Source organism: Sceloporus occidentalis, unplaced genomic scaffold, assembly GCF_023333645.1.
Source record: "Sceloporus occidentalis isolate IW3139 unplaced genomic scaffold, rSceOcc1.0.p SCAF_22, whole genome shotgun sequence".
Taxonomy (NCBI): domain Eukaryota; kingdom Metazoa; phylum Chordata; class Lepidosauria; order Squamata; family Phrynosomatidae; genus Sceloporus; species Sceloporus occidentalis.
The window spans coordinates 9,561,480-9,686,657 of record NW_028317002.1 but is presented as its reverse complement, the minus strand read 5'-3'; the positions used below and the strand labels follow the sequence as shown (position 1 = coordinate 9,686,657).

Sequence of the window (125,178 nt, the reverse complement as noted above, 5' to 3'; positions counted from 1 at the left end):
CAATGGGAATGGGCATAGTTTATATGGTCACTTTACCATATAAATTGACAAACACAAGAAACAAGAAAGTGACAGACAACATCGGCACCAGATTAAGCTCATCACACATTTAACAAATGTAAATACACAAAAGTGGTCGAGGGATTAGGGAAATAACACTTGTAGACTAGACATTGAGGAAATATTAATTAGGGCTGAAACAACTAATCGATAAAATCAATAATGAAAATCATTGTCAATGATTTTCATTATCGATTAATCGAATCGATTTTTATCGATTATAAAAAGAGGTTTTTTTCAGAGCAAATGCTCTGAAAAACTCCTCTCTTTATATAATCCGACCTCAGAGATCGGATTATAATACTAGAATCCAGATCCCCCGCAACGCTGCAGGGGACCTGGATTCCCCTCACTGTCGGCCGGTCTCTCACTTCCATTCAGAGTGGTGTATGGGAGGGGGAGGAGCCAGAGTGGTGTATGGGAGGGGGAGGAGCCAGAGTGGTGTATGGGGGGTATTATGAATTTCAGGTCATATAGGGGGTATAAGGCATATCGATATTAGGCATATCAGGGGGGCATAAAACATATCTGGGGGTAAAAGGTATATCGGGGCTCAGTGGCATATAGGGGGTATAAGGCATATCGATATTAGGCATATCAGGGGGGCATAAAACATCTGGGGGTAAAAGGTATATCAGGGGGCTCGGTTGCATATCACTGGCATATAAGGAGTATAAGGCATATCAGGGGCACAGTGGCATATCAGGGGGCACAGTGGAATCTGGCATATAAGAGGTATAAGGCATATATGGGGGCAGAGTGGCAAGCTGGGGGTCAGATGTGCATAACCGGGGGCAGTTTGGTAAATAAAAAAAAATTTAAACAAGGCTTTCTTCTCATAGTTTTTATTAAATATGAAAAATAGTTAACATATGAATTAATATTTACTAATAACTGCATTAAAACCTAGTTTGAGAAACACCGTGTTTGGGTTCTTGTAGCTTTTATTATTATGTCAGTAAAATAAGAAGGTGAATAGAGAGAGAGAGGCCATTGCAATAAAGAGATTAAAGTGTAAATTGTACGTTTTTTATTACATTATTTTAAAATGAAAAAAAATTGCATTTTTTTATCTGATTAATCGATTAATCGAAAAAATAATCGGCCAACTAATCGATTATTAAAATAATCGTTAGTTGCAGCCGTAATATTAATACATACAGAAATGGAAATGAAGCACTCCTTAAATTGAATAGAACCTTAGCCTCTATGAAACATTCCATCGCCATGATCCCGGTATATTGGAGGGGCTGCAAGGTTCCCACCCTCTGCACTTGAGTGTCCAGGGTGGAGAAAATTAGGGTGATGGAGGAACTGGTCCACATGGCCTCTGACCATTTGAATGCATACACTGGCACTTGGGCATGTTGGCTGGATTTCATATCATCTTGGTAAGCGAGGTCACTTACGAATTAGGCCACCCTCTAAATCTGAGCAGTACTAGCACTGGGCCACCATCTCCACTCCCCCACTTTTCCCTTCCCTTTTTTTTTTCTCCTATCTTGCTTTCCCTCTGTCCTGAGAAACGCATCTGAATTTCACTTGTATTCCTCTATGTTGAAAATATAATTTATGTCTATTAAAAACCCTGTGTGTGACTCTGAATAAATAGTTCTTGTACTTCACCCTGCATTAAGCTTTGGCTAGTGATTCGGGTGCCTGGAGAGGTGGTGCTCTGGAGTGTGCCCGCATACAGTTCTTGTAAGAGCTAGAAGGCAGCTATTTGTCAAATTCTATGTTTCTATCCCCTGGCCTATTGGAAGTGTGGTATTACATTTAGAGGCGTATCTACTGAAAATAGCGACTATGGCAAGCACTGAAATTGCTCCAAATATCTAAAACCCATTTAATAGCCCTTGCTGCCCATATATATATAAATATATATATATATATATATATAGTGGGGCAAAAAAGTATTTAGTCAGCCACCAATTGTGCAAGTTCTCCCACTTAAGATGAGAGAGGCCTGTAATTCTCACCATAGGTACACTTCAACTATGAGAGACAGAATGGGGGGAAAGAATACAGGAAATCACATTGTAGGTTTTCTAATGAATTCATTGGTAACTTCCTCAGTAAAATAAGTATTTGGTCACCTACAAACAAGCAAGATATCTGGCTCTCACAGACCTGTAACATCTTCTTTAACAGTCTCCTCTGTCCTCCACTCGTTGCCTGTATTAATGGCACCTGTTTGAACTTGTTATCAGTATAAAAGACACCTGTCCACAACCTCAAACAGTCACACTCCAAACCCCACTATGGCCAAGACCAAAGAGCTCTCGAAGGACACCAGAAACAAAATTGTAGACCTGCACCAGGCTGGGAAGACTGAATCTGCAATAGGCAAGCAGCTTGGTGTGAATAAATCAACTGTGGGAGCAATTATTCGAAAATGGAAGACATACAGGACCACTGATAATCTCCCTCGATCTGGGGCTCCACGCAAGATCTCACCCCGTGGTGTCAAAATGATCACAAGAACGGTGAGCAAAAATCCCAGAACCACACGGGTGAACCTAGTGAATGACCTGCAGAGAGTTGGGACCAAAGTAACAAAGGCTACCATCAGTAACACACTAAGCCGCCAGGGACTCAAATCATGCAGTGCCAGACGTGTCCCCTTGCTTAAGCCAGTACATGTCCGGGCCCGTCTGAAGTTTGCTAGAGCATTTGGATGATCCAGAAGAAGATTGGGCGAATGTCATATGGTCAGATGAAACCAAGGTAGAACTTTTTGGTAGAAACTCAACTCGTCGTGTTTGGAGGAGAAAGAATGCTGAGTTGCATCCAACGAACACCATACCTACGGTGAAGCATGGGGGTGGAAACATCATGCTTTGAGGCTGTTTTTCTGCAAAGGGACCAGGACAACTGATCCATGTAAAGGAAAGAATGAATGGGGCCATGTATCGTGAGATTTTGAGTGAAAACCTCCTTCCATCAGCAAGGACACTGAAAATGAAACGTGGCTGGGTCTTTCAGCATTACAATGATCCCAAACACACCGCCCGGGCAACGAAGGAGTGGCTTCGTAAGAAGCATTTCAAGGTCCTGGAGTGGCCTAGCCAGTCTCCAGATCTCAACCCCATAGAAAACCTTTGGAGGGAGTTGAAAGTCCGTGTTGCCCAGCGGCAGCCCCAAAACATCACTGCTCTAGAGGAGATCTGCATGGAGGAATGGTCCAAAATACCAGCAACAGTGTGTGAAAACCTTGTGAAGACTTACAGAAAACGTTTGACCTCTGTCATTGCCAACAAAGGGTATATAACAAAGTATTGATATGAACTTTTGTTATCGACCAAATACTTATTTTCCACCATAATTTGCAAATAAATTCTTTAAAAATCAGACAATGTGATTTATGGACTTTGTAGTCTCATTCTGTCTCTCATAGTTGAAATGTACCTATAGTGAAAATTACAGGGCTTTCTCATCTTTGTAAGTGGGAGAACTTGCACAATTCGTGGCTGACTAAATACTTTTTTGCCCCACTGTATATATATATATATTAGATCCTGCTGCCGATAGCAGGTATAGATGAACGCATTAACACACAAACCCAGCTTTGCATTTATAGATCAATTGAAATTCACTTGTGATCTCAGCACTGAAGGTATATATCAAATAAACAGAATCAGACATACAAATCCTGTATTTGCAGGCATACAATAATAATATATGAAACGTAGCATTGCAGGTATAGATCAAATAAATACATGGAAACAGCATTGCAGGTATTAACCCCTTCGTGACAAAGGCTGATTTTACTTTTTGTACCCTTCGTGACAATGGCCGTTTTAACATTTCTGCGCTGCTCGTGTTTAGCTGTAATTTTCTTCTTTCCCGTTTACTGAACCCACACACATTAGATATTGTTTTTTTCAGGACAAGAAGGGCTTTCTTTAGATGACATTTTTTTGATTGTATCATATTATTTACTATTAAAAAAAGTATAAAATATGGTGAAAAATTTAGAAAAAAATGACTGTTTCTAACTTTTAGTTGAAAAATCTTTTACTCATCTATAAAAGGTAATAAAAAAACCTGCTAAATAGATTCTACTATTTGTCCTGAGTTTAGAAATACCCAATGTTTTTATGTTTTTTTGCTTTTTTCTGCACGTTATGGAGCAATAAGTACAGGTAGCGTTTTGCTATTTCAAAGCCATTTTTTCCAAATCTGGTAATTCTTCCCCCCATGTGCCATTTCGGGTATCTTTGAAGCCGGCCAATGCAATTTACCCCATCAAGTCATATATTTTTGAAAACTAGACAGCCCAGGGTATTCCAAATGCTGGTATTTTAACCCTTTCCAAGCACTTATTCTACCATCAGCCTTTGTCAAACTTTATGGTAGTAATTTTTTTGCATTTGTTTTTTCACACACATTTTACTTTAGGTATAAATAAACAGGTTCTGGTATATGTCACTATCACAAAACACCCCAATATGTGTTCAGCAACATCTCCTGAGCGCAGTGATACCCCACATGAATGATTTTGCCTGGCTGTTCGGGGGCAAAAGAGCCACATTTGGGGCATGCACATTTTTCAATGTTGAACTTTGGCATTTGGGGATCCACTGCCTGTGCCCTATTTGGTACATCTTTGAGCCGGGCCATATATTTTTGAAAACTAGACACCCCAGGGTATTTTAAATGCTGGTATTTTAACTCTTTGCATGCACACATTTTACCACCAGCATTTTTTCAGTAGTATTCAGTAGTATTTTTGTGTGTGTATTTTTCCCACACACACCTACTTTATGTATGAATTTACAGCTCCTGGTATATGCGGCTGTCACATGACACCCCAATATGTGTTCAGCAACATCTCCTGAGTACAGTGATACCCCACATGCATGGGTTTGTCATTTTTGGGGGGAACTAAAAGGCCACATTGGGTACGTGTGCATTTTTCTAATTGGAAATTAGATGTGTGGCCATCCTTCCCCCCGTGTTAATTGGGACCTTGTTGAACCCGGCCAATTCAATTTACCCCATCAAATCATACATTTTTTAAAAGTAGACACCCCATGGGCATTTAATATGCCAGTATTTTAACTCTTTCCATGCGAGAATTGTTTTAAGCTAATAGACTTGCTCACAAAAATATATTTTTTATATATATATTTTTTTTTGCCTTTTTTTTTATTTTTTTAACATTTTTTTTCAACTTGAAGGTTCCCCTGATAGTGACATCAGTGGGAAATTATTTTTACATTTTACTGGTTTTTTTATATTTTTTTTCTAATTATTATTAATTTTATTTTATTTTTAATTTATTTTTTCTAATCACACTGTGATTAGAAAGCTGAGCTCCATTGACTTGCATGGTTGAATGCAGTACCTGTATTCAACCTGCAAGTGGAGCCAGAGTTCTCTAGAGGGTCTGGAGACCGTCTAGCGAACTTTTTAGACTTTATTGTTTTTCTTTATTGAATTTTCCCGGACCGCCGCCATCTTGCAGATGGCGAAGATCACCGGCAGCTGCGGCTGTGACCGCTCTCCGGAGCGGTCACAGTCCATCCCAGGTAAGTGTTTGGTGTCGCTGGATGCCTCCTGATCGAGGCATTCCAGCGACACCATTTAAGTTTAGGAGGTGATCGTTGATCGCCTTCTAAACGCTTTTAAAACGGGCGTCCGCCGCCATACAAAGTATGGCGGATGTTGACGCCCCGGGGAGGGGCCAGAGATGGCCCCTTTGTGCCGATAATGGCGTTGCTGAATGCCTCGAGGTCGAGGCATTACAGCAACGCCGTTTCGGTGCAGAAAGCGAAAATAGATCGCTTTCTGCACCCGTTTAATGACGTGCCGGTCCTGGCACGTCATTTGTCGTTATCGACATGAATTTCCGTGACGTGCCCGGACCGGCTTAAGGGGTTAATCAACTGAATATGACATAAAAACCCTGTATTTGCAGGTATACATAAATTATGTATGGAAACATAGCATAGCAAATATGGATCTACAGAATAACACAAAAACCCAGCTTTGCCAGTATAGATCAACTGGAATCCACATAAAAACACAGCATTAAAGGTATATTTAAAAACCCCTAAATTACAGGCATAGATCAAAGGTTGCACACCCCAAAGCCAGCCCTGGCATCCACACTGCCCACATAGAACCTTACCAGCAACCAGATAACACACATAAGATTTGCCATCTTTGTCCCCAAATTACCCAGCACAAGTCAACTTTGTCCCCAAACAGTCCAGCCTGTGCCATTTTTGTCTCATATACACCCTGCCTGTGCCATCTTGGTCCCCAAGGCTCAAACATCCTGCTAGTGCCATCTTTGCCCTTCCACAATTATACATCTATGATACACACAAACACTTTTACAGTCACTCACTAATTCACACTTTCATTCAGACAATTCATCCACACATTAACTCATCCTCTCCCTCATTCAATTCATCCACACATTAACTCATGCTCTCCCTCATTCAGACAATTCATCCACATATTAACTCATGCTCTCCCTCATTCAGACAACTCATGCTTTCCCTCATTCAGACAATGCATCCACATATTAACTCATGCTCTCCCTCATTCAGACAATACATCCACATATTAACTCATGCTCTCCTTCATTCAGACAATTCATCCACATATTAACGTATGCTCTCCCTCATTCACTCAATGCATTAATTCACACTCTTTACTTATTTCAATACTCTTACTACCCTCTTCCTCACTATATAACCCCTCTCCCTCCCTTGTCACTTTCTAACCCCTCTCCCTCCCCTTTTCCTACCACCATCTTCCTCAATATCTACCCCCTCTCCTTCCCTTATCACTTTCTACCCCCTCTCCCTCCCTTATCACTTTCTACCCCCTCTCCCTTCCTTATCACTTTCTACCCCCTCTCCCTTCCTTATCACTTTCTAACCCCTCTCCCTCCCCCTACTCACTATCTACCCTCTCCCTCTTTGTAGTTCTCTCACCTTTAGGTCCAGCAACGGGAGCACGAGGCTTCTGTCTTCCTGCTCTGCTGAGGTGCCCGCTGCTTCACTGCTGAGTGCCGAAATATGACATCATATTCTGGCGCTCAGCATGAAATGCCGGCACCGGGACGGAGGTAGAGGCCTCGTGGAGGACAATGAGGGGCGCCGAGCGATTGCTAGGCACCCCTCTCTCTCCTCCGCATAAAAAAAAAAAGACGGCGTTTAAAAGGCCCTTACTGGCGCCCCCCTTTCAAATGGCGCCAATGGCACGAGCCATAGGTACCATACCTTAGATACGCCTCTGATTACATTGTCATGTCACTGGAACTCATTTTCACAGTACAGTACAGAATAGCTAGAAGAATGTGAATTTCATGGTTCAGTGATTCCCCATACTAGTCAGACTGTTGCATTATTTTTATAATGCAGGCACATTGAGTTTTAATAGATGATGTATCATTTGTTAAATTATACATTCTAAAGTTCAAATTTCATGTAGCTAGTAAGCAAGTAGATGTAGTTTGTCAATTTAGTCCAAATGGAGCATGATGGTAGCAGTCAGAGGGAAAATAGAAATGCATTGGTTCCAGCTATGCAGAATGGTTTTCTCAACCTGTTACGAAGGATATATCAATGTATCATAGATAACCCTACCGCAGAGGTGAAGGAGCTGTGTGGATTGGCAGGTCCCTTGGTGAGTGGTTATTACAGCTAATGTTTCCTGACAGGCACAACACCATTAATCATGTGTTAAGGATTTAATGTAATGTCATCTAGGCATTATTAAAATCTTGAGGTCAACAGAGCTTTGTCAGAAAATACAATATGAATAGAAGCATGTGAAAAATCTTTAGTGTTTCGAGAGTTTTACGCCATTGGCCTCATAGCTCAAGACTGCTCAGTTTTCCATGGCATCCATCTTAACTGGAGTTGCAAGCTTATTCCTTTCCATTCATGTGAGGGATACTAACATAGGTTTTAGTTGGGAAAAGGCAGGGGAGCTCAGGATAGATTTCATAATTATAAACTTTGACCCCAAACATCCCTCTGCAGAAGGAAAATAGCTATTTAACTTTAAATGTTTTAAAACCATTACATTGTTTAAATTATAAAGACAAAATAAATGTTTAGTTCACAAACATTTAATGAGACAGCAATCTTAAACATTTAATTAAAATTGTTTTATTCTTAGTACATTACTGAATTTCTGTTTTTATTTTAATAGATTCTGTCACAACTACTTTGTTTTTCTATAAACATTGTCAGCTCCATATTCTGTGGTCACCTGGGAAAAGAGGAATTGGATGCAGTGACTCTTGCAAATGCAGTAAGTTTCTTACTAGATATGTCTTTCTTGGATGGCACATGTTCTGAGCATATATACAGGAAACTCTATTAATAATTTGAGTAAAACAGTGATCCAATTTTTCATATCTACATAGCCTTCGGGTGAGTTGATAGCTTAAATCAGGACAAACGTATCATGTCTATGGCATGTCTTTATTGTCTGGTCCATAACGCTAGTCTATAATGCCAGGTTTAACCAAGGATACTGCACACCCCAAAGACCAGAGATTTTCGGCATTTATATCATATGTTATTTTGTGTACATACACAAATTCTATATTGTTTTCGTAAGGACAAGTAGGACTTTTGTCTGAAACCATATTCATACAGTGAGTACTGAATATAGTACCTGTAATACTAATACCCTCTCATACAATACAGTTATAAATACTCTATATTGACAAAAGTATTGGGACACCTTACTGTTACACCAACAGGGACTTTTATGACACTGCATTCTAAATACCTAGACATTAATATATAAATGGTCTCCTCTTTGCAGCTTCCACTCTTCTGGCAAGGCTTTCTACAAGATTTTGGAATGTTTTTTAGGGACTTTTTGTCCATTCAACCAGTATAGAATTTGGGAGGTCATGCACTGATGTCCCTCTCTTCATTCCAGTTCACCCCAAAGGTGTTTCATGGGGTGGAGGTCAGGGCTCTGTGCTGGCCAGTCAAGTTCTTTCACAACAAAATCATCCAACAATGTCTTTATGGACCTTGCTTTGTGCACTGGGGCACAGTCATACTGTAATAGAAAAGGGTGGAAGCATAGCATTGCCCAAAATGTCTTGCTATGCCAAAACATTTAGATTTTCATTTACTGGAAATAAGAGGTCTAGCCCAATCCCTTAAAAACAGCCTCATACCATTATGGCCATGGAAACCCATTCCATGAAGCTCTCGCCGCACAGTTTTTGTGCTGATATTAATGCTAGTGGAAGCTTGGAACGCTTTAGCTATGGAATCAGCAGAGCACTGGCAACATTTATGCACCATATGCCTCAGCTTCATGGCTGAGTTGCCACTGTTCCTAAATGCTTCCACTTTCCGATCTTACCACGTACAGTTTATATCTAGCAGGGATAATTAAGAGGTGTGTCCCAAAACTTTTGATGTGTATATATGTATATATATATATATATATATATATATATATATATATATATATATATATATTGATATATGTGTTTTATTTTCATTATACTATATATATATATATATATATACACATTTTCTTTTTTTTCTGCACTGCTGTCTGTCAGACACTGCGTGTGTTTTTTGTACACCTCAGGGGTTGGTCCTGTATCTAAAGGATACCCCTGTTTTTGCCATGGTGACATCAACGGGTTTCCATTACTTATTTTTAACTTTATTACATTTGTATAACTTTTTTGGGGCACTTTATGTTGTCCTGGTGTCACATCTTGTAGCATCTCCTGCCTCAAGCTTGCTGGGATCACAATCTTGTCCTGGAGAAGAATAAGATGGACCTGCAGCTTAGTCAACCCTGAATGAACTGGACAATATCCTGGAGCAGGGGCGTACCTAGAGTATTTGGCACCTGGGGCGGATCCTGTATGTGGCACCCCCCCCCACACACATACACTTTAAAACTGCATAACTTCTACTGTTATATACTGGCGCAGACACTGAAGGTGGTACAGCATTACTGTTATCATTATATACTGAGGCAGACACTGATGGTGGTACAGCATAACACCTATCACTATATACTGAGGCAGACATTGACGGTGGTACAGCATAACACCTATCACTATATACTGAGGCACACATTGACGGTGGTACAGAGTAATCCTTATCACTATACATCGAGCCAGACATTGACAATAGTGCAGCATAACTCCTATCACTATATACTAAGCCAAACATTGATGTGGTGTAGGCCTACCACTTCATTGTCTGGCTTAGGGATGCCCCGAAACGAATTCTGGACTGAAACCGAAAATGCAGCATTTACCTGGCCGAAACCGAATATGACCCCCCGACACCATAAAAAAAATCTAACACTTTTATTTAAAGTAAGTAACACACCAAAATAGGACAAAACTATTAAATAACAATATTAATATATATATATATATATATATATATATATATATTTTGTTAACAGCAATCACATTCCTATCATGCCCAGGCATACCCAGATTCCAGGATATACTCGCAGACTTGGCATGATAGGAGTATGATTGCCCTATCTACCCCTTCTCACTCCCTTCTGCCCTATCTACCCCCTATCCCCGTCTCACCCCCTTCTCCCTATCTACCCCCTCCTAACTATCTACCCTCTCCCTCTTTGAAGTTCACTTACCTTTCAGGAGTCCTGCTGTGGGGGTGCAAGGCCTCTGTCTCCCAGCTCTGCCACTGTATGGAACAGTATAGAGTGATGGGAGTTATGATCTACATAAGACCATAATTATAAAATGAAAAATTCATTGGAAATGGTACAGCATAACACCCATCACTCTCACACATTTACCAATCCACACATACCAATCCACACATATACCAATCCACACATATACTAATCCACACATACCAATCCACACATATACTAATCCACACATATACTAATCCACACATATACTAATCCACACATATACTAATCCACACATATACTAATCCACACATATATACCAATCCACACATATATACCAATCCACACATATATACCAATCCACACATATACTAATCCACACATATACCAATTCACTCTCACTCTCACTTAATGATTTTCTACCTTTCCTCTTTTCTCCTTACAGCTCCTTTTCCTTCTCTTCGCTCCTCTTCTTCAGTTCTTCTGTCTTCTTCCGGTTCAGAGGGCACGGACAGTGGTGGGCGCGGCTTCAGTGTTGTGCGCCAGGAACTGACAACAAAGCACAGCAGCTGTTGGCGCGCGGATCGCAAGAGAGCAAGGGAGATCCTTGAACCGGCTTAAAATCACTCAAGGGAGCCGGAGGTCTGTTAAAGACCTCCGATACCGCTCCCTTGCGAGCCTGCTCCTCCAGCGGCGGACATTACTGTCCGTCTCTGGAGGGGTGCCGGCAAATTGGCACCCCCCTGATGAGCGGCACCTGGTGCGGACCGCCCCCCCCCCGCCCCTGCTAGGTACGCTACTGTCCTGGAGATCAACATCCCGCAAAGTCTCTTGTTTAATTCTCCGGTTCTGAGACCAGATGCAATGTTGAACCTTATAGTCTGCATTTTATTCACCATGCAATCAGGCCTCATTGTCACATTCTGTGCTTTCACCAACTTACATTGTCATGCTATTCGGATAGCCACATCTAGGGTCGATTCAGGCTCTAGCTGTATCTCCTGCGACACATCAGCATCAGCTATACCAATCACAATTGAATTTTGAGAAAAACTAATGCCATGCTGCAGCGTGGGAGAAATCAAAGGCCTCAGGAGGCTGAAAGTTGGACATACCAGCAAATTTGCAGACTGGAAACACAGGGTAAGCACTTCTGAAACCATATCATGAAAGGTACACTCCAGTCTTGAGCCAGTCCTAGTTGTAGCTCCTCCCACTCCCTGTAACTTTTGAAAATAGTAGAATTAGAGCTAAAATGGTGTTGCACGATTTGACTACTGACAAGCAGTGCGGACAGCTGCTGGTGCACAATACCTTTTAGAGTTGCAGATGGCACCACACATACATTAGTGGTGTTGGATGCTATAGGGGCTCTTAGAGGGGGGTGGCATTGGCAGAGGAGCATCAAGGCAGGTGCACCTCAGAGTAGCATAGCAGTGCAGCTCTGTAGCTAGAACACTGCTGCTGACCAAATGAGAACCACATGGAAACATAGTCAACTGAATAACATGCGCAAACCCTTCACTCGGGGTATAGCTCAAATGAGAAACACATGGAAAGATGGATCAACTGAAAATTGCATGGAAACCCTGCATTGCATGTTAAAAACATACAGATTAACAGCAATGCCTATAACATGTTTTTAAAGAAATATTCTAACAAGATCTACAATTGTAATAAAACATGTATGTGCAAGTGTAGAGCTGCCCCGACCATCATCACACCCACATCATAATTCATATTACATGTCCCCAACCACCATATTCATACCTTCTATCATCATTGTCATCATATTCCTCCCCACCATCATTTCTATCCATTATCATTATTATTTCTTAGTGCACCAAAATCACTCCCTTCCATCTACACATTAACGTATTTAGAATGCAATGTCATAAAAGTCCCTGTTGATGTAATGGTCAGGTGTTCCAATACTTTTGTCCATATAGTGTGTATATATATGTATATATACACAACAGCCCTGACCCGTCGAGGCATGGACTCCACTAGGCCTCTGAAGGTGTTCTGTTGTATCTGGCACCGTTAGCAGCAGTTTCAGTTGTGCAAGTTTCGAGGGCCTCCATTTAAGGGCTCTTTAATCATACTAGGTCTTAAGTCGAGAGGACCATGCTTTCACTCTTTCACAAGATATATTCTTTTCCTTTTACAACTTTACCTTTAGGTTATTTCTGTGACTGGGCTCTCTGTGGGACTAGGATTGTCTTCAGCATGTGACACAATCATATCACAGGTAGGCTTATGGAAAGAAGAACGTCAACAACAAAAATATTAAGAAGTGACATAAGTTTTATTGAATTCTATTGTAATTCTGATGAAACAATAACAACAAAAAGAAGTGACATATGTGAATATGGTACAAATTATCCAAAATAGACTCTGTAATAAAACAGATGCCATTGAAATTGGTTGAAATTACATTTCAGGCAATTCAAATCTGTATGTGTAATGAGAGGCCATCTGGGTATCGGCAATGAGACAATTGACTTATTCTACATTCATACATTAACCAGAAGATCTTAAAATATTTAAACTAAAGAAAAAACGTCCTAACCGGTCCATGTTTCCCATCATGTATACCACAAGGTAAGCTAGTGGAGTATTCTAGCCTAGGGGGATTAGGCCTAGAGTGGCAGGACTGCATCAGTAGCCCCTCCGCCTCATAACGAAGGACTGATCAACCTACTGGATACTCAGTTTCCCTGGAACCTTACTCACTCATTGGGCCAGTTATAGAGATAAGAGATCTCCCTTTAATACTATCCTTTTATACTATGAAATTATGTGCCTATTCAGCACCTCCTGGCTTGGCAAATTACCCAAACATTTATTTCCTTCAGTAGGTTTGGAAAACAAATTGAGTAAACTAAAATAAAGACTGTTTTTTTAGAAAATTGGATTGGGATCCTGCTAGAAGGCATTTAGATGAAAATAGTGTACATAAACTGCACATTTTGTCATATCTTTCAGATATTTGGGGGCACAAACTTGAAGCTAATTGGCATTGTGATGCAACGAGCAATCCTTATCCTGCTGCTGGCTTGTTTTCCATGCTGGGCATTATTTCTAAACACAGAAAATATTCTATTATTTTTCAGACAGGACCCCAAGGTAGCCCGGTAAGTCATGTTTCAGCATTCCAAAATGTGATATGAGGAGAAGGTTTACACACATATGAATAGGAGAATGCCCCTTCAAAAAAAACAACTGACCTTGTAGTACACCCTCCATCTGTGTTTGGGACCAATTTTGATCGTTTGAAGTATTTGCTAGATTTCAATGAAAGCATTTTGTGTGCATGTTCACAATAGTCTTTTTTAGATCCCTGGAAATCGCACATGCTGAATTTGATTGGCCGTGTTAGCACTGTAATTGCGCGCTGGTAGGGTGATTAATTGAATGCATCTCCTACAATCCAATGAATTGGAGCGAGGGAAAACATTTGACGTTTCTGAATGCCTCCATGTATTTGCACAAGGAAACATAAATAAATATTTATTCAACACAGCAACAGGGTCTGTCATGCAAAATATCAACTTATATCTATGCATTTGATACCTTATGATTAAATTGCGTTATTAATATTGTCATTATTATTGTTATTTCAATGACATATGGATTTGTATTTTTACAGATTGGCAGAAGACTATGTTCTTGTTTTCATCCCTGCTCTCCCTGTAAGTACTCATATCTAATTTTATTCTGGAATTTACAGATTTATGCTGGCTCATTAGGTTTATTAACTAAGATTCGTGTTTTCAGTTGCTTTAACTAAAGTAACTCATCTGATTTAACAAAACAAGTCACAGGCACTTGACAACTTCCTTGTTGTTTTATTTATTATTTTATATATTTACAGGGTTTTCTTTATGTAAATGATATTATGTCCTATACATTCCCTTTTGTTTCCTTGCCGCATTTCCCTGTTTTTCCTGCTGTTTGGCCTGACCAGGTCCTAGCCGCGATTTCCTGGAACTGTATGGCGTCTGGGCCCCGCGGGAATACCTGCTGAACTTTGAGGATGGTCACTACAGCTGCCTGCTTCCCTACATCTTCTTTTGGGGATGTTGGACTCGCGTTGAGGCACAGGTTGGCGTGGCTCCGGAGAGGGAGCTTATTTGGGAACCCTGGATTTCCCTCGTCATCTGAAGTCTGGTGTTTTGTATTATTATTATTATTATTATTAGTCGGGCCATGGAACTCTGGTCCAGCTACATTTTGGCCCGGGCCCAGGTAACTTTCCGTTACTGGTGCTTGGAGGCCCACCCTCAGATCAGAGCACTTTTGAAACCGAGTTACCCTGGGTTTGCCGTTACTGCCCCAGAAACACCCCAAAATCAGTGACTTTTTGTTGTGCTAGTATTGCTGGCCAATGGTGTGGAGTAAGGCTGCCTGGGCAGGGCATTGTTTACTAATGGGAACATGCTTTTATCAAGATTACTGTATGTATATAAGTTGGTGTGTTTTCAATAAAACTCAGTCCCTGATTTACCTCAACACCAGTACTGTCTGGTGCTTGGGGTAATATGCAAAGAGCTCTATTTGTTAAACCCTTCGTATACCAGTTCTCTGGTTCCTGTCCTGGGCTGGGCTTAAGGAGCAGCTTCTGACGGTGTTTCTGTAGTAAAGCCAATGTGAACAACAACTTACCTATTCACAGGACGTTCAGTTGATGCCAGTTGAGGCTGTCATTTGACCCAGTCAGTAGAGTCATGGCATGAGTTTGTCAGTTGAGTCACGGCTGAGTTCATCATCACGTTTGGCAGTGCAGTTAATTAAGTTTTGCGCTAACTCTTGTGCGGTGTGGAGCTGATTTTGTCATGGTGCAGCCCCTTTTACAAGTCAACTGCCAACTTGACCCAACTAACTTCCCTTACTGTGCTACACCTCCCCCCTATGTAGTTCAGGTATATGACATACAAACCCTATATTTGCAGGCTGCTTCAGGGGCAGGGGTGGCACAGGCATGCTGCTTTAGGGGCAGAGGTGGCACAGGCAGGCTGTTTTAGGGGCAGCGGTGGCATGGGGAGGCTGTTTTAGGGGCAGCGGTGGCACTGCCAGGCTACTTCAGGGGCAGCGGTGGCACAGGCAGGATGTTTTTGGGGCAGCGGTGGCACAGACAGGCTGCTTCAGGGGCAGCGGTGGCACAAGCAGGCTGTTTTAGGGGCAGCGGTGGCACAGACAGGCTGTTTTAGGAGCAGTGGCGGCACAGGTGGCACAGGCAGGCTGTTTTAGGGGCAGTTTTGGCACAAGCAGGCTGCTTCAGGGGCAGCGTTGACACGGGCAGGCTGCTTCAAGGGCAGCGTTGACACAGGCAGGCTGCTTAAGGGGCAGCGTTGACACAGGCAGGCTGTTTTAGGGACAGTGTGGCACAGGCAGGCTGTTTTAGAGGCAATGGTGGCACAGGCAGGTTATTTTAAGGACAGCGGTGGCACAGACAGGCTGTTTCAGGGGCATGGCACAGGCAGCTGTGGCATGGAGAGTCTGTTTTAGAGGCAATGGTGGCATGGGCCGGCTGTTTTAGGGGCAGAGGCCTACCACATCTAAGCCTGGCTTACCAGATAGTAAAGGGAGTTATGCTGTACCATATCTGTTCAGTAAATGTTATTTATTTAACCTTATTTAATTTATTTATAAGTTGATTTATTTTTCCAGATTTCTAGTTTTTTCCAGTTTTTTTTTTTTTTTGGGGGGGTGCCACATACAGGCTCCGCCCCAGGTGCCAAATACTCTAGGTGCGCCCTACGTAAGGTGTCACCCCTGTATTTTTGTTGCTTCATGCAATAAATACATTAATTCTCAATTCCCTCTTTGTGATTTTCTGGACCCTTTTTGTCAACGGTGGTTCTTCTGCCTGGCTTCATCCGTTTCACACCAGATTGCACACAGACACAGGATTTGCCCAGGTTGTATCCACAGGAATTACCCAGCACTCAGATTACACCCACAGTGGCCCCTTCTGAGAGTCTTGGGTCTCCTCTCAGTCAGGGCTCCTCTTAGTCTGGGGCACATGCAACCTTTATTAATTATCAGGTCCAAAACAGTAATGGATAGGCTACAATATCAAAATACACACATATACAAATGCCTTGCAAAAGTACCCTTACAAATGCCTGCTCATAAACGCACACTTGTACCCATACATATATATATACACGCATTCACGCTTGCCCTTACACATAATCATCCTAGCTTACACTTGCTTGCCGTTAAACACACTTGTTCTAATGTACAAACATTTTCAAAACACAAACACACTCTCTCTCTCCACTTTCTCATAATTTCTCCCCATATAATTTTCTCCCCCTTTCTGCCCATTTCGCTTTGATCCTCCTATTTTTATTTATCTCACCCCTTTCTTGTTATCTCTTCTTTCACTGTATCTCTCCCCCTTTGTCCCTTTCTACTTGTTCTCTATTTGATCCCACTTGTTATTACTGTTCCCCTTTCGCTTTATCTCTCCTCTTCTCTTTCCCTTTCTCTGTATTTGTCCCCCTTTCTTTAATTTTACTTCATCTTTTTCCATATGTCCCCCTGCTTGCTCTATTTAATTCTCCTTTCTTTGATTCCCTCTGTCATTAGTGATCCTCTTTTACCTTATCATATCCCTTCCATTTCTCTGTCTGTTCTCCCATGTCTCTTTATCTCTCCTTTTAACATTAACTCTCCCCCCTCTCCCCATCTCTTGTTATGTAATCTCTCCATTTTCTCTTTATCTCTCCCTTTGTCCCCATCTCTCCTTCTCATTATCTCTCCCCTTACTCAATATCTCTCCCCTTTCTTGTTATCTATGCAACTTTTCCCTATTTCTAACTATAACTCCCCTTTCTTATTATCTCCCCTTTTCTATCTCTCCCCCCTTTCTCGCCTTTGTCTCACTCCTCCATTGTGGGGATGTCATATGTCGGCACCCACAGCATCGTGAGGGAGCAGTGAGCCACATGCTCCCTTTATTTAGGGCTGGTTAGTCTATTATCTCCCTGACCGACCTTCCTTCTCCAGTGGATCTACAAGGAGGCACCCCCACATAGGCCGGCACCTACCTTGCCTATAGGTAGCGCTGGTCCTGAATAGGCGTAAGCTATTCTGAATCTCTAATACTAGACAAAGGACTGATTAAGGGCCGAGCCAAATTGTTTTTATCTGCCGACAAATACTATGTTTCTAATGCTGTGACATTGCTCTGTAAAATGAAGTGGAAGTTATGCATAAAATAGAAATGTATTACGTGGCTAAAGTAACAAATATATAGCAAATATAAACTGTCCTTATGTACCATTTTCTTCACAGGCTGCATTTATTTACCAACTGGAAGCACGATACTTACAAAATCAGGTACATATCTTTTGTTTTTCTGAATATGAATGCTTAATGTACAGTGGAATAAATAATGCAATGTACCAAGATTACATAGAAAAACGAGTGTGAGAGACTTAATGAGAGTGTGAAAGGGTGTCAGTGTGAGAGAGCATGATAGAGTGAGTGTGTGATAGAGCATGGGTGAGGTCCGAATAAAAGACGTCCTTGATTTTTGGAATAAACTAATCGAGCAAATATGGCAATATGAAAACAATAGAAGTAACAAATAAATGCATGATGACACGCACACTTATACATACACATGCTTGCTTACACACAAACACTTACATAGACACATCCATGCTCACACATTTACACAAATACATCCATGCTGACACACAAATACACACACAATACAGTTGTACATGCATAATGCATCACTTATCCTCTCTCTACTTCCCTCACTCACCCCCTTACCTCACCTGCAGATTTATTTCACTGCTCACACATGTGCGATCAGCCTTATGTTTAATTGTGGAGTCATGTTACCTCATATAACACGGCCCTGCTGCGTTCCTGCCTCCTTGGGCTGGTCTGAATTTGTTCACAAAAGGCTTGTCCAACCTGGATCGGCCCAGACCCGATCGGCCCTTTTTGAGCATTCCCCTGATAAGTAGTTTATAAATGTCATTATGCCACAAGCTGGCCGTGTGGTCAAATCCAACAGACAAGCTACTCTAGCTCAAATCGCATAAGAACTGGACCACAATGGAAAAAGGTGGTCTGATAAATCACGTTTTCTTTTACATCATGTGGATTGCAGGGTGCATGTGTGTTGCTTACCTGGAGAACACATGGCATCATGATGCATCCATGGAAGCCCCACCTCGCAACTTGCAGGACCTAAAGGATCTGCTGCTAATGTCTTGGTGTCAGATACCACAGAACACCTTCAGAGGTCTAGTGCAGTCCATATCTAGATGGGTAGGGCTGTTTTGGGGGAAAATGGGGACCTACACAATATTAGGCAGGTGGTCATAATGGTATGGCTGATCGGTGTACATCTCCCTTACTGAATTTAAAGAAGCATAATGATCGAAAAACAGGTTTTCTTTTAAAAAATGTAAGCAACTTGTCAAAGTAAAATTTGTGTGCAATCTAAAATAATAAAACCTGCTAAACATTAATGGGATCCTAAATGTTTGTTACAGGGCATAGTCAAAACTCAGATCATTGCCAGCATTTTAGCGAACATCATAAACGTCATGGTGAACTACGTATTCCTGTTTGTACTGGGGTTTGGAGTTATGTGAGTCCGTTTTTAATGTAATCAAAATTGTTAATGTTGTTAAGGACATAACAGGACAAAGATGGGACAAGAGTTCCATATAGTTCATGAATGTCTCATTATTTAGGTAATATTACTGTTTCCATGGAAAGCCATGCAGCTATGCTAAGATTAGGTATTGCACAGCAAAATATATTAGTTAAGTGATAAGATCACATAGTGTTGTGTATATGTGGCATGTTAGACATCAATGCATTTCTTTACTTGGCGATGTTAGTTCTTTGAATTAGTATTTGTGAAAACAAATATTTTGTACTTTGGACCACCATAATTTGCATGTTTAATTTTCCTTGTTGTATTCGGCTCCGAAGGAAAACTCTAGCTCTTACACTTATCTAAAATATCTCCTTAAGGACATAGAGAAATAGCCAAGTATGTGTTTTGTTTTAATATTATAACTACAGTTTTGCATTACAGAGGATCAGCTTGGGCCAACACCATTGCTCAATTCTCACAAGCTCTGCTACTGTTCCTATATATTCGTGTGAAGAAGCTTCATGTAAAAACTTGGGGAGGTACTGTTTGTTTATTAAAGCATCAGGCGATGTACACTTAAAAAACAGCAAAGCAAAAAATCCTTTGGTTTCTAGGCTCTAGTAGCATCACCATTCCTCATCAAAAAGTAGTTGAGGTGGCCTACATATCACTAGCACAATTAACAGATTCTCTTGTGTTCTGCCAGGATGGTCCATGGAATGCTTACAAGACTGGAACTCCTTTGTAGCATTAGCTGTGCCTAGTATGTTAATGGTATGCATTGAATGGTGGACCTATGAAATTGGAAGCTTTCTTGTTGGTGAGTTAAGATATACTGTGCTGACTAAAGCACTTCAAATACCAGCATTTGTAGAGATGCTAACTAGTACCAACATTCTGATGAAAGGAGATTAATACAATGCAGCTAAAGATTTCTCATCTAGCTGTAGTAATTAATTGATTAAATAAACCTTTTATAAAAATATTACTTCTCTTGTATATCTCTCACATTTTATCATATGACTGTTCTTTTTTTTCTCACAGGCCTTGTTAGTGTGGTGGAGCTTGGAGCCCAATCTGTCATCTATCAGGTTGTGAGCATCGCATATATGGTAAAGTAAAAAAACAAAAACAGTAACTCAGTTGGGCTGTGCTATAAGTACAAAATAAAGAGGACCTCCTATAATGATGATCATGATGATATCATGATGAGAAAATCACCATCATGATGAGAAAATCACCATCATGATGAGAAAATCACCATCATGGATCAGTACATTTTAAGCAATATCTATACTAAACATGGTTTATTTTAAGTTGGGTCAAATGTACTTCTACCCCTTTGTGTCACTTTCACTAATTGGTTTGGCTTTTCAGATTCCCTTTGGCATAAGTATGGCCACCAGCGTCAGAGTGGGCAATGCACTGGGTGCTGGAAATATAGAACAAGCCAAAAGGTCTATGAAAATTGGTTTTCTGGTCACAGGTGCAACTTTTTTTGCATTATTTCTCCTCCAGTCACTCTACCTTACAAATTAAAATGAAAGCTCCCAAAGTTATATTAATATATGATGAGTCCATAATGACTAGGAAGGTTGTGTTGACACTAGACATTCGCAGATTTAACCTAGTGAAACTCAACCATTTTAGATTACTCTGAAAGCTCAGTTTACCTAGACAACTTAAATTAGCCAAGCATAAAAAGAAAAACAAAAAATATCCATCATTGTTGTCACACAGAGGTGGTGCCACCATATACCGTAAACAAATTAAGCAGTTGCACAGGCCAACTATGATACATGTAATAGAGTGTTGTATAACAAAAAATGCATTCCTCATAACGTAATCACTGGCAGTACCTACAGGAACTTTACTACATATAGCAGGTAGAGGGCAGCAGCTGTTATAGAATGTGTATATCCAACAGGTGTCAAGTCCACCACTAGTGGTCCTCAGCACTATTTAAGATGATCCCATGGATGACACAGAGTATGAAAGACAAAACATCCCTGAAAATGTTGGTGTAAGACTACACGCAGCTAGAACTGTACGCTTTGTATAGCACAGGGTTGAGACTTGGTTATGGTTTATCCACAAATTGATTCAGAATAGTGCCCACAGGAGTAAGACATTTATACTTGTGGTCCACAATTTATAATTCTTGTTCCTAGGTGTTTTCATCATTGTGGACATAATCCTGCTGGCCTCCTTAAAGAATGTGTTTTCATATGTTTTTACCAGTGATAGGTATGTATCCTGATATTATGTTTTTAATATATTTCCAATATTTTACTTTTCAAAATGGAAAGTGAAATAACTGTGATTAGCTTGTAGTCTCTTCTAAAATGTGTAGTTTCTCTACCTAGATTAATTAAATGTCAAAACCTATAGAGAGTGCATTTAAATTTTTTTGCTTTGTTAATGGAATGGCAACTGTGCATAGAGCCTTATAACAAGTGACAAGCTATTGATGTGGCCCCCTGTATCGGTCACACATTCAAATTGACATTAATGAAAATTATTGATCTTCCTTTATCCAAAGGAATTCAAACAATAATGTTTTTTGTCACCTAGATACGATTTCACTGATAGCTTAAAATGGAACCTGGACCTCTATGTGTAATCAGTTTCTTGGAATTGCCATTATTTAGTAATTTACTTCCATTTTAGCAGTGGTAGATCTACAGATAAAAAATCTGGTATTAAAGTGCAATCCTTGGTGTCAGTAATACACAAGGGGTAGTTTTCAGCAATAACAGTGTCTAAGTTTGCTTATGTGTTTGTGTATAATCTTCAGTGCATTAGAACAGCAGTCCCCAACCTTTTTGGCACCAGGGACAGGTTTAGTGGATGACAATTTTTCCACGGACCGGGGGTAGGGTGTTTTGGGTTTGATTCAAGTGCATTACATTTATTGTGCATTTTACTTCTATTATTATTAAATTTAAAATATAATGAAATACTTATACAACTCACCATAATGCAGAATCAATGGGAGCCCCCAGTTTCCCATAGGCATCTTTGTCACTAAACATGGGACTATGGGAGTGCCAGCCCCGTTCAGTGAGGTGGGTGGAGCCAGTTTGGCAGAGATCCACATCTACGTAGATGTCTCAGTCCGAGACAATGCCTGGATTGAAGCTGCCCGGGACACAGGACATGTAGTCCCATTCCGAGACTGTACCGGGGAATCTGGGACGTGTGTTTACCCTACTGCCGGCCCACGGACCGGTAAGCCTACTGGAAAATTTAACGGTTTCCCAGTTGGCCATGCAGCCCAGTTGCTTATAGGCCACGGTGGTTGGGGACCTATTGATTTATCTTTAATATGTTTTTTATTCTTACAGGGAGATAGCTGGCCTTGTTTCTGAAGTTATCCCTATATACATCATGTTCCATTTATTTGAATCTATTGCTGTAAGTAAAAATACATTATTATTAAGCAAATAAGTTGTAGACATACTCATTGCTGTAATTATTTGCATGCTTACCCACAACTGCCAAATACAAAATGGCTGCTATTTGTAAACAGGAATCATATTTTTCTCCAAGGTGTACTTGACACATAGCCATCACACCAAAGAAGTTGATTCCAAGAAAGTACATATTTAATTTGTTCAGATGTTTATTATCTATTTGAACCTTTAGAGAGAGTAAAACTTACAATGTTCCTTTATGATAAGTGACATTTAATATTTTTGCCATCATCAAGCAATATAATTGAAAGCTCTTCACCTAATCTTTAACAGGAACACTATAACAAAGCATTATTATTATTATTATTATTATTATTATTATTTAGTGATGACTGTGATGTGGTCATACCCAACAAAAGTTTTTTGTGTAGTGTGTTTCAGGTGGAGTACTCAGAGGCACTGGAAGGCAGAAAGTTGGTGCTATTGTATACACAATTGGATACTATATAATTGGACTACCATCTGCTGCTGCCTTAATGTTTGCAGCCAAACTGGGTATAAAAGGTATAAACCATCATATTTATATCACTCTTTGTAGTAGAAGGGTTGAGCAAATACCAGTAAACCAGTGGGCCTCAGTTTATTTACAGTTGCAGAAACTATTTAAGCATCTTAACTGTATTAACTGTATTTTTGGTCCTAGTCTGGCTGCTATGCTATCTACTTGCTGAATTCCGGTAGGTTTTGAAAATGCTTATTGGTTTATGAATTTAATTGTCTATTATATAATCCATTAGAATTATGTGATAATGGAGTTAGTACAGCCAGTAGAAGACCCAGGTATGGGTATCTCTGCAGAAGCCTGAACCTGCACAATGCTGATTGATGAGCCAAATTTGGGTACCCAGTGCATATTGTTTTAGAAAATTACCGTATTTGCTCGATTATAAGATGACCCCCCCAAATCAAAATATTAATTTAGGAAAAAAACAAAAAGCCTGAATATAAGGGTACCCTATAGGAAAAAAGTTTTACTAGTAAATATTAATTCATGTAAACAATTTCTTCATATTTAACAAAAGCTATGATTGAGAAAAATATATATTTTTTTAATTTCCTTTTATTTGCCAACCTGCCCCCCCCCAGTTATGCACATCTGCCCCCAGGCTTGCCACTCTGCCCCCAGAAATGCCTTATACCCCCCTATTTGCCACTCTGCCCCATGATGTGCCTTTTAACCCCCTATATGCCCCTCTGCCCCATGATATGCCTTATATCCCTATTTCCACTCTGGCATATAGGGGGTTAAAAGGCATATCATGGGGCTGAGTGGCATATAGGGGGTTAAAATGCATTTCTGGAGGTATATCAAGCACTCCTATCAAGCCAAGGCAGCCAGTACATGCTGGAACCTGGGGATGATAGTAGTGTGATTACAGCCTCCCTATGCCATGCTACAACCCCCACCCCCCTTACACATCCATGCTATCACACACACACACACTCATTCACAAACATTTAAATACTTATTCATTCCATTAATCACACATACTTACTCAAAAACCCTCCCCCACCCCCTTACCTGAACTGCAGATCTCCCACTCGCAGACGTCTGCAGGGGCCCGGCTGTGCGAGCAACTTCTCTGGCCCCGCCCCCAGAGGAAGGAGGGGGGAGGTAGAGTTATGTGAGGACTTTGCTAGCTTCCTGTTCTCCTGCTGCTAGTAGCAGAGACGCTGCTCGCGACCAAAGCCCGGTAAGCAGCATGGCCGCAGCAGACATTTTTTTAAGGTCTGATTAGAAGACGACCTCGATTATAAGACGAGGGGTATTTTTCAGAGCATTTGCTCTGGAAAAAAACCTCGTCTTATAATAGAGCAAATACGGTAGCTTTGCCAGTAATATAGCTATAGCAACATGTCCCCAGTTAGATTTGTGGAGGAGAAGTGTTTCTTCTCTTTCTCCCTGAATCTATCTACCTGGCATTTTGTGCACGTCTGCAAAAAAGATGGTCCCACAGAGAATCAGAGAGGCAGGTTATGTGAGGTTATGTGACCTCCAACAGATAAATGCCAAGCTGCTCACACCTGGGGCAAAAGCTGGGGTTAAGCTAAGACTGTGGGACTATGCATACATGGGTGTGTGTGAGAGCATGGATGTGTGTGTGTGTGAACATGAATGTGTATAGTTAAATATGTCAGCATGGGTGTTTATGTGTTTGTGTAAGTGTTTGTGTTTCAGCATTAATGTGTATGTGTGGGCATAAGTGTGTATATGTGAGCATGAATGTGTAAATGTTGGTGAGCATTTATGTGTATGTGTGTGGCAGCATGGAGGTGTGTGTTTTGGGCATAGATGTGTAAGCATGGATGTTTATGTGTAAGTGTGTATGAGCATGGTTATGTGTGGGAGCATTGAAGTGTATGAGCATGGATGTGTAAGTGTTTATGGTCTAGCATGGATGTGTAAATGTTAGTGCGCTAGCATGGATGTATAAATATAGATGTGTGAGCAGGGATGTGTATGTGTGAGCATAGAAGTATGTGTGAAAGAAAGTGTACTTTAACATAATTGTGTAGGATGTTCGTGTGCATGTGTGTTGGCATTATTATTATTTATTGTTTTATATAGCGCCATCAAATTCCATAGCGCTGTACAATAGGTAGACAGGACATAACAAGTAGTAAGTAACATAACAAATTGACTTACAGAGGCAACAGGTGAGGAGGGCCCTGCTCAAACGAGTTTACAATCTAGAGGGATTTAGGGTGTATTACACATAAGATAAAACGTAAAAGTGCCATAGTAAGGGATGGACCAGCCACACTAGTGTAAGTATTGCATAAGAGGGACTAGGAGAGGTGAGCTAAGGGAATATGGGGAGTGTTAATGTGCAATATTATAAGCGTGCTTAAAGAAGTGGGTCTTGAGGGATTTTTGGAAGGACTGAAGGCAGGGCGAGAGACAGATAGACCGGGGGAGGGCATTCCAGAGGATAGAGACAGCCCTGGAAAAATCTTGTAAGCGTGCATGAGAGCTAGAAATCAGAGGCGAGGATAGAAGGAGATTATTGGATGAGCGGAGAGACCGGTTAGGTGTGTATTTAGAGATAAGTGAGGAGATGTAGGGAGGAGAACCACTGTGAAGGGCTTTGGAAGTGAGGATTTTGAAAGGGATCCATGTATATAGTGGATATAGAGGCAAAGGTGATAATTGTTAACCTTATTTGCATGCACTTACCCAGAATCACTTGTGGTTGTGGCAGCACCATGAGATTTCTGAGGGAAAAGCAAGCCTCCTGGCTTGTCTGGTGTCTGTAGATGAGTGTTTAATAATGCTTCCACTACCCTTTAAATTTAAGTGGAAGGGTATTCCATCACCTTTACCCACCATAACTTATGTAATGAAATGAATCCTGAAGCGCACAACCAGCCAGAAGAGACTGACAGAGGGGAGAAACGTTAGTAAAGCAATGGGAGAGGAAGATAAGTCTGGCAGCAGCATTCATGGTGGATTATAGAGAGGTGAGAGGTTAAGAGGGAGACCAGCTAAGACAGAGTTACAGTAATCAAGACGGGAGATAATCAGGGCATGGACAAGAGCCTTAGTGGCATGCTGTGTTAGGAAGGGACGGATGCAGGCAATGTTTTTAAGATGGAGACAGCCGTTTTTAGAGACAGACTGAATGTGGGTGGTGAACGAATGGTCAGAGTCAAGGGTGACACCAAGACAGTGTGCATGAGTAGAGGGGGAGATGATGGCACCATTAACAATGAGGGAAATTGATATGGGAATCTTAGCATGGGGGGGAGGGAAGATGAGAAGTTCTGTTTTGGAGAGGTTAAGTTTCAAGAAACGTGCAGACATCCATGAGTGTGTAAGTTTGTTCAAATGTGAGAGTTTGTGTAAAAATGTGTGCCAGTGTGTATGTGAGTTACTAGGGGGCGAAGGGGTACCAAAATATAGGATCTGGGAGGCCATATACACCAATATACATGGGAAGAAGTAGACAAAGAAAGAAGGCGGAAGAATAAGAAGAGGCGAGAGAAGAAGTGTGATGCGGGAAAGGGGCTGAGAATAAATGAAGAGCATGAATGAGTGTGTGTGAGAGACCGTGAGTTTGTTAATCGTGATTTAGAATAATGGAGGTGGATGTGGTTTTAGTGGTTGGGGGGGCAACATTTCATCCTTGGTCCCAGGCAGCACAATGTCTTGGGCCGGCCCTGACTGCATAATATAAATAGTGTCCCTGAGCAATGAGCATAGAAACTATTTTATGTGAAGATGCTTCCTGCAGTATGGAATGATGGAGATTTTTCTTCCAGTTTGTGTTGATAACATCATAAAAATTAATCTTTAGCCTTCATAAGGGATTATCTAATTCTATGATACCTCCTTATAGCCTTGTCTGGAATAAGCTCAGCCCAACAACAAGAAACACTATTTAATATGACTATAAGTAGGCTACAAGAGTTGGAAGAAATGGTTTCCTTCTTGCCAGTATGCAATGGCACCATGTCATGTGTTACACAGAGCAAATGTAGGAACATTACCTTTTAGCTATTATGAACACTAACCATCTGTTTACGGAACTAACCCTTGTGGTCTTTCTATTCTATGTCAAGTGGAATTATTGTCCCATCATTGAAAAAAATGTCTGGGTGTAAATATGCCTGCAGTTAGAATTAAGAGATCCCTTTGAGTGAGGACACTTCACTAGGGCTGAAATGAAAGCTGTGTTTTATATTATTGCTATGTTTTTTGTTTTGCTTGATGTCTGAGCTTCAGGCATTGTATCTCATGCTACCTTGTCTTTGTGTGAAGATGAGTGTCAGTGTCCCAAAGTAATGTGGCTGCAGTAGAAACCCAGTCTTCCTCTTCTAGATCAGTACTCCAGACATAGGCATATGCAGCCCCTTCCTTTCCATGCCAAAGCCTAAAAGAGGCACCCATCTTCTAGGACCCCCACTCTCAAAGGAGGGGCCAAATCATTCTTCATGGATTGAGCTCCATAGCAAAATGTTCAAGGCATAAAATCCAGAGCATACAATTTAAAAAACAAAAAAATGAGCAAATAATTCACAAATAATTAAAAAATCTAATTGTAAAAATTACAAGTGTAAGTGTGTTTACATATGTGTGTCAGAGTGTATGTTGGAGGTGGGGAAAGGAGCAGAGAAGGCAGAGACTGTTTGGGGGAATGATGGCACAGTCAAGATGTTTGAGGGCAATTATGACACGTTTCAGGTGTTTGGAGGCAAAGATGGCAAAGGCAAGATGTTTGAGGATTAGGGTGGCACCGATAGGGTGCTTGAGGGCAACAATTGTACTCACAAGCTGTTTGGGGGCAAAGGTGGTACTGTGGGGCTTGTTTCTTGGTGAAGAAAACTTTCACATCAGGGCTCTGTGGTTTTGGTTACGTCCCTAACTTTTAGTTTTGTTCATAATACAGAGTGTGCAGTTTAGAATACATGCTAATATTTCCTGCCACTGATTGCATATTCACATGTAGCCCATCACAATATCCATAAGATGTAAGGTACCATTTGCGCTTGTGTTAAAAAAAAACTATTAATGCCTTATGATAAGTTATTTCAGAATTTTCTACACTAAAAAAACACAATTGTCAATGCTTTTAAAGTGTTAATTAGGATGTCTTGCACAGGCCTGTGGAGTGGAATGACCCTGTGTGGAATCTCCCTGTCTGGTTTCTTTACAGTCTACCTTCTAAGAATAGATTGGAAGAATATCTCACTTGAGGTACATCTTGTGTTTTGTTTTTAAGGGAAGTGGAATTTAAACACAAATACTTGCATTTTGTTCTCCACTTTCAAATTGAAAGTGGACAGCTAAAAAATGGCACTGACCCCATCTTAAGGTCATAACATCAATCCAGGTCTTTTTTCTGAATTGTTTATAATTATGATAAAGGGATATGCAAAGTGTTTTATGAATTAACATACTCAAAGGTTAACAATTTTTTGAGCCTTATCCTTCCTTGAATTTGTTTATGCAGATGTATTTAGAATAATGTGCATGCATATGTCTTGTGTTATACATTTTGAAACACTTTATTTAATGAACATAGATGATCTTGATTGGCTTTAGTTTATGGTTTTTAGAATGTTCTTCATTAACTTAAATGGGTAATAATGTAGTATAAAGAATTAAAGAGTTAACTTTAATTCTAGACATTAATACATTTTCCGTGCATCTCATAGAAAAACAGAGTTTACAGGATATTTACTACCAGATCTGGGCCATAATCATATCTTTGAAAGAACATCGTTAAATGTTTGACATTCATACACATACTCTAGATGTGTCTCCACATTTACTAGTTTGCTAGCTCATAATCCCAGAAATACAAATTCAATCATCTCCATTTATTAAAGTATGAAGCATCCTAGTTGGACAATGTAATCAAGTCGGGTGATTGGAATAATGTGTGCTATTAGGCGTATTATCCTGGTCTAGTGAGCAGTTCTAATAACTATTGATATTGATAATAATATTTATATATATATAATATACATAATATATATAATTGATATATAATAATATTGATAATAACTATTGATATTTGCAACTACTGATAAGTCTAGTCAAGTAACCCATTGCGCCACCGAATCAGACCACCATTCATAACCATCTTTTCCTGATTTTTTTAACGCATATTGATGTAATGTGATGGGGAGTACAGCAGTACACTAAAAAAAATCATACACAGGATTGCCAGTAATCCTTTTTAATAACAAATGCAGAATTCAATAGAGTAAATAACACAATACCTTTACTATTGCGACCCCTGCAATTACAGTTGCTGCTGGCTTTTGCCCCACATCAAAGATGGCCCTGGCGGTCGTACGCCTGCATCAGCCATTTTGTTTAGATTTAGGGCAGAGAGGCAGTACCTCTGTTCATGAAGAAGTTGACAAGACATACACACATATTACTTAAACAGGCTTTTTTCAGATGTGTAAGCAGCTCTCTGTTTTTAATAACATCAACTACTGATTTCTTTCATAATGTAAATCATACAAATTTATAATTATACCTTTTTAAATTTTTTCCACCTTTCATTAACTTAGGCCCAAGAACGAGCAGGAATGAATGCTAACGAAACAGTTTGCTCAGGTATGTGTTCTCGATGTTTTCTAGTAGACTAAAATATTGTCCTGAGGACAATCTAAGAATTTATGTAGAACACATTTTAGTAGCACAACAAGATGAAGAGATGGAATGGCTTAATAAGAAGTAGACTTGTGCAAGGCAAGCATAATCGATTATGAAATTTTCATTTTGGCCGCATCCATTTTTTTTTCAACGATCACCTCCTAAAAACTTTAATGGTGTTGCTGAAATGCCTCGATCACGAGGTATTCAGTGACACCGAACACTTGCCCCAGGACACCCTGGAGAGTGGTCACAACCGCCACTGTGATTTTGCCACTCGCAAGATAGCAGGCACCCTGGAAAAAAAGAACGAAGTTGGAAATGTTTGCCAGAGGGTCTCCAGACCCTCTATAGAACTCTGGCTCCACTTGCAGGTTGAATACAGGTACTGCATTCAACCATGCAAGTCAATGGAGCCCAGCTTTCTAATCACTATGTGATTAGTAAAATATGGGGAAAAATGGGGGGGGGGAAATCCCAAACTCCCAAAATGTGGCCTTTTAACCCTAAACACCATAGAAACCCATGCATGGGGGGTGTCACTGTACCCCGAAGATGTTGCTGAACACACATTGGGGTGTTTGATAGTGGGAAAAAATGACAGAAAAAATTACTGCCACAAACTGTGGCAAAGGCTGGTGCTAGAATCTCATGCATGGAAAGGGTTAAAATACTACCATTTGAAATACCTTGGGATGTCTAGTTTTCAAAAATATATGGTTTGATTGGGGTAAATTGAATTAGCTGGCTTTAAAGATGGTCCTATTAGGACATGGGGCAGTAGGACCAGATGTAAAGTTCCAAGTTAAAAAATGTGCACTTCCTAAATGTGGCATTTTACCCCCAAAACCCATGCATGGGGGGTATCACTGTACTCGGGAGATGTTAATGAACATATATTTGGGTCTTGTTTGAAAGTAACATATACCAGGAGTCCATACCTGAAGCACAATTTTAGTGATTAAAAAAAAACCACAAAATAAATTACTACCACAAAGTTTGACAAAGGGTAATAGCAGAATTAGTGTCTAGTTTTCAAAAATATATGGGTTCATGGGGTAAATTGCATTGGCCAGCTTCAAAGATACCCAAAATAGCAAATGGGGCAGAATAACCAGCTTTGGGGAAAAAAATGGTTTTAAAGTGTGGGTACACTAAATGAGTGAGGAGAAAATGACATCTAAACACGAGCACTGCAAAAGTGTTAAAACAGCCTCGGTCCCAAAGGGTACAAAAGGTAAAACACAGCCTGGTCCTTAAGGGGTCAAACAACTAAAGCACACAATGACTATGTGCAAGTACAATGCATCTTCTGGGACCCTCCCTGTTATTGGATATTTATACAAAAGCACTAAACAGGCAAATTTTGTTTAATATAAAGTTTGTTCAAATTTGTATGAATCCTTCTAATAAAAAATACACACATTTTGACCAACATTTTATTATTTAAAATATTATTCTGAATATAAAATCATATTCTATTATGATTCCATATTCAGAGAACTAAAAGGAAGTGTGATAAAGGAGGCCTACATCTCAATATATTTATGTTTTATTTTGCTTTTTGCAGTGCAGCCGAGTACACAAGGCAGTATCAAATTATCAGAGATCTGTACTACAAGTCAACCAGGCCACATGCCATTCAATGAAAGTGCAACACCAGCTGGCAAAAGCCTCCCAGTGGTGGAACTAATAATTCGTAGAGGTCTTACTCTAGCTGGAGGAGTTGTTGTGCTACTCACTGGATTGCTGGTCAAACTTTGGATACAAAGCGGATAGAGTAACATAAATGGATGACCAAATTTGCAATGTGTGGCTTACTCAATGGTTCGCATGTTAACAGTATGTGAAAACAGATCTTCAAAAACTTGAAAGAATGTTCTAAAAAAAACATAAACAAATGAGATACATACATATTTCAAAATGAAAAATACATTAAATAAAAATGAGAACAAGATGGCATGTATCAAATGTCTGATGTTTTTCTTTTTCCTTTAAAAAATGTATTACTGTTTTTCAATGTCCTTTTTCATTCACACAGCCAACAGTAGCATGACCACACATTGAAGCACCTGGGAGTTTAGTGTACTCTGTTTGGACCCACTTCCGACTTTATATTGCAGTGGATTAAGAATAGAGTTGTCACCTGAGTCATGGAACTCATGAATTATATACAGTGGCATACTTGGCTGCCAGCCCTGGGTGTGTCGGCAGATAGTGACCATTTGGCCCACCTAGACTGCCCAATTTCTGAATACTTTCATTAGTCCCTGGCATTATCTTATATCTAGGATAGCCATATGCCTATTCCATGCATGCTTAACCTCCTTTACTGTATTAACCTCTACGACTTCTGCTGGAAGGCTATTATTAGGGACCGCCCATTGTCCTTAAGGGGTTAATGTTGTGTAGGCTGTTACATCTAATCTTTATCAGCCATGTGAAGGTGGCTCGCTGTACTGTGTGCTGGCCAGAATGTACATAACAGGCGATCGGTAACGCAGTAGAGATTGTGTAGGTTGGTATTACAGTCACCTGATTTATTAAATAGTAGACTTGGGCACCGGCCAACTCTTCGTGTTCGTCTTTGTGTTCTCTTTCTTGGGGGAAAAAGTCTTCGTTTTCCACGGATATTCGCCCGTTCCTGTGTTCGGGCAAATATTCATGTACATTCTTTGTGTTGGTTGTTTTCTTCGTTTTTTGTAGAAGGGTTTAATATGGGGTTAACGCGTTACGCAGCAGCTTTGGCGCCAGGATTTTAAATGTCTGTACAAGCAATTCTACTGGCCGCTGACAGGGGCCTCCTCTGCCATCAACCAATTGAATTGGTATACGTTTTGCCGCTGCCATGTTTGTATGTTCGGTATTCGGGCTGAACAACGAAAATGCACCCTTCGTGTTCGTTTTCATGTTCACCCGAATACAAATGCACATGTCTAGTATTTACTAGCTCCCTGAGACTATATATAAACATTCATGAAGAGAGCATGTATTTGAGAAGCACATAGGTGCTTCAACAATGAACCTACTCATGTTTCTTATGGAACTGAAACAAAAATAACATTACATTTGAAGTCACACTACATCAGATTACACTATTTAGAGTTTGTTTAGTGGTTTGTGACAATTTTTTGTTCAGTGGCATATTTTAAAAAAATATATACTGTTGCTTTACATATATATAAAAACATTGCATTCCAGAACATTTTGGAATCCTTTGAAAGGTCCAGGATAATGTACTTCAATCATTTCCCCTCTGTTTATATCTGCCCTCATTCATGTTTGGGTGCTGATAAATAGTTTTCGATATAATAATTTTCTAGATTTAACATCAATAATGTCAAGTGTGTCAATACCGTAAATATATTTGCTTTCTCCCTGTGTCTTCTTGTCTCTCAGTGATCATTTTTAAACTTGTTGTTGGATTGAAAGATTATGCTGCATTCATTTTTAGTTTACACTAAAGGTAAACACCAAACTATTTAAACAATGATTTTACTGAGAACACATAAAAAGCATTGACAGTTTACAGCTACAGGCAACAGGATTCAGGGGCTGCATACAGGTTCCTTGGCTATAAAAATGTGTTGCCATCCACACAATATTTTTCTTTCCAAATTCATTGGAACAACACAGCTGCCTCTAACAAGTTAACTCGACCAGACTAAACAAGACTACATTCCCTCTCATGTTAACAACATATATTCACTAATATTTGTTAATACTGTTTGTGATTATCCTAAGAGAATTCTGCAAGGTTCCAGTGGGGAGATGTGAGTTGAATTAAAACACATTTGTCTTTTGCCCTGTCTAAAATTATCAAAATTAAAAAAAAAAAAACATCAAACTCCCCCTACCATATAAATTATATACGGTATGGCAGTCGGCGGGCTATCCCGGCGCAGAGGAGGCACCCCCACCATGCTGAGGGTACGCTATAGGCTGGGAAAGGTACGCGTGTAGACAACCTTCGCTGCTGCCCGCGCTTTCGTCGGCGCTCGATGATAGATACCCGGTGGAAGTGCTGTCAGCAGCTGAGGTTACCAGACCGGAGGATCCTATTTGAGGTCTGATCAGAAGACGACTTCGATTATAAGATGAGGGGTATTTTTCAGAGCATTTGCTCCGAAAGAAACCTTGTCTTATAATCGAGCAAATACGATCTATATGTATAAAATAGAAGTAAAATAATACAATGAAAAACAAGACAGAGATCTCCAACCCTTACCCTATGGGCTGTTGGGCAAGGGTAATATAATAAGCTTCAGGTGGATAGAGCTTGAGTAAACCCTGTGCTTCTACTTCCATCCTCATCCCATGAACAAAAAAAAACATTAGCAGCATGTTTTTTTCCCTGCACATTGACATGAGGGTATTAAAATATTCAAACATTTTTTGGAGAGGCGCAAAATCAATTCTGTGCCTCTCCTCATCATGCCTGTCCTTTGGGATTGAGGAATATAGTGCAGATTTAAATAAATAAATAAAATATAAAATTTCTACCTACACCCTCTATTCTACCTTAACCACCATTATTCACATGCACTTTAGTTTGGTGCATAGACCTCAGTTTATGTGTTTTACCATCACTTGAAAGTGTATCTTTTATAGAACTTTCCCTTTGTGACCTAATCCCCAATTTAGCCTAGATTATAAATAAATAGTATACGTATTATGGTTAAAATAGTCTTCTAAATATAGATTAAATAATATTTTTTATACACAGAAATATTACCCACCTGGTTTCAAGGCTCTTGCTGCACTTTGCCTTATTCATGTACTCAAAGCTATTTCTGTATGCACACAGTTTTTAATATGCCTGGTCCTTCAAATGAGTATCACATGGTATTGTGGTATAAATAAATAAAAAAATAACTTCTCAAAGTTGAGTATCACATGGTATTGTGCTATAAATAAAAAAAAGAGCTTCTCAAATTTGCTTATTCATATAAAAAAAATTTAATGTCAATTGAAAAATTTTCTTAGAAGTTCCAACATCCTTTTTAAATATATCAATGTAGTTGTATATGCAGTACATGTGGATTGCACACGTCTACTATTTCATATAGGTTACAGCAGGCAACATGATGCAGAGTAGACACACATAAGGTGATGTTAAATGCCATCAACAAACTAAATACACTATAGGAGGAATATATATATATATATATATATATATATATATATATATATATATATATATATATATATATATAGCACTCTCAGAGGATGGTCAGCACTCCAGGTCTTTAAGTTAACAACTCCTCTTTATTCAAACAAAGTCGACGTTTCAGTCATTGCTGACTTTCAGGGCTTGACAAATTTGTTGTGAATCTAGGCGCCAGGTAAAAAAGTTAGAAGCCAGGATTTTTTTAAACTAACAGTTGGTCAGGAGTGATCTGATCATCATCAGCCCACTTACTAAACTCACAGCATTTGACCTGGAAGCACCCTGGACTTTCAGGTCAGTGCTGTTTTGTTTTTTTTTATTATTATTTTTTAACCCTTTCAATGCTGATGTTCCATTGGAGCACAGCATTGACTGATATTTAGTCCCCACAAGCTTGTGGGAACAAATGTTAACCCCTGCAATGCCACGAATGTGTCATACACAATTGTGGCATTGAAGGAGTTAACGCTGCACTGTCGCTCTCAGGCAGCAGGGGGTGTTGGGACTGCTCCCCACACTCATGGGGAGACCAAAGAACCCTCTCCCCTGTCCCTGAAGCTGCCTCTGGCAGCTGGGACTCAAATTGCTGGTCTATAGACCAGCCATTGCAGGGGGGAGTCTCTGATGACTGCTGTAGGCTTCCATGCCTACAGGAATCATTAAAGGGCTTGTGCTGGCTCGTTTTTGTTGTTGCTGGTCTGCCAGCAGCAGAGCCCCGCAGATACCTAGCTAACTGGTACAAATTGACCCGGCTCAGTCAGCTGTGCTGCTGCTTAATAGTACAGGCAGTTTTAGGGTGCGCCCTATAATAAATGAAACACACGTGAAGCAACCGACACTGCACATAATTGCATACTGCAAGGTTAAAATTATTGCAAATCTGAGCCTTCCCTAAATAACGAATGGGCCTGCCCAACTTATCCACCTGTGGTGTCGCTGAAGAGGATGGTTGAAGTTGTGCCCCTCCCCTATCCAAGCTGGTAGAAGCTGCCAGAGCAGCTGTAGGACACCAGTTGGTGGTGTGAGCTGAAGACTGGCAATTGGAGCAAAGCGGGGCCTTAATGCCCGCAAAGTGTCTACAAAACAGCTCCATATCAAGCACAGCCCAATTAGTAGTGCACCGGAACTGGGAGAGAGCCGCCGCTGCTTTGGCCGAAAATGAATGGTGATAGTCATAAAAACATGAACCCCCGTACTTGTAACCCAGATCTACCACTTTGTACAAATAGAGGTCCAGCTCTTCTCTCCTATCCGGGTGCACCGAGCAGATTATATCCCTAAATAGACTAAACGCCAGCACAAACTCAGGGATAGAGAGTTTCGTGTTCAACCTGAGATCCTTAGACTTAAGAACCACTGACACATCCCCGCAAGCATACAACTTATTGTCGGCAACATCATGCGTGGTGATCAAAAGAGGAGCAAGGTTAACATCTTTGCCTTCCAATATATCCCTCCTAATACTAGCCGACACAAAATGATCCAGGGTGACAGCAGGGTTAGTGGGGCCCATACCTAAAGGCGGAGGGGCTGTCGGCTGTTGGCTAGGACCAGGCTGCACGACATGGTGGCCAGTATACGACTACCGGTGTTCATTCTCTCCAAAGCTTCCGTACGTTGTTGAAGCTGAAGCATAGAGGTAGAATTCAACACTTTATGAATCTGCAATGGTGAGGTATTAACGGACTGCAGAGACACAGCCTCCGAAGTTGAGGCTTGTGCCGTAGTGCGAAACAAAAGTCTGAATAGTTCAGCCTTCCTGGATGTGGCTGGGTAAGCTATCCCCCGTTTCTGTAACTCTGCTGCAAGCTTGGGAATAGTCAAGGCCCTGAAGGACTGATTGCTACCTCGGTCAGACCCTCTGGTGGGAGTCTCGGGAACGGAGTCCAAATCTTGAAGGTCCGAGAAGTTAGACATGAAGGCTGGGAGAAAACAACTGCGGTCACTATGAGAAAATACAATAGCGGAGAAGGGGCAGGGAGTGAAGACCACCTGGACAGAGCCGTGCAAGATGAGTCTAGAATGAGGTGGGACCCCCACAACCGTACGGTAACAAGCTGGACATGCAGCTACCTAGGGGAAATGTACCTGCGAGGGCCCGGTATGCCAACCGGATCCATGTGGGCTGGATGGATCAATTAAAAACGGAGAGTCTAGGCATACAAGTCTGAAAGACGTGTCAGACTTTGATTACAAAGGCGGAGGATGCCTGTGGCGAGAACAGGCTAATAATACCATCTGCCTAGTTTGGTTGAAGACGAGTAAGAATGTTATGAGTATTGCACGTGTGATGTATGTAGTACGGGCGAGTAGACTGAACGCCAGTCAATTAAAAAATGAAGTCTCAGCCCATATGGACCCATAGGCGTGATAGGTCTGGAACAACTGGAGCTCACCTACCCTGACTATAATGGAAGCCACGGTAGGTTATGTAAGGTACGTACAAGCAGTTCAACTCACCAAGGCTTATAACGGACAACAATGGAAACCGTAAAATATTACCAGCCCCCCCCAGGAACCTAATACAACATAAAATATCTATGCACATATATGTGGCAAAGTACACAACCCCTCAGGACCAGCGGTGACGCATACTTCCCACGTAAAGCAAGTAATTTGGATCGGTAGCAGAAGTTGGAGCACTAAGGGTTAAAAGCCATTCTAACACTTAACCAACAGCCAATCCGACATAAAGAGTGGACAAACCGGCGTTTGTCCATTTACCTGGTAGCTGAAAGAGGTATTGAGCGAAGCAACGTGTAGGATACCGGAAGCACGCTGACACAGCTGACTACTCACTTGGCCGTCCGCCAAAACTTCAGGCTGCTACTCAGGAAAAGTGTGATCCTGACTCAACGCATCGCACCTGAAGGTGAGCTGTAGGGGGTTAAGTAGTTCCCCAAACTCCGCCCCCCAAAAAACGGCCATTGCCATAGCCGCTAACATATATATATACTCAGCTGATCTAACAAGTGGCCTTTTTTTCCAACTGTGTCAGACAACTGTGTTGTACTTCAATCATTTCTCCTCTGTTTATACCTGCTCTCATTCATGTTTGGGTGCTGATAAATAGTTTTCAATATAATAATTTTCTAGATTTAACATCAATAATGTCAAGTGTGTCAATACTGGAATTATATTTGCTTATAATAAATGGCTTTTCTTCCTGTGTCTTCTTGTCTAAGTGTTCATTTTTATACTGATGTTCTTGTTGTTGGAGTGAAAGATTATGCTGCATTCATTTTTAGTTTACACAATAAAGGTAAACACCAAACTATTTAAACAATGATTTTACTGAGAACACATAAAAAGCAATGACAGTTTACAGCTACAGGCAACAGGATTCAGGGGCTGCATACAGGTTCCTTGGCTATAAAAATGTGTTGCCATCCAAACTATTTTTTTATTTCCAAATTAATAGTTTTGTCGCATCAAAAACACATTGCTTTAATTCCCCAATCAACACAGCTGCCTCTAACAATTCAACTCGACCAGACTAAGGAAGGCTACATTCCCTCTCATGTTAACAACACATATATTCACTAATATTTTATAATATTCCTTTTGATTATCCTAAAAGAATCCTGCCAATCCCCAATCTAGCCTAGATTATAAATATAGTATATGTATTATGGTTAAAATAGTCTTCTAAATATAGATTCAATAATATTTTTATACACAGAAATATTACTCAGCTGGTTTCAAGAATCTTGCTGCGTTTTGCCCCATTCATGTACTTGAAGCTATTTATGTACACACATAGTTTTTAATATGCCTAGTCCTTCAAAGGAGTATCACATGGTATTGTGGTATAAATAAAAAAAATAACTTCTCAAATTTGCTTATTCACATAATAAAATTAATGGAAATTGAATATATTTCTTAGAAGCGTCAACATCCTTTTTAAATATTTCAATGTAGTTGTATATGCAGAACATGTGGATTGCACACGTTTACTAGTCCATATAGGTTACAGCAGGCAACATGATGCAGAGTAGACACACAGAAGCACATAAGCATAGCTGGGAACTCTCCGGGTTTGACCCGGAGATTGCCGGGTGAGCACTGCTTCTCCGGGTCAAGACCTGAATCCTCCGGGTCACGGTGTCTTAACACGCACCGCTCCCCGCCCATTTTCCCTTCAAAAGGTTTTTTTTCCTGCTGCCGTCAGCAGGAACGCCCCCAACATCAGCGGGAACTCACACTCGGGTCAGCGGGAACGCCCCAAGGTCAGTGGGAACTCCCACTAACATCAGGGGGACCCACTGATATCAGTGGGAACTCCTACCGACATCACGGGACCGCCTGCTGACATCAGTGGGCAGTCCTGGCCACGTCCTGCAAGGGAAGTCTCTGGGTAGCCGGAGACCAGAAGTTCCCAGGTATGCACATGGTGGTGTTAAATGCCATCAACAAACTAAAAAAGATACTATAGGAGGAATATATTTAACACGCACCCTATAAGCCACTCTGCCTCACCCCAGACCAGCTGGTGAACATCTGCAATAGGGCTGATTAGTTGGCCGATTATTTTTTCGATTAATCGGATAAAAAATTAATGTAAATTTTTCATTTATTTAAAATAATTTAATAAACAAATGACGTTAAATACAAACAGCAGAATAAAAAAAACTTTGATAAAATGCATTTCTTGTCTTTATTTCCCAACCAGCCCCCCCCCCCCGAATTTATGCACATTTGAGCTTGCCGTGCTGCCTCCCAGACATGCCACTCCACTCTACCGAACATATGTCACTCTACCCCCACATATGCCACTGTGGCCCCTCATATGCCACTCCATCCTCCCAGACATGCCATGCTGCCTCCCAGACATGCCACGCTGCCTCCCACATATGCCACGCTGCCTCCCACATATGCCACGCTGCCTCCCACATATGCCACTCCACTCTACCCCCACATATGCCACTCCACTCTACCCCCACATATGCCACTGTGGCCCCAGATATGCCTTATACAGCCTGATACATCACTTCGTCCTCCCTAGACATGCCACACTGCCCTCCCCACATATGCCTTATATACCCTATATGCCTTATACCCCCAGATATGTCACTCCGTCCTCCCCAGACATGCCTTATACCCCCCCAGATATCTCATAGTCCCCTCAGAGTAACAGACCAGTTCGCATCACACTTACATCATACTTTTATAAATAAGTACTGAGTTAATCTTCACTGCCCCCAGGATTTAGATCCCCCTTAGTTTGCCCCCCTTTACCTCTGCACCTTAAGTTAACTTTATATAAATTAATTAAATTAACCCTCAGTCCTCATCATTAAATTAACCCTAAGCACCCCATTAACCATAACTACCCCTAAATTTACCCTAAATACCCCATCTACCACAACTACCCTAAATTAACCCTAAACACCCCATCAACCACAACTACCCTAAATTAACCCTAAACACCCCATTAACCATAACTGCCCCTAAATTAACCCTAAACACCCCATTAACCACAGCATCCCCTAAATTAACCCTAAATACCCCATCAACTACAGCATCCCCTAAATTAACCCTAAAGACCCCATCAACCACAACTGCCCCTAAATTAACCCTAAACACACCATTAACCACAACTGCCCCAAATTAACCCTAAACATCCCATTAACCACAGCTGCCCTTAAATTAACCCTAAACACCCCATTAACCATAACTGCCCCTAAATTAACCCCCACCTCCCCTAACTTTCAGCAGCACAAATAATAATTTTATACTTACAATTAGATGAGTGTCACAGCCATGTGGTTCTGGGAGAAGGAAGGGGCGAGGCCAGTTGTCACAGTGATTACAGGGAGGGACTGGTAAGTAGGAACTGCTGCTGTGAATCACTGAAACGGATTATATAATGAGGGGTATTTTTCAGAGCGTTTGCTCTGAAAAAACCCTCATTTTATAATCGATAAAAATTGATTCAACTAATCGATAATGAAATTCGTTGGCAACGATTTTCATTATCGATTATTATTAGTTGTTGCAGCCCTAATCTGCATGATGTGTGTAGACAACCTCCACTGCTACCTGTCACACCTGCACTCCGTCATAAAAGCCCCGGTGGAAGTGTCAGGCTGCAGCAGAGGTTGTCAGAAAGGAGGATCCAGGTCCCCTGCAGCCCTGCGGGGGAACCTGATCTCTGGCCAGCACTTCCGTTGGGGCTTCTATGATGGAGCACTGGAAGGTCATGTCACGCCGGAGCCAGGGCCGGCCCGACAATGGTGCCCCAAGCCCTTTTTTTTTTTTTAAAGCGAAAGAGAGAGAAAGGGACGCCGCTGTCAGTACCCGCTCGGCGCCCCTCGCTCTCTCCTCTGCGGCGAGTCTCCCTGTTCGGTCTCGGTGCTGGCTTGTAATGCTGAGGAAGGGTAGATGGGGGGGGTGGCAGGGGACGGAGGGAGAGGAAGGGTAGATAAGGGGGGGCGGCATTTTAAAATTCGTCCCAGGCGGCATTTTGCCTTTGGCCGGCCCTGGCCGGAGCCCTAACGGAAGTGCTGTGCAGTAGCAGAGGTTGTCAGTCACCGGCTGCCAGAGAGGAGATCCAGGTCCCCTGCAGTGCTGTGGGGGATCTGGATCTTAGTCTTGTAGTCAGACCTCTACAGTCCCTACAGTATTCAAAAAGAGGCAGAGCCATGACTTCATCCCATTTTACTTTACAACACCGAGAACATAACAAACTATTATTTTTTGTGTTGTGCTGCAGGAACATGCACGTGTACAGGATAAAAACTATACTGGACATATAATTTTGTCATATATTTGATCTGGTGACAAACCTACAGAAACATTAGGATAGGGGGGAAGATTCTGTTACTGATTCTGTTCACTAAAAAGTGAAAACCATGCATGCCACGATGGAGCTGTGAAACAGACGTCTTCAGGAACAGACCTTGCACCCCAATACAAGACTTAAACGATGTGGAGAAAATGAAGAGAAAGGTAATAAAATGGAGAGGTAAAGAGAAAAAATGAGGGGATAGATAAAAAAGGAGGAGGAGTTAAGAGAACAAAGGGGAGCGATAAAGAGAAAGACAAGAGATAGTGATAAAGAGAAAATGTGGGGAGATAAAAGAAAGAGAGATAAGACAGATAAGGGAAAGAAAAGAGAAAGGGTAGAGATAGGGAGGAAAGGGAAATATAATGAAACATAGAAGGAGAGCTAATGGGAAAAGGGAGAGATACAAAAGAAATAGGAGTTTTAATAATAACACTGGTAATGAGAAAGGGGAGAGACAATGACAAAGAGGAGACGTAATAAGCCAGTGGAGAAATTATAAGAAAAGGGTGAGAATGTCTACTTGTGTTTTGAAGGTGTTTGTATGTAAGGGCAAGAAGTGTGTGGATGCAAGGGCAAGTGTAAGCCAAGATATTTATGTGTATGGGCAAGCGTGAATATGTATGTATGTATGGGCAGGCGTGTGTATTTATGGGCAGGCATTTGTAAGGGTAGTGTCTACCCATTACTGTTTTGGGCCTAGAAGGTACTATTTAGTATTGTTTTAAATAAATAAAAAAGTGTCCTTTGCTACGTTCAGCAACTGTGAAAATATCTGCCATGTCCATGCCTATGAGACACTCTGAGGATGCATATTTAGTAGGTGAAACGCGTACGTGCTAATTTTATATTTTTACTGACCTTTTAATGATTTTTAACCAGAAAGCTGAAAATAAATATATATTTTTTTAAAAACCATCCTTTTCTGCTCCTGGTATCCTTTTAATGTTTTAAACACGCAAGTTCCAACATCTGACCTGCGACCACTATATCCTTGGTGGAAATCATTCCACCTACACCAGAAGGTGTGAGCAATCCATTTATTGCTCACCATATTGTGAGTACATAGTGAACTGTTTTTATTTGTTTTTCATTTTACATATACAGAAAGCACTATGTCTATTTCTGTTTAACTTTTCATGTGCACCTTATCCTGAGAACGAAAGAAAGAACGAAACAGGACTGCTGTTAAAGACATCCCCAGGCGAGGATTGTATCGCCCATACAAGTATTGTGGGACTAATTGCTAAAGTCCCCTAAAAATGTGAATACCCATTCTTTAACTCTTTACCACACAGAGCCAGCCACATATTATACTACTGTGACTTTCTTCTCGTCTATGCGCAACCACTATCCCCTGTGATCTCCAAGTTATTTATCATGCCAAGAAGAGGAAACCTTGGCGAGTGGGCTACTGCTATTTATAGGACTTGCATTTTAAGACATTTTATTTTGTCCAAGTGTACTTAAGGACATTTTATTGCTGTTTTTCCTGTTCTTAGCGCTTTTACCTTCTTATTTTTTGTTGCCATGTCCGTGCCTATGCCTGGTCGGGGACTACGTGACCTCTCAGTGCTCAGGCTCCAGACAGCGTGGAGCATGCATGTGCACACGAGCCTGACTGAGAGGAGACCCGAGACCCTGAGTGGAGACCACTGTGGGTGCAATCTGGGTGCTGGGTAAATCCTATTGATGCAACATGGGCAAGTCCTGTGTCTGTGTGTAGTCTGGGCATTGGGGTAAATCCAATTGGTGCAATCTAGATGCTAGAGCAAGTCCTATCTGTACAATCTGGGTGCAGGCATGGGCGTAGGAACCGGGGAGATAGATCCCCCCCAGTAACTCATGCGGGGGGGGTCCATTAATGAAGAAATCCCCCCCAGGTCCGTAGGAACACCCCCAATAGAAACGCCGCAGGAGGAGAGAGAGGTGCCGAGCGGTCGTTTTCAGCAACCGCTCGGCATCCTGTCTCCTCTCCTCCCTGCCGCCGCTGACTGCAGTGGTGGGAGCGTGAGCCGTCTTTCTCGGTGCCGGCGCTTCACGCTGAGCGCCGACATATGACGTCATATGCCGGCGCTCAGCAGTGAAGCCGCGCGTATCGCGCCAGAGCTGCGAGACAGAGGCCTTGCGCTCCCACCACAGAGCTGCACGGTAAGTCACCTACAAAGGGGGTAGGGAGAGGGTAGCTAGCAAGAAGGGGGGGTAGGGAGAGGGTACCTAGCGAGAAAGGGGGTTAGATAGTGTGAGAAGGGGGTAGGGAGGGGGTAGATAGTGTGAGAAGGGGAGAGGGGGTAGATAGTGTGAGAAGGGGGCGAAGTTGGGATAAAAGTAACAAAAGGGGGGTAGTAAGCATATTGAAATAAAGAGTGATAATGAATGAATTAATATGTGGATGAATTGTGTGAATCAGTGAAGTAATGAATTAATGTGTGGGTGAATTGCTTTAATTATTTGTGAGCTGGGCTGTTTAGGGACAAAGTTGGCTCACGCTGGGCTGTTTAGGGACAAAGTTGGCTCACGCTGGGCTGTTTGGGGACAAAGTTGGCTCACGCTGGGCTGTACTGTAATTAGTTTGTGTAATCTGAGTGCTCATCAGGTTCTGTGTGGGCAGTGTGGATGCCAGGGCTGGCTTTGGGGTGTGCAACCTGTGAGCTATGCCTGTAATTTAGGGTGTTTCTATCTTTAATGCTGACTTTTTATGTGAATTCCAGTTGATTTATACCTGCAAAGCTGGGCTTATGTGTTATTCTGTTGATCCATATCTGCTATGCTTTGTTTCCATACATTACACCTGCAAATATAGGGTTTGTATGTCTTATTCAGTTAATCTATACATGCATGTGGGGATCTGATGGGGGAAAATGCTGCCCCCCCAGATTTTTAGGGATTCCTACGCCCATGGTTGCAGGATAAGTTCTATGTCTGCAACTTGGGTGCCCGGACTTGTCTTTGGGGTGTGCGACCTTTGATCTATGCCTGCAGTTTAGGGTTTGCATGCATTATATATTTGATCTATACCTTCAAAGCTACATTTTCATGTGATTTTTCACTTAATCTATAAATGCAATGCTGTGTTCCTACAAGTTGTTTATTTGATATATCATTGAACTACATGGGGAGGAAAAGATAAGTTTGGCACAGTGAAGGAGGGGAGAGAGGGACTCTTGGGGTGATGATGGGGGGCATGAGGGTTAAACACCTAGGACCAGTGTCAGATTCCTACAAGGGTAGGCATGCTGTACTATAGTAAATCTCTGGCTTGCTATATAATGATGGGAATTATAAAATTAAGCCCTGGTCGGGACTGTTTTTTTAATCCCGCTCCCACTGATTTTGTGACCGCTCCCGCCCGCTCCCGCAATGTGTGTGTTCCATATGTGGTCGATCCTGCCTGCTCCCACCACATATGTGGTCAATCCCACCTGCCCCCTTACCTGAACTACATTTTTCCGCACAGTCCCGCAAGACTACCTTCACATTGCTCCCTCACAGCCTCATCCACATATTAACTCATGCTCTCCCTCATTCAGACAACTCATCCACATATTAACTCATGCTCTCCCTCATTCAGACAATTCATCCACACATTAACTCATGCTCTCCCTCATTCAGACAACTCATCCACATATTAACTCATGCTCTCCCTCATTCAGAGGGAAAGGCTCATCTTCTAATCAAGCAAATACAGTAATACTTTTTTATGCCCTGTCTACCCATTGTACAGCAATGCAAGATATCAGTGCTCTATAAAGCAATAAATAATATAAGTAACAGACCACTAAAGAACTTCTTTGCTCCTGCACCGATCTGTGGCAAAAAAATTCAATCAAAAATATTGGAAGTAATAAACACATATGGAAGCAGGAGTGATTTTGGACGATACCCCTCTGATTTTAATGTTCAACAAATGTGCATTTACTTTATTTAATAGTTATAGTATGTTCAGTGGCGTCTCCAGCTTTCATATTTAGGGGGGGCACATGGGGGGCCAGGAACCAAAGTATGGGGGCCAATTATAAAACGGTACATATACACTATATATATATATATATATATATATATATATACACACACATATACACACACACGTTAGGCAGTTATTTCTCATTCTTTAATATTAGCCCCTGCTGATGACAATATATAGAAATATTACACCCTGCTTCTGATATATATTAATATTAACCCCTGCTGCGGATATATATTGATATTAGCCCCTGCTGCGGATATATACTTATATTATACCCTGCTGCCGATATACATAAAAATTATACCCTGCTGCCGATATATATTAATATTTGACCCTGCTACCAGTATATATTAATATTAGCCCCTACTGCCAATATATATTATTAGTCCCTGCAGCCAATATATATATAAACTTAGCCCCTGCAGCCAATATATATTAATATTAGCCCCTGCTGCCGATATATATATAAATACTAGACCCTGCTGCCAATATGAATATAAATACTAGACCCTGCTGCCAATTAATATTAATATTAGCCCCTGCTGCCAATATATGTTAATATCTCCCTCTCCCTCCCAAACTATCCTAACTACCCCCTCTCCCTCCCAATCTATCCTAACTACCCCCTCTCCCTCCCAATCTATCCTAACTACCCCCTCTCCCTCCCAATCTATCCTAACTACCCCCTCTCCCTCCCAATCTATCCTATCTACCCCCTCTCTCCCTCCCAATGTATCCCTATCTAACTCTTCTCACTTCCTATCTACCTCTTTTCACTCTCTAACCCCCTCCTAACTTTCTACCCTCCTCCCCCCCCTTTGAAGTTCACTTACCTTGGGCTTGTAGAAGTCCAGCGGCGGGATCGCGAGGTCTCTGTCTTCCTGGCTCTGCCGCAGTGTGCGCGGCTTCATTGCTGAGCGCCGGATATGACATCATATACCGGCGCTCAGCTTGAAATGCCGGCACTGCGACCAAGGCAGAGGCCTCGCGGTCGCGGAAAAGAGTGAGAGGCGCCGAACGGTCGCTGAGAACTTATTCCTCAGCGACCGCTCGGCGCCTCTCTCTCTCTCCTCCGGATCTATTAAAAAAAAAAAAAAAAAAGACGGCGTTTCAATTGGGGGGGCACACCGGGGGGCACAGCATGATTTAGGGGGGCCATGGCCCCCTCTGGCCCCCCCCTGCCGACGCCACTGAGTATGTTGCGCTGGCAATTGGAATCAACTCAGTTCAAATCCGTCTCATAAGCTTTATTGTTCTTAGCTAGATGTGTTACGCATAAATACTGTGACCCCCTTTGAAGACCCCCGCCCCTTAATGCTTGCGGCACCTTCCATTCCTCTATTTTCAATGCAGTGGGCGGCGCTTCAGAGCAGATGTAACAGACGCTGACAGTACTGTGACTTCTCCCTGGGAGAAAATGAACGCACGAGAGAACAGCGGAGCGGAGCGGCCAGCGGAGGGCTTACCGTTCAACGGTAAGTCCAACTGGCTTCCTCGCGGTCTCCGCCGGCTGCTGCCTGCTGGCTTCATGAGTGAAGTGAAAGAACAGTGTGTGCTGGCCGGACCGCTGGTAAGAGGGACCTATATATGTTAACGGGAATTATCTTATTCTCTGAGTTTTTTGTAAGTCTTCCCCTCCCTGGTGTTCATATAGTGGGTATAGAACAGTATTTATTCAGTGTGTAATTTCTCCGGAAGAATATATATATATATATATATATATATATATATATATATATATATATATATATATATATTATATATATATTTTAATGCATCATAATGATAAACCAGATACGTACACTTATACAAATTCAGTTTGTAACACAAAAGTTCTTCTCTTGGTATGAAAGGGAGTTAACAACTGCACAACAGTTGCTTTTTTTGCAAGTTATAGGGCAATTTGTACAAGTAGTGTTTTGTTGTTTCCAAACCATTTTTTCCAAATCTGGTCATTCTGCCTCCATGTGCTATTTCAGGTATCTGAAGCTGGTCAATGCAATTTTTTCCATCAAACCATATATGTTTGATGACTAGACACCCCAGGGTATTTCAAATGCTAATATTTTAACTCTTTCTATGCACCAGTCTTTGTCCAACTTTTTTTTCTCACAAACATTTTCCTGCAGGTATAAATTAACAGGTCCTGGCATTTATCACTGCCACACAACACCCCAGTATGTGTTCAGTAATATCTCCTGAGTATAGTAATCCCATGCATGAGTTTCACTGGGTGTTTGAGGGCAAAAGGGACACATTTGGGGCATGCACATTTTTCAGTGTTGAACCACAGTCACACTCCTATCATGCTAAGTCAGCCAGTACATGTTGGAATCTGGGTATGCCTGGGCATGATAGGAGTATGACTGCTGTTAACAATAATATATATATATATATATATTACAGTATTTGTTCGATTATAAGATGACCCTGATTATAAGACGACCCCCCAAAATTTGAATATTAATTTAGGAAGAAAAGAAAAAGCCTGAATATAAAACTGCCCTATAAGAAACAAGTTTTACTAGTAAATCTTACTTCACATGTAAACTATTTTTTCTTATATAATAAAAACTATAATTGACATTTTTTTTATTATTTCCTTGTTTTCATTTCCTTTTATTGTTATTTTTCAGAGCATTTGCTCTGAAAAAAGCCTTATCTTATAATTGAGCAAATACGGTAATATTGCTATTGATTTTTTTTTTGTCAAATTTTGGTGTTACGTTTAATAAAACATTTTTTGGGGTTTTTTTTTAAATGTGGGGGGGTCATTTCCAGTTTCGGCCAAGTGAATCCTAAATTTTCAATTTCGGTCCAGAATTTTAATTTTGGTCCATCCCTATTGTAGGTACGTGTCTGTTGACACGTACCTGATTGTCACTTAAAGAGCCCAGAAGTTAAAGGGTTTCTATTCTCACAGATACTACTGTTGATCTTAGCCTGGAGGACCGGTAGCTAATTGTGCAGTTAAGGCATTTAAATGGTCCAACATGCGGCCCGCGGGCCAAATGCGGCCCACGGCACCTCGAGGTGCGACCCGCGTGAGATCGGCAACCAGGGCAACTGGGATCATATTTGAATGAGTGTGCGTGATTGAGGGAATGAATTTGTGAATGAATGAATGAATTTGTGTGTAATGGATGTGTAAGTGCTGGAACCTAGTGTTACCTTGCCGGCGGTTCCAGCGTTGCCACGAGCAGGGGAGCCGAGACGCAGCCCGCGCGTTCAGCCCCCTGCTCGTTCTGTTCGCGGGAAGACGCGTTCTGGTCCGTCCGGCCGTTAGACGCGCGCCCCCGTGTGGTGATCTAAGGTTAGACGGGATGCGCGTCTCATGAATATTTATGCCGCGTCTTAAAGGGGTACTTATCTCTTTTCCTCCCCCTAATTTAGGGGGTAGGAGGATCCTGAGCTAGAGGACTATTTAAACCTTCAGTCTGCATGTACCCCTTGCCTGTGATAGTGCCTTTATTGCCTTCACTAGCGTTCCAGAATCTTATTTGCCTTTTCGTTGCCTGAACTTTGCTTGAACCTGACCATCCGTTGTTTGCTGCCTGCCCTGACCTCTGCTCGTGACCCCGACTATCCGTTGTTTGCTGCCTGTCCTGACCTCTGCTTGTGACCCCGACTACCCGATTGCCAGCTCCTAGTACCATCTGGTTATTCCTGTACTGCTCGTCATCACCGCTTGGGGGCGCCTTTCCTTGTACTGCAGCGTGGATCCACAGCCTGAACCACCGTTAGTGACACCTAGACATGATAGGACTGTGATTGCTGTTAGCAATCACACTCCTATCATCCAAAGTCAGCCAGTAAATGCTGAAACCTGGCTAGCTGCCCCCCTTGTGTATTGATGCTGCCAGCGTTATGGGGTCTGCACATACAGCCACCCTGTACCAGCATGTACTGGCTGATTTGGGATGATAGGAGTATGATTGCTAGTAGCAATCACAGTCCCATCATGCCTAGGTTCCAGCATTTATTGGTTGCCTGGGTCATATTGTTTAATTTTTTGTCCAATTGTGGTGTGTACTTTTAATAAAAGTGTGGTTAACACACCAAAATTGGACAAAAAAATACAACAATATTGATTTATATATGATTGTTGACAGCAATCACACTCCTATCATGCCCAGCCATCCAGTACATGCTGGAATCTGGGAATGCCTGAGATTGCTGTTAACAATCATTATATATATATATATATATATATATATATATAAACATTGTTATTACATTTTTTGTGCATGTACTGCTCAAAATGCATTGTTTTCAATGGGTTTAGGGACCGTCCATTGTCCTTAAGGGGTTAAAAGTGTGGGATTTTTTATTATTTTGAAAGGTGGGGGGTTGTTTTCGGTTTCAGCTAAGTGAGCCCTGAATTTTCGGTTTTGGTCCAGAACTCTCATTCCGGTGTATCCCTAGGATAAATAGAACTATTTCATTTTTACTTATCCAGAATCCTGAATTTTTAGTCACAAAACTTTCTAGGCCCAGAAATCAGTGAGAGGAAAAATAAAGGTTTTTTGTCATTTACTTTATTTTAAGCTGCATATTTTATTAAAGGCCGTATTTTCTCACAGTGAAAAATCAGTGCGGCCCTTGCACGTATGCAATTCTGATGAAGTGGTCCACTGCAGAAAAACTTGGACACCCCTGCTCTATCTGCTAGAGATGACAATATTTATCAGATATTCTCCACAAATGATATTTAACCCATAACCTTCCAGAGGAAGCCAGTGATGCTCAATGCTCATCATCTTATTTGTTTAGGATTGTCAGGTCTTAATGGGGTATATCTGCTAAACTGCAATTTAAAGATTAGGTGAGATGAGAGGGAATACACTATCCTACACCATTTCCTCTGCATTATAGAGGGCTAATGCCAACAACCTTCTCCTATAGGAATGGATTAGTTGATCCTTTATTGTTCAGAAGGAACCTAAACAAATACATAGGGATTAATACTGAATGCGAATTGATCTGCTTTCTTTAGCATAATATGGAAAGCTACCTTCTGTTTAGCCATATATATGCATTGAAAATATACTAAACTTTTTCTCCTGCTTTTGTTTTTCAGTTCCTGTCCCAAATTATGGTGTTCCTTTTGAATATTGTAAGCTCTGTTTTCTGTGGACATTTGGGAAAGATTGAGTTGGACTCTGTGGTACTTGCTATTGTTGTAGGTGTTATTCCATCCTTGTTTTTTTTGCACTGTTTTTGTTTCAGAATCTATAGTTTTCGTTTTGATAATGTGCTGTATGTAACCCAATGTGTAGGTAAAACTTTATATTAACATAACAGGACCCTGTCTGCACTATTTTGAATGTAAGATGCATTGTAGGAAATCTGGTTTATTTAATGATGCATTTTATAAACTGTGTGTCATGCGTTTCATATATTGGCATGTGCCTTGGGAGAAAGTAAATGCCAGATTAACTACCGTAGTTGCTCGATTATAAGATGACCCTGATTAAAAGACGACCCCCCAAAATCTGAATATTAATTTATGAAAAGAAGAAAAAGCCTGAATATAAGACAACTCTATAGGAAAAAAGTTTTACCAGTAAATGTAAATTCATGTAAATTCAATTTTTTTTTAATAAAAGCTATGATTGAGAAAAATATTTAGTTTTTATTTCCATCACTGCGGGGGATCTGGATCTTAGTCTCATAGTCAGACCTAGTTGAGGTCTGATTATAAGATGACCCCGATTATAAGGCGAGGGGTATTTTTCTGGAAAAAACCTCATCTTATAATCGAGCAAATACGGTAATATGAGATGAATTATCAGGCCTCCAACTTTGGTAGATAGGAGTGATGTATGATTTAGTCAAGGATTTCTTATATGGTGTCAGTAATTTATTACTAGATTTCAGTAATAACGTGCAGATAACGCTGTTTTTTATTATTATAGGGATGGTTACTGGAGCTGAGTTACATAAGACATATGGGTTAGAATAGAAATAGTTTTAAATGTTTCATTTGTAATATGCCATTTGTTTTTTAGGTCATCAATGTTTCAGGAATATCTATTGGTTCAGGCTTGTCGAATGCATGCGACACCCTCATTTCTCAGGTAGAGTTACAGCAAAATCAAATCAAGATCGCTTTCTCCTCCCAAATGGAGGCATATCAGAGAAATTCATCCTATTGGCAACAATTGACATGCCTGACACGGGATGAGGTTAAACGGGTTCAAAGACCGCTTTCTTCTCCCAAGGCATTCAGCAACCCCGAAAACTGCAGCAGGGGCTCTGTCTGATTGCACCCCGAAGCATCACCATGCGCCATATTAAATATGGCACAGGCCGCCTGCTTTAAAAGAAGTTTTGGGAGGACATCAACAATAACCCACCCCAGGACGCACTGTGACTGCTCTGGAGATGTGATCACAAGTGCGTGAGATATTTTTCCTAAAAAATAAAAAAGTTCTCTAGGGTGTTTCTCAAGACACTTGTGAGAACCCTAAGGTACTGCATTCAACCATGCGGGTCAGTGGAGCCCAGCTTACTAATCACAATGTGATTATTAAAATATATTAAAAAAATGAATTAAGAATAGTTAACAGGGACAGCCTCTCTTCCTGTTCCTTTGCCCGACCCTCTTGTGAAAGCGCTCCAGGAATAAAAACTGAAAAAGCGGAATACTCTTAGCTTTCTAGTAATGTTTCTGTTAATTATATTTTCTTTAAGTTAACATTAAACTTTAGGGTTGCGGCCTATAATCAGCCACGGCCTATATTTTGGACAATACGGTATTATGATCTTTGCACCGGTGGGCAGTGGCGTCACTAGGGTTGGTGTCACCATCTCGATGTGCGTGGTGCCGTAATTCCTCCTCCGCCGTCCAGTGATGATCTGCCAGTGCCAGGTCTGCCTCCTTCGCTCCTGTTGTACTGCCACGGCCACGCTATGGTAGGGTGATCCCAGGCAGATTACACTCTCATAGAGTTCTCTGCCTGGTGTGGTGTCACCCCCTGTAACGTGTCACCCGGGTGCGGTCCCCCCCCGCACCCAGGTTGTGATGCCACTGCCGGTGGGGACCTCTTTTTGCTGATACACTGGACATCAGGTTTTCTTCCGGCAGCATGGAGTCTCCTCTGTCAGGTATATGATGTGTCAAACACATGTTGCATATATGTAAATAAAAAAACAGATTGAATTGTTACTAATTTGTAATTTTTCCTCTATTATTTACTTTCTTATAGACGTATGGTGGTAAAAATATGAAACGCATTGGAATAATCTTACAGAGGGGAATTCTGATCCTGTTACTGTTCTGCTTTCCTTGCTGGGGCATCTTCATTAATACTGAACACATTCTGCTGCTCTTCAGACAGAATCCGGATGTTGCCAGGTTAATATTACACGTAATTTCTGACAAACACAACTGATAGCAGCTAAACTCTGTATAACAGCTGATCAAAGTACGAATAACGCACAGTTAAAAAGCAAGCTATAAAACACTTTTCAGTTATTATTACATTATTGTCATTATCAATCAGTTTATACCGAAAAGGTACTGGATAATAGATACGTAAAACCAAGTTGGCCTATGTACAGTAGTCTTCTCCTTCCTGATGGTAAGACTCAGACCATAATCAGTCTCCGGTCTTATATTATATTCAGAATAGCAATATCGATTTGGTGATGTCTTGCTTTTTAACTAATGTACCATTTTATCCAGTAGGTAAAAACTGAAAAAATGCATTAAAAGTTTTAATAAAAGCTGCATATTAGCCATTGGATGTTTTCTAATCTCTGTTTATTTAGCCCATTTTACAGTGAAGGAAAACATTATTTGATTCCTGGCTGGTTTTGTATGTTTGCCCACTGACAAAGACATTATCAGTCAATAATTTTAATGGTAGGTTTATTTGAACAGTAAGAGACAGAATAACAATGCATTTCAAATAAATTAAAAATTGATTTGCATTTTATTCAGTGAAGTATTTGATCCCCTATCAATTAGCAAGATGTCTGTCTCCCAGGTGTCTTTTATACAGGTAACAAACTGAGATTAGGAGCACTCTCTTAAAGGGAGTGCTCCTAATCTCAGTTTGTTACCTGTATAAAAGACACCTGTCCACAGAAGCAATCAATCAGATTCCAAACTCTCCACCTTGGCCAAGAACAAAAAGCTGTCCAAAGATGTCAGGGACAAGATTGTAGACCTACACTGGAATGGGCTACAAGACCATCGCCAAGCAGCTTGGTGAGAAGGTGACAAAAGTTGATGTGATTATTTGCAAATGGAAGAAACACAAAATAACTGTCAATCTCCCTCGGTCTGGGTCTCCATGCAAGATGTCACCTCCTGGTGTTTCAATGATCATGAGAACTGTGAGAAATCAGTCCAGAACTACACGGGAGGACCTTGTCAATTATCTCAAGGCAGCTGGGACCATAGTCACCAGCAAAAAAAAGAAAACAATTGGTACACTACACCGTGAAGGACTGAAATCCTGCCGCGCCCGCAAGGACCCCCTGCTCATAAAAGCACATGTACAGGCCCATCTGAAGCCAATGAACATCTGAATGATTCAGAGGAGAACTGAGTGAAAATGTTGTGGTCAGACGAGGCCAAAATTTAGCTATTTGGCATCAGCTCAACTCGGCGTGTTTGGAGGAGGAGGAGGAATGCTGCCTATGACCCCAAGAACATTGCCCCAATTGTCAAACATGGAGGTGGAAACATTATGCTTTGGGGGTGTTTTTCAGCTAAGGTGACACGACAACTTCACTGCATCAAAGGGACGATCTTGGGTGAGAACCTCATTCCTTCAGCTAGGGCATTGAAAATGGGTCGTGGATGGGTATTCCAGCATGACATTGACAAACAGATGGCCAAGGCAACAAAGGAATGGCTCAAAAAGAAGCACATTAACGTCCTGGAGTGGCTTAGCCAGTCTCCAGACCTTAATCCCATAGACAATCTGTGGAGGAATCTAAAGGTTCGAGTGTCAAAACGTCAGCCTCGAAACCTTAATGACTTGGAGAGGATCTGCAAAGAGGAGTGGGACAAAATCCTTCCTGATATGTGTGCAAACTTGGTGGCCAACTACAAGAAACGTCTGACCTCTGTGATTGCCAACAAGGGTTTTGCCACCAAGTACATGTTTTGCAAAGGGGTCAAATACTTACTTTACTGAGTAAAATGCAAATCAATTTATAACTTATTTGATATGTGTTATTCTGTATTTTTTGCTGTTTTCTGTCTCTCATTATTCTAATAAACCTACCATTAAAATTATAGACTGATCATGTCAGTGGGCAAACGTACAAAATCAGCAGGGAATCAAATAATTTTTTCGTTTACTGTGTAGGCAAACATCCTGACCCTTTATATAATTAAACGCTGCATCAATTGTTGGCTCTATATAAATAAAAGATAATAATAATACTAATAATAATTATACTGTCTGTGGTAAACAATACAGTGGACCAACTGGACACTATAACTAATGAAGATCAAGAGAGAAATGGAGTCCATTAGCATTGTCATAAATAATCAGAATCAGCCCAGTGTTGTGGTTGAGCAGAGAAACTCTCCAAAAACATCATATGACTGACAGCAATGGTAGCCTCCAGGTCTGCAGATAATGCCTAAATGAACAAACTTAGATTTTCATCAGTACTAACATACATTAGTCTATACAACACTATATTGTATGCTCAAAGAGGAACATCGGTTTTTTCTATGGGACTTAAGTTTCATCTTGTGACTCAAAAATAAAATCTGCATAATCTCAAACCTTTTTTCCAGTTGTATAGCTGTGACATCAGTTATTTGTATCCACTCCAATAAAATACTAAATGTTTGAATGCATTGAGGATCATTATTATTATATTTAGTTAATTTGGACTGACATATACTGTTTGACCCATACACAGCATTCACTGAAATGGTTTTAGCGCTTGGTTTGTGAATGTATTTAAATGATCAATTTTTTATACAATGCTTCATCAAAAAAGGAGTATTTAAATGAACAATTTGTTATACGATGCTTCAGCAAAAAGGAGTTGAGTAAACTGTGTAAAGTATAACATCCATTACTGACAACATTCATGTAATCTGTAAAAGTAGATTGAACTGTGCATAATGCATGTTTTTGTTATGAAAAGTGACCAATTCTTTTTGTTTAAGGTTAGCACAGACATATGTGATGATTTTTATCCCAGCTGTGCCAGTAAGTTTCTTTTTTACATTTGTGACATTACCCTCTTTGGTCTACATATATGGTTTCTTGGTTAGAGAAAAGTCATGACATGTTCCTAAGAAGCATTGCTCCAGAAACATTGAACAGGTCTGTGTGGGACAAGGTAATAAAGAAACATGGAACGTCTACCAACAGAATTGGGATAATTTAAAGATAACATTTTAATCATCCACTACTTAACTGAGTCAATAGTCATCCATAGTTTGGTAGCACTACCATGTGTAATGCATAGAATACAAAAAGGTACATATAATGATATGAAAGGCACGAGCTAAAATGTATATTGCATTCTGCTCTAGTGCAATGGTAGCAAGTGTATAATGTGGCGTAAGAAGGGCTGTGAGTAAAGCACTTGTAGGATGCCCAGCATGATGAAACAATTTTAAAATAAGACTTAAACGACAAAACTATTAACTATAACTAATAGGGCTAAAAAGAGGTCTGTATCAGCTAGGAATGTTTTGTCTCTTCCCAACATTCCCTGTCATTGCAACCCTCCTATGACTGTATAAGATGCTTCACTTGTAGAGTCTTAGTATGTGGAAATGTACAAATGATCTGAGTACGGACATTAATATCCAATGTATTGATAAAGGTTTGCCATGTATTAATAACATGTTTTATTCTTAACTCCTTTTGGGTCACTGAGTTTGTCCAATCCATTTGAAACAAAATATATATTTTTTTTCTAAATAAAGATAGAAGATGAAAAATCTGGCCTCATCAAAGTATTCATATTACATTACATTTATTAATAAAGTGCCGGCAGATTCCGCAGCTCTGTTACAGTCAGTAGAACAATTTAGAATCACACACAATAACAAACTGGTACAAAGGAGAAGAGGGCCCTGCTCTTGCGAGCTTAAAATCTAGTCGGTGGTTGAGGGGGAAGTGAGACAATAGGAGAGGACTGCTTGGATGGGGATGAGTTGATCTGGTTCCGATGATATGTGAAAGCTGTTAATTATCCAGATGGCTTGATTATGATGATGGTTGAGAGTACTGGGAAGGAATGCTGTACGCTTCCTTGAACAGGTGGGTTTTCAGAGGGGTTTTGAAAGTTGTGTACAAGGTAGAAAGTCTGATGGAACTGTGAAGGGAACTCCACACGAGGGGTACGGCGCGGGTGAAATCCAGAATACGGGAGTGGGAAGAGGTAACAACAGTAGAAGATAGCCGCAGGTCGTGAGAGGAGCGAAGAGGGCGGGTAGGGGTGTATTTGGATAGGAGGATAGAGATGTAAGGGGGTGCCGAGTTGTTGAGGGCTCTATAGGTCAGGGTCAGAAGTTTAAATTTGATTCTGAAAGTTATGAGATGCCAATGAAGTGATTGGCATAGTGGAGCAGCGGCTGAGGAACGGCAGCATAGAAAAATTAATCTAGCTGCAATGTTGAGGATGGATTGAAGCAGGGGAAAGGCGGGACAGGGAGAGACCGGTTAGTAGAGAGCTGCAATAATCCAGGTGGGATATCACAAGGGAGTGGATCAGTAATTTGGCTGTGTCTTGTGTGAAGAATGGGCGGATTCGGGAGATGTTTTTCAGGTGAAGGTGTCAGGATTTGGTGAGGGACTGGATGTGAGGGATGAAAGAGAGAGTAGAGTCAAGGGTGACACCAAGGCAGTGAACCTGGTCCGTTGGTTGGATAGTGGAGTTGTCAACAGTAATAGAGATGTCAGGAAAAGTGGACAGAGCCGATGGCGAGATTACCATGAGTTATGTCTTAGAGATGTTGAGCTTTAGGTAACGGGACGACATCCATGATGCACTTCCTGATAGACAGGTGAGGCGAGTTAGAAGAGAGGGGGAAAGGTCAGGAGCAGAAATATAGATTAGGGTATCATTCTCATATAGGTGGTCCTGGAAGCCAAAGGAAGAAGTGTAGATGGAGAATAGCAGAGGCCCAATAAATGAGCCTTTAGGAACACCAATAGATAGCGGTAGGGGAAAGGAGCAAGCAGTGAAAGACTGCGGAGAGGTCCAAGAGAATAACCAGTGAGAATTGGCCTTTTGTTTACGATGCGAGGAGGTCATTAGTAATTTTAGCAAGTGCAGTCTCTGTTGAATGCTGTGGATGGAAACTGGATTGTAGAGGGTCAAGTAGAGAGTTTGAAGAGAAAAAGTTTGTTAGTTGATTGTAAGTTGATCGTTCCAGCAGTTTGAAAGCTAGTGGGAGAAGTGAAACTGGATGGTAGCTTGATGGGGATGTGGGATCAAGGGAAGGTTTCTTTAGGATGGGGGAGATGATGGCATGTTTGAATGAGGATGGGAATACACCAGAGGAAAAGGAGAGATTAAAGATGTGGGTTAGGTTTGGGGTAAGGACACTAGAGAGGTGGGAGGACATGTGAGGGTGCAAGGTCAAGGGGACAGTTGGTGAGATGGGAGGACAACAGGACCTCAGAAACCTCAATGGGTGTAACTGGGCTGAAGCAGGTGAGGATGGATTGAGGTGAGGAGGGAGGTTGAGGTACCCTATGAGTGACACTATGGTGTCAATTTTGTTTTTCAAGTAGGCTACCTCCTGGGCAGAGAAGTTGGAGGGCAAGAGAGCTGCTGCGGGACAGAGAAGAGTGTTAAAAGTGGAAAATAGATGTTTAGGGTTATGGGAAAGAGAGGTGATTAATTTAAATGAAATATGTTTGTTTAGAGAGATGAAGGGCCAATATATTGGAACGGAGCATGAATTTGTTGTGAGTGAAGTCTTCCGGTGAACGAGACTTCATAGGTGCTCAGCGGTATGTGAACACCTTTGGAGGAGACGTGTCTGTGTGGAATGCCGTGGCTGAGGTGGACGGCGTGGGGGATTGCGTACAGTTACAGGGGCAACCATATCTAGTACTGGGGCTAGTGTATGGTTATACTGAGCTGTAGCTGCGTTAGGACAGGAGGAGGAGGATATACTTGATTTAAAATGATTTTGCTGGCAACTGCCTTCGCAATTTGTTTAATCTTACTACCAGAGGATATATCATGTGGAGCAATACCCAAGAGGGCCATCTCTGGATATGTAAGGTTTTGAGGATGGCGCTAGTAGATGGGTAGGCCAACCTTCAAACACGACTGACCTAAATGAAACCTGAGCAGGAGAGATGGCATGAGGGCCTTGTTAGAGAGTGGTCGGTAACACTCCAGAGGTCAGAAGGCGCATAAAATTAATAAAAGCCGTAGGTTAGAGCGCGGGTAGCAAACTGGGATGTCCAGAAGGGCAAATAAGTGTCAGAAACCAGGAGATCAAACAAAACTGCTTGGGGACCGAAACCAAAAGGCACAGTGGAACAGGAACCAGTTGTCAGGCGCGTACTGTCAGAGGTCGTCGGCGACGGTTCGCGGCAGGTTCCCTGGATAGCGTATTCTTCACTCCCTGCGTCCACGCAGGGAGCTGGGGAAAACGGTGACAACGCCTGTCGGGTTCCATGACGGAGGCAGCGCTTCTTCTTCAAGCCGCTCTGGCACCTCCTCCTCCTGCCGACTGTGTGCAGGAGGAGGAGGGAGGTGTGAATGCAGTGCGTTCTCCTGGAGGGGCGGCGCCTCCAGAGCCGTCTCTCACTACTGATTATGTTAGGGGCGCAACGGAGGGTGGAGATCCCTATAAAACACCCTAGCTCCCTTATAGCGGCGCTCAGATATTCTGAGACGTTCTGTGTCTTACATAGCGTTCCCAGTGCTGTGCTCCTGTCCCTGTTCTAACCTAAACCTGAACCTGACCTTTTGCCTGTGCCCTGACTACGCTATTTGGGCTGCTGCCTGAACCTGGCCTTTTGCCTGTGCCCTGACTATGCTATTTGGATTGCTGCCTGAACCTGACCTTTTGCTTGTGCCCTGACTACGCTATTTTTGTATTGTTTTAGGGCTGAAACAACTAATCGATAAAATCGATAATAATCGATTATGAAAATCGTTGGCAACGAATTTCATCATCAATTAATCGAATCGATGTTTATCGATTATAAAAAGAGGGGGTTTTTTTCAGAGCAAATGCTCTGAAAAACTCCTCTCCTTATAATAATCCGATCTCAAACAGAGATCGGATTATAACACCGGAATCCAGATCCCCGCAACGCTGCAGGAGACCTGGATTCCCCTCACTGTCGGCCGGTCTCTCACTTCCGTCTCTCTCCCCCCTCCCATACACCCCTCTGACTCCTCCCCCTCCCATACGTCACTCTGCCTCTCTCCCGGCTCCATTACTGACAAGGACTTTCACTGCAGCTTCATAGAAGCCACAGTGTAAGTGAAGTGCAGTAACGGAGGCTGTCTGTGCGATGCAGACACTCACAGGCTGACAGAGAATCATCCTCTCTGTCAGCTGGTGGGGGTCTGCATCGCACAGACAGCCTCCGTTACTGTCAGTAACGGAGCCGGGTAGAGAGGCAGAGCGGTGTATGGGAGGGGGGAGGAGTCAGAAGGGTGTATGGGAGCCACCCTCCCATACACCACTGTGGCTCCTCCCCCCCAGAGAGGATGATTTTCTGTCAGCCTGTGAGTGTCCGTTACTGCACTTCACTTACACTGTGGCTTCTATGAAGCTGCAGTGAAAGTCCTTGTCTAGTGAAGATCCGTTGCTGACAGGAGGCAGAGTGGAGTATGGGAGGGGGAGGAGGCAGAGTGGAGTATAGGAGGGGGAGGAGCCAGAGTGGAGTATGGGAGGGGGAGGGGCCAGAGTTGTATGGGAGAGGGGAGGAGCCAGAGTGGTGTATGGGAGGGGGGGGGAAGCAGAGTGGTGTATGGGAGGGGGAGGAGCCAAAGTGATGTATGGGAGGGGAGGAGCCAAAGTGATGTATGGGGGGGAGCCAGAGTGATGTATGGGAGGGGGAGGAGCCAGAGTGGAGTATGGGAGGGGGAGGAGCCAGAGTAGTGTATGGGAGGGGGAGGAGGCAGAGTGGAGTATGGGAGGGGGAGGAGCCAGAGTGGAGTATGGGAGGGGGAGGAGGCAGAGTGGAGTATAGGAGGGGGAGGAGCCAGAGTGGAGTATGGGAGGGGCCAGAGTTGTATGGGAGAGGGGAGGAGCCAGAGTGGTGTATGGGAGGGGGGAGGAGGCAGAGTGAAGTATGGGAGGGGGAGGAGGCAAAGTGATGTATGGGAGGAGGAGGAGCCAAAGTGATGTATGGGAGGGGAGGAGGCAGAGTGGAGTATGGGAGTGGGAGGAGGCAGAGTGGAGTATGGGAGGGGGAGGAGGCAGAGTGGAGTATGGGAGGGGGGAGGCAGAGTGGTGTATGGGAGGAGGAGGAGCCAGAGTAGTGTACGGGAGGGGGAGGAGGCAGAGTGGAGTATGGGAGGGGGAGGAGCCAGAGTGGTGTATGGGAGGGGGAGGCGGCAGAGTGGAGTATGGGGGGAGGAGCCAGAGTGGTGCATGGGAGGGGGAGGAGCCAGAGTGGTGTATGGGAGGGGGAGGAGCCAGAGTTGTGTATGGGTGAGTTATAGTGGTGTATGGGGGGTATTATGAATTTCAGGGAATATAGGGGGTATAAGGCATATCGATATTAGGCATATCAGGGGGTCATAAAACATCTGGGGGTAAAAGGTATATTAGGGGGCTCAGTTGCATATCACTGGCATATAAGGAGTATAAGGCATATCAGGGGCACAGTGGAATCTGGCATATAAGAGGTATAAGGCATATATGGGGGCAGAGTGGCAAGCTGATGTGCATAACCGGGGGCAGTTTGGTAAATAAAAAAAATTTAAATAAGGCTTTTTTTCCTCATAGTTTTTATTAAATATGAAAAATAGTTAACATATGAATTCATATTTACTAATAACTTTGTATTAAAACCTAGTTTGAGAAACACTGTGTTTGGGTTCTTGTAGCTTTTATTATTATGTCAGTAAAATAAGAAGGTGAATAGAGAGAGGCCATTGCAATAAAGAGATGAAAGTGTAAATTGTACGTTTTTTATTACATTATTTTAAATTTAAAAAAATTGCATTTTTTTATCCAATTAATCGAAAAAATAATCGGCCAACTAATCGATTATTAAAATAATCGTTAGTTGCAGCCCTATATTGTTTTACCTTGCCCCCGGTCATCCTGCATACTGGGCTTCTCCTCCTTCTTCCATAACGCAGACATCCTACTGGTGTCTGACACCAGTACAACTAAGCACTGGCAGGTTAGCCCAGGGGGAATTTATAGAGCTTCTGGGATCAAAGGAAGGCAACCCTCCCTATGACCTGAGTTAAATCCCCTGGTAATAGTACAATAATCTCCTCTAGCTTCATGGTTAGAGGTGTTCCAGGGTGTGTGTATGAGTCCAGTATTTTCTCCAACAACTCATTCATCTATACTTGGCTTCTCTCCATTCAATAAGCTGGTAATATGTGGACCGCAAGGTGCGAAGGTTGGGCTACCCCTACTGGAAGTGGAGATCGTGGGGATGTCGTTGGATCGCACTGCGGACTGCACACTCCAGGTAAGTCCTGATAGGAGGTGTCATGATTAACTCATATAATGTAGTGGATACATGGAAGGGTAACCCAGCAGAGGTGGTTCGTTTCTTTGTTTAAGCATTCAATTAGTTAATCTGAGGTTGATTTAAATGTGTTTTTGTGCATGCCCTCTGTATCTGTTCTGGCTAGAGGTGTCATCTTCCCAAAGGACCCCTGTGGTGATTCATGGCCTAACAGATAAGGACCCTGAGTTATAGGAATTCCATTCTTATCTTAAGTGGAGGGGTTTCCATCACCTTTACCCCACCATAACTTATTGGCACATCAAAGATGGGACCCGATTCTTGGGGATGGTGTCATATACTCAGTCATGTGGTCAGAGGGGCGTTTGCTTGCAAAAGTCTGATTTAGGGACAATGCAGCGACCTCAAAGCACAACTCCATGATATACTCTGATCAGAACAACATCGTAAGAAACCATCTGGATTTAAGGCGTTCCCACAGGCCTACTTATTGGAGAAACTCGTGAGTGAGGGTCCTGTGTTTAAGTCCTATTGTTTTTAAGAACTGTTTGCCGTTTTATTTTTCTTTTGTATGTCTTGTTTTTTGTAATTCTGGCACTGTGTAATCTTTGTCTTTTTGTTATTAAAATATTCATAATCTAAGTCTGTCTTTGGGCTCTAGCATATTACATTTTCCACTGCATATAGCACTGAGTTCACACACATAAAGGATATTTTAATCAGGCATTTACCGGTGCTTTATGAAAATGACATCCTCAGTGAGATTCTCAGAAATGGTGTTAAAGTAGTAGCGAAAAGAGGCTGTACACTACGTAATCAATTGTCTCCTAGTGATTTTTCAACCAGTGATAATGTACGTAGTTGGTTACATCTTAAAGGATGTTACAAATGCTCTAAACCCAGGTGCAACTTGTGTAGTTACATCAAGAAAACTAATTTGTTTAGGTCACTAAGTACCGTATTTGCTCGATTATAAGACGAGGTTTTTTTCAGAGCAAATGCTCTGAAAAATACCCCTCGTCTTCTAATCGGGGTCGTCTTCTAATCAGACCTCAAATAGAGGTCTGATTATGAGACTAAGATCCAGATCCCCCGCACCGCTGCAGGGGACCTGGATCCTCCTGTCTCCCCCCCCCACACTTACTTACCGGTGCTTCCTGCTGTATTGCCGGGGCAGCGGGTTGACGTCTACGCGATCCGCGTAGACAACGTCCGCTGCAGCCGGAAGGAGGTGTGGCTAGCAGCGGGGGTTGTCTGCGTCCGTCGCGGATACCTTCCCCGACTGTCAGAAATCAGAGTTCCCCGCACAGGTGCCGGAACTCTGATCTCTGACAGCCGGGAAAGGTATCCGCGACGGACGCAGACAACCCCCCGCTGCCAACTCCACCTCCTTCCGGCTGCAGCGGAAGGAGACGTCAACCCGCTGCCCCGGCAATACAGCAGGAATTTGGAAGCACCGGTAAGTGTGTGTGCGTGTGTGTGTTAAATGGGGGACATAGGGCATTTCTGGAATGCCTTATACCCCTATATGCCACTCTGGCACTTAGGGGGTTAAAAGGCATATTATGGGGCAGAGTGGCATATAGGGAGTTATAAGGCATTTCAGGAGGCAGAGTGGCGTTAAGGGGGCATTTAATAGAGCACTCTGCCTCCTGAAATGCCTTATAGAGTGCTCTATACAATGCCTTTTAACTCCCTTAATGCCACTGCCTCCTGGAATGCCTTATACCTCCCTATATGCCACTCTGCCCCATAATATGCATTTTAACCCCCTAAATGCCAGAATGGGATATAGGGGTATAAGGCATTTCTGGAGGCAGAGTGGCACATAGGGGGTCAAAAGGCATACCATGGGGCACAGTGGCATATAGAGGGTTAAAAGGCATATCATGGGCCACAGTGCCATATTGGTGTGGCAAGCCTGGGGGCAGATGTGCGTAACTGGGGGACAGGTTGGAAAATACAAGGAAATAAAAACAAAAAAAATATTTTTCTCAATCATAGCTTTTATTTAAAAAAATAGTTTACATGAATTAACATTTACTGGTAAAACTTTTTTCCTTTAGGGTCGTCTTATATTCAGGCTTTTTCTTTTTTTCCTAAGTTAATATTCAGATTTTGGGGGGTCGTCTTATAATCAGGGTCGTCTTATAATCGAGCAAATACGGTAATCGCAAAAGCTACTCTATAAAAACTTTCATCAATTGTGATACAACGCATGTCATATATTTAGCAACATGTACTTCATGTAATGTACAATATGTCGGGTGCACTACCCGAAAGTTTAAAAGACGTATATATGAACACATACATGATTTAGGTACAGCTCTTTCTTCGCTACGATCCATGTCTGGTTTATCCAAACATTTCAGTGAAATACATAATGGTAATACAACAAATTTAGAAGTAATAGGCATAGAACGCGTTCACCCCCCTAATAGGGGAGGTGATTGGTCCCGTGCTCTTCGCCTAAGGGAAGCTTTTTGGATTTTATGCCTTGACACGAGATTTCCTGTGGGCATGAATTATAGAAATGACCTAGCATATATTTATTAAACTTTATATATTATATTATTATTATTACGTTGATTTTTGTTCATTTGTTATACGTACTGAAATTATCATTTGATGTAGAATTTCCATGTGTACCATGATTTATATCAATTGCACCCGCTCCCTTGATTTGCTTTTGATTTGATTTGTATCAATTGCACCCGCTCCCTTGGTTTGGTTTGTATTAATTGCACCCACTCCCTATGTTGACTAATTATGGGTTAACGAGGGGGCGTGAGCATAGATCAATCTCTAGACAGAGTCATTTATATATAAGGTGCAGTAGCAGCAACATACTTTTAAGCCATGATTAAGAACCGTAAGGTTTGAAACGCGTTGGCGTATTTTTTCTCAATCACTTGAGCACATCTCTCTTTTTTCTCTTTTTTTGTCTATCATGTTTTAACTGGTCTAATTAAATTTTGAATTTTTAACCCTTATTTGTGGAGCTGGATCTTCTATCTAAACTGTCATTTGGGCTCTAGTATCGATATCCACAAACCCTAAGAGAGGATAACACGTTACCGTATTGTTATTAAGTTCTACAGGATATATATATATATATATATATATATGTTGTTTGCCCGGGGTGGGTTGATATATATATAGAGATAAAGGTTCTAATTCGGATTTCTCACGAATCCGGTATCAAAATCGTGAGTGGTGGCAGACTACCTGGGGGGATACCGGCAGGATTTGGGGGTTAATTTGGTGTAACTTATGCCTTGTTAAGGGGTCAAGTAAGTAAATCCAGAGGCCTGGTGCTATTAACCCCTTCATGCCCACGCCCTCCACACAGTCACGGCTTGGCAAGTAGTCCTGACCGTGACAAACTTGGTGGCAGCGGTGGGATATCTAGAGTTTTTTAGTGCTATTTGTATTGCCCGGTTTGGTGATTTTAGTACTAGAAGAAATTACATGGGTTTTGTGTAATTTCCCAAAGACATTACTCAGTGCCTAATTACAGACATACAGTGCAAAACAGTTCGTTCCTCTCCCTTTTGTTTTTCTCTACCATACTGCATTATGGAAGCATATCGATGACAGCCAAAAGAATCTCTGGAGCTGGTTTGTCAAGAAAGGAATATACAAATCTTTGGCAAAAGCAAAGACCAGCTGATTTTGGATCTCCTGGAACATGATAAACTCTGTGCAGAGCAGGCCATTGGAGCAGATGTGATTTTGGAAGAGCCTGTGGATCAAGGATGTTTTCCTGATAAAGTTAACGCCTTGAGTGCAATGGATTCTGAGTTACAAGTGGTACTAAAACATCTGGGGAGCGTGGATCCTCAGATAAAGCTCAACCTGATTATGCAGTACAAGGAAAGAGAGAGGGAGGCTGCGGAAAGAGAGAGAGAGGGAGGCTGCTGAAAGAGAGAGGGAGGCTGCGGAAAGAGAGAGGGAGGCTGCTGAGAGAGCTGCGGAGCGGGCAGCTGCTGAACAAGAAGCTGAGCGGAGGTATCAGCTGGAACTTCTACGGTTAAAGCAATATAGTCCGTCTCCCCAAAGCATAGTTAACGGGGATGGATATGCTAACCGACCTCGCCTGGAACACTTTCCAATGCTGGAAAACTGACTTGGATGTGTTTTTGATAGGATTTGAGAAAGTGTGCCGGCAGTACCAGCTGCCCAAGAAAGAGTGGGGAAAGTATTTAACCCCATGTCTGAAGGGGAAAGCCCTGGATGTGTTTGCTTCCTTACCAATGGAAGTTGACCAGGACTATGAGGTCATACAATCTGCCTTGTTAAAAAGTTTTAACCTCACCCCTGAATTATACAGGAAAAAATTTCGAGGGATGCAGCAAGCCACATCGGACAGTTGCACCGAATATGCGGGACAGCTTCGGACTGTTTTCCGGCAATGGGCTGGAGGCCTACAAGTTACTACATATGAGGCCCTGGAGGATCTGATGATTTTGGAGCAGTTCCTGAGCACATGAAGTCCGGAGGCCCGAGAGTGGATTCTGGACAGAAAACCTAAGACCACGGCAGAGGCGTCAGATCTGGCTAATGATTATGCCAACAACCGTACTCCAACAACCAAGCGGGTACAAGCATCACAAGGACCATCTACTTGGAAAGGAGCAGCCTACCAGCCACCAACTCCCAAGCCAGCCGGGAGATTATCACCAACACCTTTCCTAGCCAACAGAGCAGGGGCCACATCGGGCCAGGGGGATACCCGCCGGTGTTATCGGTGTAACCAGATTGGGCACTTGAGTGCCACCTGCCCTTCTAAGAGACCATCTCCATGGACAAATGGAAATGGAGGTACAGCTGGGGGAGCTGCACCTGTTTTATTTGTGGTTAGACCAAAGGAGGCACAAGGAGACAATTTGCAGTGTGTAACAGTTGGGGAACACCCAGCTGTCTTGTTTGTTTCCAGGTTTCAGGGGAATGAAGAAGAGAACCTACAAAGAGTAACTGTAGGTGGCCGTGTGACTATGGGACTCAGGGATACGGGGGCTGCTTGCACTCTGGTGCGGCCTGAGATGGTAAAATTGGAGGATCATATCCCTGGGAAGACCATGTCCATCCATGGAATTGGTGGGGTGCGCCCTGCAGTGCCAGTGGCACGTGTGTACCTTGATTGGGGTGTGGGCAAGGGTTTGCGGGAGGTGGGGATATCCGAGGATATTCCTGTTAATGTTTTGCTGGGCAAGGATCTGGGTCGACTTGTTTGCCAGTATGCACCAGTTGAGGAAACCTGCAAACCTGGAGGGCTGGTAGAGAGCCCTGTCCAACCTAAGGTACTGTCTGAAACTTTAGGAGTAGTGGGTAGCTGGGAGGGAGCCCGGAAGGTAGAGGTATGCCTGTCTGAACCAGCACCTAGGATCCTGTCTCCTGAAGAGATGGAGGGGGATGTGCACCAAGGGACCAGACCTAGCGAGCAATCTCTAGGGGAAACGTGCGGTTTGACCTTTGGAGGGGCAGAGGTTCAGGAACAGGGAGTCTGTAGTGGGTCTTCTGGTTCAATGCCCCCTGATACGGAAAAGCATAGTGTTACTATGGGTGATCAGGTAGCCAAGGAATTCGGGCATGCTGGGGATACTTCTGTCAACGTGTCTTCAGAAGTTGTATGTCCTGAAGGTATTATGCCTGGAAAACCAAAGGGGACTGGGGATGTGTGCCCAACTGTGTCTACAGCACCTGAGTACTTAGATCTCGGTGCAGGAGAAAGAATGCATGATAGAGGGGTGTTTGCGGATATTCCTGTTAATCAATTTTCTCAAAGGGAAAACAAGGGATATATAGAATGTGATGTTTCTGTGAGTCAACAGCCAAAACTCGGTTTTAATGCTCCAGAGGAAATGCTTACTTTAACCCTTAAAGTGCTGGAGGTTGAGAAGCAGGAAAGGGGTAGTTTCACCACTGTGCCTAAGACCCCTAAAGCTGAACAGTCTGGAGATAAGGAGGAGGGGGAGGAAAATTCACACCTTGATATCCCTTTTGTGTGTTCACTGAGTGGGCAGTGTGAGGGGCAGAATATTTCCCCTGTAGCTGTAGTGGCATACCAGCAAGATGCTGGGGCAACAGCTACAGAGGATAAAATAGTAAAGGTTGATGAAAAGACAGCTACATTGACAGTAAGCGAGAAACCCTTAGCCCTGTGAGTGTAGGTGAAGCGCAGAGCCTGGGATCCACACAGGAAGCCCAGGACAATGGACACCCGTTTGCTGTCTTGCTTGGGAATGGGCAGCGTTTAGCAATCCTAAACAGGGCAGAGAAACAAATGGATGAGGCCTTAAAACATCTGAGTAACTTATCGCCAAAGGAAGAGGCTTATTCAAGGGTTGGCAAAGATTGCATAGCTATGGTGTGTGCTTTGCAGGAGTTACAGCCATGCTTGTATGGTTGTGACTTCACATTTATAATCTATCACAACCCTCCTCATAGATTAGATGGGAAGTTTAGCAAGTTGCTCAGATGGAGTCCGGTGCTACAACAGTATAGTTTTACTGGCTGGTGTGACAAGTCAGCTTTTATGGGAATGCTGACAGTTTGTCTTGTCAGGGGGAGACTAGAATTTAGGCAGACGTAGCAGATCAGCGTGTGCTGACCTCCTCTGTCCACCATCTTAAAGGGGGAGGTGTCATGATTAACTCATATAATGTAGTGGATGCATGGAAGGGTAACCCAGCAGAGGTGGTTCGTTTCTTTGTTTAAGCATTCAATTAGTTAATCTGAGGTTGATTTAAATGTGTTTTTGTGCATGCCCTCTGTATCTGTTCTGCCTAGAGGTGTCATCTTCCCAAAGGACCCCTGTGGTGATTCATGGCCTAACAGATAAGAACCCTGAGTTATAGGAATTCCATTCCTATCTTAAGTGGAGGGGTTTCCACTACCTTTACCCCACCATAACTTATTGGCACATCAAAGATGGGACCCGCTTCTTGGGGATGGTGTCATATAATCAGTCATGTGGTCAGAGGGGCGTTTGCTTGCAAAAGTCTGATTTAGGGACAATGCAGCGACCTCAAAGCAGAACTCCATGATATACTCTGATCGGAACAACATCGTAAGAAACCATCTGGATTTAAGGAGTTCCCACAGGCCTACTTATTGGAGAAACTCGTGAGTGAGGGTCCTGTGTTTAAGTCCTATTGTTTTTAAGAACTGTTTGCCTTTTTATTTTTCTTTTGTATGTCTTGTTTTTTTGTAATTCTTGCACTGTGTAATCTTTGTCTTTTTGTTATTAAAATATTCATAATCTAAGTCTGTCTTTGGGCTCTAGTATCGATATCCACAAACCCTAAGAGAGGGTAACACGTTACCGTATTGTTATTACGTTCTACAGGATATATATATATATATATATATATGTTGTTGTTGGGTGGGTTGATATATATATATAGAGATAAAGGTTCTAATTCGGATTTCTCACGAATCCGGTATCAAAATCGTGAGTGGTGGCAGACTACCTTGGGGGATACAGGCAGAATTTGGGGGTTAATTTGGTGTAATTTATGCCTTGTTAAGGGGTCAAGTTAGTAAATCCAGAGGCCTGGTGCTATTAACCCCTTCATGCCCACGCCCTCCACACAGTCACGGCTTGGCAAGTAGTCCTGACCGTGACAGGAGGTAATCACCAATCATGGATACGTGAGATTTTCAAAAACACTTTAACTTTGGACCTCCGGTCATTACCAAAGCCCATGCATAACATCAGCCCCTGGTTGTAAACAATTAGGGTAGTTGTCATCCTCTCAGACCCATTTTATACAGTTTGGCTGGAGAAATGTAAACATTGTGGACATGTTTATACACCTCTTCCACACAGAAGGCCATCAGGAGGAGCTGCCTCAACCTAAAAAAATTGCCTTCTGTAGGAAATAAGGGAATTTGAAGGCCCAATAATTAATCTATGATGTAAAAATAAGCTGGGATGACAAGTTTTGATGAATCTGATATAATCAACTAAGTGTATGCACGGCCCCCTGTTTTCTATCTAGGTCTTTAGCCCATTCATTGCATGTGTAATTAACCCTTAAGAACCAGGCAGTTTTTTTCTTTTTGTAGCCAAGTCTGTTTTAATTTTCTCTCTTGTTAAGTGTACCAACACAAGTAAATTTTGTTTTTTTCAGAATAAGAAGGGTTTTGTTTAGATACAATTGTTTAGATACAATACAATACATATCATCTAATTTCCTTCCACCTCCAAGTCATATTTTGGGCATCTTTGAAGCCGGCCAATTCAATTTCCCCCACCAAACCATATATTTTTGAAAAGTATACAATTCTTGTATTTTAACTCTATGAACTAATTCAACCACAGCCTTTGTCAAAGTTTGGGGCAGTAATTATGTGTGTGTTCTTTTTACGCATATTATACTTTAGGTATGTATTTACAGCTCTTGGTATGTCACTGACAAACCACACCAGTTTTGGGGCTAAAAAGCCATCTTTTGCAAGATACACATTTTTTTTCATTTTGACATCTGGTCAGTCTGCACCCATGTGCTATTTGACATAGTTAAAACTGGCCCATTTTACCCCATCAAACCATACATTTTTTTTAAACTAGACACCGTATGGGTATTTCAGATACTAGTATTTTAACTCTTTCCATGCCAGGGTTTTTGGGAAAATAGTTTTCTTGGAACTAGATGGTTCAACTGGTGGTGACATCACCACGTTACCACATTTTTGAAATTATTTTTAGTATTTTTTTTCTTTTCTAATTTTTTAAAATGTTTTAATATATTTTACTAATGACATTGTGATTAGAAAGATGGGCTCCTTTGTATTCAACCTGCAGGGGTAGCTCAGAGCTTGTGAGAGAGTCTCACATTTTTCGTGGTGCTGCTATCTCTCAAGAGGCAAAATCTTTGCATTTCAGCAACACCATTTAAGCTTAGGAGGTGATATACTAAACGATAACCGCTGTATTGGACATAGTAACTTAGAGAAAATAATCAAACATGCTCTTGCGTTTATGGATAAGTATAAGGGTTTTCACACCCACAATTAACTCAAGCACCTCCTTAATAACAGTGGAAACGTTCAATACATATCAATATCGGTATCAATATATTTTGGGATTTTAATACCCAAGAATGTTATAAAGTCACCAGCCCATGTTAAACCAAAGGCATCGCTCTGTGGAGTGAGGGCCTAAACACAATGCTTCTGATTTGGCCAAGTTGACATTAACTCCCATAATTGTGCCAAAGGTGTCCAATATGGGATCAATAGTCAATAAATGTAGGATGCGTGGATGAGGTCGGGAGAGGGACAACAAGAGGTTATCTGCAAAGGCCGTAGCTTTTAAGGAAAATTGTGCCAATGGTAATGCTCTAATGCCAGTGGATTAAATGTAACAATGGATCTGTGGCAAACCTAAACAAAGGAGAGAGCTGGAACCCCTGGTCTTCTCAACTTCTGAGTAATCCACCCCATTAGTTGATATTCCAGCCCTGGCACTTAAATATAAACTTCCTACTAGTCCCAAAAATGTTTCAGCATCCAAACCCTACAGAATGTTTAATGTTTTTCAGCATCCAAACCCTACAGAATATTAGGATGAGATTGTTTGTAGAAGTTATTCACCACTACCACCATCAGTGCGGCCCTGATACCCAGGACTGAATGTTTGCCCTGGAAAAATCCCAATGGTTGAAGATGTTAAAATAGCTGGCAAGGAACTTTGTCTATTCGCCATTATCTTAGTCAATAACGTTGTATTGGTTCATTAATGTTATCAGAAGGTAAGATTGGACCCGGGTTGGGTCCTTACTGTGGTTAGGTATCATCATGGTCCTAGATGTACTTCAGATTTGATGTTCAAGGGTAGTATTAAAAAGATCCGCTAGCATAGGAGGCACATGAAGGGACAAAACATTTTTAGCAGGTAGACCATCTGTGTTTTCCTGGGGTGAGATAGAGTAATTTATGGTCTCTGGTTATTCGTAAGCATAAAGGGATTAGGCTTTTGCTATGATTATCCAGCGTTCCCTTATATAGGGCTGAATAATATTCATGAGAACACCTATTTATGTCTTCTGCCTGTGTCAGTTGCAATCCCTGATCATACAGCCTTGGAAGGTCCCCATAATAAGAGTGGCTGGTCCATGTGTTCTATGTTGTCATTCATGTAGTTTGTTCACACTGTTATCTAGTGTTGTTGAAAATTGTCTTTATCATAGAGATAAGATGGGAATGTCCAATGTCTGTGCAGTAAAGTTTTGTCTGGGAATGTACCTATGAGTGAAATTGGGGCATGGTCAGAGATAAGTATATTTTCAATGTTCTTTTGCAAGATCCTGTCTAGTAGGTGCGCAGAAACTATAGTTTGATATATAAGTGAGAGGGAGGAGTGTGATTTGGAAAGGTGAGTATGATCTCTTACCTAGATTAGATATACGCCAAGAACCAACCAACAGAAACTGGTGGATCATCTGATGAAAACCGTCAGTTAAACTGGATGCGTGAGGTGGCCGCAGCTCCACTCCTATCCACAGAGGGATTATCAATATTATTTAAATCAAGAAGTTAAGTTAAGCAGTTGGACTAAGTAAGGAAACAAAAAAATGTGAGTTAGGGTAGTTTGGAGTGTAGACATTAACGAGAAGCATCCTGAGTTTATAGTTATGTCTAAAATAAATGTATCTACCATTGGGGTCTAGTTTGGTGAAAATGTAGTGACTTATGCAACAGAAAAGCCACCTTCCTATCGCAAGAGGCCAATTATGCTGAAAAGCCAGCAAGAGAGGACATCATGTGTGCACAATTTTCTTTTGGTAATTCTTCCCACACTCCACATGGCCAGGGAATAGAAGACATTGCTCGGTTATAGAAAGACTCCGGCTTTATACTCGTAATATGCACATGGGGTGGAGAAAACTCCACCAGCTTTGCTGATGTAATTAAAAAAAGCTAATTATATACAAAAGGGGAGCACTACAAATCAAAAAGATATAGAATAAGATAATTCCAGCGAAAGACTACGGGCAGCGTTCTTTAACAGCAAATATAGCCTCCAGGCAGTAACAGCCATTCTAAGAGCAATATGGCATTGAGCTGTCCCTTGCACGCCAATACTGTCCCTTGTTTTCCTGCGGTGTGGACAGATGTCAAAGTACAACTAGCCTTATATGCCCCACACAAGATCTTGTACTGTAGTGCCTAGGACCCGAATTGGGATTGTGTAGTTTCCAAATGTAGTTGGGTGGAAACCAACAGGTTGTGCAACATGTGAAGCTCAGGAGGATCAGATCTGGAGAGGTGAGTATGACCTAACATGGAATAAGCCACAACCTGGTTGTCTGTATAGGGCCCTATACTCCTCCGGAGTGAAGGTATTTCGTCATACTGGCATTGTAAATGCCGCACTAGACCTGTTTTGAGTGCTCTACTTGTAGATGGGTATTATCAGGCAGACTAAATTATGGTATGTTCGTAATTCTGGCTTGGATGGATTCAGATTGCCTTTGGGAATATGGAGGTATTTCTCTATATGTTTGCCTCAGTTGGCTGTGCCGCCTGATGACCATAAGGATTTTTAAAGATTTAGGTGGTGAAATATATCAACGGTGTATAATTGCTAGTTAACTACTAAATTTGTTTACTACCACCTGTTCTTGATTTTCTCTAAAATACAATTCTCCAGAGCATTTAAGAGAATTAAATTATCTTCCTACGGAAATGAGGAATAAAGTATGAACTGTATTACCGTATTGGCTCGAATATAGGCCGCACCCGAATATAGGCTGCACCCTAAAAGTTAGGTGCTTTTTTAAAGAAAAACATTTTTTAGTAAAAAAAAAACACTTAGTGGAACAGATATGCTGCCACTCTGCCCTCCCCAGATATGCTGCCACACTGCCCCCCCCGAGATATGTTGCCACTCTATCCCCCCTGAGATATGCACTCTGCCCCCGTGATGTGACCCCCCCCGAGATATGCTGCCACTCTATCCCCCCTGAGATACGCTGCCACTCTGCCCCCAAGAGGACCCCCCCTAGACTTACCGGTGCAGACTCCCCGGGGTCTTGCAGGGCCAGCGGGGGACATCTACGCAGTACGCGTATTCAACTTCCGGTGCTGGCACTTCCGCCGTGGGAAGTGTCGGCAAGGAAGATTGTTAGCGTACATCGTGCAGATGTTCACCTGCTGTGGCGATGCAAGCGTTAACAACCTCTCGCTGCTGGCACGTCTGCACGATGTGCTTTAACAAGCACATCGTGCAGACGTGCCGGCAGCGGAGGTTGTTTACGCACATCGCCGCTGCACGTCTGCGCAATGCGCTTAGACAACCTCCCGTGCCTGCACTCCCCCCATTGAAAGTGCTGGCAGGGGAGGCTGTCTCAGCGTATCGTAGAGTAGGATGCAGGTCCCCTGCACCGCTGCGGGGGATCTGTATCCTAACCCTGCTGCCTGTGCCGGGCGTCGGGCGATAAAAATTGCTCATTCTTGCGCTGGACCCCGAATATAGGCCGCACCCCCACTTTAAAGACTTAAAGTGGGGGGGGGGAGTGCGGCCTATATTCGAGCCAATACGGTATGTTAATATAACTGCATCCTATTTTATGTTGGTGTCTTTTGGTGTTCAATACTCTTTTCATTGTTATTTTAGGCTGTATTTCTTTACCAGTTGCAGACGCGGTACTTACAAAATCAGGTATGCATCAACATTGTCACATGCACATTGTTCTTATTAAGATAGGTATTAGAGCGTATACATTTTGATTGCGTAAACACCATATCTGATCAATGAATGCTCCGAGTCACTGCCAATGTCACTGTCAAAAACAAGCCGTGTCAGTAACAGAAGGACACAGTCGACAAGCCAAATTAGGTATCCAGGAGAATGGTCACAAACAAGCCAGATCAGAACCAGATGATCGATCGGTAGGAAACTGCTAGGAGAAATACAGGACCAGGATACAAAAAAAAACACAGGTGAAAAATATACCATAGCCAATGGCGCTAAGATAGCCAGATTGATATAATAGGTGCTTTATCAACCTATTGGGTTATCAGGCTCTCAGGTGCACTACTTTTCCTTGGGCTGGTTGGGGAGATCAGAAAGCTCCTTTGAAACTGACTCACATTCATTAAGGAGCATTATGCCTAACCAGCACAACTTTCAAAGTGAGTTTTCTCTTTGGCATACATGCATGTGGCACGATGTCATATCCTGAAGCTTGGCATGGAAGATGGCGGCCTGGGGGTATGTGGTAGGGGGTCGGTCAAGACACATAATTGACCATGACCTGCAGGAAAAGTTAAATATGCAATCTTTGCTGAAATTAAACGGGGAGATCTTAAAAACCAAAACTGGTTATGTTTCTTTAAACATATATTAGATGAGTTATAAGAATGATGCTTTAACACCTTAATGGCAATTGCCGGTTCTGGCACGTCATGCACTAACATCCGGTTAGTGACAATTGACATGCCTGGACCGTCATGGCTTTAAACGATCTACGTTCGCTTTCTGCACCCAAACGGTGTTGTTGTTATGCCTCGATGTTGAGGCATTCAGCAACACTGAGATCAGCATCAGGGGCCATGTCTGGCCCCTCCTGGGGCTTTAAAGTCCGCCATACTGTCAGGCTCCATTCAGGCTGCGGAGCTGCTTCTCTCTTGTCCCCCCCCCCGTCTCGCTAGAGTTTCCCCCCCGTCTCGCTAGAGTTTCCCCCCGTCTCGCTAGAGTTTCCCCTCGTCTCGCTAGAGTTTCCCCTTTGCTGTAATCCATTCCTGGGTTTCCATATGCTCTGTTCTGTGCTTCTGATTCCTTGATTCTAGTTCTGCTCTTAGCTTCAGCTCTGTTAACTTTATAAGGTGAGCCCCACCCGTTTGTAATGTTTGTCTCAGTCTGCAGGCTAAAGGTACTTTGGTGTATTGGTGGGCTAAGCATACACCATATGATGTGACGGAATCTCCAATTGTTATCCTGTCCTGTATCCCCGGTAGAGGGGTGTCCTGTCCTGAAGCCCCGGTGGAGGGGTGTCCTGTCCTGAAGCCCTGGTAGAGGGGTGTCCTGTACCATGCATGTATTGTCTGGTTATGTTTCTTGCTCACTCTGTCCCCCTTGCTTGTTATGTCTCTGCTATTACTCTGCTTAGCTTCCCTACTCCCAACCTGCAGCATCCTGCACATGATTCTAGTGTTATGTTTCATGCCTGCTCCACTTTGTTTTCAACTGGACAACATCCGCTGTTACGTCAGGGCGCTGGTATGTGGCTGCACAACCCTAGGTGCTCAACACCCTGGAGAGTGCAGTCACCCTGCACCAGGCCCTGTCCAACTCCACTACTGCGCAATAACTCCTGAACACCATGTTTGGGCGCTCTGGGTCATTACAGTCATCTATATGGACCCAGCTCCTGACAAATACACTGTACGGCAGCAGAAGAGTTTAAAAGAGTTGAGATGGTGTCGCTGAAATGCCTCGATCACGAGCTCCCACCCCAGGACACTCCGTGACCGCTCCGGACCCTCCTCAGAATCTGGCTCCACTTGCAGGTTGAATACAGGTACTGCATTCAACCATGCAAGTCAATGGGGCCCATAAATGAAAAAGAAAAAAATAATAATATAAAAATAGTTTAAAAAAAAATGGTAACATGTAAAAATTATTTTCCACTGATTTCACCATCAGGGGAACCTTCCAGTTCAGAAAAATGTAAAAACAAAAATTAGCGCTTTATCTTAATTCAATTCTCGCATGGAAAGAGCGAAAATACTGGCATGTTAAGTGCCAGTGGAGTGTCTACTTTAAAAAAATGTATGATTGGATGGGGTAAATTGAATTGGCCGGGTTCAACAATGTCCCAATTAACACTAGGGGAAGGATGACCATATGTCTAATTTCCAATTTAAAAAAATACACATGTCCCAAATGTGGCTTTCATCCCCCAAACAACCCGACAAACCCATGCAAGGGTGGAATTACTGTACTCAGGAGACATTGCTGAACACATATTGGGGTGTTGTGTGACAGTGGTATACACCAGGAGCCAGAGATTTATACCTAAAGTACAACTTGTGTGGGAAAAATACACACAAAAAATACTACTGCTAACTTTGACAAAGGCTGGTGGTAGAATTAGTGCATGGAAAGAGTTAAAATACCAGCATTTGAAATACACTGGGGTGTCTAGTTTTCAAAACCATATGGTTTTATTGGGCACATTGAATTAGCCAGGCTCAAAGATGTACCAAATAGGGCATGGGCACAGGATCACCAAAGAAAGTTCTACATTGAAATTTTTGCCTCCATTTTTTCCCCAAAACAGCCAGGCAAACCCATGCATGGGGTATCACTGTAGTCTGGGCATGTTGCTAAACACATATTGGGGTGTTGTGTGACAGTGGCATATACCAGGCCTGTTAATTCATGTATTAGGTAAAATGTGTGTGAAAAAAATGCAAAACAATGACTACTACAAAGTTTGAAACAGACTGTTGGTAGAATTAGTACATGGAAAGAGTTAACCCCTTCCGGACCGGGACGTACCTGGTACTTCCTGGTCATATGTCACCTCCAGACCGGGACGTACCAGGTACGTCGTCCCCAAAAACCGCCCCCACATCGCCACAATCACGATCACTCCCACGGAGTGATTCTGTAGGCAGCTTCAGGAAAGGGGTTTGAGTGTTGATTGGGTCCCCACACAACATCCCCCTGCTGCCTGATCGCTCCGTGAGAGCGACAGCGCAGCGTTAACCCCTTCAATGCCACGATGTGTATGCCCAGGCAGACCAGCAACAGCAAAAATGAGCCCCCGCAAGCCACTTGATGAGACTCCTCATTGCAATGGCTGGTCTATAGACCAGCAATTGCGTCCCAGCTGCCAAAAGCAGCTTCAGGGACAGGGGGAGAGGGTTCCCTCCCCTGCTGCCTGATCGCTCCATGAAAGTGATGGTGCAGCGTTAACTCCTTCAATGCCGGGATGTGTATGACACAATTATCAGTCAATGCTGCGCTCCAATGGAGCATCAGCATTGAAAGAGTTAAAAAAAAAATAACAGCACTGACCTGAAAGTCCAGGGCGCTTCTAGGTTAAACGCTGTGAGTTTAGTAAGTTGCCTGATGATGATCAGGTCACTCCTGACCAATAGGAGTGATCTGATCATTATGGCAGCCCCTGGATGACCCTTAGAAAGAGAAAGGGGTTATCTAGGGTAATTGTGGGAAAAAAATATTAATAAAAAAAATACATAATTATTACCTGATCACTTGTCGGTTACATTTTAAGTCACTGAATATTGATTGGTCTCCCTGGTCAATGTCAGTGGCCTAAACTTGTCACTTAACAAGCCTGAGAACTGTCAAAATTACCCTAGTTGAACACCTTGTCTTGTCTGCTGTTCATAAATATATACTTTTATGGGGTAATTTACAGCGGGGGCTTCCAAAATTTCCTAAATGGGATATGGGCCCAGTAAACCAATTTCTGAAAATTCCAAATTTGAAAACTAAAATGCGCATGTTCCAGTTTTGCCCTCATAGCTTCATCAAAAAATGCATGAACCATGCATGTGAGGCCTTGTTGGAACCAGGGGATGTTGGTAAACACAATTTGGTGTTTTTTTCTGCAGTTGCACATATTCAAAATATAATATGAAATCTAAAGCAACATTGCAACATATGCAGAAAAACAAAAAAAAATCAAAAAATACCTCAAAATTTGGCAGCAATTGGCGATAAAATCCCTGTTTGAAAAACATATAATTTTGAAGGGTTAATCAGTATCTGTGACAACTATTGCATTTATTAGACTACCATGCCAAATTTGAAAAAAATTACATTTTAAAAACGTGATGCATGCCTTGCAATATTTGCCCTATACTGGTCAAAATAGATGAAAATCCTGGCCATATTGGGTGGTTTCCAAATCAGGACAAGTTAATGAATATATTTTGGATACTTTTTTCCCATTGGTTCAATGTGTGTACAATTTGTATCTATGCAAAACTGTAAAAAATTGCGTTTTTTCCATTTTCCCCCCCACTTTTTCCAATTTATTTCAAACAAAACAATGTACTACCCAGCTTCAAATAAAAGCCCTACTTGTGCTGAAAAAAACAATATATGATTTGTGTGGTAGCACTAATTGATAAGAGAAAAATTACAGTTGAAGAAAGACATAGCAGAAACACAAAAACGGCTCCGGTCCTTAGCGACACGTTAGTATCAAAATCCCGGTCCTGAACGGGTTAAAATACCCTGGAGTGTCTAGTCTTCAAAAATATATGGTTTGATAGGGTAAATTGTATTGGCCAGCTTAAAAGATACCCGAAATAGCACATGGGGGAAGAATTATCAGATTTGGAAAAAATGGTTTTGAAATAGCACAATGCTCCATAACGTGCAGAAAAAAGCAAAAAACATAAAAACATTTCTAAACTCAAGACAAGCAGTAGAATCTATTTAGCAGGGTTTTTTTTTATTAGCTTTTATAGATGAGTAAAAGCTGTTTCAAGTAAAAGTCAGAAAAAGTCATTTTTTTCTAAATTTTCCATAATATTTTATACATTTTTAATGGTAAATGATATGATACAATCAAAACAATGGCATCTAAAGAAAGCCGTTCTTGTCCTGAAAAAAACAATATATAACTTGTGTGGGGTAAACGAGAAAAATACAGCTTAACATGAGCACCGCAGAAATGTTAAAACAGCTTTTGACACAAAGGGTACAAAAAATAAAATCAGCCTGTCACAAAGGGGTTAATGACTTTTTACTCAATTGTTTTACTGTGTCATGTTTTGTTTTTCAGGGTATAATATGGCCTCAGGTTTTCACTGGTGCTGTTGTAAATATTTTAAACGGTTCTGCCAATGCTATCTTGCTATACACCTTAAATCTCGGAGTTGTGTAAGTCATTTTACTTTTAAATATCATATTTTTGAGTCCTGTTCATTTGCTGGGTTTTGGTTGCAAATTTGTTAATTGGGTGCCTTCAAATTGATCTCAGCTGTGAGTCTTCATAAAAGCCACTCTTTGTTAAGTGGATGCCATTGATACAAAGATAAACTCCATCTGAATGGATCGCTGTAAAGAAGCTGGCAATGACTCCACCAGGAGTTAATTTACTTGCAGCCACTTATTAGACTTGACCTAATACTTGGCATTGACACCTTCTTTCAATGTCAAGCTCAACAAGCATGGGTTCTAGAACAGGCTAGGTAATAAAATTTAAAGCAGCATGTAAAAATCAAGGTATTATATTGATTAATGCTGCAGTGTTTATTTACCATTCGTTTGCCTGTTTTACACATTTTATATATATACCACACATTCTTTCAAAATATAAATGTACATATACCATACTGGCTCGAATATAGGCCACACCCGATCATGGGCCGAACCCTAAAAGTTTGGTGCTATTTTAAAGAAACATTTTTTTAAAAGAAAAACTACATGAGTGGAATGGTAAAACAGTGTTTTACCTAATACACAGGAATACACGTATTTTAAAATTTTTGGTATCTATTATGCAGTTAGTCAGCATACGTTATATATATACAGAAATTTGGAAAACCAATAGCCATTTTAAGGTCCCTCCTTAATTCATAATGCACCTTACTTATAGATATTCCCCTCTGCTCCCCTGATATGACACTCTGACCCCCAGATATGCCACTCTGCCCTCCCAGATATGCTTTATGCCCCCTAGAAATGCCCCTCTGCTACCTAGAAATGTCCCCCCCGACTTACCAATGCACCCCCAGACTCCCTGGTGTCTATGGCTACCAGCGCACAGACAACCTCTGATGCCGGCACTTCCGCCGAGGCTTCTTTGATGAACCGGCGGAAGTGCCGGCAGCGGAGGTTTGTAAGGTATGTACTCACGTAATATAGCAGAGCCCAGTATGCAGAGATGGTCATACTTGCTAGGACACACTGGAAGAAATCAAGCTTGGAAACAGAGCCTTCTGTGGATAGCCGAAAGCAATCAAGTTAGAAGACAAGTCGAGGGACATGAAGCCAGAATTCGGCTGTATTGGAATCCAAATGTTAGGGTCAGGGAGCCAGCGGTCAGCAGAATCTGTGTCCAAAGCCAGAGGTCAGTGTTATCGGTATCCAAAAGCCAGGAATCATAAAGACAAAGCTAGCAGCAACACAACATACACATACATACACTAAAACACACAAATATTCACACTAACACACACTCATACTACACCCACACCCTCTAACATAAAAGCTCATGCTAACACACACACTAACACATTCTCCCTATCTTACTCGCTTACTCTTTCACTTTCCTACTCTCTTACTTCTTCACTCCCTTACTCCCTTTACCTTGCCTATAGAGCTGCCATTCTAGCTGCCCACACACACCCCATGTGTAAACACTATAAAAACACAATAACACAAAAAATAGTGTAGTATGTTTTGTACGCGAAAATATAAATGTAAAAAAATATGAGTAAATGGATGTTTTTTTTTATAAGAAATTAGATTATATGATCAAAAAATGGTATTTGAAGAAATCCCTTCTTGTCCTACAAAAACAATATACCGTATTTGCTCGATTATAAGACAAGTTTTTTTCCAGAGCAAATGCTCTGAAAAATATCCCTCATCTTATATTCAAGGTCGTCTTATAATCAGACCTCAACTAGAGGTCTGACTACAAGACTAAGATCTAGTTCCCCCCGCAGCTCTACAGAGGACCTGGATCCTCCCCCCTTACAGCCTCTGCTGCTGCCGGCACTTCCTCTTGCGGCTTCTATGACAGAGCGTCGGCATCATATGACCTTCCGGGTCATAGAAGCCCCAGCGGAAGTACCGGCCAGCAGCATCGAACAGGCCTCCCCACTGGCTGCCCCCACTAGACACCAGGGAGTCTGAAGCACTCTGGACAAGTCTAGGGATGCACTATGATGGTTTTCTGGAGGCACAGTGGCATATAGTGGGTTAAAAGGCATGTCAGGGAGGCAGAGTAGCATATAGGGGTGTATAAGACATATCTGGGCCAGAGTGGCATATAGGGGTGTATAAGACATATCTGGGGGCAGAGTGGCAAATAAGGGGTTAAAAGGTATATCTGAGAAGCAGAGTGGCATATCAGGGAGCCAGAGTGGCATATAGGGGGTATAAGGCATTTCTGGGGGGGAGATAAAGACAAAAAATCATTTTTCTTAATCTATTAATTATAAAAAAGACAGTTTACATGTGAATTAATATTTACTAGTAAAACTTTTCTCATAGGGTATTCTCATATTCAGGCTTTTTCTCTTTTTCTTAAATTAAAATTCTAATTTTGGGGGGTCGTCTTATAACCAGGGTCGTCTTATAATTGAGCAAATGCGGTATAACTTGTGTGGGTACATTAAATAGGAAAGGAGAAAATTATAGCTAAACACGAGCACCGTAAAAGTGTTAAAACCGCCTTGGGCACGAAGGGTACAAAAAATAAAACAGCCTGGGGGTTAAATTAGCTAAGGAGGTTGGGCAAAATAGTGTGGTATGTAACCTATGCATGAAGGGTATTCTCCTCAGAGGATGTTGTTCAGCATCCTGTGTGTTTTTTAATCACTGGTCCCTAATTTGTGGTAGAAATCCTAAGTAAAATTGGAAACAATGGGGGGGGGTCATCTTTTATACTTCTAACATTTGTTTCATTCTTCTGTTTCTTTGCATATCTAATAATAAAAACTAGATTTTTTTTATGATCTATAGCTGGGAATGGTATTGAAATATTATTAGCTGCACACCTCAGATAAGTTAGAAATAATGTGTTGGCAGGTTCAGCTTATGATTGTTTGTGGTTTGTTGTCCTTTAGGGGCTCAGCTTGGGCAAATACAATTTCTCAGATCACAATGTCTTCCCTTCTTTTCATCTATATATATGTGAGAAAACTGCATGTGGATACTTGGGGAGGTGAGTGATCATTTGTAACAATAAAAAATCATAAATAATTTACTATACACCTTCATAACTGGTTGTCTAATTTGTGACCATGTCACACGCCACGTGAAGTAAAATAAATAATGTCTTAGAAACGTGCGTAAGGTAAACAACTTACCTATTAACCCCTTTAGGACCAGGGTTTTTTACTATGTTTGCACTAAATTAACAGGGCAGTTTTTGTCTTTTTGCTGTGTCCTTATTCAGCTGTGATTGGCCCTTAACTTGTTTAGTGCACCCCACAAAATAACTGAAGTCAAGCTACCAGACAGTTTCATATCAGTGGTCAAGCCATCATACACTTTTTGTTTCAGATTAGCATTAGTTGTATAAGAACTGCAAACGTGATGATAAAGATGTAATGATACTATTTATTTTTTCTCCTTTAATGTGACCTATAACGTAAAAATTCAATTCCAAACTGAAATCTTTGAAGGGGGGGACTCACAATTATAGGGCATGGGTTTAGTGCAGACTGAGGGTTGTATTTAATGGTGTATATTCAGAGGAAATTCTTGTTACTTGTGGGTACCTAAAAAGTCAATATTGTGACCCATACATTTTAAGTATTTTTATTAAATATATTACAAAAGGTCTTAATGGTAAGGTATGTCTTTTTGCAGATAATACAAAGGTCTGCAACACTGTAGACATTCCTTGTAGAACAAGCCAATGGCAACTCATTTAAGTAAATTCGAGTTTGGTAGCTGTAGTTTAATGTTGATAAATGTAAAAAAATGCACTAAATATAAAAAAAAAATCCAAAGGCAGAATATAGATTTGGGGCACTGTTCTGTCAGTGACAAGATAAGAGAACAACTTGTTCTGAGGACTTAAAAATTAGAAAGCAATGCAATAAAGTTTATGAAAAAGCAAGCATTGTGTTAGGCTGTATAGCTAGTAGAAGAAAGTTGAAGCTAGAACAAGAAAGAGAGAGGAGGTTCTGCCACTTTAGAGATCTATGGTCAGACCTCACCTACAGTATTCTGTAGAGTTCTGGAGACCACATCTCCAAAAGAATATTGGCATGATGTAGACTGTTCAGACTTAAAATGCTTCAGATTATCAAACTAATTTTAATATTAGACAAACATAAGCAGAGTAAACACAAAATGCAGTTTTTTTTAATTATTATTTAATGTTTAGACGGAGAAAAGCTATCCAACCCTATATCTATATGTCTGGAGAGGGTTGGAAAGCATTTTTTAAACCTCTGGGAGAGCCATTATCTACAACTGAAGAAAGCTTGAGTGGTCTGCCTACCAAGGGCATATCAACTAGGAAGTCACAAAAGTACCCAGTGTAACATGTGAAGAACTACAGACCTCACTTCCCTCAATTAAGGACAGTGTTCACAATTCCACAAAAAGAAAGACAATGTGCAAAAATGGTATCCATGGGAGAGTTGCAAGGCAAAAATCACTGCTGATAAAAAAGAACCCAAGGTCCCCCTCACATTTTCCCAAAAAAATCTTGAAGACCCCCAAGACTTATTATCTCAGGCATCTAAGCAGCTACAGACCCACAACAACGCTTTTAAATGTGAGCTACAGCATAGCAGTGAAGGGGTTAAAAACTGCATTTTGTGTTTACTCATGTTGTGTTTATCTTATATTAAAGCAAGGTGGATGATCTGAAGCATTTAAATGTTACAAATAAGCAAAAATAGAAGGTATCAAGAAGGGCAAATTTTACAGCACTGTAGATGTGCTGAATGGTTCTTATCTGCTGTCGAATTCTGTGTTTCTGTATAGAAAAAGATTGTACATGGTTTTCTTTCTCCCATGCTGAAAGAGGCTTTATATGATTTTTTGGATGTAAAGCTCAAATGAAGTATCGTTTTAATATTTGCTTACACATTTACAAAAATAACTCTTATTTCATTGTAATATGTGCCAGCTAGGACAGGACAATATATATATATATATATATATATATATATATATATAATGTAAAAGGGTGAAGCCGTATTAGTCCAGTAGACACAATGTCAAAAAATAGAGTATTGCAGAGTATGCGGTGATACCTTTTTTATTGGACTAACATAATATTAAAACGACAAGCTTTCGAGAGTTATCCTCCCTTCATCAGGTCCGAAGCAATACTAATCAACATGATAGAGGTTACAACTTTAAAACAAGTGATGGTATAAGAGAAGGGTGGGGGGGTTGAGTGGGGTGTCGTAAATAATAGGTCTGGAGGTGAGAAATGCAGAGAGGTAGAGAGAGAACCCAGCCAGAACAAATAAACTTAGGGAAACCAATAACCACAGTAAAACATCAAAGATAATAACAGCAATTAGACACACATTGGATGTTTAGATGAAGTTCATATGAAGTTCTGGTAGTGTGTAAGGAAGCCAGAATCCACATTAAGTCCCTCTTTTATGGTGTTAAAATGTGTAATCATGTTTTTCTTTCCTGAGAGTCTCTGAAATTTCTTTGTACCCGGTGTAAGAAAATGAACCTCATCCCGAAGGGTATCAGTATTAAGAACCAACTTTCAACAACCTGCAACTCACCAGCAGCTGAGAACATCTGCAGATGAAGCAGTGAGAAACTACGTAACATCCTAATTCATTAGCTATATGGAAGTAAACAAAGAATATATGGCCAGAGACAATCCTTACTCCAGAATCTTCTACAACTTGCACCTGAAGCTAAAAACTTGGAAACACAATTGGAATATTTCTACAGAAAAAATCAACAAGTTCTCATCAGGAAAAAAAAGAAGAAACTGGCAAACCTTGCACAGAACAAAGACATTCCAAAAAAAGATCAACCTTATCCACTGAAAGTGTCAATGTCCCTATGCAAGCTAAGAAGGTTAACCACCATGAAAGCAACACAGACAATAATGAAATTGTTAACCTCTCCAACCATAATCTATCAATACCTGAGAAAACAGTCCTATCCAAGGGGCTTACATTTTGTCCAAGCACAAAACTGGATCACATTCAATTATACTCAGACTTGGAGGAATTTTTCTTTGAGAAAGAAAACACCACATCCAGTCCGGTTAATAATGGGAGAAAAAAGAACAAAGATTTTACACCTGCAACAGGACGTAATATAAAATTGGACAGCTACATTGAAAGCTTCCGCACAAGAGTAGCATCCCTCGCTACCACACAACAGAAAAAAATGCTTCACAACCTCCTACCTCCAGAAAGAAATGCCTTGAATAATTTAATGAATAATAAAAACATAATCATCAAGCCAGCTGACAAGGGTGGATCAGTAGTCATCATGAACACCCAGGACTACATGGCAGAAGGAAATAGACAATTGGCAGATTAATTCTACTACAAAAAATTGAACCAGGACCCCACCAGGGAATATACAGAAGATCTTATCAAACTTATCAGATCCTTCTCAAAACACATGCAACAAGAATTGGAAAATCTTGTGCCTTCAAATCCTGCCCAAAAGCCACAAGCCAGGCAACCCAGGACAGCCCATTATTACAGGTAAGGGAACTCTCTCTGAATCTATATCTGGCCTTATAGAAAACATTCTTAAGCCCCTAGTTATCAGTACTGAGAGCTTTATACAGGACACCACTGATTTTCTCAATAAACTGAGCCAAGTTAGTAACCTTCCTGCCAATACTATACTTGCAACCATGGATGTGGAGTCTTTATATAGCAACATCCCCCATAAAGATGGTATTGAGGCCTGCATTAAATTCCTCTCCTCCAGCAATGCCACACAAAAATATGATAGTGAAACCATCGCCAAGCTCATAGAATTCATACTGACACACAACTATTTCAATTTCTATGACACTAACTACATACAAATGACCGGGACAGCCATGGGCACCAAAATGTCACCGCAATATGCCAATCTTTTCATGGCTGACTTGGAACAGAGATTCCTAGCCACTCACCCCCACAAACCGCATAATTATTACCGTTACATCGACGACATCTTCATAATATGGACAGAAGGAGAAGAAAACCTTTTAAAATTCCACAAATCTTTCAATTCATTCCACCCATCTATAAAACTCAAAATGAATTTCTCAAAACACAGTGTGAGCTTCCTGGACTGTGCCATAACTGTCACCTCCGGCTTTCTTCACTCTTCCGTGTATAGAAAACCCACAGACAGGTACAGCTACCTTCACAATTCAAGCTTTCATCCCAAACACACTAAACAAGGTGTCATTTACAGCCAAGCCATCAGATACCACTGTATTTGCTCTGACACTCAGGACCGAGACAAACACCTGGGCGCGCTGGCAGAGTCATTTCAGAAGAAGGGCTACAAGGAAAAAACGATATCCAAAAAAATTTAATCTGCTGTAAGAACACCACGGGAAAGGCTTCTAGAATACAAAAAAAAGGATAACACAAGCAGGATCCCTCTGGTAGTTACCTACAACCCAACGCTTGAAGAAATCCGCAAAATTATTAAAGACCTACAGCCGATACTCTCAGAAGACCCCATACTGAAAAAAATATTCCCTCAGCCCCCAATACTGGCATTCAAACAACCACCAAACCTGAGGAAAAGATTAGTGTGCAGCAAACTGGCCCCAGAACAGGAGCATACACAGAATGGCACTGTACCATGCAACAAATCCCACTGCAAACTTTGCCATCATATATGTGACAGCAACACAGCCAGTCACAACAACAAAACATACATCATCAAAGATTCTTACTCATGTACATCGGCAAACGTGGTGTACATGATACAATGCTCTGCATGTGACAAAGGGTGCTACATTGGAGAAACGGGGCTTAAACTGCACCTTAGAATGAACCTGCACCGAAGCTCCATCAAAAACCATGAGGAAGAAAAATATTGCACCCCGGTAGGACATCATTTCACACAGAACAATCACTCCATCCAAAACCTAAAAATTAAAGTACTCAAAGGAAATTTCAGAAACTCTCAGGAAAGAAAAATATTTGAGATGAAAATGATTACACATTTTAACACCATAAAAGAGGGACTTAATGTGGATTCTGGCTTCCTTACACACTACCAGAACTTCATATGAACTTCATCTAAACATCCAATGTGTGTCTAATTGCTGTTATTATCGTTGATGTTTTACTGTGGTTATTGGTTTCCCTAAGTTTATTTGTTCTGTCCCTGGGTTATCTCTCTACCTCTCTGCATTTCTCACCTCCAGACCTATTATTTACGACACCCCACTCAACCCACCCCCCCTTCTCTTATACCATCACTTGTTTTAAAGTTGGAACCTCTATCATGTTGATTAGTATTGCTTCGGACCTGATGAAGGGAGGATAACTCTCGAAAGCTTGTCTTTTTAATATTATGTTAGTCCAATAAAAATGGTATCACTGCATACTCTGCAATACTCTATTTTTTGACATCGTATATATATATATATATATATATATATATATATATATATATATATATATATATATATATATACCGTATTGGCTCGAATATAGGCCGCACTTTTTCCCCCCACTTTAAGTCTTTAAAGTGGGGGTGCGGCCTATATTTGGGGTCTAGTGCCCGACATGCAGTTCCAGGCGCCGGGCAGGCAGCAGGGTTAGGATACAGATCCCCCGCAGCGGTGCAGGGGACCCGTATCCTACTCTCTGATACGCTCAGACAGCCTCCCCTGCCAGCACTTCCCACGGGGGGAGTGCTGGCACGGGAGATTGGCTAAGCGCATCGTGCAGACGTTCACCGGCAGCGGTGAACGTCCGCACGATGCGTTTTACCTCTGCCCCCAAGACTTACCAGAGCAGACTCCCTGGTGTCTTGCGGAGCCGGCGGGGGACACCTACGCAATACGCGTATACAACTTCCGGTGCCGGCACATCCGCTGAGTCCCGGCACCGGAAGTTGTATACGCGTATTGCGTAGATGTCCCCCGCCGGCACCGCAAGACACCCGGGAGTCTGCTCTGGTAAGTCGGGGGGGGGGCAGAGTGGCACATATCTCGGGGGGGAGGAGGAGGAGGATAGTGGCAGCATATCTCGGGGGGGGACAGTGACAGCATATCTCAGGGGGGGACAGTGACAGCATATCTCGGGGGGGGACAGTGGCAGCATATCTCGGGGGGGGACAGAGTGGCAGCATATCTCGGGTGGGGGAGAGTGGCAGCATGTCTATTAAAAAAAAATGTTCTTTAAAAAAGCACCAAACTTTTAGGGTGCGGCCTATACACGGGGGCGGCCTATATCCGAGCCAATACGGTATATATATATATATATATATGCCCAGTAGGATTTAATGCTTAGAAACATTATGTTCTTTCAAAATAACAGTACTAGGGCAAGAGTGTGGGTGTATTGAGGTAATAGAACCCTAAATGATCAATACAGTGGAACAGAGGCCTATTGTGAAAGTTGTCCTTTATGGTCTTATTATGCTTCTTTCTTCTTAGGGTGGTCTAGAGACTGCCTGCAGGAGTGGGGATCCTTCATCCGTCTAGCCATTCCCAGCATGCTCATGGTCTGTATAGAATTGTGGAGCTTTGAATTGGGAGGCTTCTTGGCAGGTTAGTTTCAAGATCCTTCTCTGTGCAAATTGACCCCAAAAGCAATATATATATATATATATATATATATAATTTTATGCAATTAAAATATTTTTTAGATAACTGGGTATGTGTCTTTTGTATCATTTTGTGTGGTATCAGCATGGGATTTAATTTCACAGCAGTGTGTCTAGTTTTTTATTTTTGCTGGGGAAAATGTATTTATGTATTTTCTGTACTGAGTTCACCTATCATGTTCAAGAGAATTTCAAATATGTTTAAATGCAATTTCCCATAGGGTTTATAAACCAACACATGAGAACGCCCAGGTATATACATGACTAGCTACATAGCTTTAGGCAGGGTATGGCATTCAGCCAGGGAGTGAGAGAAACCTGCGGAAGAAATGATGTAATGAATTCTACTCTGCAATATAAAATCAGAAGAACTTCTTCAGGAAGTTGTTCATCCTTAGGTTGATGTGTACAGTGGTCAAAATATTTCTGTGCATGCAGACGCAATTGAGAACTTAAACTGCAGTTGTGATTTTAAAATAAAAACTATAGAGATTAATGATTACCTTCAGAAACTACAACTTCATGTTAATGGTTATTCATTCTAATCCCTTAATGATTACCACACAAAAGTACAAAAATATGTTTCTGAGAAACAGACAACTTCTTCCAAACAATGTAAAAATAAAAACAATGCATTTTGTCACATATATTTGGAATTAAACCTAGGATTTCTTTCACAGCTGCTGAAAAACAAAGTTTGTATCCACCACCATTCCCAAAGTTCACTAATACCACACATGCATTGCTTTTTTATATTTTAGAGAACATTAAATGGCCAAAAGCCCAAAACCCTCCATTTGCACAGTACACATTTTCAGTTTTTATTTTGTTGTCAAGATTATAAGCTTGCGAGCAGGACTCTCTCCACCTAATGTATCGGTTTGTCCTAGTCTGTCAATTCTAGTCTTGTCATATCCCTTGAATAAATGTATTGTGTTAAGTGCTGCGTAGATTGTTGGTGCTATATAAATAAAAGATAATAATAATAATTGTTTAATTTAGTATGTCCACTGGGAGAAGTAGTGGTCTCTTTGTAAGACCCAGAAATCTCACAAATATCTAGATGGAACCCCCTGATTATGTCATGATAACATCACTGGGGTTGTTTTAAATATTTATCTTTTCTGTTTTTGCTACCTTTTTCAAATGTGTAATTATTACCGTATTTGCTCGATTATAAGACGACCCTGATTATAAGACGACCCCCCAAAATCTGAATATTAACTTAGGAAAAAAGAAAAAGCCTGAATATAAGACGACCCTAAAGGAAAAAAGTTTTACCAGTAAATGTTAATTCATGTAAACTATTTTTTTTAATAAAAGCTATGATTGAGAAAAATATTTTTTTTGTTTTTATTTCTTGTATTTTCCAGCCTGTCCCCCAGTTACGCACATCTGCCCCCAGGCTTGCCACACCAATATGGCACTGTGGCCCATGATATGCCTTTTAACCCTCTATATGCCACTGTGCCCCATGGTATGCCTTTTGACCCCCTATATGCCACTCTGCCTCCAGAAATGCCTTATACCCCTATATCCCATTCTGGCATTTAGGGGGTTAAAATGCATATTATGGGGCAGAGTGGCATATAGGGAGGTATAAGGCATTTCAGGAGGCAGAGTGGCATTAAGGGAGTTAAAAGGCATTGTATAGAGCACTCTGCCTCCAGAAATGCCTTATACCCCTATATGCCACTCTGGCATTTAGGGGGTTAAAAGGCATATTATGGGGCAGAGTGGCATATAGGGAGGTATAAGGCATTTCAGGAGGCAGAGTGCTCTATTAAATGCCCCCTTAACGCCACTCCAGAAATGCCCTATGCCCCCATTTAACTAACACACACACACACACACTCTCTCCCCCCCCCTCCCCTCCCCTCTCCTCTCTCCCCTCTCAGCCCTCTCTTACCGGTGCTTCCAGCCGGGGCAGCGGGTTGACGTCGCCTTCTGCTGCAGCCGGAAGGAGGTGGAGTTGGCAGCGGGGGTTTGTATGCGTCCGTCGCGTATACTTTCCCCGGCTGTCAGAGATCAGAGATCTCTGACAGTCGGGGAAGGTCTACGCGACGGACGCAGACAACCCCCGCTGCTAGCCACACCTCCTTCCGGCTGCAGCGGACGTTGTCTACGCGGATCGCGTAGACGTCAACCCGCTGCCCCGGCAATACAGCAGGAAGCACCGGTAAGTGTGTATGATGGGGGGGGGGGGGGTGCGACAGGAGGATCCAGGTCCCCTGCAGCGGTGCGGGGGATCTGGATCTTAGTCTCCTAATCAGACTCTATTTGAGGTCTGATTAGAAGACGACCCCGAGACCCCGATTAGAAGACGAGGGGTATTTTTCAGAGCATTTGCTCTGAAAAAAACCTCGTCTTATAATCGAGCAAATACGGTATATTGATTTTTAAAGCGGGAGAAGCTTTGAATGATCATCTGCAGTGGAATCGTTGGCATGAATCCCTGCAGTGTCATTTTGTATTTTCTGAAGTGGAAACTTAGGTCTGAGCAGTGAGCAAAACTATTTTTCAACTCCATCTAACATAATTTACTTGTGAAAGTGACATATATGTTATATATACAGTTCTTCATTCCCTGTAGGTCTTATAAGTGTGGTGGAACTTGGAGCACAGGCGATAATGATGGAGTTGGCAACAGCAGTTTACATGGTGAGTAGGATAACCCAAGGGTTCAGTGATATCATCACAAAGTTAGCTTTTAGAGATTTTGGTACTATCCTCAAAAAAAAATCCTCAAACCAAACTATCCCAAACCTTGTGAAAATGTGAAATCTTGACAGACAACCTCCACATTTAAGAATCATACCAAGCACCAAATAAGCACATTAATCTTAAGGGGGGGGTATCCATACTTCATTTCCCTTCTTTTGTTTTGCTTTTTTTGTCATGGTTTTATATGTAGAATTGAAGCTAGGAGGAGCAAAATGTGGGGAATGTTAGTTTCCAGTTTAATTGATTTAATCTGATATACTGCTAATGTTAATATTTTAGCGTTACTGATAAAAATGGCTTTTTCCAATACAGATACCTATGGGTTTCTCAGTGGCTGCCTGTGTCAGGATAGGAAACGCTTTAGGTGCTGGAGATATCAGCCAGGCCAAACTCTCTACTAAAGTCTCTCTTATATGCACAGGTATGCGGTAATACAACCTTAAAATGATTATGTCTCATTTAGGTAGTCATTTATTTGGTGAGTATTCATATAAAATTAGTTCTTTATAGAGACATCACAGTCATTGTATTCACTTTGATGCATATGATAAGTTCCTTTAAATTGTGGTCCCACTTGAAAATGCATTGAGGAATTTTGCAGAGTCTGCTAAATGCATCTGTTTCTTTTCCTGCACCCTAGCTTGCAGGAGAAATATTCAGACAAACACATGTCATAAATGACTTTTTACAGGTTTAATAAATGCACATTAAAGTACTAACAATGCACTTTAATGTGCATTCTTTGTTGACAAGGCAACATGTGACATTAGACTGTCACTTTCAATGGTGAAAGGATTTCCTGTAAATTAGAAGCTAATGAGATCTTGTGGCCTTCTTATCTTGGGTATATACTATCAAGTTATCTAGTAAAGATAAAAGATGACATCTTTCATGTATTCTGTACTACGTATACTGAACAGAATAACTGTACCTGAGTATGTGTCACTTTGTGAGAGTAAATTATACAGACTGATCCTGAGTTACGTAGCTGTTCTTAGACAAGAAGAGTAAAGAACCACTTGCAGGTAGGCCAAGACACTGAGTTACCAACAGCAGAGGGGTGCAACGGAGCAGGATCCAACAGACAGCTAGAACTTAATATTATTGATTATTATATAAATATATAAACACAGTGCTGTACAATGGGTACATAGGACATAACAAGTAGTAAATTAGCACTGCTGGCAGGTATGTGAATGGAAGAAACTGGGTCAAAAACTCAAAATAAGCTTAAATAGAGTTAAAGAGTTAATGTAAGGTTAAAGGTTAATGTAAGGTTAAAGATAGTAGTAGTGCACCGGTTTGGTTAAAAATCTATTTTTAATGTATCTATTAGGTGTAATTAAAAATAAGGTGTTCATTACTTATTATATTATTAAAGTTATTAAAGTTATTATATTTATTTATTCTACCTACATTTGCATACCTACTTTACCCAAATTTGACAGGTCAGGACTGGGAAAAAACGACTGTCCTGGTTAATTCGGGATTGTTGAAAGGTATATAGATGAAAGAAAGTGGGTCAAAAACTCAAAATAAGCTTAGACTTAGAGTTATAGGTTTCGTGTAAGGTTAAGGATATTAGTAGTGCACCTGTTTGGTTAAAGATCGATTATCTAATGCACAAGCCTTGTTATTAGTGTATTTTGAGGTTAGTGAGGAGATGTAAGTAGGGGAACCACTATGTAAAGCATTGAAAGCTAGAGTCAGGATTTTGAAATTAATCCTGAAGAGCACAGGCAGCTAGTGAAGATACTGACTTAGTAAACCAATTGGTGAGGAAGATAAGTCTGGCAGCAGCGTTCCTGGTGGATTGGAGAGAGGCAAAATGGGTATGGGGGAGACAAGCTAAGACACTGTTACAATAGTCAAGGCGGGTGATAAGGAGGGCATGGACAGGAGCCTTAGTGGCATCTGGAATGTGGGAAATGTTTTTGAGATAGAGACAGCAGGGTTTTGAGACTAGATGTGGGGGGTGAATGCGAGGTCTGAGTCAAGGGTGACACGAAAACAAATGTGAGGGGACAAGGAGATGATTGCACCATTGACATTGAGGGAAACTGTTGAGGCAATGTTAGCATTGGAGGGATGGAAGATGAGAAGTTCGGTTTTGGAGAAATTGAGTTTGGGGAAATGCGCAGACATCCAGTTAGAGATGGAGGCAAGGCAGTTAGTTAGACAATCTAAGGCAAAGGGAGATAAGAAGAGGATAGGTGGACATGTGTGTCATAGGCATACATATGGTATTGAAAGTCAAATATTGAGATGCAATTGCAAAGATAGGTAGTGTAAGTGAGAATTGAATGGGTCCTAGAAAGGAGCCTCGGGGTACGCTAACTGAGAGGGGAAGAGAAGTGTTACCGGAGAGGGAGATGTTATACGGTTAGAAAGGTAGAATATGAACCAGTAGAGAGTGGTATCACAGAGACCAAGATCATGAAGAGTTTTTAGGAGAAGAGGGTGGTCCACAATGTCAAAGGCAACAGAGAGGTCAATAAGGATTAGCATAGAGTATTGGCACTTGAACTTGGCAACGAAGAGGATTTTAGTAAGAGCGGTCTTGGTAAAAAATTGAGAGAGGAATACAGATTGAAGAGGGTCCAGTAGGGATTTGGAGTCAAAACAATTTAGACTGTAAACAATTCTTTCAAGAAGCTTGGAGATGCAAGGAAGAAGAGAGATGGGACAGTTGCTGGACAGATCAGTCGCTATGGTAGCATATTTGAAGATGGTTGAAGATATTAGTTAGTGTAGAGACAAGAGTAGATGAAAAAGACTTGGTTGGACAAGAGGAATGAAGAAGAACCTCGTCTTCAGTGATGAGAGAAACGGTTTAATGTAGAAGAGGAAGAAGAGTCCAGTGTATGGTAGGCTGCAGAGTCCCAGGGATGGCAAGGGCAGGAGGGGGGAACTGTGCAGCTATAGCACATCTGTTTCAATTTTATTATTGAACAATGTGGCAAAGCCCAAGGCGGTAAGGTCAGTGGAAGGGGTAGTTATGATAGGGCGAAGAAGGGAATTGAAAGTATAAGGGAGATGAAGTAGGTTGAACTGCAACAGAAGTTGGGTACGGCAACAGGACAACATAGAAACAAAGAAAGTGATGGCAGACCATTTGGCTCAACCTTTAAATACTTTTTCTTATATTTAGCTAAGCCTTATGCCTATCCCATGCTTGCTTAAACTCCTTCACTGTATTAACCTCTATTACTTCTGCAAGAAGGCTTTTCCATGCATCCAGGACTCCGTAAAGTAATATTTCACAAAAAGTTTAATAAACTCTCTTGCTTTATCATGTTGATTCCATTTATGTATTCAACATTTATATCATATTCCCTGTCACATCTTTCTTTAAGGCTATATATGTTAAGATTCTTTATCTTTCCTGGTAAGTTTTATCCTGCAATCCATGAACCAGTTTAGTAGCTCTTATATGAACTTTTTCCAAAGTATCTACCGTATTTGCTCGATTATAAGATGATCCCCCCCAAAATCTGAATATTAATTTATGAAAAAAAGAAAAAGCCTGAATATAAGACAAGACCCTCTAGGAAAAAGTTTTACCAGTAAATGTTAATTCATGTAAACTATGTGAACTATTTTTTTTTCACCCCTTCGTGACAAAGGCTGATTTTATTTTTTGTACCCTTCGTGACAATGGCCTTTTTAACATTTCTGCGCTGCTCATGTTTAGCTGTAATTTTCTTCTTTCCCGTTTACTGAACCCACACAAGTTATATATTGGGTTTTTTTAGGACAAGAAGGGCTTTCTTTAGATGACATTGTTTTGATTGTATCATATTATTTACTATTAAAAAAAGTATAAAATATGGTGAAAAATTTTAGTTGAAAAATCTTTTACTCATCTATAAAAGGTAATGAAAAAACCTGCTAAATAGATTCTACTATTCGTCCTGAGTTTAGAAATACCCAATGTTTTTATGTTTTTTTGCTTTTTTCTGCACGTTATGGGGCAATAAGTACAGGTAGTGTTTTGCTATTTCAAAGCCATTTTTTCAAAATCTGGTAATTCTTCTCCCCATGTGCCATTTCGGATATTTTTTAAGCCGGCCGCTGCAGCGGAAGGAGGTGCGGTGTCTGCGTCCATCGCGCAGACCTTCTCTGAGAGATCACGGGGAACTCTCTACCCGTTGCCCCGGCTACGCACCGGGGACTCAGAAGCACCGGTAAGTTGGGTTTGGGGGGGCAAAAGACAGGAGGATCCAGGCCCCCTGCAGCGCTGCGGGGGATCTGGATCTTAGTCTCATAGTCAGACCTATTTGAGGTCTAATTATAAGACGACCCCGATTATAAGACGAGGGGTATTTTTCATTTGCTCTGGAAAAAACCTTGTCTTATAATCGAGCAAATACGGTATATCCTTCTGGAGATATTTTCTCCAGTACTGTACACAATACTCCCAATTAAGGTTTCACGGTGCTCTGTACAACAACATAAGCATATCCCTCTCTCTACTGCTAATACCTCTCCCTACTGCTAATACCTCTCCCTATGCAAACCAAGCATTCAGATCGCATTTCATGCTGCCCTATTGCATTGTCCACCTACCTTTAAATCCTCTGAGATTATTACCCCTAAATCCCTTACCTCAGATATTGAGGTTAGGACAGTATCAAATATTCTATACTCAGTGCTTAGGTGTTTATGCCCCATATGCATTATCTTGCACTTATCCATATTAAACATCATTTGCCACAGTTCTGATCATTTTTGCAGTTTACCTTAATCATTTGCCATCTTCCCTCCTAACCCAGTTACAAATCTAGTTGTTTCACCAGAAAAAATACATACCTTACCATTCAGACCTTCTGCAACATCACTAAAATATTAAATATTAAAAAGAATGTGTCCAAGTACAGATCACTGTGAGTGGTGTGTCTCTTCTTCAGCCCTGTGTCATTCCTCCTCCGTGCTGTGTACAGACTGATCCAGCATGCAGGAAGAGGATGTGATGTAAAAAATAGCATGCAACAGAGGAGAACTGCCACCTTTTTGCCTGGGGGGCAAGTAAAGCAAAGTGGCCCCATTGGCCCTTGCCCCTCCTTCAACAAACACACTGGCACACTTATGTACAAACACCTACACAAACTTTCACACTAATACACATATATATATGCTTGCACATACTCACCCTTATACACACACGCCCTCTTACACCATTTACACATTCGTGCTCATACACTTACACATTCATCCTTACACACAAACACTCAAACATACAGATCCACCCTAACAGACAATCACTTACACACTCATGCTAACATGCAACCTCTCTCTAACACACAAACACACACTTATACATCCATATTAACACACATACACATTTACATATGCTAAAACACACACAGACAAATCTATGCTAACACACATACTTACACATAATCATGTTAACATACTGTAAGGGTTCAGGATCAGGTAGAAGTCTCAATGCAGGGGAAGGCTCGGATTCAGAGCATGGCCAAAGGAAGACTGACAATGGATCCAGTTCAGGGCTGCTTTCCACTTTAGCCCCAGTCTTGCTCTTGGGTGCTATCTATAGGTGTTCCGGGCACAAGCAGGATATAAACTTGGGGTGACAAGCTTAGTACAAACAGAAAACAGGCTTGGAATAACAAGCTCTCAGTGGCAGGGTTGGCATGTAATTGCAAGTGTGCTGGCAGGGCACAAGGCAGGAGCATGGCTAGAAGTCCTCTGGCAGGGCATACTGCAGGAGCACCACTGGAAACCCTCTGGCAACCCACCAGCAGGAAACAGACAGACATCAGCAGGTGGTAGGGATGCTGACCAATGCATGTCACAAAGGATGATCCCAAAAATAGGCAGAGTCCAAGCCAAAGGTCAGAAACCTGAATATCATGATCAGCGGGGAACCAAGGAACAAACACTAGAATGAGATTGGAGTCCAAAGGTCAAACACAGAAGACAGCTCAGATGCATTAAATCACTGGCTCGATGTACAAGGCCAGGAACACAAGGCTGTAGCTCTGAGGCGAGGATAAACCCTGCGGATCCTGACACGCATACTTACATTCTAACATAAATATATTCCCTCCCTCTTGCACCCCACAACACACCGGGAGCTTCCTCTCAGGAGCTTGCACACTGTAACCTAACCTCCCCCCTGCATTACTGTGCCGTGAAAACTAAAAAACTATGGGATTCCACCTTTATGTATGTAAAACTGACCTTGGAGACACATCAGTGTGCATTTTGAATAGCCTCAAATGAATACTGTATTTGGCGTTATGTCTTTCCGTTTTTAGGGAGCTAGAAAGTGAGACTTATGCCCCATTTCCCTCTCCTATACCAACTGAAGCAGGCATTGATGTATGCTGCCCATGCATGCACTTTAATGCACTTACATATACAAGAGTTGAGAACCCTTTGAAATCAAAGGAAGCACAACTAACCTCAGTAGAAGCAGGGGAAGAGGTAAATGGGATGGAACACTAATTTCTAGCTCCATTAAATTAAGACTAACTTATGGTAAAAAAGTGATTGGACTATTTGGTTGCCTCAGGGTCAGGTGTGTATCAGCATTGACTGTACACATCATTGTCATGTTCACAAGATCACATAGAGGAGGTTAGTTGAATGCAGATAAATGCAGTATATGATGGGATGACATGATACTGACTTCACAGTAAGATAGTTTACAAGCTGTTGCAAACATGAGTCTGTTTTATTTTTGCCAGGTATCTGCTGGCAAAATAATTCTCTCTTTATCTTTTTTTGTCCACAGTGCTTTTGGCATTGGTAACTGGGGTTTTAGTGGCCGGATTGAAAGATTATGTCGCCTACATTTTTACCTCAGACAGGTTAGTAAGTAAATAGCTTTCACACACTGTGACACAGAGCGTTATTAACAAATTTGCAGTTGTTATAGTAACCAAGCCGCACCAACAACATCAGACTGGTAAGACCCTTTTAGGGCTTAAACAAAGCCCCCTAAAAAACTGTTCCTTTGACCTTTGCTCCCCCTTCCAACATACAACAAATGTAAACACACTGACACAAATTGCACACACCCCATCTCACATCACTTACACATACATGTTGACACACACACAAGTACACATGCATGCTCACACACACAAGTACACACCCATGCTCACACACAATAGTTATTCCAGTGCTGTAATGGAAGCAGCTAGAGATTTTAAATTTCCGGAAATTTTGAACCCATGGAAAATAACAGTTTTGTTCCAGAAAAAATTAAAACTTTCAGAAAAATTGAAAACAAATGCAGAGTGGAGTAGCTTTACAAATTTAAAATTATTGTTACACATATGGAACATGAACGCTTATTCCTGAGCGACCTCTCGGCGCCTCTCTCCTCCATGTCTATCACGGCTGCACAAAAAAAGGGTGGTGTTTCAATTGGGGGAGCACACGGGGGGCACAGCATGATGTAGGGGGCCCATGGCCCCCTCTGCCTCCCCCCTGCCGACACCACTGAGGGCCAGGGCAAATAACAGGAAAGATCCTTGTGAATTGTGTATATGTGTGTTATATTTGGTTGGTTGTGAATCAGATGGAAAAAAAAAATGAAAAGGAAGGAAGGAAAAAGCAAGATTTACAAAGAAAAAGTAGATGGAAAGGGTGAATGAGTGGAGAATTGGTGACCCACTCACCTGTTTCACCCCCAGGGCAAAGCATCCAAACACTGTCAGTCCATGACGTTTGTCAACGGACTAACACAAATAGACGCAGTCAAGAGGGAGAAACTACCTTTATCATTTGGGAAAATTAACTTTCCAAGCTAAGACCTGGGTACCCAGACTTCGGCAGATTGAATTGAAAGGCAATCTGCTCCATCAGATGAGGTGCCATGCGTGAGCACTGTGGACTATATTTGCAGTCATAGAAAACACGAGCTCACTTTGAACAGTGGTTGGCGGACATGATAGTAGCTGCTGCGCAACCCATGAGAGTGCAGGCCACACATTATTCTTTTCATCCCAGTAGCCAACATTAGGCGCAGCAGGAACTTCACAGAGGTAAAGTTTGACCATTTCAGCAGCACTACTCTCCTTTTTGCTGCTAGCTCTGTCAGATGGTCCAACTATACTCCCAAGTGCCTCTTCCCAAAACGCAGCTGCTCCACTCAGCTGTGTTGCGCTTCTTGCGGCACTGCTGCAGATGCTGCTGCTAGGAGTAGCAGACATCATCATCTCTTCCTCCTCCTGCACCTCTCCCTCCTCAGACAGCATTCCCCTTTTACGCTGCCAGTCACGCACCTTTTGAACCAATTGCTATTGGTAGCTACTAAGAACATTAAATTTGATTGCTAGCTTTCCCTTAATCCTTGGATCACAAAGGCACGCTAGCATCATTTTGGGACTTTCTTCCATGCGTTTGCAAAGGCGTACTTTTAGCAGATCCTTCAGCTTCCTGACTATGGCTGTTACGTCAGGATGTAGAGTGCCACCTTGAACAGCCTCACGGTTCTCAATGAACACATCCATCTTGCTGCCAAGATGAGATGGGCCAGACTGGCAGTGTTTGAGCTTAAATTTTCTGTGGCATCCCTGAATGGTTTAGGGACTGCCACTAGCTGAGCGATCACTGTCCAATCCTCCCTATTCAATGAAGATGTAATCCCAATATTGTGCTCTGAGGCAATTGCCCTTTGCTGCTCCAAAAACCTCTCCAGCATATCTAAAGTGGAGTTCCACCACGTACTGACATCTTGTCATAGACAAGCCTTAACACTGTGGTGGAAGTGTCCAGCGATCTTTCTGCAGCTTGACAGAACTACTGCTGCTAAATGACTTCCTCTTTCTGACATTGCTGCCAAGACTATGAGATGGATGATGTGGGCTGCGCAGTGCACACCAACAATATGACCATCTCGCAGCGCTTTCACCATGTTTGCACCTCCGTCAGTTTCCACAAAACCCACTTCAACATTGGAGCCCGCCTCTGCTCCCACCCAAAGGCAAAAGATTTTTCTTATTGCATGCAGAATATTTTCAGAAGGAATGATCAGTAGCCTGCTGCAGCAGCTTTCTTAGACACACCGGGCTGCCACCAGTGTGCTGTCAAGGAAATAAAGACATTCTGCCCATTAGATGCGCTCCACAAATCTGTTGTGAAATGAAAACACTGACCAGCAGCCTCAGAAAGCTCCTCTTTCACTGCTGAAACACAGGACTGAAACAGTGAGGGGACAATATTCCTACTGAAAGTGGAACGTGAGGGAACTGTGTATTGTGGAGCCATAGCCGCCATCAATTGTTTGAAAGGCTCCCCTTCAATCATGGAGAAGGATGTCCCTCCAACTGAAAGGAACTGCCCAATAAATCGGGTTATTTTATTGGCCTGCTGCTTGGCCATTGACCTCCTGGACTGGAATGCCCCAAATTCTTCCAGGGTGGGCTGGACATGTTGCAGTGCTCCAACCTGCCTTGGTCTTTGGCTGCCAACTAGCTGTAGCTGCTATTGGCTCAGAAGCAGCTGTTGGGGTTTTTATTATTATTATTATTTTTATTATTCATTATTTATTATAATATTAGTAGATTATAAATTATAATTATAACAACTTTCACTGCTTATGCGGATGGACTTAGGTGAGCAAAACACTGAGGCGGTTTTAATAAAATAAAATAAAAAATTTGAAAATAATAATATTTATCAAAACAGCGTCACTGCTTGCTGAACAAAAAAACACACAGCAGTTATATGGCTGGATGAACTAGCTCAACAAGTTCACTTCACTGATGGACTGAGGTGTGCAAAACAAATTAAAGTAAAAAATAAAAATATTTAATATTTATATACTGCAGCACCAGTACTAGTAAGATTAGCTTAACTTTAAAATTGAAAATTATTATTAACCAAATTATTAACTAAGTAAGTAATACATTATTAGAGATTTCTTATATTAATTTAGTAATTAAATTAATCAACTTCTATCTTAAGCTTAAGGGTAGTAGTGGAGTGGTTAATCTTTATGTGGGATAAATTAACTCTTCTACCTGCCAGAATCTCTCAAGCACACCAAGCTAATATAATATAGCTCATTTAGCTAGCTAAAATGAATTATAATGTTATTATTAAATATTAATGATTATAACACACTAGTAGTCATCTATACTAGTATACTATATGACAATATTAAAAAAAAGACTTTGGTAATAAATGGATAAAAACTGTTTTCCCCCCCAATTCTTCTGTGGTTTTTTTTCCAGACCTTCCCATCTATAGTAGCAGTCTTCAAATGATACTGTGTATAATGCCACTTGAATGGTGAAATAGGCAGAGAAATGAAACGAGATGAAGTGAACAAAGAGTGATCATAAGTTTATTTAAGTAATACACATGTGGTCACTGCTGTACATACTCTCTGTGCAGGCAGCTGTGTTAAGGACTAGAATTAGATCTCATTTTGGTTTAACTGATGTCATCTTTATTCTTCATTATTACAATGTATGAATTTAACTTAGGTAGTGTTCTTTTTTTATTTGCAGTGACATTGTACTCCTGGTTTCACATATTTTGCTTATCTTTGCTCCATTTCATGTACTTGATGCGATTTCTGTAAGTATTGAAACATGTTACTGAATTTCTGATATTATGTACACTTTAAACCATAACCTATTTAATAATCGCTTTTAGTGTACCTGTGGGGGAGTGTTGCGGGGAACTGGAAAGCAAAAGATTGGTGCCATTTTGAATGCAGTTGGATATTACGTCATTGGCTTACCTGTAGGAATATCCCTTATGTTTGCTCTGAAACTTGGAGTAATGGGTAAGAATTTTACAACTGAGTGTAAAATCTGACAGAAAGAGGCAGAGGAAAGTTGTATTCTATATTAAAAGTATAATATGTATTTTTTAAGAACTTATTCTTTTTAGATGGACGTATTCAAGACATATTCAAAACACAAAACTCTTTCTTGGCTTTGGGTATCGAATTGTCATACATAAAAACGAATGCAAACAAGTGAAAAGTCAGAAAAAGTCTGTACATATACTGAGCTTAACTCTTAAGTACAAGAGTACAAGAGCATCTTACTACTTTCCAGGACCTTATAGACTCCTGAGCCACAATGGTTTCACTAGAGGTCACTGCACTAGCCTCTGAGGAACCAATCAGGGCATCAATTTGTGATCTCGTCCAAATTATGGTATTTTGGATTGTTTGGGTTGTAATCTTGTACTTTAGTATGTGTTCTCAGTATATGCTCTTTTCTCAAGGTTTGTGGTCTGGAACGCTTATTTGTCTCTTCCTACAAGCCACCTTTTTTGTCACATTTGTTATAAGACTGGATTGGAACAAAGCTTGTGAAGAGGTAATGTTTATAATGTATATAGAGGTTATATGCAACATTTCCTGCAATACCCTATTATATGTAGTGTTAAATATAATAAGCAGGTCCTACTCCAGAGTCCTACTCCAGACAGTTTAATGTCCCATGTAGCCTTACCAAGAAAGGATTAATTACCTTTAGTATGGTGGAGAGCCACTTACTGCAACAGCAATGGCAACAGCATTCATATTGGATTAATTAAGACAGAAGTCAAGAGATAACGTTGGGCACGAACAAGAACTTTAGTTGCATCTTGCGTTAGGAATGGACAAATGCACATTTTTACTTCAGATCAGTTTTGTTAGTGATTTTTTCACCATATTCAATTTGCATTCATTTGCAATTTGCATATTTTATTTGCAACTTCAATTCTACCAGTCTATTACAGATTAATAGATGTAGTGTATATGTGTATGACATTTTGATTTCAGCCCTTACTTGGTGCAAGGGAAAGTTTACAAGTTCCACCTTGTACCACTTAGCAGATTGAATATGTTTGACACATATCTTATTTAGAACTAATTTAAAACAAATAAAAAAGTCTAGCTAGACTAAAAAACTAACCAGATGAAAATAATGTAACCTGTTGCTCCTGTTGTATCCAATGTTATCCTTGCCAATTGCTTATTAGGAAAAGTAGTGCATAGCTCAGGTCTCCCCCTGTTGTCATGTAGTCCCAGTCCTGCCTGTCCCTGTAGTATTGAAATAAAATCTAAGGATTGTGGACTAATTGTAAGCTGTACCATGAGGTATATTGAAAGGTTGTCTTTATTAATCTACATAAATCAAGGTCTAAGGTATTAATGTAACTTCCCCGATGTTAAAACGTTTTTTGTTTCTTTTAATCGTTCATGAGGGTAGCCTCTACCCAGTCCATGCAAAATAACAGATATACATTGGTTGTGAAAATATTTAGCATTGGCAGTTTGGTCTTTAGCCAATACTACATGATGACTTTTTTGTGCTACTGCTGTAATTATATAAACCATTTTTTTTGTCATTTTTGTAGACACCTTTTGTTGCCGTTCCTGGAGTTAGTGTGAGATTTGCTATTTTTTTTGTAGTGACATAATAGCGTATCTGTGACAAGAAGGTTTGTATACAGTGGATATAAAAAGTCTACATACCCCTGTTAAAATGCCTGGTTCTTGTGATGTTAAAGAATGAGACAAAGACAAATCATGTCAGAGCTTTTTCCACCTTTAATGTGACCTATAATGTAAACAATTCTAGGTTATTAGTAAATATTAATTCATATGTTAACTATTTTTCATATTTAATAAAAACTATGAGAAAAAAGCCTTGTTTATTTTCTTTTATTTACCAAACTGCCCCCAGTTATGCACATCTGACCCCCAGCTTGCCACTCTGCTTCCAGATATGCCTTATACCTCCTGTACGCCAGAGATTCCACTGTGCCCCCTGATATGCCTTATACTCCTTAAATGCCAGTGATATGCAACTGAGCCCCCTGATATACCTTTTACCCCCAGATATGTCTTATGCCCCCCTGATATGCCTAATATGGATATGCCTTATACCCTCTATATGCCACTGTGCCCCCTGATATGCCTTATAACTTCCAATATGCCACTCGCCCCCATTTATGCCTTATACCTCCCTATATGCCACTGTGCACCCTTATATGCCACTCCGCACCCCAGCGGAAGTGGAGGGGAGAGGCGGAAGTTGTCTGTGCGCATCGCACGGACACCCACCGGCTGACAGTGAGGGGAATCTAGGTCCCCTGCAGTGTTGCGGGGGATCTGGATTCTAGTGTTATAAGGAGAGGAGTTTTTCAGAGCATTTATAATTGATAAAAATCGATTTGACTAATCAATAATGAAAATCATTGTCAATGATTTTCATTATCGATTATTATCGATTTTATCGATTAGTTGTTTCAGCCCTAAACAATTCAATTGCAAAACAAACTGAAATATTTGAGGGGGGAAATATAAAACTCACAATAACCTGGTTGCATAAGTGTGCACACCCTAAAAGTAATATTTTTTTTGAAGCAGTCTTTTTGGGTAGGAGTCTATTAGCATGGCACATCTTGACGTGGCAATATTTGCCCACTCTTCTTTGCAAAAGGGCTCCAAATATGTCATATTGCGAGGACATCTCCTGTGCACAGCCCTCTTCAGATCACCCCACAGATGTTCAATTGGATTCAGGTCTGGGCTCTGGCGGCTGGGCCATTCCAAAATGTTAATCTTCTTCAGGTGAAGACACGCTTTTGTGGATTTGGATGTGTGCTTTGGGTTGTTGTCGTGCTGAAAGGTGAACTTCCTCTTCATCTTCCTAACAGACGCCTAAAGGTTTTCTGCCTTTATAGCCTAGAGCCACTTTAAGTGATGGCAGATGTTTAATGACTTCTATTTAACATGAGTTTGAATGTGATTGGTTAATTCTGAATACAGTCACAGCCCCAGTTATAAGAGGGTGTGCACACTAAAGATTTCAGTTTCTTTAGCAATTGAATTGTTCACGTTATAGGTCACATTAAATGTGGAAAAAGGTCTGACATGATTTATCTTTATCTCATTCTTAAACATCACAAAACCTGTCATTTTAACAGGGGTGTGTAGACTTTTTATTTCCACTGTAAGTGGACAAAGCAAAAAAATATTGTGGAGTTTCTACGTGCTATTAACCCCTTAACAACCAGTGATGTGCAAGGCACATCACGTAAAATTAGTCAGTTAACAACCAATGACGTGCTTTCAGCAACACCAAGATTGGTAGCAGGGCACATGTGACCTTTCCCTGGGGTGTCAACATCCATCATACAGTGTATCTCGCAAAAAATGTTTGCAAGAGGTTCTCTCCAGATCCCTCTAGGATATTCCTTGCACCCCCTGTTGCCCCCCACCGAATTTGGAGCCACCCAGGACAGTCCCGCAATGGGACTTTAACCCCTTGACTGCTAACGACGGCATGGTGCCGTCGCTGGCAGTCACAGTCAGGTGCTAACGACGGTGCCATGCCGTCACTAGCACTACCCTACCTTGATGGAGGTCTGTGGACCTCCATCACCACCTACCCCGGCGATCTGCCCCTCAAACTGAAGGGCATCACCGGGGCCACTCGATCCGACCGGTGACGTCTCGCGCAATGACGCGATGACGTCACCGCGCAACTTTATTAACAACTGACAATTTAATAAAATATTATTAAAATCAGCCATTTAGCCTGTGCGGTACGTGAGTAACCATCTCATCGCTGCAGCGCCTTGCATTTTTACTGCAAGACTTATTTTTGCTGTAAAAGTCATTTTTTTTCTCCCTTTAGCATCATTTCTTTGGGATTGTAAAGGGAAAGAATGGTGTGTGCTTCTGTGAGTGAATGTATGGAAAGTATGGTGTGTGCTTCTGCGAGTGAATGGAGATATGAAAGGCGTGTGAATGGTCAGTAATTAGGGTTAAAGCCTTGACGTGGCATTACTGCTCACGTAAGAAGTTAAATTATGGCACAAAAAGTACACATTTGCAAGAACTACACCCCTTGGCGCATCAAATGAGGGGCTGTATGTGTTTCTAGTACAAACCTGGAGTGCGCAAGACACAAATGAACATGTTGCTATGGTTAGAAAAAACATATTTTCTAGCCAAAGCGACATATTCCATCATTATTTGTGCACTTTTATCCTAGAAATACATGTAGCCCCTCATTTGAAGCTCCAAGGGGCGTAGTTTCTTAAAATGGATGAATGAGGGAGAGCATCCGTTAATATGTGGATGAATTGTCTGAATGAGGGAGAGCATGAGTTAATGTGTGGATAAATTGTCTGAATGAGGGAGAGCATGAGTTAATATGTGGATGAGATGTCTGAATGAGGGAGAGCATGAGTTAATATGTGGATGAACTGTCTGAATGAGGGAGAGCATGAGTTAATATGTGGATGAATTGTCTGAATGAGGGAGAGCATGACTTAATATGTGGATGATTTGTCTGAATGAGGGAGAGCATGAGTTAATGTGTTTGTGTGTATCATAGATGTATAATTGTGGAAGGGCAAAGATGGCACTAGCAGGATGTTTGAGCCTTGGGGACCAAGATGGTACAGGCAGGGTGTATATGGGACAAAGATGGCAAATCGTATGTGTGCTATCTGGGTGCTAGCCAGGTTCTATGTGGGCAGTGTGGACACCAGGGCTGGCTTTGGGGTTTGCAACCTGTGATCTATGCCTGTAATTTAGGGGTTTTAAATATACTTTTAATGCTGTGTTTTTATGTGAATTCCAATTGATCTACACCTGCAAAGCTGGGTTTCTGTGTTATTCTGTAGATCCATATCTGCTATGCTATGTTTCCATACATTATTTATGTATACCTGCAAATACAGGGTTTGTATGTCTTGTTCAGTTGATTAATACCTGCAATGCTGTTTCCTTGTATTTATTTGATCTATACCTGCAATGCTACGTTTCATATATTATTATTGTATACCTGCAAATACAGGATTTGTATGTCTGATTCTGTTGATTTGATATATACGTTCAGTGCTGAGATCACAAGTGAATTTCAATTGATCTATACATGCAAAGCTGGGTTTGTGTGTTAATGTGTTGATCTATACCTGCTATCGGCAGCAGGGTCTAATATTTATATATACATTTATATATATATCGGCAGCAGGGACTAATATTAATATATATATATCTGCAACTGGGGCTAATATTAATATATATGGGCAGCAGGGGCTAATATATATATACATATCAGCAGCAGGATCTAATATTAGGCCCTGAAATCATTTAGTGCAAAAGTTAAGGTATTGTGTTGTTTAAAGGATTTCAAGGATTAGTCTTACTAAATTGTGGCTTCAGGCTTCCCATGTTGAATGATCAAGTATTGTATTGTCCAATAACAAAAGTATCATTCCATAGCACATTACTTTTGGCAATATATATATATATATATATATATATATATATATTTTCAGTGGTATGATTTAATGGTGGAAATTATTAATGCCCCCCCCCCAGTTTGACTGTGGTATCTTGTGTGCCCCCCTATATATTGTTTCTAGAGTCGCCACTGGATAAATTGAATAGGCCAGGTTCAAAAATGTCCCAAATAGGGCATAGACTGACCAGATGACAAAATGAAAAACAATAAGTGCACCTCCCAAATGTGGCCTTTTAGCCCCCAAACAACCTGAAAAATTCATGCATGGGTGTTCTAACTGTACTCAGGAGATGTTGCTGAATACATATTGGGGTGCTGTTTGACAATGACAAATACCAGGAACTTTAAATTCATACCTGAAGTACAATTTGTGTGAATCCAGTGGTATAATTTGTGAATGGAAAGGGTTACAATACCAGCACTTGAAATACCTTGGGGTGTCTAGTTTTCACAAATATATAGTTTGATGGGGTAAATATAATTGTCCGGCTTCAAAGATGTCCTAAATAGCACATGGGGCAGAATGACCAAAAGCAAAAATGGTTTTGAAATAGCAATACGCTTATTATACTTATTGCCCTATAAAAAAAAACAATAAAAACATTGGGTATTTCTTAACCCCTTAAGGACCAGGCTGTGTTTTACCTTTTGTACCATTGGGACCGAGGCTGTTTTAACACTTTTGCGGTGTTCGTGTTTAGATGTAATTTTCTCTTCACTCATTTAGTGAACCCACACAAATTATATGTTGTTTTTTTCAGGACAAGAAGGGCTTTCTTCAGATACCATTGTTTTAATCATATTATCTAATTTCGCATAAAAAAAATAATAAAATATGATAAAAAATATAAAAAACCCCCACATTTTCTGACTTTTACCCCAAAAATCTTTTACTCGTCCAAAAAAGCTAAGGAAAAAACCTACTAAATATATTTTACTATTTGTCCTGAGTTTAGAAGTACCCAATGTTTTTATGTTTTTTTGCTTTTTTCTGCACGTTATGGAGCATTAAGTACAAGTAGCATTTTGCTATTTCAAAACCATTTTTTCCAAATCTGGTAATTCTTCCCCCATGTGCCATTTCGGGTATCTTTGAAGCCGGCCAATGCAATTTACCCCATCAAATCATATATTTTTGAAAACTAGACACCCCAAGGTATTTCAAATGCTAGAATTTTAACTCTTTCCATGCATTTATTATTTTGTGTTTTTTATCGCTAAAATTGCTGTTCAGGTATGGATTTACAGCTGGTATACATCACTTTCAAACAACACCCCAATATGTGTTCAGCAACATCTCCCGAGTAGAGTCATACCCCCAATGCATGGGTTTGTCGGGTTGTTTGGGAGGTAAAACGCCACATTTAGGAAGTGCACATTTTTTAACTTGGAACTTTTACATCTGGTCATTCTGCCCCCATGTCCTAATAGGACCATCTTTGAAGCCGGCTAATTCAATTTACCCCATCAAACCATATATTTTTGAAAACTAGACACCCCAAGGTATTTCAAATGCTAGTATTTTAACCATTTCCATGCATGAGATTCTATCACCAGCCTTTGGCACACTTTGTGTTAGTATTTTTTTGGTATTTTTTTTACACAAATTGTACTTTGGGTATACATTTATAGCTCCAGGTATACGTCACTATCAAACAACACCCTAATATGTGTTCAACAACATCTCACGAGTACAGTGATACCACCCATGCATGGGTTTGACTGCTGTTTGGGGTTAAAAGGCCACATTTGGGAAGTGCGCTTTTTTTTCCCCTATTTTGGTCAGTCTGTGCATATGCCCTATCTTTGAGCCTGGCCACTACAATTTACCCCATCAAACCATTCATTTTTTTAAATTAGACACCCCTTGGGTATTTGAAATGCTTTTATTAAAATTTTTCCATGTCAGGATTTTTGGGAAGATACAGCGCTAATTTTAGCACTTGCTCATAATAATAAACTTTATTTTTTTATTTTACCGTATTTGCTCGATTATAAGACGACCCTGATTATAAGACGACCCCCCAAAATCTGAATATTAACTTAGGAAAAAAAGAAAAAGCCTGAATATAAGACGACCCCAAAGGAAAAAAGTTTTACCAGTAAATGTTAATTCATGTAAACTATTTTTTTTAATAAAAGCTATGATTGAGAAAAAGATTTTTTTTGTTTTTATTTCTTGTATTTTCCAACCTGTCCCCCAGTTACGCACATCTGCCCCCAGGCTTGCCACTCCAATATGGCACTGTGGCCCATGATATGCCTTTTAACCCTCTATATGCCACTGTGCCCCATGGTATGCCTTTTGACCCCCTATGTGCCACTCTGCCTCCAGAAATGCCTTATACCCCTATATCCCATTCTGGCATTTAGGGGGTTAAAATGCATATTATGGGGCAGAGTGGCATATAGGGAGGTATAAGGCATTTCAGGAGGCAGAGTGGCATTAAGGGAGTTAAAAGGCATTGTATAGAGCACTCTGCCTCCAGAAATGCCTTATACCACTATATGCCACTCTGCCATTTAGGGGGTTAAAAGGCATATTATGGGGCAGAGTGGCATATAGGGAGGTATAAGGCATTTCAGGAGGCAGAGTGCTCTATTAAATGCCCCCTTAACGCCACTCCAGAAATGCCCTATGCCCCCATTTAACACACACACCCTATACCCCCATTTAACTAACTAACTAACACACACACACACACACACACACACACTCTCCCCCCCCCCCTTCCCCCGCTCTCCCCCCTCTCTTACCGGTGCTTCCAGCCGGGGCAGCGGGTTGACGTCGCCTTCTGCTGCAGCCAGAAGGAGGTGTGGCTAGCAGCGGGGGTTTGTATGCGTCCGTCGCGTATACTTTCCCCGGCTGTCAGAGATCAGAGTTCCCCGCACCGGTGCAGGGAACTCTGATCTCTGACAGTCGGGGAAGGTCTATGCGACGGACGCAGACAACCCCCGCTGCTAGCCACACCTCCTTCCGGCTGCAGCGGACGTTGTCTACGCGGATCGCGTAGACGTCAACCCGCTGCCCCGGCAACACAGCAGGAAGCACCGGTAAGTGTGTGTATGATGGGGGGGGGGGAGTCGGGTGAGACAGGAGGATCCAGGTCCCCTGCAGCGGTGCGGGGGATCTGGATCTTAGTCTCCTAATCAGACCTCTATTTGAGGTCTGATTAGAAGACGACCCCGATTAGAAGACGAGGGGTATTTTTCAGAGCATTTGCTCTGAAAAAAACCTCGTCTTATAATCGAGCAAATACGGTATTTATTTTACTCTTTTTGGACATTTTGCTGGAACTGGATAGTTCCTCTGAAGCATAATAATTTTTAAATGTTACCATGTTTTTTTTAAGCTTTTTCTTTTTTTCCTTTTTTTTTTGTTAACTTTTTTTTTTTTTTTTAAATATTTTACTAATCACATAGTGATTAGAAAGCTGGGCTCCATTGACTTGTATGGTTGAATGCAGTACCTGTATTCAACCTGCAAGTGGAGCCAGAGTTCTCTAGAGGGTCTGGAGACCGTCTAGCGAACTTTTTCAACTTTATTATTTTTTTTCCCGGGCCGCCGCCATCTTGCGGATGGCGAAGACTGCGTGCAGCTGCGGCTGTGACTGCTCTCCGGAGCGGTCACAGCCCGCCCTGGGGTAAGTATTTGGTGTCGCTGGATGCCTCCTGATCGAGGCATTCCAGCGACACTATTGAAGTTTAGGAGGTGATCGTTGATCGCCTCCTAAACGCTTTTAAAACGGGCGTCCGCTGCCATGCAATGTATGGCGGATGTTGACGCCCCGGGGAGGGGCCAGACATGGCCCATCATGTCAATCTCGGTGTTGCTGAATGCCTCGACATCGAAGGCATTACAGCAACACCGTTTAAGCTTAGAAATCGTTGATCACTTTCTAAGCTTGTTTAAGTCTCATGACGTGTCAGGCACATCATAGGTTGTTAAGTGACCGTTTTGCATGACGTGCCTGACCCGGCAATGGACGTTAAGGGGTTAATTGGGGCAAATAGTTGAATCTATTTAGCAGATTTTTACATTAGCTTTTAGAGATCAGTGAAATATTTTTCAAATAAAGTGAGAGAAAGTAATTCTATACATTTTCACCATTTTATTATTTATTTATTTATTTGGGAAATTAGATCATATGGTAAAAATATGGTATTTGAAGAAAGGCCTTCTTGTTCTGAAAAAAACAATGTATATCTTGTGTGGGTACACTGATTGAGAGAGAAGGAAATTACAGCTAAACAGGAGCACCACAAAAGTGTTAAAACATCTGTGACAATTAACATGCTTGCTAGACATGGAACACCTAAATGGAGGGTTGAAGACGATAACAGGACACTCTTGTGCGTTGCCATAAGCACGGATGGTCGTACAATAACCCAGGCTCAGGATAACCAGAGGTCACAGATGGTCCAACAATAAGCCAGGGTCAGGATACCAGAGGTCACAGGTGGCCCTACAATAAGCCAGGGTTAGGATACCAGAGGTCAGTTTGGGGGAATAGTAAGCCACCGGTGAAGTTTTTGTTTCTCACCGTGTCTTTGAGACAGAACAGCTCCCACAGCAATATCTGAAGCGTCCATTTGAAAGGGTTTCTGCAACATTAGGTTGGATAAGGATGGGGGCTGTAGTGAAGCGATTATTTTTTTTTTTATTTATTTTTTTTTGAACTTCACATTTTTATTATTTTAGATTTTTCTTTTCGTATGAAAATGCATATAAGGTGTCATGGTTACATCATATTACTCGCGTCTTAGAACAGATGTTACATTTCGATGAAACCGAGCAATAAGTACAGATACATAGAGAAAACCGTTACATAGTGATGATTGAGGAGCCAGCATGAGTACATATCCATACATATGAAGATAATATATCCATGCAGAGAACATAGTTCATTAACCAAAAACAAAGAAAGAAAATGTCCCAATGGTAGGTTGCTGCAGATGAATGGTGTGCGAATAAGGCGCCTGTGATAAATGAGCATGTGTTGAATCCATGGGGACCATATTTTATCATATAAGGGAAGCTTTAACTTGTTAATAAAAGAAAATTTTTCTAAAACATGCACCTTCTCCAGTACTGCATGAATGTCTGACATATGAGGTGTAGTGGGTGATTTCCAATAACGGGCTATGAGGGATTTCATGGCCAAAAAAATATGAATGATAAGTTTACGAGCTGGAGAATCCACATATTCCGGGAACATGTGTAAAATAGCTATCTCAGGTTCGAGGGGAAGGTACACCCCCAAAGAGGAGGAAATAAACGTAAATAATTTTTGCCAGGTGGACAGTATAGAAGGGCATAACCACCAAACATGTAACATGGAGCCGACATCCTGGCATCCCTTTCAACATGTAGGAGAACTGGAGGGGAACAGGTGGGAAAGGTGAAGTGGAGTGAGGTACCACCTGCAAACAATTTTTTTCTGCAATTCGAGGTGGTTAGTGCAATGTGTGACCCCTCTCATAGCTTCCTCAGAGACTAGCCACCGTTCCAGCGGAAAGGAGGAACCGAGTTCCTTCTCCCAGGCAAACATATGGGGAAGCTTGTGGTCCCACATACGGGATTCGAGCGCAGAATAGCAGATGGAGAGCATACCTCTTTTAGGAGAGGACCTGCAACACAAGCAAACTATAGGATGAGATGAGACGACATCAACTGGGGGAAATTTAGAGCGGGAGTTCAGCAGATGTCTGATTTGAAGATATTTATAAAAATCGCGTGTTGGGATTGAAAAGCGGGTTTGTATGTCAGTGAATGTGCACATGTCGTGTTTGTGAAATAAATCTCCTACACGGAGGGGATGTAAAAAGTTCCTAGAGTGAATGTCTAGGTCTGGGATGAGGCACATAAGCAAAGTTAGCGGGGTGGCCTTCGTAATGGAGGATAAAACAGGTATGAACTGTGACACTTTAGACCAGACATGGAACGTACATACTGTGGTTGGAGGAAGAGGAGGGAGCTTGGGGCTAGTACGAGAGGGCAGCCATAGTAGCTGACTCACTGAGAACGGGCCTAACATGGAATTTTCGAGAGGCACCCAACTAGGAAGATCCTCCCTAGAATGAAAGATAACCTCCTGGGATAGTATAGCGGCCCTATAATACGCTTCAATATCGGGAGCCCCCAAGCCCCCTTTAAAGCGTGGTGAAAAAAAAAGCTTGTCTCGAGATCCTCGATCTCCCTCCTGCGTTAATGAATGCGTTTAGTGTGTGTTGTAAAAAAACTATGTGGTATGACGATCGGGACTGCTCTGAAGACAAACAGCAACCTGGGGAGTACCATCATTTTAACCGAGGCTATCCTACCCAACCAGGAGAGATCAAACGAGCGCCAGGCCTGGAGCTCGTCTTGGATAGATTTCCATGTCTGAAATACATTGAAGCGATGTTTCAGAGTCTCGAACACTGTCTGGGCCTCTGGAGTCCACACAAATCAAGAGTTAATTTGGTTATGGGAGCCATGATGTGAGAAAAATTCAGAATACACTTCCGGTAGTAATTTGCAAATCCTATAAAGCGTTGTACAGCTTTTTTGTCAGAAGGCACCGGCCATTCTAATACTGCAAATACTTTCTTTGAGTCAATCTGTATGTTCCCAGCAGTGATTATGAACCCCAGAAATTCCACTTGATATGCGTCAAATTGGCATTTCTCTAGTTTAGTGTAGAGATGCTGGGTGTCAGGACCGGAGACTGCCACCTACCTCGCGGCGGGATCGCTGTCGCGGGGGCCAGGTTCCGGACGGCGGCTCCCTCATGGCGCGATCTCTCGTCTGTGGCGAAGGCCATAGGCTCGATTATGCCGCACGCCGCGCTTGGCAAAAGTGTGCGCTTTCCTTGTGGCGGGGGGCGTGGCTTCGTTTCGGAGGACGGAGGGAGCTGCCAATCAAGGGAGGAGCCAGAATCCCTTACCCCTATCCTTCTCACACCAAGGGGAGGGCACCAGGTGTGTGGAGGAGGGGAACAGGTGTGCAGAAGAGGTAATCAGGTGTGAAGGGGAGGTGACCTCTAATCAGAGACCCTATAAAGACCCAATAACCCCTTCACAATTTGCTTGCTAGTTAAGCTTCTTTTCCTGTGGATTCCCTATCATCTACTTCCAGAAGATTTTGAACATTCTACTTGACTTTACGATATTTGACCCTTGGCTCCCCTTTCTTGGATTCCTCTACTTGCCTTTGCGTTTTATATTGGAACTGTGACTTGGTTTATGAACCTACGCTGCCTGCCTTTGACCTTGGAACTGTTTTTGATTACGCTACATGCCTTTGCCCTTTATATTGGAACTGTGACTATGTTTATGAATCTATGCTGCCTGCCTTTGACCTTGGAACTGTTTTGACTATGCTGCCTGCCTTTGTCCTTAGAACTGTTTGATTAACTACACTGGTTTTAAGTCTGTCCAACAATTCGGGGATAAGAGGTAGAGGATATCTGTTTTTTATAGTTATCTTATAAAATGCATGGTAATCTACACAGAGTTGTAGACTTCCATCTTTCTGGAGATGTGTTTTGGCGGATGAAGCCTTTAGTCAGATTTTCCTGAATATATTCCTTAAGGTGACAGAGTTCAGGTTCAGATAATGGTAATATTCTCCCAAATGGAATAGGAGCCCCTTCCTGGAGGTCAATTGGACAATCCTTTTTTTGTCGAAGACATCACTGTATTACATATTCTACATAAGGAGCTGATTGTTAGTGTGAGAGAATGGGGTGTAAGGAAGTAGCAGGACTGATTGCAAAAGAGTGACAAGGGTACCTTAAAACCACTCTGTCGTGGGGTTATGTACTCTTAGCCATGGCAGTTGAATAATGATAACTGAAAAAAATGGGTGATACAATTAAGTAGAAGCTCAATTGTTAAATATGATTATCGCCCCCGAAGGAGAACTTGAAGTGGTTGTGTTTCTTTTGAGACGGGGCTAGAGGACAAAGGACTGCCTGAATCTACTATCTGAATATACAATCTGAATATGTATAGGAGTAGACTTGCCAAGTGAAGGTATATGAAGGTCCTGATCCATAAAACAGCTGCTGGCCCCAGCATCAATTATGGCAGAGAAGAAAGTCAAATTACTGGTCCGCTATAAAAATAAGGATACTGATAAATGAGGGAAGCCACTTAGGAGACAAACGCAAGCATAGTTCAGTGTGTTCATTCTTACCTCCAGTGACAGGAGGGCGCTGAGGACAGGAACGGATCAGGTGCCAAGGTTTACTGCAGTAGAGGCACATTTTTTTTTTGACGGGCTTTCTCAGCTTCAGATAATGGGCCACATGCCAAACTGATCTACATCGGTTCTTCCATAGATGGAATGGCTGAGGGGTTGTTGAAAGGTACTACAAGTGGTACGTATTGTCTGGGTGATGGAGAGGGTATGGCTGCACGTTCAATGCATCTTTCACACAACCTGCAATGTAACTAGATGACCAGTAAAATGAGATTATGCAAGGAGGCTGGGTTATACACATTGAACAGTGAAACTCTGCTCTATTAAAAGTGAGTATGATACCTATTGGGGACAGCGATATAGATTATTTATATTATATGAAAAACACTATGGTGTCTGTGTTTTATTGTTCTTTTATGTGAAAACATGCGATTCAGAAGAAATGCACTTCATATATATACTCCAACTGACTGCACATTTTTATTATTGTAAATTTAAAGTGAAAACACTCAATTGTTTTCTGTTTTCAAAAATATTGAACCAACTTAAAACTATATATACAATTTCAAGACAAGAGAATTTATGAACATGCATTTAAGTAAATATATTTATTAATAAATAAAAAAAAACATTTCTATTTGGAAACAGATATATTGTTAAATAAACCAAAGCCCATCAAATTTTTCGTTTAAACCCATGGGATTCCTAGTTTGAAGCTAAAATATACATTTGTTTTGTATAACAAAGGAAGCCTTGAAGTGAAAGAGCATTTGGGGACACAGGTTTTAGGCAGTGGTCATTCTCCCTCAGGCCCAGCCTAAACATTCTGTTGGTTGTTAAGTATACATAGTATAGAATGCTATTGGAAGTACATTGCCTGTCTTACAGACAGCTTTGCAGATGTCTGTTTTGTCTATATTATGTAAAAGAGTTGGTCACCATTCCAGTCCCCCAATGTGTTCCAGCGAGGCGCTTGAGAATCTAATGTTTTTACACAGGACACTATTTGAATGGGTGCCTCCCCTATCCCTATGCAGGTAGGCATCAAAATAATTATGAGTGAAGTGCTTTATTATGGACATAGTGTAGCTTTAGATCTGTAGGTAAGCAAACAGCACTATGTGTAGATTCTGAGATTTGTTTCTGCATTAGTGCATTGATAATATTGAGTGGTTTAAGGTATCAAAAAATAATGTATTGATATGAGACCCATGGTGTGCCACTCACTGAAGGGATGTGTTGCTTTACTTTCTTGAAAGTCAAAATTTTCCCAGTAATGGTAGGTGTAGTGTATATTGCCATTGTAAATTGAGAATAATTCTAACATTTTTCCACAAATTAATTGTGGTCAATAGTAAGGGATCTACTCTGACCACATACGTAGGCTGTATGGTGTGTGGAAGAGTGTGGATAGAGGCAGAGGGAAAAACTTGGCTCTCAAAATATGTGTCTGTAGATTTGTTGGTTTGCGTAATCCAGTCGATTGCATGACATGGCTTTGCTGCCAGACTATAGTCTCTCAAATTTGGTATATTCAGTCCCAACCTGACTTTTGTTTTTTGCAGTTTGTGGACAATCTGGCAAACCCTTTGGACCAGAGGAAACTGTATTTGTCAGGGGCACGACTAGGATCTTAGGGCAAGCATAGGGCGTAGGGAATGGCCATGAGGGCCAAGCAGAACAGGGGCAGTAAAAGCTAGATGGTAGAGCACACACTTAGTCTGACAGTCCAAGGTTTGAGGAATGCAGCACGGATCACTGATGTCAAACAAACCAAGGTTATGAGACAGGAGATAAATAGTGACTGAACCAAGACAGATACTGCAACTTGGAACACACAAGCACCAACTGAGGTGAGAATAGAGGTATTATATGGTCAGAGGCTGAGGCTTCAACCCCTCATGTGAAGTCCCCTCCTTCCCTTGCTGAATCCACGTCCACAGCATCCAGCAATAATCAACCAAGCCAGAGTCTACATCAAGAAAGAGGGGGCACTCCTTCACCAACCATACCCTTGTCACACTGCTTGACGTGGCTGGAAGCAAGTAGGGGAGACCTACTTCGAGTGAGAGCAGGCTTTGTGGTCTGACAATATTACAGCTGCTATTGCTATTCATATTTCTTTGACAGATTTTAAAAAAACACATTTGTTGCTGTACTCACACCTATAACAGGAAGTTTTGTATCTTGGTATCTTGTGATCATTAACCCATTCAGTCCCAGCGGTTTTTGGTACTCGGAGAAATTTTGCCATTTTTGCGGTATGTCGGTTCAGCTATGAATAATGTACACCTTATAGTATGTTCCCTATAAGTGCTGGGAAAGTATGGAAAAGCTATATAAATTAGGTATTTCTGAAATCAGGACACCTACATTGATAAACTTGGAGGGGATTTTTCATCACTTTACCTAATTTTGTGAGGATTGAGAGGGAAAATGTATTAAAAAATTAGGGTTTTTTTCTGATTTTCACTAGTTTTTACTAAGTTTCTCATCATAAATTTTCAGCTAATCATCTATGTTACCAAGAAAAAAAAAAAAAAAAAGAACACCTAATTTTTTATACATTTTCCCTGTGAATCCTCACAAAATTAGGTAAGGTGATGAAGAATCCCCTCCAAGTTTATCAATGTAGGTGTCCTGATTTCAGAAATACCTAATTTATATAGATTATATAGAACATACTATAAGGTGTACATTATTCATAGAACTTTTATGCTTATGGATTAAAGGGTTTGGGTGTTGTGAATGAGGACAGGAGAGTTATACTGTTTAGATGTTGTGTTAGGGCAATGGGATGTAAGGGTTTCTCTTTCTTTTTTTTTTAATTATCTTTATATATTCCCCATCCCCTTGCATCCCCCTGCACCGATCACACTGTGATCTCTATGCAAGTCCCCACAGCCTTGCATAAAGATCACAGTGTCTGTGTCTCATCGGAGCGATCGGATATCCCTGCATTTGTGCCAGAAGCTGTTACATGAGATCAGGCAGCAGAAAGCCAGCGATGCTGGCTTCTGCTGTCAGGTGGAGTCCAGGCTGTCAAACAACAGCCTGATCTCCCGTGTAGCAACACAAATGTGTCGAAGCGGCAGGGACACATTTGTGTTGCTACACGGGAGATCAGGCTATACTATGTCCTATACTGGTACGTCCATAGGGGATTCTAGAGATGCATTTTTGGGACGGACCAGTACGTCCATAAGGGACTTAAGGGGTTAATTTGGTTAACATTTTTAAACCTAGGTGGATGAATGTTTTATGGTCTTTATTTGGTTTGGTTTATAGGATGGTTTTAGCCTGATTCAGGGTGTCAGCAGGTCACTTATTCAAAAATATATAATAATTTGTAGGGCTGAAACAACTAATCGATAAAATCGATAATAATCGATAATGAAAATCGTTGTCAACGATTTTCATTATCGATTAATCGAATCGATTTTTATCGATTATAAAAAGAGTTTTTTTTCAGAGCAAATGCTCTGAAAAACTCCTCTCCTTATACCTCAAACGGAGATCGGATTATAATACTAGAATCCAGATTCCCCGCAACGCTGCAGGGGACCTGGATTCCCCTCACTGTCGGCCGGTCTCTCATTTCCGTCTCTCTCCCCCCCTCCCATACACCCCTCTGACTCCTCCCCCCTCCCATACACTCCTCTGCCTCTCTCCCGACTCCCTGGTGCTTTGTGAACCTCCGTTACTGACAGGCACTTTCACTGCAGCTTCATAGAAGCTGTGCAATGCAGACCCCCACCGGCTGACAGAGAATCATCCAGAGTGGAGTATGGGAGGGGGGAGGAGGCAGAGTGGAGTATGGGAGGGGGGAGGTGGCAGAGTGGTGTATGGGAGGGGGGAGGAGCCAGAGTGGTGTATGGGAGGGGAGGAGCCAGAGTAGAGTGGGGGAGGGGGGAGCCAGAGTGGTGTATGGGAGGGGAGGAGCCAGAGTGGTGTATGGGAGGGGGAGGAGCCAGAGTGGTGTATGGGTGAGTTATAGTGGTGTATGGGGGGGTATTATGAATTTCAGGGCATATAGGGGGTATAAGGCATATCGATATTAGGCATATCAGGGGGGCATAAAACATATCTGGGGGTAAAAGGTATATCAGGGTGCTCAGTTGCATATCACTGGCATATACGGAGTATAACGCATATCAGGGGCACAGTGGAATCTGGCATATAAGAGGTATAAGGCATATATGGGGGCAGAGTGGCAAGCTGGGGGTCAGATGTGCATAACTGGGGGCAGTTTGGTAAATTATCCGATTAATCGAAAAAATAATCGGCCAACTAATCGATTATTAAAATAATCGTTAGTTGCAGCCCTAATAATTTGTAATATTTCACCAATAATGCACCTTGGCCGGGGTTCCTGCCATTTGAGAGGGCTTTTATTGTTTCTTTATCTTCTTCCTCTGTGTTTTCAGAATTCAGTAATTCTCTTTGTTCCATAGTGAGTAGTTTGATCCCCTGGCCTTTACCATCCTGCTCTGTGACATACAGTGTCTCAGAAAGCATGTGGTGAAAGCTTTGTTAATGTTGTTGCCTAAGAATCTCTCCCCTTTCTGAGATGAGCTTTGATATGTGAGGGTCTAAGAGGATAGGGGAACGATTGTCACTGCTTGGCAAGGAGTCCTGACCGTCACAAGGGGCCACATTAAAGATGTCAGTTAATGTCATGTGCCTGGGTTAGCAGCATGAGCATTGTAAAGACCAAGAGGTGGTTGGGTGGTTAGAGCATGACAAGTTTGAGATGGGAATGAGAGTAGGAAGCAACATGAGAGAACAGGATAGACGGCTGTGGTAAGAGAAGGGGAAAGGGGAGTTAGAGAAGTTGGTCAGTGAGCATATATTAGAAAAAATAATGTCCAGGTTGTGACCATCATTGTGAGTAGGGGAGTATGTTGTTAAAGATCAAAGGGGGGGTTAATTGACAGGAATTTAGAGGCTATGAGACTCCCAGTGTCTACTGGAATGTTAAAGTCTTCAAGGATGAAAAAGGGGACATCAGAGGAGAGGAAGTTGGAAAGCCATGACCAGAAGTGGTCAAATGGATAGTAGCAGGATCGGGGGGAATACAACCACAGTGTGTAGACAGAGTATGGAATATCTGGGTGGCATGAACCTCAAAGGAGGAAGAGGGATGCAGCAGGGGAATAGGTTGAAAAGTTCGGGACCACTCTTTTATCAGGTGTGCGAGTGTGAGTGAAGTAGAGGCAATCATAGGAGAGAGCAGCTGAAGAATGTTAAATGAGGTTAGCCAGGTTTCAGTTAGAGCAGGAAGGTGTAGGTCAAATGGCTGTGTATGGCTGGTTATTTATGTACATGCATACCGTATTTATTCATAATGTGTTTAGGGAGTGGGACACCCAAGGAGTAAGGCACAACTTGTATTGCATTAGATAACTAGAAAACAAAATAGTCACATTTGCCCTAGTAAAATAAAGCTCAACCGCTGTTAAGAAGACCAAAGATGATGATGGCCAAACTTTTACTTTCTTTTATGAACCTAACCAGATAAAAATGGTATGCTTACTGTGCATTAAGGAAGCATTTTATGTGACTGTATCAGTTTTGTTTGAAGCTGTGTTCCTAGTATATCAAATATATTATTTGTTAGTCTAAACAAAGATCTACACTCCTGCAGCTGTCAGCAGCACCAACAATGAATCATGCATTGTATGTTTTATCAGGCTCAGGTTCGAGCAGGAATAAAACAAAAGATGAAGGATGTTGTCTCTGTAGCTTTACAGACAGAGAGGCCCGGTGACAGTTTGGCTAACAATGGTAGGTGGATTAAAATTAAAAATTATATATTCAGCATTCAATCAGGTTACCAGAATCCGATAGATGCTGCATCTCTGGAATGGTGTCCTCTCTCGGCTTCTGTGTGTGACTGGTTTGTCCTCAACATGTTATATCAAGCTGCACACCATAAAAGCTACATAAATAACAAATATTCAGTCAACTTCTGCTGACTGATTTTATTTTTTATTTTCTGTTTTACCACAGGAGACATGCAGACTTCATATGGTTCACAGGATCAACATTCCAGATATATTATCTTGTCAGATGTTGGTGCTGGTAATAGACACACAGGCCATTTGGTGAAGAAAGATGATTTTCTTGAAACTTCTGACGTCATAGGAGATGTCCTCTCACTAAAGAAGCTAATTATTTGGCGTGGCCTGGCAGTGATTTCAGCCGTGGCTACTCTTGTTATTGCAGTAATAGTTAAAGTACTGTCTTGAAACGGGTAGAACATTTGATTTTGGGCTTCAGAGATTTTGGGCCTTATTTTACTCTTATAATTACTTTGATTATCTAATAATTTTCATATCTTCTCCTGGCTAACTGAAAATTTATGGTGATTGCCTAATTTGATGAAAGTTCTTTTTCCCTCCACTTAATTTTTCCACTGAACCTGCAGACCACCGCAGCCACCCCAAGCCATCCCCCCAGAGCCTTTGATCACTCCCATACAGTGGTGTCGATACAGGGGGCCCCCCCTAGGTTATTCCTTGCCCTCCCTGTTGCCTCCCACTCCGACGAATTTGGAACCACCCAACAGACACTGTATGTCCGGATTGCCCGGGACAGTCCGGCAATGGGACTTTAAATCCCGGGCAGCCTCATTGAAAGTGCTGTCTCATTTATATATATATATTTTTTTATTTTTTTTTATTTATTTATTTTTTGACGCAGAGGAGAGAGAGGGACGCCAAGCAACCGCTCAGCACCCCCCTTCTTCCTCTGCGAGTCCTCTACCTCCGTTGCTGTGTCAGCATTTCATGCCGAGCACCGGAATATGACGTCATATACCAGCGCTCAGCAGTGAAGCAGAGCGCCCCGCGGCAGAGCAGGAAGCAGAAGCCTTGTGCCGCAGGACTTAAGAGTGAGTGATAAGGGAGGGAGAGGGGGTAGATAATGAGAAAGGGGGAGATGGGGTAGATAGTGAGAAAGAGAGTAGTAAGAATATTGAAATAAGTAAGTCAAGGGTGCTTCCAGGTTAATTGCTGTGAGTTGTGGGCTGATAGGAGTGATCTGATCATTAAAAAGTTTTAAAATTGAAGTGCGCATGTGGGGTATTGCTGTACTCGGGTGGTGTCACTGAACACAAATCAAGACCTATTTTGTTATTTCACATATCCACTCAGAAAAATAAACATGGTGAAACTGCAAGGTGGATGTGAAAAATGTTTTCTTTTTCTTGTTAGACAAACTGTGGAAGGCGCTGGAAAATACCAGGCATATGATGTGTTTCCAAAAACCAGGACAAATACTTAAATACACTTTTGGAAAGAAAAATTCTATTTACATATATAGTTTCTATAGGTGAAACTGTGAAAATATTTCCCCACATTTTAGATATTTTTCATACTAAATGATGGTTTATACTGTATTTGCTCGATTAAAAGACACGTTTTTTTTCCAGAGGAAATTGTCTGAAAAATATCCCTCGTATTTTATTCGAGGTTGTCTTATACTCAGACCTCAAATAGAGGTCTGACTACAAGACTAAGATCCAGATCCCTTGCAACACTGCAGGTGACCTAGATCATCCTCTCTGGCAGCCGGCGAACGTCTGCTCGATGCACCCAATCAACTTTCGCTGCTGCCGGGACTTCTGTGACGGATTGTTGGCATGACATGACCTTCTGGTGCACCACCATAGAAGTCCCGGAAGAGGTACCGGCCAGCAGCAGCAAAGGTTGTTCACTGGCTGCCAGAGAGAAGGATCCCCCACCCTTCTGCAGGAGACCTGGCAGTCGGTGAATGTCTGTATGATGCGTGCAGACAACCTCCACTGCTACCTCACGCTTCTGACAGTGCACCATCAAAGAAGCCCCCCATATGGTGATGTGACCTTCCAGTGCTCATTTATAGAAGCCCAGGCGGAAGTCCTGGGTAGTAGCAGAGGTTGTCTACGCGCATCAGGGAGACTGGAGCACAGGGGACAAGTCTAGGGATGCATCGGTAAGTCGGCATATAGGGGGTATAAGGTATATCAGGGGGCAGATTGGCAAATAGAGGAATAAAGCATA

General features: G+C 41.6%; 2 protein-coding genes across 2 annotated transcripts; both read left to right on the top strand.

The window, feature by feature from the left end:
- Window positions 1–7,605: 7,605 nt before the first annotated feature.
- On the top strand, window positions 7,606–36,384 carry LOC149300989 (multidrug and toxin extrusion protein 1-like). The gene is made up of 16 exons (XM_089484503.1): window positions 7,606–7,707; window positions 8,239–8,340; window positions 12,881–12,949; window positions 13,687–13,835; window positions 14,351–14,393; window positions 18,007–18,051; window positions 19,227–19,324; window positions 19,781–19,878; window positions 20,046–20,159; window positions 20,384–20,451; window positions 20,717–20,825; window positions 21,511–21,586; window positions 22,687–22,756; window positions 23,187–23,319; window positions 28,419–28,513; window positions 36,307–36,384. Exons 1-16 carry the CDS (start codon window positions 7,606–7,608, stop codon window positions 36,382–36,384), a joined length of 1,449 nt encoding a protein of 482 aa, XP_089340629.1.
- A 10,886-nt stretch (window positions 36,385–47,270) lies between these two features.
- On the top strand, window positions 47,271–123,384 carry LOC149300988 (multidrug and toxin extrusion protein 2-like). The gene is made up of 17 exons (XM_089484502.1): window positions 47,271–47,423; window positions 50,934–51,035; window positions 51,865–51,933; window positions 53,065–53,213; window positions 56,004–56,046; window positions 75,116–75,160; window positions 80,271–80,368; window positions 83,287–83,384; window positions 89,799–89,912; window positions 92,562–92,629; window positions 93,005–93,113; window positions 99,456–99,531; window positions 103,186–103,255; window positions 103,334–103,466; window positions 103,916–104,010; window positions 122,827–122,920; window positions 123,146–123,384. Exons 1-17 carry the CDS (start codon window positions 47,271–47,273, stop codon window positions 123,382–123,384), a joined length of 1,755 nt encoding a protein of 584 aa, XP_089340628.1.
- The last annotated feature ends 1,794 nt before the right edge of the window (window positions 123,385–125,178 follow it).

What these genes read in the sequence shown, in the direction of transcription:
- LOC149300988 (XM_089484502.1), top strand. Translation starts at nt 47,271, where the DNA reads ATGAACGCACGAGAGAACAGCGGAGCGGAGCGGCCAGCGGAGGGCTTA. An exon ending in ATTGGGAGGCTTCTTGGCAG is followed by an intron (nt 89,913 to 92,561) that starts GTTAGTTTCAAG and finishes CATTCCCTGTAG; the next exon opens with GTCTTATAAGTGTGGTGGAA. An exon ending in TGGCAACAGCAGTTTACATG is followed by an intron (nt 92,630 to 93,004) that starts GTGAGTAGGATA and finishes TTTCCAATACAG; the next exon opens with ATACCTATGGGTTTCTCAGT.
- LOC149300989 (XM_089484503.1), top strand. Translation starts at nt 7,606, where the DNA reads ATGCAGAATGGTTTTCTCAACCTGTTACGAAGGATATATCAATGTATC. An exon ending in CACGATACTTACAAAATCAG is followed by an intron (nt 18,052 to 19,226) that starts GTACATATCTTT and finishes TGTTTGTTACAG; the next exon opens with GGCATAGTCAAAACTCAGAT. An exon ending in AATTGGTTTTCTGGTCACAG is followed by an intron (nt 20,826 to 21,510) that starts GTGCAACTTTTT and finishes TCTTGTTCCTAG; the next exon opens with GTGTTTTCATCATTGTGGAC.